The sequence below is a fragment of the Pisolithus orientalis genome (assembly GCF_024613125.1).
Source record: "Pisolithus orientalis strain OTSU chromosome Unknown F5J12scaffold_21, whole genome shotgun sequence".
Lineage (NCBI taxonomy): Eukaryota > Fungi > Basidiomycota > Agaricomycetes > Boletales > Pisolithaceae > Pisolithus > Pisolithus orientalis.
Window position 1 is genome coordinate 1 of NW_026260802.1, and position 139,310 is coordinate 139,310.

The 139,310-nt window shown below is 45.9% G+C and overlaps 13 protein-coding genes across 13 annotated transcripts; 5 read left to right on the forward strand and 8 right to left on the reverse strand.

Annotated features, from left to right (window-relative positions):
* Positions 1 to 10,789: 10,789 nt before the first annotated feature.
* Positions 10,790 to 11,568, reverse strand: F5J12DRAFT_783834 (uncharacterized protein; the record flags this gene model as incomplete). The annotated part of the gene is made up of 3 exons (XM_051742925.1): positions 10,790 to 11,090; positions 11,241 to 11,464; positions 11,512 to 11,568. 3 exons carry the CDS (start codon positions 11,566 to 11,568, stop codon positions 10,790 to 10,792), a joined length of 582 nt encoding a protein of 193 aa, XP_051598555.1.
* Positions 11,569 to 16,008: 4,440 nt separating this feature from the next.
* On the reverse strand, positions 16,009 to 17,085 carry F5J12DRAFT_894095 (uncharacterized protein; the record flags this gene model as incomplete). Its single annotated transcript, XM_051747708.1, has 3 exons — positions 16,009 to 16,274; positions 16,636 to 16,828; positions 16,882 to 17,085. The coding sequence occupies 3 exons, from the start codon at positions 17,083 to 17,085 to the stop codon at positions 16,009 to 16,011; spliced, it is 663 nt and encodes a 220-aa protein (XP_051598556.1).
* Positions 17,086 to 34,747: 17,662 nt separating this feature from the next.
* F5J12DRAFT_705970 (uncharacterized protein) lies at positions 34,748 to 35,135 on the reverse strand (the record flags this gene model as incomplete). Its single annotated transcript, XM_051740568.1, has 2 exons — positions 34,748 to 34,868; positions 34,927 to 35,135. Coding segments are annotated over 2 exons (330 nt in total), but the record flags the coding sequence as incomplete, so codon positions are not given.
* An 18-nt stretch (positions 35,136 to 35,153) lies between these two features.
* F5J12DRAFT_702885 (uncharacterized protein) lies at positions 35,154 to 35,309 on the reverse strand (the record flags this gene model as incomplete). The annotated part of the gene is made up of 1 exon (XM_051740527.1): positions 35,154 to 35,309. A coding segment is annotated over one exon (156 nt), but the record flags the coding sequence as incomplete, so codon positions are not given.
* A 21,758-nt stretch (positions 35,310 to 57,067) lies between these two features.
* On the forward strand, positions 57,068 to 57,368 carry F5J12DRAFT_894106 (uncharacterized protein; the record flags this gene model as incomplete). Its single annotated transcript, XM_051747709.1, has 2 exons — positions 57,068 to 57,158; positions 57,208 to 57,368. 2 exons carry the CDS (start codon positions 57,068 to 57,070, stop codon positions 57,366 to 57,368), a joined length of 252 nt encoding a protein of 83 aa, XP_051598559.1.
* Positions 57,369 to 58,002: 634 nt separating this feature from the next.
* F5J12DRAFT_723006 (uncharacterized protein) lies at positions 58,003 to 58,653 on the reverse strand (the record flags this gene model as incomplete). Its single annotated transcript, XM_051741422.1, has 1 exon — positions 58,003 to 58,653. One exon carries the CDS (start codon positions 58,651 to 58,653, stop codon positions 58,003 to 58,005), a length of 651 nt encoding a protein of 216 aa, XP_051598560.1.
* Positions 58,654 to 67,982: 9,329 nt separating this feature from the next.
* Positions 67,983 to 68,348, reverse strand: F5J12DRAFT_783839 (uncharacterized protein; the record flags this gene model as incomplete). The annotated part of the gene is made up of 2 exons (XM_051742926.1): positions 67,983 to 68,270; positions 68,319 to 68,348. 2 exons carry the CDS (start codon positions 68,346 to 68,348, stop codon positions 67,983 to 67,985), a joined length of 318 nt encoding a protein of 105 aa, XP_051598561.1.
* An 11,936-nt stretch (positions 68,349 to 80,284) lies between these two features.
* Positions 80,285 to 81,311, forward strand: F5J12DRAFT_212842 (uncharacterized protein). The gene is made up of 2 exons (XM_051738438.1): positions 80,285 to 80,316; positions 80,391 to 81,311. The coding sequence occupies exon 2, from the start codon at positions 80,404 to 80,406 to the stop codon at positions 81,208 to 81,210; it is 807 nt and encodes a 268-aa protein (XP_051598562.1). The 5' UTR covers positions 80,285 to 80,316; positions 80,391 to 80,403; the 3' UTR covers positions 81,211 to 81,311.
* A 13,956-nt stretch (positions 81,312 to 95,267) lies between these two features.
* F5J12DRAFT_894116 (uncharacterized protein) lies at positions 95,268 to 96,447 on the reverse strand (the record flags this gene model as incomplete). The annotated part of the gene is made up of 6 exons (XM_051747710.1): positions 95,268 to 95,326; positions 95,371 to 95,589; positions 95,637 to 95,923; positions 95,982 to 96,107; positions 96,159 to 96,220; positions 96,280 to 96,447. The coding sequence occupies 6 exons, from the start codon at positions 96,445 to 96,447 to the stop codon at positions 95,268 to 95,270; spliced, it is 921 nt and encodes a 306-aa protein (XP_051598563.1).
* Positions 96,448 to 97,003: 556 nt separating this feature from the next.
* Positions 97,004 to 98,881, forward strand: F5J12DRAFT_783842 (uncharacterized protein; the record flags this gene model as incomplete). The annotated part of the gene is made up of 7 exons (XM_051742927.1): positions 97,004 to 97,021; positions 97,245 to 97,354; positions 97,405 to 97,490; positions 97,648 to 97,765; positions 97,816 to 97,933; positions 98,171 to 98,369; positions 98,397 to 98,881. 7 exons carry the CDS (start codon positions 97,004 to 97,006, stop codon positions 98,879 to 98,881), a joined length of 1,134 nt encoding a protein of 377 aa, XP_051598564.1.
* Positions 98,882 to 103,685: 4,804 nt separating this feature from the next.
* F5J12DRAFT_783843 (uncharacterized protein) lies at positions 103,686 to 104,526 on the forward strand (the record flags this gene model as incomplete). The annotated part of the gene is made up of 4 exons (XM_051742928.1): positions 103,686 to 103,737; positions 103,946 to 104,181; positions 104,231 to 104,455; positions 104,485 to 104,526. The coding sequence occupies 4 exons, from the start codon at positions 103,686 to 103,688 to the stop codon at positions 104,524 to 104,526; spliced, it is 555 nt and encodes a 184-aa protein (XP_051598565.1).
* A 923-nt stretch (positions 104,527 to 105,449) lies between these two features.
* F5J12DRAFT_783844 (uncharacterized protein) lies at positions 105,450 to 106,125 on the forward strand (the record flags this gene model as incomplete). Its single annotated transcript, XM_051742929.1, has 3 exons — positions 105,450 to 105,587; positions 105,637 to 105,737; positions 105,783 to 106,125. The coding sequence occupies 3 exons, from the start codon at positions 105,450 to 105,452 to the stop codon at positions 106,123 to 106,125; spliced, it is 582 nt and encodes a 193-aa protein (XP_051598566.1).
* An 8,613-nt stretch (positions 106,126 to 114,738) lies between these two features.
* Positions 114,739 to 115,915, reverse strand: F5J12DRAFT_783845 (uncharacterized protein; the record flags this gene model as incomplete). Its single annotated transcript, XM_051742930.1, has 4 exons — positions 114,739 to 115,162; positions 115,374 to 115,578; positions 115,599 to 115,692; positions 115,784 to 115,915. 4 exons carry the CDS (start codon positions 115,913 to 115,915, stop codon positions 114,739 to 114,741), a joined length of 855 nt encoding a protein of 284 aa, XP_051598567.1.
* Positions 115,916 to 139,310: the final 23,395 nt, after the last annotated feature.

A 139,310-nucleotide genomic window follows, 5' to 3' on the forward strand; every position in this document is an offset into this window, starting at 1 on the left:
AATTGTCCGGTCCCAACTGTCCTGCTTAACTATCCCTCTCTCTGATATCAAAGATGCCTCTCACAACCACCATGGTGTCATGAGCTACTGTACATGCCATACACTTGTATTCTAATGTGTAACACTAGGCTAAGCCCTCTATAGACCATACATGAGTTCCAAAAAAAGTTTCCACTCTGACTGCTTGAGGGATTTGACAACTGCTTCTGCTTCTGATTGCTGCCTGTTTTCTTGCACAATCTCTTTGCATCAGGAGATGGAACATCTGCATTTGGCCTTGCAGGGGCCTTTCTGATATGAGGTGACTTCCCAGGTGCTCCCAGGGACACCCTGATTCACATTTGTGGGTGCTGCATTGGAGGTCACAGATCCATTATTGTTGGACTTCAAGTATTTGGCCCCAGGTTGATGTCAATTCATGTCTGGCTCACTTGATTCTGACAGAGCCTGCTTACCACACAGCACAAACTTGTTAGCCATAACAACTGACAACTGATTCAACATGACCAAACTTGCCTTGTGCATGCACTTCAGGGCAGATTTCAGCTTTCTGCCTTTTTTTCTGCTCATTGAACCCTCCTCAGTTGGGAGGTCAGTGAAAGGAATGCTCTCCAATCCATCTGCATCTGTGTATTCTGAGTGGTCCTGTAGTTCAGTTGTGTACTTGCTCCCTGAGTGCAGATCAGGGTTTGCTGCAAATACAAGTTACAGCGGGAAGCTCACTATTCAGGGATGTTGCCAATTTCATTGAATCAGATAGGGTGGGCAAATAAGCATATTCATCAGCTTTATCATCAGAATCATGGCTGTTGCTTTCCCTCCCATTATCATCAGTTAGTGCTTTATTTTGTGGATGATGCACCAGGGTCTTTGCATGGGCTGGAGGTGCAGAGAGCTGCTCATTATGGGAACCATCAGCTGGTGGGGGATTTGAGTGGGAATGAGAAGGGAATGGTGTCTTGGCATGGTTTTGCCTCCTGCCAGATACCTGAAGACCAGAATCACATTAGTGCTGATCTGTCATGCATGAAAATCATGCATGGTGCACCTTTTTATGCCATGATCATCCAAACTGTCATCTGTGCTGTCATCCACACTATCACCTGCACTATCATCTGCACTATCATCCATGCTATCATCCATGCTATCATCCCTGCTATCATCTGTGCTATCATCCACACTATCATCTGCCTGCACTTTACCCTTGCCTTTGACATTTTTCCTTCCAGGATTCTTTTTGTATTTGGGGGCAGGTGTCTTTTGGTATTTCTGCTGCCTCACAACCTGGAGAGGTACCACAGTTCTATCCACCAGTGGCTGCAGCTTGCCAGATCAATTGATCCATTTCTGAAATCCAAACACATCATTTGGATGGGTTTCCTGTCACTTGCACCAAAAGGACAGCAGCTGGGTAGCTGTTGTTGTCCACATGTGACTTGGGTCATGGTCGAAAGTAAATCCTTCAAGAAGATGGCAGGCTGCTATCATTTCTGCTTGATGATGACTGAAATTCTTGAATGGCACTGCTGACAAGGGATTTCCACATGCTAATCCTGATAGCACTCGTCAGAGATTGAGGAGACTAAATACTCTGGCCACTCATGGTAGTGAGCAGTCATAAATCTGCAAACCATTTTTTGTAGTTGGTCCTGGCTAAGGCCCATGATTCCTCCTATCCAAATCTCTCCATCAGCATTTTTCACCAATTTCACAGAGTCAACCTTGCCCATCTCCAGTGTGTGGACATCATTGAAGGGGATCCCATCTGCAGTTTCATTATTGAAGTCCATACTGTCATTGCATGAGTCTTACCTAGGCCTAGAGGAGAATATGGTGGACTCATGTGCATGCCTGTATAGTTCCCTCCTCATTTTTTCACCCAGCCATACACACTATGCACATTCCACAATAATCTCCACATCTCCATTGCAAAGTTTCAGACATACTTGTACCCATACTTGGCTGCATTCCTGGGAACCAGGATAAATTGAAGACTGGGAAGTTGACCTCATAAAATCACACCTTGCTTTTGTCTCTGGCACAGGGCCTTCCCACCCATTCCACCTTTCTGCTATATCTTCAGCTGCAGCCAATTGTTCCTCCATCAGGTCATCCTGAATAAAAGCCATCAATGCATTCTGATACTGTTGGATCTGCTTGCTTCCATGGGTATTGCCTTCTACTTTCATTTTTGCAAGCTTCTCCTGTATTTGCTCTTGGTACAATTTGTGGACCACTGCCCACACAGAGTATTTGTAGCTGGATCTAAGGGTATTGTAGGGCTTCTTTGAATGGAGGGGCATTTTCAACCAATCTTGTATTAGATACAAGGGTGCTTTGAATGGTGAGCATCCAAATCAGAACTTTTAGAGCATACCTTGCACTTGGTCTGGACTTTGCTCCCTCTCAACTCCTTGTTCCTGTCCAATTGCTGCATCTCCTCCCATATGGATAGCAGAACTGCAGGCTTCTTCTTCTTCCCTGCTTGCCTCCATTCCTGGTGTCAGTGCCCAAGGATCTCCAACTCTTCCACTTCAAATGTTTCTTCCTCCCTTTCCCCCACATCTGGTGGTTCTATATCTTGCTCACCATCAGCATCATCTCTTTCTGTCTGATCCCAGGTGTCTTATTTGTACTGGGACTCCATGGAGTATGATGTGGTATGATGTATAATGGTGTATAATAGATGGTTGGCTACTAAGTTTTTTCACCCCCTTGTTTGGTCTCAATGCATTTCAGTACTAGTGCAGTCATGCCAAGGAATTCATTCAGACCTCTGTGAAGCAACCAAAATATCCAATCAGGCTGATATCTTTGACAGGAGCTCTGTGGAGTGACTGAAATATCCAATCAGGCTGATCTCTTTGACAGGATCCTGCCCAAAGGTGGATTAGCTCCCAGTTTGCATCTGGGCTGTCAGTTGGCTTGCCCAATCATATCCATACTTATATTGATACTGAACATCTTGTTTCACCTTTCATCAGCTAATATAGCATCCAAATTCACCATCATAATCCAGGCAAAGCACCCAGGTAATGTTGCAGCAGGAAGGGAATGTGCAGGCAGGGATTGAGTGGTAATAAGAAGGCAGCACCATGCATTGTGCAAGGCCAGTGTAGTTGCATTTGTATTTATGCCCTGACATGTGTTAAGGTTCCAATGTCAATAGAGCTAAGTGATAAAGTGACTTGCACTAGTGGTAGCATTTCTAACAACTGACCTCATACTGTGAAATCAGCAACCTCCAGATGGCCAAGGGAAGGACTCAAAAGGGCATGAGAATGATTGGTCCTACCCTGGGCCATTGGGTGAAGCAGCTGGAAGTCAAGACTTGGAGAACTGGAGGTAGATATAGATTGCAATTGGTAGAAGTCATGATCAAACAGCCAGATCCAACAACCCCTGTCCATTCTCCTTGATCCTCACCATCCAAGCATTCAAGGTCTTGCTCCCACAAGTACTTTGATGCATGGGCAGATACAGCCTTCAATGGACATGAAAGCATGAGCCCACCAGTCCAGCAACTGATGTTACCACAGAAAAAGGTATGCAGCAGTTCACCAACCTGAAAGTGGACTTCACATGGTGTGTCAGACACAGAATGATTACATCCACAAATGGGTTCCATGGAAGGGGGAGTTCTTGAAGATACTCCTGGAGCTGGAAGCCTCCCCAGAGTCAAGGAACTGCACCTGGTGTGGCAATGACAGGGTGTACAGATGTCTGGATTGCTTGCATCAGCCCCTATTCTGCACAGAACATTGCTGGAAAGAGTCATGAGAGCCTGCCTTTCCACAGGATCCAACAGTGGACAGGGGACTTCTACAAGGAATCTGCCCTCCATATGGTGAGAGATCAGTTGGTTGCCCAGAATTACATTCACATCAAGACCCACAGACTGGCATTCAGTTGCACCTGGGACATGGTGGAGCACCCTGTCCCCATGTGATTGCACAAGCCCAGCAAGCAGCAGGTGAACCTCTGCCCATGGATGATCAAGAGTGGGAAGATGTGGAAGATATCAAAGAAAACCCAAAGCACCTCTGTCCTCCAGCAGGGTCAAGATATCTCACCATTGTGGATGTCACAGGTGTTCATTTCATTGTAGTGAATTGGTGTGAATGTGAGACTGCAGAAGCCCAATACATACAGTTACTTGAGCCAAACTATTTCCCTCAATGTTCGAGAAGCCAAGCACTGCATTCACATTTGTGGTTCTGGATGACTTCCTGAGGGACAACCTGGAATGTGGAATGTCTGGTATGAACTATTACAGCAGGTTGCATTGGATCACATCCAGTGTGTTTCCACACCTTGTTCCAGTAAGATTTGGTATTTTGGTTCCAAGTGTTGCAATATCTGAAGGGTCAATCAGGATAGATACTGTGAGCTTCTACAGGTTGTGCAGAAATGGTGATACCTCAAGCTACTTAAATGGAATGGATTCCATGGGACAACCAGGTCAGCAGAGAAAGGTGGACTGGCATTATTTTGTGCAGCATGCCCCCAGCCTGGAATAAATGTTGATACCAATGAGGATTTGGACCAGTAAGCAGCTCCAATAATGCAATCCTCATATGCTGACCTTCTCCAGCTGGTGGATCACCTGCACAGTAGTAATGGATGGAAACTTTAAAGTGGAACACATGCATGAGCAGAAATCTGAAGATCAAGTGTGGTTGATGGATGGACTAGGTTATATGGTGACCAATCCACACTATGCAGACTATTTGAAGGCCACTCCACATATCACAGAGGTATGAATTCATTTAACCTGTGCAAAACATGATCTGAGCTCAGGCACAGAAATCCACCTGCAACAACCACAGAGCTATCAGTCAGGCAAATGCAGCCTGGGGAAAGCTTCATGTGACCAGAATTGGGGTGACTGCATGTGCATGGCATGGATGCTTTTATCTGCATTGTGTTGTTGACTTCCAAAAAGGAGAAAGGTATGAGGTTGAATCATTGATTTTGACACCCACTGATGGCACTGCAGCCAGTTGAACATGGACTACTCTGTGGCAAATGCGATGGGATACAATATGGAAGGGATCAAACAAGTGGTTTGCTTCTACAACATTAACTGCTCCTACATGATAAATCTGCAGAAGTGTGTGGGTTGAAGTGAGATGATTGATATCCCATCATCACTTTGGATTATCCCTGGAATCAGCATATGGCATGTGCATGGGCACAAGAAGGAATGTTATGCATGGTATGCCCCACTGTTCATCAAGGGGGCTGGATGGGTAGATGGAGAAATCATTGAAATGTTGTGGTCTGTCCTTAACATGGCATCTGCATCTGCATGTGGGATGACCTCACCACATTGCCAAGAACTGCTGGATTTCCAGATGAATGATTCCAACTTCATGAAGATGATTTGGATTGGTTAGTCTGAGTATCCACTTGCAGTGCACTCTCTGACATCCAAGATTAAGTGGATAGCCTATCACAGAAGCTCAAAGCAGCTTGAGCAGCAGTGCCATTGGCAAGGCAGGCATATATAAAGCTAGATGAAGCCTTGACTGCAGAGCAGTGAAACAGCTGGCAAGCACAAGAGATTCATGCACTGCACAATTGCATTGATGACCCATCTGTCATGGACATTTTCAAAGTTCAATTAAGGGCAGGTATGGCATCTGCCTTTTCAGATAAATACTTACATATCACAAGAAGCACCAACAGTGCATGCCATCGAACTAGCATTATTGGAGGAACCAAGACACAGCAGAAGCCTACATGGAGTGGCTAGTTGGCTAGTGCATGGTTTACACTTAGAAGAGGCCATAACCTCACTTCACATGGACAGAAAGGACATCAGGGAATGGGCATTGGAATTGAAAAAATTGGCTATGGCACACCATGCTGATCACATTGCATCTGAAAAATCAGGTTTTATCATGGATGCTGCAATTTACTTGAAGCTGCACCTTGAAGTGGGCTCCAACATTTCCACCAGTGAATCTGTACAGCAGACTGCATTTCTTGACACAAATTCAGAGCAGGATTATGCTTTGGATGATGGTTGGCTGGACAATGTGGGAGATGAGTTGCCCACTTCAGGTGGAACCCTGGCAGGGCTGCAGGACAAATTGCCACTTCCATCCACTCTTGGCATTGACACATGTTGAGCTTGAGGGCTTCAAAATCTTGCAGAAATGGAGCTGAAGCTTTGCACAGGCCAAGCTAATGATGCACTACATGGCCTCCATCTTACATTGGCAGACAAGGTGGCTGTCTTTCAGGGGGTGGTGCACACAGCTAAGAGCTATTCTACAAAAACTTGGGCCTGGGATATGATCTGTGCTATCAATGTCTCAGTAAAAAAACAGGCCACAATTTATGATTGATGCAGAGATGCCATGGTTGCACTTGGTGCAGATGCAGATATCTTAGGACATTATCAAGAGCTTCATAAAGAGGACCTGGCTGTGCAGACAGTGGCCTTATCCCAAAATGCACAGGAGCACTGTGGAACCCATCTTCCATGGTTTTGGTTGATCAATGTCCCATGGGACACAGAATCAAAGAGTTGGATGTCTGAATGTATGTTGACCTTACTTTTCAAAAGTGCTTCAAGGTTGATGAACTTTCTTCAATTAGTTTATCACATTCATTGGCTGTGAGCAAAATCTGTCAAAGATCACTGGGAAGAAGAGGAAGAGTTCATAATATCAGAATTTCAATGGGCTATAAGTTTCTTGAGATTTCAAGCAAAAGAATGGCATAAGATACAGATGGGAAGCAGCACTATTGGAGCTCCTGGGGTGCAGTGTTATGCAGCAAGGCAGAGGATGATGTATTCAAGGTTGGCCAAGCATGCCAAACACAAATGGCAGGCCATGAATGCAACTGATATTCAGTTTGTCCTGGAGAAAGATTTGTAGTTAAATGTTAGCTCAATGTGAACCTGCAGTTTCTGTCCCCCACCCTTGCATTCCACCCTGCAGCTGATGGGTGGGTCAGTGGGTACTTCGCAGAAGATGTCCAGTGGCAATCTGGCCCATTCATTCACCTCTTGAATGTTTTATTTCCATTGTGGATATGTCTGGTATGACATGAGTATGTATATTGTCCCCCGCCCTTGCATTCCACCCTGTAGCTGATGGGTGGGTCAGCAGGTACTTCACAGGAGATGTCCAGTGGCAAGCTAGCCCATTCATTCACCTTTTGCATGTTTTATTTCCATTGTGGATATGTCTGGTATGACATGAGTATGTATATCATTTGTCTTGAAAGGCTCATGTGCCCACTGGCTGAGATGAACAGCAACAAACCATTGTTGGGAAACAGAATATTTATTGCTCACTGCAGAGGGTGAATTGGGCATTAGTGACTGGCTGAATGCCCTTGGTTGTATTTCCATCTGCTGAGAAATATTTATCTGCTCATTTGCCAAGCTTCTGCCTATTGAAATACATTCACTCCTGCAATAGCAGAATGCAATGTTTTCCCTGAATTGAACCTTGCAAATCTCACACTCTGCTCATTTGCACATGTCCCACCTGTGGGTATACCTTGGATCCTATGTTAGCACAATGAGAATATTGCTTTGCATTTGCATCCAATGACCAATTGCTCTCAGCCTTGCATCTCACACAGTCTGCTCAATTTGAAGGGTTCCATCTATCAGGTTGCATCAGCTCTGGTTTTAGCAGAATGAGACCATCCCACTATCTCATTTTTTAAGTTTCAAGTTAACTATTCTACATCACAAAGCCAGGAATTTGCTAAGCTTCTGCCTATCAGGATACATCAGCAGTTGTTTTAGTAGAATGAGATTATCCTTTGCAATTCTGTTGGCTGTCCAGCCATTGTCTTTTTCTCACTCAAAGTAAATGTTGAGTATATGATGCAGCCACAGTGGTCAATTAAAATGTGAAATATAAAAATACATTGTATGTACTGCAGAGGAGTAAAATGATACATGGCCTCATTTACCCTGCTGTCCTATCTGCCCTTGTCTCATCTGCCAGAGGCCCTAAGAGATTGATGAGATTGTCACCCAATGGTTGTCCATATACCCAAATATGAAGAGCTTCCAGCTTGCAAGCCATCCTGTCCAGCATCTGCATGGTTTTATCATGTTGTACTTGGAAATCATACATTTGATCCTCATAGTATTGGTGGTGGGCCTCGGCATTGCAGAGTCAACATCCCAAATCTTCAATTCACTCTTCAATTGTGTTGGACATGTGTGACAGTGTGCTGGGAGTTGCAGCAGTTGTGAGTTGGATGGGTGCCACTGTTGTCAATGGGCAGGTGTCTGCTTTGAATACAAGGGTTAACTGCAATAATTAGTGTAAATATGGAGTGATTAAACATACCTGCTACCATAGATTCCTCTACCTCCTGCACAATGGATGGGCCAGCCTTGACAATTGAATCTGCTTGTACAGCAGCTGGGATTGGGCAGGAATCCCTGCATTTGAATGCAGGAATACAAATCTCTGAATAAAATTTGAGTCAGCATAAATGCATAAAATTGTGAACATACTGAGTGAAGATCCCTCAGGGATTGTCTCTCCCTGGTTGGAGGGCCCAACCCCAGCATTGATGGCTTTGGAAGCCATGGAAATGTGTTGCTTTTGGGGATGTTCCTTTGGGCTTTGGGATTCTTGGGCCTCCATTGTTGGGGACAGACTTTGTGCTCACTCTTTTCCCCTGGCTCACAATGGATTCCATTGAGTTGGAGTGGCAATCCCACCTTTGGCATGGCTACATCAAATCTTGTGACTGTTGCACAGGAAGCAGGACTTCCCAGGGTTCCTGTAGCATCAGACCTTGTGTCTGCAGCATGACAGGCAGGAATGGGGGTCAGGGGAAGGTGTCCTTCTGGCAGCTATTGCAGTGTGACTGTATAGTCTGTCCAATGGTGGATGAGGCTTGCATTTCAATTGGCCTTGAGTGGGAACATTGTCTTCATCATCAGTTTCCACTGTTGCCTTCCTAGAGCAGGATCGACATCTGGATTGATGGGACATTGTTTTCATGGCAGCTTTGCACTTCTGCCTGCCTTGTGCTGGTTCTTCCTCATCATCCTCCTTCTCTGGCACCTCATCTTCACCCTCATCATCCACCTCCATCCTGTGCAAGCTCTCCACTATCATTTGCTCCACCTCTGCCTTGGTCACTTTCTGTTTTCCTTTGTCACTCATAGGCATTTCAGTCTCTTGAGCAGGTGGTGTTGGTGTTGGCACCACATGGGGCATAGGGAGGCCCAACCAGTGGTAGTCACATTGATGCTTGACAATGTTGAGCCACTTGTGGTTGGCAATGTCAGTTTTGGAAGGGGATAGGGTGGTCTTCCACTCAGGCCATGGGTGCTTGATTGAGCTGAGGTCTTCATGCCACTTTAAGAATGTGTTGATGCCAATGAGGGTCATCAGAATCTCATCTGTCCTAGCGATGGGGTTGTGTACAGCATCCTGAATACATCAGTTAGTGAAAAAGTGTGATGAGGCTATGATGCACTAGTTCATTGTTCATTGCCTTGATGGCACCTCTCCACTTCACAATCTTGTCCACCTTTCCCAGCTTGCTGCTTTCCACAATATCCTTAAAGTAAATTTGAAGTATGCAGTTGGCCACAGCATTGAGCTCAGGCAATTTCTTGAAGAGCTTGTGAGACAACAATGATTACATGTTTCTGATGATGAGACAAGGGAGTACTTTGATGGTGAGACTGGTGATGGTGATTGGAGAGTGGAAGAGTCAGAGGTTAAAGATGGACTATGAGATACATGGATGTCACATTTTTTATCCCACCTATGAATGATTCCCATGGCATGACAGCAATACTGGTACAAGTCCATAATCCTGAATGCATATATAAGCAGAGACTCAGATAAAAATATTATGTGTTGTTCTGGAATAGCATTGCCATTTGTTTTGTGTGTTTCCTGTCTGCTCCAATGGTGGAGTCCTGGCTTGCAGCTACATAGACCAGCACCTGAGATTCCAACTGAATGGGCAAATCGTCCAATGTGAAACACAATTTATAGTGGGAAATTCAGATACTCTATAGTGCAAGAGGTTCCACTTTCTTCATTTCTTGTCTTCCTGGGCCCATCTTATATTGTGACAGGGGGATAAGCCAATTATGGATAGGCCCATCCATTTGTGGTGAGCTATCTATGATATGACGGATTGGCCTGTCTTATGCAGTGCCAAGGGTTTGTAATCCTGCAATGGATGGATTGGCCTGTCTTATGTTGTAACACTGGTTTTTGTTTTCCCTTATCTGCTGCCTGAGAATACCATACATGGACTTGTCCTTATGTTGTGACAGGGGTGCATCTTGCTAGATGGGCCTGTTCATTTGTTGTGACAAGATACATGATACTACTGAAGGGCCTGTCCTTATGTTGTGACACTATTGGATGATATTACTGATGGGCCCATCCATATGTTGTGACAATATAAACAATATTACTGAAGGGCCTGTCTTTATGTTTCAACAGGGTACATCTTACTGGGGCCAGGCCCACCCATATGTTGTGACAATATAAATAATACTAATGCAAGCCTTGTCAGTGTGTAGGACTTGTGCACATGCATCCTTGACATGCAGAGGGGTCACGTGACTTGGCTTAATCAACATTGCTGGACTTTCCACACAAGTCCCAATACCAAGTGTGCACATCAATACTCTTGACAAACTCTTGAATAAAACATATTTTTCTGGCACTGCACAGTCATGGAACATTTCGAGCATGAGGTCATCTATCCTCTCCATGTGCTTCAACGTTTCGACTTGCAAAAACTCTTCTGGTGGCTTCCTTCATGTGACAAGCCTCGATGGCTTCTCAATCTCGATTCTCTCCACTATAACTTTCATCTTGACCTGTTCCATACCATGCCATGTCCTGTGCAAGTTAGTATTCCCTTCATATATTGACTTATCTGCCTCACAACTGCTTGCAAGCACTTCGAGTGCCTCATCTTCAACTCTCATGGACTTCATGTGTTCTTCAAGTCTTTCCACTTCAAACTTGAGTGGTATCTTTGATATGAGTGACTCATCTGCCAACTGTTGCATCTCTTTGCTGACTGAGGGAGCTTTGATGGTGTCTTCTTTAAGACTTCAATATCTTAATTCAAAAGTATCAGCAGCTAGTTGAGAATTTTGGTGAGAACAAAATGAAAAACTCCTTTGAGCACCATTGCTCGTCTTGAATTTGAATGGCAACTTTGTCATGAGTGGTTCTTCCACTACTACTGGTTTGACCCACTTGAGCTTTGCTGCTTCCTGTAATTCCATAGTCAGTTGTTCATTCATACTCAAGGAAAATTCCTTTGTCTCAAAACCTGGCATTTCTGCCATCTCATCAAGGTTGCCTGGGCTTGGGCCTTTGCTCTTTGTCTTCTCAGATGGACTCTGTGGCTGTGCGTGACTTGTCAACACTGTCATTGGCACTTGCTTGCACTCCATGTACTCTAGTAATTCCATAGATCCCTGCATATCAGTTGTCAGTGAGTTGTGTGTAGAAGTAACTGGAAAACACTTTGTAGGCCCTTGCCACCTGTCTGAACTAGGTCCCTGTCTGTTCTGTGGTCCATAGTAGTCTTCTGCACTCATTCATGCTCGCTCTGAGTGAAATTCCTTCCAAAGTAGTCTTATAGCTGTGAATGCTACTTGTTGCATGGGCCATGGGTTGTCAGAGTGTCACTGTTGATCATTGTTTTGCATTTTCCGAACAATTTTGTGCCAGAACTCTTTATTGAAGCCTTGCAAATAGAGGTCTTCAAGCTCATCGGCCTCGAGTTGCCTCGAAGCCCATAGATATGTTGCTAAATCGAGAAAATAAAGCCTGTAATTTGTTAGTTCCTCCTCTGTATGAATTTCTCTCTTTGCTCAGCTGCCAACAAGACTGTAAAGGTCATCCTTCAAATGCTGCCAATCCAATTTCCAGGACCCAGGATACAAACAGGTGATGGCCACCATGAATTCAGGCCAATTCAACTGATCTTCAACAAACTCATACCATGAGTTGGAGACTTTGCTGCCTGCATACCAGCAAGCCCATTTTGCCCATTCTTTGTCATCAAAGCAATTCTTGTGCTTGCAAAGACTTTGAACCCCTTCAAAATACCTAAAAAGGTCAGATGCTTGTCCTGAGAACCATGGTGCACCACTCAAATGCCTTGGTGGCATTCCCTCAAGCTCTCTTGGCACATTCTCATGGCTTCTTCACAGACATTTGACTATTAATTTCCCTTCAGATTTGTTTCTTGACTTGAGGGATCTTTGGCTTAGATGCTTGCTCAACATTTGCTGCTCAAAAATAGCTCTGAAAATTTCCTAAATTCCTGAGTGTAGACTGTAACTAGAATCAAAACCCTGAATACTTAGTATGTCCAACCCAATCCAGAAAAATTTTTGTGCAGTGATAAAGAGGTGCTTCTTTCCCCAAAACAAACAGAACCCCCCTTGTGGTGGGCTCCAGATGTAGGAATAGGTAATAGACAGTACCTAGAATTAGTAATTATCAGTAGATAGGTGAGTATACTGCTTGACCCAAAAGGGAGATTCTGTTTCAGAGAAAAGAAGTGTAGTAAAAGTGTAAAAAAAGTGAACTGGAAAGACTACTTAGTTCTACTTGTTCAATACCTCTTGCCAGTCCTCCTGGCCCTTTGGGTACTCCCCAAAGTAATAATTCTAACTTCAGAAACTTGCCAAAATGTGAGATGAAATCACCCTGCTACTGAGGGCCTCTGACATGAACTGGGTGTGGTAAACTGAACTCGTGCGAACACAGCACACATGCTTAGTCAGCAATGTGGCTGCTCGCCACCGAGTCCAGTGGTACAAACACAAAAGCAAAAGCAAGAAACAAAAACACAAGTCCACCAACCCCTATTTTCTTCTGACTGAGATGACTTCTCCTAGGGAACTCAAACCCATTCCCTACACCACTCTTGCTGGTTTTGCATAGTAAAGAAAGATGGAAAGTCTCTTCACCTTGTACATGACTTACAGCCCCTGAATGCAGTGACCATCTGTGACACATCTGTCCCACCTTTCATAGAACATCTTGCAGAATCCTTTGCTGGATATGCTGTATATGTGATGATGGATCTCTACTCTGGGTATGACCAGCATGCACTTCACATTGATTCCCACAACCTCACCACCTTTGGTACCCCACTCAGACCACATTGGCTTACTACTCTGCTGCAAGGTCATGTGAATGCAGTCCAGGTATACCAGGGAGATACCACATTCATGCTTCAGGATGAGATCCTGCATCATACCTTACCCTTCATAGATGATGTCCCTGTAAAATCCAAGACCACTGGCTATCAGCATGCAGACAGTTCCTATGAGACTATCCCAGAGAACCCTGGGATTCAGAGATTTATCTGGAATCACTGTATAGTTGTTAACTGCATCCTTCAGCATTTGCAGAATGTTGGGGCCACTGTCTTGGCAAAGAAGTTTGTCCTAGCCACTCCCTCCACTGTGATCATTGGCCACAAGCACACTTTCAAAGGTTGTGTTCCTGATGAAAGCAAAGTGCAGAAGATCCACAACTGGCCCAAGTGCCGCAACCTGACACAGGTTCACAGTTTCCTCAGTGTCTGCAGTGTGCTCCGCATCTTCATCAAAGACTTTGCCAAGATCATGTGGCCACTGGTCACACTCACATGGAAAGACATACTGTTTACATGGAACAAGCTGCAATGTGCTGCCATGCAATGACTCAAGGATGAAATTGTAAAGTCCCCTGCACTGCAGCATGAGTGCAGTTGCAAAGTAATTTTAGCAGTTGACACTTTGGTCATCACAGTTGGCTGCATCTTTTATCAGCTTGGCAAAGATGGAAAACAATATCCTAGTTGCTTCAGTTCCATTACCCTCAATGAAGTGGAAAGCCATTACTCCCAGGCTAAGCTTGAGTTGTACAGCCTCTTCCATGCAGTATGCACATACATCTTCAGTCTCACTAACTTCACTGTGGAGGTAGACATGAAGGATATCAAGGGCATGATAAATAACCCAGATCTAGAGCCTAATGCGATGATCAATCACTGGATCACTGGCATCCTCCTCTTTTCATTCAACCTTGTGCACATTCCCATGGATAGGCATGCCAGCCCTGATGGCTTGTCCCACTGCCCACAGTTGAAACTCAACCTGCCCAAGGATGACAACCACAAGGATTGGCTGGACCATTTTTACTCTTTCTCTACAGAGGCTGTCAATGACTGCCTGCCCCCTACATCTCTTTCCAATCAAGATCATCATTCCTTACCACCAACCACTTACCATCAGGTGAGCCTCCCACTGCCTGCATCCTTCTATCTCACATTCTGTGTGACTGCCCATGCTGATAACCCTTCAGATACCCCTGATGACCCTGCCATCCTGCAGTCCATGAAAGTTCAGGCATGAGAGGCAAAGATAGAAATGATCCATGCATTCCTCATGACCCATGAGCAACCTCCTGACCTTAATGATGTGCAGTACTCATCTGTCTTTAATTCAGCCAGCCACTTCTTCCTCCTAGATGGAAACTTATGGTGTAGGGAACCACATGGGTGGCACCAGCTAGTCATCAATGATTCCAAGTGATATCATCTCATCAAAGAAGCACATGATGACCTTGGACACAAAGGTGTCTTTACCTAATTGCCTGGTGTGTGTGCCAGTTGCAGAAGCATCAGGATGACCTAGACCAGGTCTGCAATAACATCCTCCACATGCATTTCCAGTTTGTCCAGCAGTTTGAAACTGCCTTTCAGCATCACATTAAAGACCATAACTTCACTCCTGGCACCCTTATCCTTGTTCACCACTGCCATGTAGAGAAGGAACTGATCTGGAAGATGACACTGCAGTACACTGGTCCCATGGTCATCCTTTGTCAGACCACTGGGGGCTTGTACCTGCTGGCTGAGTTGGATGGCTCCATCTCCAAACTCCACTTCACTACATTCTGCCTACTTCCATACCACCCACAGTTGCAAACCCACACAACCATGACTCACATTACTGGGTTAGATGATGAAGAACTAGACTGCCTTGTTGAGGAGACTGAGGATGACCCCACTGATGATGAGGTAGAGACTTTTGCCTCAGACAGCTGACTATCCACCTTTTCCAGTACCCACAGTCTGTTCATCACACCCTCCCTTCATACCCTCTTCTCCCATGATACCCCCACCTCCTTCTGCAGCTTCAACCACCTCTCCATGGCTTCTTCCCCCTCCACTACCCTCATTCTTTCTCCCATGCTGACTGGGGACAATCAGCATTCAAAGTCCCCTGCAGGGGTGACCCACATACCACTCACTCTGTCTGATACTAAACATAGTTCATTTCTCCTTATCTGTTTTACCCCAGGTTTCATCTGGAGACCTCTGTTCCACCCTGGGTTTTGTCTGGTGATCCTACTGATAGCTAGTCCTCACTCAAAAAACATACAAACTACTAACAAAAAGTCCAAAATCATCCAGAAAAATAACAAAACACCAAATAAGTATATAACTCAAACAATGTCTCTCCTATGTCTCTTACTAGTCTTACTGATGCAATCCTTGGCCACCATATACTGCTGATGCTCACAGCTACCCTGCACATTTCCTGTTCAAATGCACAGTCAGCATGTGCCCCTTGATCTGTTTTCCTTTCAGTTCTTCTTCTGTCTCCTTACAATTGATACCCAAAGACCATCCCAGTTACCCAATAAACAGTCCCTTTGCTCCCTCTTCACAAAACTGTCAAATCCTACTGTCAAGACCATACCACAAGGACATACTGCTGAGAGCAGTTGAAAGCTGCATGAAGAAGACAAGTTGGGTGGTACCCCACACACTCTACAATACCACAACTGATCCAGGGCCAGTTGCTTGCTGAGCAGACAGAAGTCCTTCACAATGCCTTACATTGCAACCATGGGGAATGGAAAAAGACTTCATATTTTCCTGTGCATCATGCACAGGGCAGAGGAGGTACAGGAATAGATGCAGGACTGGACAAGTATGCTATGCAAATGCCTACTCTACTCCCAACTTTGCCAGGGCTTCCAACAGCTGCTTGATGTGAACTTGCAAATGGAGGTTGGCCACATGTGCAGCCACAGCTTTGGCCCTGACCATCCTGAGGGCCTGCAAGATATCCATGGCAGTCTTGCCATCAAACCTGCCATGCACTGGTGCCTTGCCCTTCCTGTGGGTCTTGCCCTTGACCACTTCCATGATGTCATCACCATGAGCCCACTTGGATGGACTGGCCTTGGGGGCCTTGGTAGTGCATGTGTGTGCTGCAGCAGGTTAGCCTCAACTGTGCTGGGACAGCTTTGATACTCACCTACTGATATGCCAGCCTGCATCCTTTTCCCTGCCCCCTTGCTGGACTTCTCACAGCCCTGCTTCATCTTTGCACACCCATTGCATGTCTTGCCACTTGGCCTGATGCATGGGGTTCCCTTGATGGTGCACTGTGTGGAGTACCGACCCTGGGGGGTCAGATACCTTGGGCCTCCCATTGTCATCACTCTCAACAATCATCTGTTGAGATTTCTGTGTGGTTGCAGTGTCAATAACACTACACTGCACAAGTGTGGGTACTTAACTTGCAAGCTGGCTGTGGAACCTCCACATGGAACATCTTGACTGCTGCACCTTCATGGCCAACCTCCACCATAGCCTCCTCCATCTGAACATCCTGCCTGGCCCTTACACATTCCTCAGCTTCCTCAACAGACCACTTTTCATACAAGTCATTGGCCTCCATCAGTGCAGGAGCATCTTCTGCATCAACCCACACAGACACCCTGAGCGCCTTTCCTTGCTTGACCAGGGGCATCAGTACTGCCTGTTGCAGGTTTGTCAATGTCACACAACCAAGTCACCAAACAAACTACATACCATCTTCTCCTCCCAGCACCTCAGCTGTGTCATCTTCTCCTCCCACATGTCCTCCCAGTCATCAGGCACACACCTTGCCTCAGCCACAAGCCCTGCTGAGGCAGCTGCAAGCTGCTCTCTTAAAGAAGCCCTTTCAGCTTCCATGGGATCCAGGGTTGGCATGTGAACAAGCTGGGAGAGTTGGGGGGCATGGTTAGCAGACATGGTCAGAACTGTAGAGATGGATAGAGGGGGAGGAAAGGGTCAAATGATGTGAAGGTTTGAGCCATGCACCAACAAATATATACTTAGTGGCCATGAGGCACTTATGTCATTGGTCCAGACATTTTATGCAGCATTCAATGGTCTTCTCACATTCCTTGGCACCACACTTCCTTTGCTTCTACATGGAATCCTCCAGTGTTCTCAAACCCTCAGCACTACACCTTCACTATCACCATGCAGCAAAGCTATTTACATCCTCTGTGCCATGTGGCTGACCAGGGATGGTCAGCATCTAAGTCCCCCACAGGTGTAAGGAATCCACATTCCTTAGATGCATAAGCCCCTATCATCAACCAATCCATGACTATCATTACATCCCCAGACCACTCACATCCACTGCTGTTCACACACTGTCTTTCTGCCTACCTCACTACTGTCCCATGCCCTCACTCCTCTTGCACAATGCTATACCCATGGCCACTGTGCTCTGGTTGCAACCTTTCCTTTGGACTCTTTCTTTTACCATGGTCATTGTTCCTTTTGCACTTGTAATATACCCTTGGCCTATGTTCTGGCCTGTCTTATGTGTACACACTGTTTCACAGTTTTCCCTAGCTTGTACTCTGTCCTACTTAGGTTCTGGGTTTGCCTGGACTATAAAGCCCTGTACTTAGGTACAGAATGGGACCTTTTTGGCACTCAGAAGGTCACCATGAGTTTCTTTTCACTTTGTCTACACTGCACATCTCACATACCACCATGCACAAACTACATATACTGCTTGCATCACATGCATAGCTAGTACTACACCATGGACAACACCATGCACATCACAAATCACTACTGCTACAAAGTGCTGGGTACCACCTTCTAGTCTCAGTGGTCCAGAATCCCTTGGGACAAGCAATTTGTCCCCTTCACTTATTGTTGTTATCTAAACCATCTAGCTCATGTTATACAGCTACTTGGACTTTTCCTACACTGCCTTTGGCTTCTTCCTAGCTTCTTCTTGTGCCAGCTCAGTGGCAGTGGTAATCTTTCTAAGGGCCCAAATGGTAGCAGAATTTCTGCTTCCTTATGCAAAACATATACAAACCCACTCTGTGTGGAGTTCAGCAGACTTCTAAGTTGATACTCAGCTGTGGTCACACAGCAATTGACCTCATATGCCACTATGCCATCAAGACTATTGTTATGGTCAAGAATCACCCTATTGCTGTGAGGGATGAGAACTATTTGGACAAGGAGGATGAAGATTCCAATGCCACATCTAATATTGCTCAGAGGGTGCTAGTCATACAGCAGGTTCAGAACTATGCAGTGGTCACCACTACACTTGGGCTACACCAGGCTGCAGTCACAACACTTCAAGGTGCTACCCCAAAACCTTACCATATGCCTGCTCTTTCAGGACAGGGATGGCTAAATGAGCTGCTTAATGGGCACCTCAAGTGGATCAGAACTGAGCTTGGTGTCCACAAATGTATCTTCCTCAGGCTGATATCCATCCTTCGAGAAGGGAATCTCCAAGATTCAAAGAATGTCATGTTAGAGGAGCAGCTGGTGATTTTCCTGTACACAATGGTGACAGGCTTATCAGCTCAGCACATTGGTGATCAATTCCAATGCTCAATGGATACAATATCACAGTGAGTGCACTGTTGTTTGAATTGAAATTCTGCTAAACTTTACCCCAGGTATTTTAAACAAATGCTCCATGTGTTCTCCAAGGGTCACATTTATACCACATATGCTCACCAATCCCAAATTTTATCTGTACTTCAAGGATGCCATAGGTGCCCTTGATGGTACACACATCGTATGTGTGCCATCCACAAGTGAATGAGACCTTATGTGCAACCACAGGGGCTTCTTATCTCAAAACTGTCTCATTGCATGTTCATTTGATGGTATCATTACATACATTCTCAGAGGCTGGGAAGGGTTGGCTGCTGATGCCACAGTCTACCACAATACCCACTTGCAGGACTTTGCTATTCCTGATGGGTGGTATTACCTTGCTGTGTGGGGTATCCATCAACTCCACAGCTACTCATACTGTACTGCAGCCAACACTATCATTTGGCTGAGTGGGGGCAAGCCAACCTACGGTAAGTACCATTACATTTTTATGTGCATTTGATTCTCATTCTTTCCCTGCAGGCCAAGGGGTGGCAAAGAGCTTTTCAACCTTTGCCACACCATGCTTCAAAACAACATCAAGTGTAACTTCAGAGTTATAAAGTGACATTTTTGAACCCTCATTCTCCTACCTGAATATGACATGGCAATCCAGTCCCACTTGCCTGTGGCAGTGTGCTGTGTTCACAATATCATCCACTTCCATGATCCTGACAATGTTGACATGTCAGATCCATCAGGATCTGATGAAGACAATGGGCCACTTTTAACATCTGAAGAAACAGACATCAGAAGCTTGCAAGATACTCCATTGAACTCTGAGTCATGTACAGTGAGGGACAAAAGTGTTGCAATGTTTGTGAGGTGTGACTTGCTGCCAATGTAGCTCAGGCTATTCTGCACAGATGATCATAATACCTATACCATTGGAAAGGGGTGGCTCTAAGCTTGCCAGAGCACTAAGGTTCAGTCCAAACAAATCAATATATGCTGAGATACACCCTATTGATCATATGGTTTGTTATGTAATCATATTTTCCCATCCTTCATGCCCTCAATCCCATCAAAAGGTCACTTTTCACTATTTCACCAGTCAGGGACAAAAGCATTGCAATGCACCTTTTGAAAAGAATAGGGTGTATCTCAGCATATATTGATTTGTTTGGACTGAACCTTAGTGCGCTGGCAAGCTTAGAGCCACCCCTTTCCAATGGTATAAGTATTATGATCATCTGTGCAGAATAGCCTGAGCTACATTGGCAGCAAGTCACACCTCACAAACATTGCAACACTTTTGTCCCTCACTGTAGTTGGATGAATGCCATGTGTGATGCAATTGCAGCACAAATGTGGGAAGATTATTGCACTGAGCTCACAAGAAGGGGTTGATTTGGTAGTTCAGTAGCTAGTTTTGCATTCTACCCATGTATCCACTACATTGCAATTATCAGCAAATGTCCTATCTGCCCTCAATTTTTGCACTTGCATGGCAACTTTGAACAGTGGTGATTGTGGTATAATTGCACAAGTACAGATGAACTATTTATTTCCCCCCCAAATTCACATATTCTGGAACCTTGTAGCCAGTGGCCTCAAGCCTCATCTTAACCCACAACATTTGGTATGTTGCTGACTAAGCAGCAGCATTCTTGTAACCCATGACATAGGAGGATTTCCCTTCAAATAACATTTGCAAGTGGACCAGGTTCTGCTCCAAAAGGTTCTTCTCAAGCTCAAACATCAATGCACATGCTTCATTGAGACTTTGGCCCTTGGGATTGTTGAGAGCAGCAAGCATCTTAGAGGTACTGTCTTGCACACTGGACATTAGATCCTGCACCACATCTTCAAGGCCAGCCATCTGCAAGTGCCACTTCTGAGAACTGCTAGAGCTTCCCATGGAAGCTGCTGTGGATGTGGTGTTGAGCTTGGCAGTGGCATCGCTTTTGTGCTTCTTGCCATGAGACAACAAACTAGATGACAGATTGATGGACATGCTTACTGATGTCATTGTGGAAGATGGCAGTGATGTAGGAATGGATGAAGGGGAAACTGTGGGGCCAGGCAGGGATACAGGTGGCACACTGGACAGGGCCTGTGAAACACCCTGTGGTACAGGTGTACCTTGAACATTTACAGTGTGCTGCACACTCCAAGGAGTCTGCATGATTTGATGTTGATTGGGAAACCTGGATTGATCCTGCATGAAGGTAAACTTTGCAGTGGGTTGCACAGGTGGTGGCCAATACTGCATGTCAGGTTGTGTGAATGGTAGCTGATGCTGCACAGCAGGCTGCAGGAATGATTGTTGTGTGGGGGGCTGCATAGATGCAGGCTGAGGTGATATGACAGGGTGTGTGAGGGAGCCAGGAAAATTGGATGATGTGGAAGTAGAAGCCCAGGACCTTTGGGCAGGGGGTTGGACACTGGCAGCATGGTGTGCATTGATGCCCCTTGCCTTGTCAGGAAGGGCAAGGTCTCACATATGATTGAAGTATTTGAAGCCTGTGTTTTGGTACTGGGCAGTATCTGGCCAATTCTAGGGGAAGGACAAGGATTTTTGCACCACACCAGGAAAAAATCTCAGACATACCTTGACAACATCATCCATCATGAGCTGCCCTGCCTCAGTTATGACATCAGCACCTTTTGCTGCTGAATATGCAAGTCCCAATCCCCTTGCAACAGCTGAAGCTGCATAGTTGTCCCATTTCAGCTTTGTATGAGATGAGTGATACTGAATGCTGAGGCTCAGAGCTCAAACTGACTGACAGGGTCTTTCCTTTTGACCCAAGAACTGCTACCTTCCATCTTCCTATGAAGTTGATGTGAGTGGCAGGTTGGGGACATGGAATGGTCTAGCCTGCAATAATGGTCAGCTTGTCAAGATGGCATATCATACTATGCATATGTGGGTAGCTGTGATTCATCACCTGATCGGTGAACACCACAGTCACAGATAGTCTGCAGTTATCAACTTCAAAGTCTGCTGAACTCTGCACAGAGTTGGTTTGTATATGTTTTGCATAAGGAAGCAGAAATTCTGCTACCATTTGGGCCCTAAGAAGACTGCTCTTTGGGTTGGTCTTCTTGGCTTCTTTGACAAGTTTTCCTAGTGCCATTATGAAATGAGCATGTATTGTTTCATCTTTGGGTTCTTCACAGTCCATGAACTTGTTTATCCCTTTCTTTTCAACAGGGGATACAAGGTTCACAGTGGGTTCTTTGACAGCAATGGAGGAGCTGTTGTGGGACAGTTCCTTTGATCTGTTGGTCTTCTCATCAATAGAGAGGGTTCCCACTCTCCAGTCAATGATAGGGTTGTTTTCTTGTAGCCAAGGGAGGCCAAGAATCACATTTTCTGACCCACAGTTGATGACATGAAAGAAGGACTGGTGAATGAGTCCTTTGACCTTGAAGTAGAGAGTGGTGGAAAGCAAGACCTCCCCCCTGGAGCTCTGGGATCTATCTGCATTTTTGGCAAGGATGGGTTCAGTGAGTCATTGAGTGGGGATTCTATGCTTTTGCACAAAACCCCAATTGATGCAAGATATTTCTGCACTGGAGTCAACCAGTGTGGTAGTGTTGACAACTTTTCCAGTTCATTCTGATGCATAGAGGGAGATAGGTATTTGCATAGTATGATCTGGAGTAGAAGATACTAGTACAGGCACAACAGAAATAGAACTGTCCTTTTTACTGGGAACATCTGGCATCAATGCAGAGTTCTCCTCTAAAAATCCTTTCCTAATGCCCTAGCAATGTTTACTAAGGTGATGGAAGGTCCAGCAACTTTTTCTTCATCATCACTTTCTTCCACTTCAACAATTCTCTTGATTTTCTTGACCCTCTTCTGTGGGGTCTTTCCTTTATCTGGACATTCTCAAGAGAGATGTCCTTTGTTTCCACAACTGAAAGATCTTCCTTCTTTGATGTGTCAGTCTCTTTCTTCTTTGGAGAGTCTCAGTCCATCCATGTCCATAGCATTGGGATCTTTTTCTTCTGAGAAGTTTTTCCTTGGGTAGAATGCCTTCTTTTCTGTCTTCCCAGAAACTTTGTTTATTTCCCTCCATTTAGCATTGAACTTTGCCTGACTGTACCAATCTTTGACCTCAGTAGGGGTAGTCTCCATCATATAGATGCAATTGGCAATGAACAGTTTGAGGACTTGACAGAAAAACTCAATCAAGGTCACATCTTCTGTGATGGTTGAGTCAGCAGCAGTAGTTCAGAAATCCATAATGTATTGCTCCACAGAGTCTTTCTGTTTCAAGGTGCACATCTTGGAGATGGCAACACCAGCAGAGTCAGAGGAGGTGAATGAGGCTTTAAAGGCCTTTGTGAACTTGTCAAAAGAGCTGAAGCTCAGGGGATTCTTCTCCAGAGAAACCTTCTGGAAGGTTGCCACCCAAGAGTGAGCAACCCCTTTCTTCATGTATGACAGAGCAAACACCACTTTCTTGGTATTGGTGTTGTACACTTCTTTGTTGACCATGAGATAGGTCTGGACTGAAAATAACCAGCTCATGGCATTTCTTTGGTCATTGTCAAAATTGAACAGTGATCCAATCTTTAATTCAGTGGCTTTGATGGCAGTGCTGGTTGTAGCCTTCAACAATGAACTGGACATTGTATTTGGGGGTGGGGGTGGAGTCCAAGGTGTTGGGGTTGGTACAGGTGGGATGGGAGTACCAAGTGAAGAGAGGGACTGGTTAAAGAGATTCAAGAGGATACCTGAGGTAAATCCTCTATCTGGTTGTTCTGGTTCATTGGAGGTGGTGTCTGTGACAGTGCTCTCCTATTCATCTTCCAAGGAAGATTCTTCTCATGTGGGTTGCAATGGTGCCCAATTGTCACATCCATGACTCTTGGGCTCAAGCCCAGTCCAGTCCAGACCCCTAGCCCCTGTCTCTGGTCAAGTCTGAACCTAGTCCAACCTAGAAAACCCATCTCCAGCCCTAAATAACCTAACTCTGGCCTAAGTAACTCAAGTCTGGTGTTTTACCCCTATCTCTGGTCCACTCTGGCCTCTTGGCCTCATGCTGCTCCACCCTGGTCCTCCCAGGTCCATGTCTGGGTCACTTGGACATAACTCCAGTCTGTTCTCTGATGTTTGTGCTACATTCAGTTTAGTCCTCTTGCCTCATCTCTGCTTACTGTACAAACCCTGTGTCTGACTCCAGTTATGCCAGTCACCTGGACTTTGGCTATTAGTCTTGGTACAGCCTCTGTGGCTATGCACCCCTTGCTAGTCATCTTGCTAATAGCTTATTAACAAGTCCAGCTTCATGTTCATTACTCTGGACCAGCCTCATGTATTTAACCCCTGTACATACTTTGTAGCACCTCAGTCAGAATATCAACTAAGTATTACCCTCAATTCTGTATCACCCTCTGATTCTACTCAATAGCTAAGGCCAAGCCTTAGTCTATCCCTGACCTCTGTCCTGGACCTCTCCCTGGCTTGCATAAGGGTACAGCACATAAGCTGAGACCAAGGGGGGTAGATCCAACCTCAGACTGGCTTTCCCCTGTGCAGACTCCGAGACTGGTCAGTTTCCCATGCTCCTGGCCTTGACTCTGGACCTTTGGACTTGGCCCCTAACCTCTGGCCTTGACTCTGGACTTTTGGACTTGGTCCCTGACCTCTGGCCTTGACTCTGGTCAACTGGACATAGCCCCTGTCACCCAGACTTGAAGCCCAGTCACCCAAGGGTAAACCCATACTTGACACCAATGTTGGTTGTTTCAGGGGTTTGTGGTGGTTCACTAAACAGTGACCTTCAGCCAAAAGGCTGTAGAGACTTGAGCTTTTATTACACTTGACCAAAGTCAAGACATAGGTTGAGCTCAACCTACATCTCAACTTTGGTCAAGCATAACACTTGGCTGAATATATCCTTTCTTGAGCTGACCATCAATGAAGTTACTGACTTCTTGTTGCTCATCAGGGGAAAGGGGAATTAACCTTCCTTTTTTGGGCAGAAATGACTCCTTTAGTTCTATAGTGTGGTCCCAAGGTTTCCTAAGTGGCATGTGCCATCACACACCAAAGGTGTTTGGTGGCATGGACATGGAAAGTGCTGGTGGATGGAGGTGGAAGACTAGAGCCCTAATGTGAGAAAGACATCCAGGAACATCAGCAGTCATCCATCACACAAGAATGAGTCATCAGTGCCAAAAAAAAGAGAAAGAAGCAAGTTAAGTGCCTATCAAAGTTCTTAGCACCCATGTATGGCATTCCAGTTTTCAGTGTATCTCCCCCATTTCCACAGATACTGACACCATTCTTACACTCACTTATAGTGCTCAGCCATGTGATCCTACCTTCCAAAATTGGGAAACATGGCAAGCATTTTACAATTTTCTTTGCACAAACATGTGAAAAAAATTCTTTTAAAAGATACCCTATTTTATCACATGCTCTCTGCTTGAACAAGTGGAAATAATCTTATGTATTGAATGGCTTTTCTGACAGAAAACATGGCACAGTAGATTTCCAATGTTTTGCTGGTGAAAAACAATTACTATGACCCACCACCAAAAACCAAAAACAATCATCAAAAAAAATATTAGTACTGTTTTCTGCATGTTATGTAATTGATTAATCAAATGTTGTAACATGAAATAATTTAAACACACTAGTCATTAGAGAATGTGTGATGTTACATAGAACATCACAAGTAAATGATAAATGTTTTGTATGTGATAATACTAATAACCTTTAACCAAGTCTTTCAATGTTGACCCACAAAACATCAGATTATTGGCTCAATGTTTACTTCATAAACATGACATTTAAAACAATATTTGTTATGTGCAAAAACATGCTACTAACATTCCATATTAACATGCTAAATATTTTCAATCAAATCATACTGATTTGTCTCCCAGAGAACATGATGAATAAAGAGTGTATTAAAGTGTCCTGTTGTACCACAGAACATGATAAGTGGCATCTGTAACCATCAATGCTATCACTGCTTGTCCTTGCTCAACCACCCCATCACATGCTGTCACATGATCTTATCTCATGGAATAAACCTCAGTCAGTCATGATATGTGCCACCTGACTTTTTATACTTGAGTATTCTGTGTCCTTTTTTGTTTTTTCTTGCAACAACACACTGATGACACACATTATAATGTTCTGTGGTAGAACAGGATAGTCCAAAATCCATGGTTGCCCTGACTGACTAGAGAAAGAGTAGCCTCTGATAGCACCCCCTCCACTCATGAATGTCCCCAGTCCACTTTTGAAAGTGAAAGAGCACAAGGCAGTTCATGCAAGAAATGGGGAGTTCAGCACTGTATTTGCAGTAGGCAGCAGTCTGACAATAACTGTACAGCTCAGAACCTTCACAACACCTCTACATATAACATGCTTACTTCACAGTTTATAATGCTCCATGGTGGAACAGGATATTGATATTTTATTACACTATTTATTTATCATGTTCTGTGGTACAGTTGTGGACAGACAAACACAATGATTTTGATTCTGGATTCCCATGACTTTTTTGGGGCAAACTAACACTTGATTCAGATGCGACAGGTGAAAATACATCAAAAAACAGTGGTCCAAAGTTTTTCCCATGACTTTTTAGGGTGGCCAAAATTTTGGTTAGATTGAATGTGGTACTTAGGGTGTGGTAACATGTTATTGACCCTTTATAAGGTAGGATTAAGAACCACTTCAATGAATGTCATGGCTTTCTGTGAGAGCTGATGGACATCAGGACCCTTCTTGTATTCCTTGGGGCATCTGAGTGACTGCTTTCATTGGGCAGCACACTTTGCTTCTCTCAGAGGTAACCAAGTCTCACCAAGAGGGTCATTACCAGCACTAATGGCAAGGTTGACCAACTGAGCACAGAGATCAGCCTCACCAACACCCATGACTTGGAATGTGGCATCATCATGTTCAAGCTCATCCTCTGACTCACTCTCACTGGCTGTAAACTTCAAACTGTCAAGTAACATTGGTGCATTTCCACTCCAGTTCTTCATCTTCTGCCTCAGGGCTGGGAGCATGAGATCATGTCCTCATGCATTTGCTTGTGTGCTGATCCTTGTCAGATTTGGGTGTATCAGGGAATGATACATTGCCTGTTTCAACAACAACTGAGCTCTGGTTATGCAGACCAGCCATGTTGCATGTTACAGTGGGTTTTCAAGGGCATTCCTGTGTCTAAGATCAGCAATTCACATGACCACAAACCTCAGACTTGCTCAATTTTTCTGCTCCTCACTAGTGTGACAGCTGTACCCTGACATTGCAATCATACTGTACTAGGCTAATGCTACTTATTCCGCTTTTTCCAGGATTTTTACAAATTCTTTTGGGGGCTGGCCACATTTTTGGGTCAAAATTTCAAAAACTTAGTATAACAAAAATTGGCTCATGCAGATTGCATTGTTATGTCCTAAATATGCCTAGTATACATTTGTAACACCCCTGGAATGTTGTGCCATATTGGAATAATTCAATGAGTAAAATTGTCATGTTTGTCTGTCCACAACTGTCAAACAGGATATTTTGTGCATGACAGATGCCACCATGGTCCTTGTTGGAAGAACTGGATGAGTCATTTTATCAGTGATACATTGTACTGTTTTATGTGTTTCATCTTTTATTTTAGGATATAATTGTGGAATCTGTAGATAGACCCCAGTATGCCAACAAGCTACTGAGGGACTAAGTGCACAGCAGAGCAGAGCAGCAAGAGGCCTGATGGTGCAGCTAGGGCAGAGATGCTGAAAGATTGGAAAAACAAGTCAAGCACACTGCAAGGGAGTGGTCAGCTTGTCACCTATGAAACAATGTCAAAGATAGACAAACTTGGATCTGTGCACAAGGCAGTCATGCCCACAAATGAACCTAAACAGCTCAGAACCTTCACAACACCTCTACATATAACATGCCTACTTCACAGTTATGCTGTGGTAGAACAGGATATTTTAATACATTATTTATTTATCATGTTTTCCGGGAGATAAGATACTGTAATTTGACCTAGAACATTTGGCATGCTCTCAGTACCATGTTCTTGTACATAAAAATTGTAGTTTAGCATGTCATGTTTTTAGAGAAAACATTGAACTGCTGTTCTGTTTTTTTTTCAGGTGAACATTGAAAGACTTGGCCAAATTTTTTTATTATTATCACATACAAAACATATATCATTTACTTTTGATGTTCTATGTAACATTACATGTTCTTCAATGATCAGTGTGTTTAAATTATTTTGTGGTAAAGTATTTGATTAATGTATTGCATAACATGTAGAAAACAGTACTAATAATTTTTTTGATGATTGTTTTTGGTTTTTGGTGGTGGGTCATGGTAATTATTTTTCACCAATAAAACATTAGAAATTCACTGTGTCATGTTTTCTGTCAGAAACACCTTTCAAAATTCAACATTATTGCCAGTTGTTTCAGCAGAAAACATGAGATAAAACAAAGTATCTTTTCAAAGATTTTTTTCCCCCATGTTTGTACAGAGAAAATTGTAAAATGCTTGCTGTGAAAGATCCTCACACTCCACACATTTCTACAGCACTCCCTCCAACAGATGCTCACTTCACTAATTCTTCTGATATGGCCACCTCTACATCAATCATCTTGCTTGTCCCCTTAGCTAGGGACCATGGCTATGTATATCTACCAGGGATTCCTACTAGCTTCTGTCCTGAAGCATCCTGGTACATCCCATCCTCATCTGCCCCCTCTCAGCCCATCTAGCTTGGACAGCATGTTCTTTTTTGTCAGTATGACCTCTAGGAGGACATTCTTCAGTTGCCTCAGGTCTGTCATTCAGTTAGAAAGGTCTTATGTGGTTGTTTCAGTCTCTCCAGTCCAAGAAGCATATGGATCCTTCCTCCCTGCACCCTGCAATGTCTTCATACAAATCTCATCCATCATTCTTCCAAAATTGTGACAGCTACAGTACAATCTACTGTTCTCCACTCTCCCTGATTGCATCCATGATGATGAACATCTTGCCTCCTTGTTGCAAGATACAGCAGAAGATGCTCCCCCTTCATCCTCTCTTCCAAAAGAGTCTGATTCATAAGGTTTTTATTTGCTTCACAGAGAGGACAGTTGGGGGGGGGAAGTTGTGATCCCCTATGCTCCTGTCACCCCACAGACCCCCAAAGCTTGACCCCTTTTGATACCTGACACCTGCTGTCCCCTTTTGGATGTACTATATTGGCATCAGATCAGTGCTGCCTCTCTATCATCCCACCTTGGCCTAGAGGCAATTCCTTCAAGATGTGACATGCACAGCCTCCCCCTAATATGATTCCAGTGTGCTTACTCAGTTTCTGACATTGCTTGACTCATATTTTGAAATTCTGACTGTCCTTGACTCACCTATTGCAAATACTTACCAATCTTTTGACTTTGCTTACTGATTCTTTGCTTTTTGGCTTACTTATCCTTACCAATGCTCACCAATGCTTTCTAAGTTGATTACCCACCACTTACATCCCTTACTTATCACTTACCAATCACTTACCAAGTGTTTACACCTTGTTTTCCATAGGCAATGCCCCTGTACTGTATATAAATCACTGTACTTAGATAGCAAAAAAAAAAAAAGACATCAGAGAGCCCCTCTTGCTCACATTTCATCATCTCTCAGTAATTCATTCATCAGCTTTGTTAGTTGAGACTTTATTAAGGGTCTAACTACCATCTACTTCACCTGTTGTCATCCATCAACAATATACTGTGCTCCAAGTCCTCCCTGAGCTCAGAATAGCTTAGGACATCAAATTAAGTCATCATCCATCCTTCTGTAGGCTGACAGCAGTCTACCCCATCACATCCTCTTGCATTCTTGCTCCCTCTTCATCAGGAGCACCCCTGACCCTCAGCACTCATCTTTGAGTGTTGTAACTTGCAAAAACCTGCCTGAACAAGACCTTCAACCATCTAGGTGCTGCATAGGCACACCACCACTTGCTTTCTTTGTCTTTTGTGTTGGTTTTGGTTGGTTTACACCACTGAACCTCACTTTGACTCACAGCACTCAGATTCCTTTTCCAAAAAGACTGATAAATATTTGTGATAAGCCTTTGGAACAAGTTCCTCAGGGGTTTTGTCTGTTTTTGGTTTGTCTGTTTTGAGAGCTCAGATCCAAGAAATGTAAGAGTGCAAGGCCTCTAATTCAAGTCTTTTTATCCTATGAATAAATGAGGGTTTTGGTGCTAACTTTCAGCATCTAGCTGGACATCTACCCATTTTAACTTCACTGGTTTTCCAGTCTATCAGCAGGTTGTGCTGTTGTAACCGGGTATGTCCCAGAATCATGGTACTACCTCCTGGATCAGTTATCTTGGCAAGAAGCTCCTCATGGTGGTCAAGGTATCAGACTTGAAGGTGAGCCTGATGTGTAATCCTTCCAGCAGAATTAGGTGAACCATCCACATTAAATATGTCAACTGCTCTTGGCAGTGCCACTGTTGATTAATGCATCCACATTGAACACCCAACCAGCATTTGTTCAAAGCACTAGAGGAACCTCCACAGGATCCTTCAGGTTCAGCATGCATTGGGTTTCAGATTGTACAGTAGTCTTTGCACTACTACCCTCCAAATCTGGGAGATCAAAAGGAACATTTTTTTGTTTTTTGTTGTAAGCAGAATTAAGCAGGCACAATTTTACATCTGGCCCCAAGTCCTTTTGGGACTCCACTTCAGATGATGTAAAAGTAAGAGAAGGAGAAATAAAGTTTGAACCATTAAATACATCCTGTGGTTCTTTGATGTCAAGAAAAGAGAAATGATTGAAAGAAACTACTGGTACACTATTTTTGGTATCTTTATTGTCAATTTTTATTTTTGTTTTATATTTTGAAGTCTATAAGTAGAATGAAAGCCATAAAATGAGGAAGAAGAAGAAAAAAAAGAGTTCAAGGAAGAAATAGTCCATACACTGGAGTCTGCAGGACCCAATTTCACTGCAGCTCTGACTCTTTTAACTGGTTGATGTGAGCAATGATCTGATTGAAGCTCATCCCCTCCATTGCCTGTAGGTGGGGGTCAGGCACAGCATCAGCATTTACAGCCCTGACCAGTGTGTGACATGACTTCTTGGAAGCATGCAACTAGAGGAAGACTGTAGGGGGAATTCCCTAGGATCATCCCAAGGGGTGCTGAGTGGAAGGAGAAATCATAGATAACACTAGAAGGGGTAGGGTATAGATGTGAGGATTGCAGAAATTAATTCTGGTTGATTGCTGACACATGAGCAACAGTGAGTTTGGTATACAGAATTCTGAGAGGCAGTTTTGCAATGAGAAGAGTGTATCTGACACAATGGAGACACAAGGTGAGGTGCAATGGGCTAGAGGATGCACAAGGCATGGGAGGGAAAAACTGGAGGCTCTGTAGACACTGTAGACTCAATAGATGCTCTTAGACTCTGGGGACTCTTGAACTTGCAAAACACAAAGATAGTGACTCCAAAAGTGGTTGGATATTTTTCCAACACTATGGCAGAATTATATAGTACATGGGATGTGGATATGAGTTGGAGGAGAGTGGGGCAGAAAAACTAAAAGACTGGAAAATAAAGGAAAGGATGACAGACATCAGTGAAGTACAGATGCATGTGAAATAGTCTGGCAAGTGGTAAACAAGTGTAAAAGGAACAAAGGCAAGGGGGGGTATCTTCCAACAGAACAAGGGTACATGTACAGGTGAGAGGTGGAGTTGGCAGGAAGACAGAACTGCAGAAGGGAAGACCCTATGGGTACAAAGGACAATCTGTGGAACTCTGGGTGACAGGGGGAACCAGAGGTTTTAGAGGTGATTGGCATGGATTACTGGTGATGTGGCTGGGCAGTGGCTTGGATGCATAATTCTGGATCAGCTTATTGACATCTCTGGGTGAATGCAGAATTTTTCAGATCTGCTTATTGATGACTGGGGGACATGTTGGAGGTCGGGAGAAACTCTGAAGCAGAAAGGGGGTGGGACAAAACACAAGGCAATGAGCAGGAAGAATTCTGAAGCCATAGAGTGATAGGGGCTTGTCACAGAGGCAGCAGAATTTACTGATGTTTCCTGTTTCAGCCTCAGGGAGTATACAGCTCCCTACACCTCCTGGGGACTTCAAATGCTGACTGTCCTCAGTCAGGCTGAACTGAGATGTGACAGAGACAAATGCAGAATTTTGGCAGGCATTATGTAACAATGATGGCTTGTGTTTGGAATTCTGCATTGTGCAAGATAGCCCTGTGGAATTTAAACTTGCTCAGAAGGTGGCTCACCACCTGCCAAACTCCACTCCCCACCAACACCTGCATTCAACCACCCATGCACCCAACATGCAAGCCCACTCAATCTGCAATGCATGACTGTTCTTCATCATGGAGGCTCAAGCCATAGTGGCACTCACAGGAGTGTTGAAACACACAGGAAGGATGACCCAGGTGGTGCCACAGTGAGAAGAGAGGTTGGACACCATCCAAAAGTGGGTGGATGAGTGGGATGCAACTTGGGTGAGTACACAGTCATCTTGTGCATGTGAGGGTGCTGACAGAAACTCTGCATGCTGCCATGTACTCATGGCGAAAGTACATAGACAAGCACAAGATCATCATACCTGATCTTGATGGCCACTCCCTCCAGGAGTTGTCCAAGCAGTCAGCACTTGAAGATGACATCATGGTTGCTGGGGCAATTGCAATTGCTGACCTTCATCATCCAGAAGGCCAAGGATGGTTTGACATTGACAACCTCTTCAAGGATTACCAGGAGAGAGTCAAAGAGAGAGCATGACTTGAGGAGAGACTGGCCCAGGAGGCAATGGTGCATACATGAGGCCATGCAGCAAAAGGGCCAGACTAGGCTATTGCACAGGTAAACCTGCAGGCATCAAGTCCTGGACCCCTACCCACACCCCAGTATATACCCATACCCTCCACAAGGGTGTCAACAATATCAACCTGTACCCACACCCCAAAGGATACCCATACCCATGGGGGTGGGGTATTGTCAAGTCCAGACCTACTCTGACCAACTCTGATGCTAGACAAGGTCTGGGGAGAGGTTTGGAAGCAAGTCCAAAAGAAAGAACTGAACTCTGACTGGCAGGGTGTTGGCAGGAATGAAGTCCACTGAGACAAAGACAGAGTGGAGTGAGGGCATTGAGTTTAGCTCATGCACTACCCCCTTGCACAATCTCAGCCCTTGTATTTCAGAGGGAGAGAATAGATGGAAGGTCAGAGGTAACTCTGACAGGCAGAAGATGGAGACAGAGGGAGTAGGAACTAAGTTGATATTTGTACTGAAGAACACCAGAGTACAATACATGCTTTTATACTACTACGGAGGTACAGTAACTGGAATCAGAACTGACATACAGAGACTCATAAATTTTCAAGTAAAACTTCCTAGATGACAAATGAAGGGTAGATGGAGGACATATGAATGGGTAACATAGGACATCCAAAAAAGGAACGGTCCAGGTGCTGGACCATGCAGTGCATGCACTGCGGAGTACCTGACTGTGTGCTGCCATGGAGAAGTCCAAAGGGTAGTCACATGACTCCTCAGAGAACCAGTCTGCATGGTCCAGTAGGAGGGCAGTACAAGTCTGACAGCAGTCAGAGTGGAGATGGCTCATAAACATCAGGGGACAGGCAGAGTTGGTGTGGAGTGAGCGAATGACTGGCAGAAAGGGGTGTGGAGTGAGTGAGGACCCAGGATGAATGCATGGTCATGACAGGTATGCAAAATATGATGGGTATATGCAAAATTCACCCAAGGGTATACCTGCACAGGTATACCCTTGGGTTTCTAGGAACTTAAGACATCTGGTCACTACAGTATATAGCTAAATAATATGATCCCATCTGCTGTCCAGTTCTTCCTTGTCACCTGCAACATCTGGCTGCTGACAAACCTTCAGAACATCTTCATCTTTGACAAAGTTTTGTTCACTCCAAATGCTAAGACAAAGGAGAGTGCAAGTGCTCTAGGCAGAGAGTTGGGAGCAGACATGGGAAAGAAGTAAGTGGCCATGGCTGAACAGGTGTTTGACATCAGCAGGCATAGCTGTAGAAGAATATTAATGAAAAATGAATGAGCAGGAATGAAAAATGCTTGCCAGGTATAGTCAAGTAATTGAGTGCCATCTGAGAGAGATGTGGGTATGTACTGTGGTACTTCATCCACCAAACAATTGCATCATCCTGATCTACATTCTCAATGTCTGCATTCAAGTAATGGTCAAGCTCTGAGTGTCTGTCAACAACCCTTGGTGGTGCAAGCACAGGGAGATGGTCAAATATGTTGCCAACCTTGATATATGTGAGCTATGGTGGGGATATTCATGATTAACATACCTTTTTGTGCTCCACTTTGGCTGTTGACAATATCTCAATGTTGGCATCCAATTCATTACCATCATTTGCATATGAATGCTCAAACTCATCTTCCACAAGTTCTTTGGCAGTCTTGATCCAGGATTCAGACCAGCCAGCTGTCCTAGAGTACATAAGCTTGTGTTGTGGATGAAGCACTAATATAATGTCACTGTATTGAAGTCCAAGCAAAGCAAAAACTAATACTTACTCATTGTGATCCAATAGACTTCAGAGTTATCAGTATGTGAGTAGTATCAATTGAGGGTTGTCTTTGCCAATGAGGCAGCAGAGCAGATTGCCTGCAAGTATTTCCTGTTGTGTGAATATGTGGTCAGTTGCATGTCAATGTGGTCTATGGCAGGGATGACCATTGTGAGGTTCAGTGTTGACTGCAAGAAGAAGAGTGTGGCATCCTTGAGGATCTGTATTTGTCAGCAAACATGTGCAGTCAGCATGCAGTGAGTCATGACAACACAACACTGACAGGTACTGACCTCTAAAACATCGCTCAGCTGTTCCATGACTGCCCATCCAGCATCCAGTAACTCAAGATCTCTCAATCCCAGTTCATGTTGCTGTGTCAGTCTGTCCACTGCCTCCTGATGCTTCAGGGCATATGTTATCATGTGAACTGTTTAATTCCAATGACTATGGACATCTCTAGGCATCAAGGTGATAGGCTCCCTGAGTTCTTTGAGGGTCCCCTGCCAGGTGGGGAGTACAACTGTGCTTGAGTGAATAATCTTGAATGCCAATCTACAGAGTTGTGTGAGTTATCAAACCCAAAGGTACATAACTGTTTGCATCAAGTCACCTTACCCCCATCAATGCTAACTTGACTGGCTGTATCATTCTCTCCAGGTTCCTCTGTTCTTCCAGTGTCAACTCATCTATCTCATTCACCCATCCCTCATCATTATCAACATCCTCTGTTGCCTCATTAGCACTAACCCTTGCAAGCTCACTGATATGGACCAGTTCCTCCTCAGCCAGTGCCTTGCTCAGCTTGGCAAGTTTGTTGTCTCTGTCTATATTTTTTGCATCAAAATGACATGTTAAAGACTTGGCAATCAAGTTGACAATGTGCAAGAAGCAGTGTGTATGGCTGGCTGGGCTGCCAAAGTCTGGTATGAGATTGCTGAGCTTGTTTACCATCATGTCATTGTTGGTGGCATTATCACAAGTCATGCCCAGGATCTAAATCATTTATTCATCACATATAAGTCAATTTGATCATCAATAAGGCTGCACCTTCTCCATTAACCCAAATTCATCCAGCATCTTTGTGAATACAGTTGCCATCTCCCAGCCAGTCTGAGACTGACTTCAGGTCAGTGCCTGTGCATGATCAGTATATCCTGCTCACTGTTGCAACCTCCAGAATATCCAGTGGCAATGTGAGTGGTTCCTCTTTGTACATGGATTGGACAGACCATGTGATGAATGCCCAATGGTTGGGTGTGGTCCATGCATCCATTGTGAAGCTCAGCCTTCCCTCATACTCCTGGCAAGTAAATTAGCATTGTAACTTCGTTTTAACAGTGTAAAATATGCCTGACTTGCAACATCTTAGCAACATGAGTATGAGTACATGCAAAGACCATGTACATCATGCGATACAGTAGACTGCGATTGTATGTACTGCTCTGGCCTACCTGTCTTCATTAAGGAGTGGAATCCCCTGTCTTCAACAACTGAAAATGGCCATAGGCTCCCTGACACCCAGTGCATGACCTCAGCTCTATTCAACTCAATGTTACTGGACAGTGGTGTGGTGCAGGGCATGAGGGACTTGCCTGGTTTCATGGTGGGTGTATTGGCAATGAGGGTAAGTGACCTTCCCTTTCCCTTTTCTCTCAAATGTGACTGTAATTGACCCATCTCACAGTATACTCCCAACAATCTTGTTTCATACTTTGTCACAATCCTTTGCCTCATTAGCAGCAACCAAAACCTCATCACCCCAGAATGACTTGACATACTTCCACATGCTGCCAGTTGACCATGCATCTTTTTTGTTGAGATAATGGTGAACAGTCACTTTGCAATGATGTGCAGCACATTTGAAATTGTGTGCATGCCAGCCATCATTTTCAATAATCTGGGGAGTTGGTTCAAAGAAGGCATAAATGGGTGAGACCCAGTCCTTCCTCAGATGAGCTAAATTGACATTAGTAACAAGATATTACAGTGCACTAATACATAGCTGATCCAACTCATCCTCAGCACTTTCAATGCTCTCAGCCTCTTTGTCTTCATCTTCTTCTGATGTCACAGTGGCCTGGCTTGACAAGGCAGGTTGTGACCTTGGTATTGGGGACTGTAATTGCAGCAAGTTATCCTCAAGATCTGTGTCATGCATGCATGCCTTCTTTGCCCTGTGGTTTGATGTTTCTGAATTTGCTTTATGCTTCTTTAACTGTGCCTTGAGTGCTGCCTTGACTTTCTCTGTTTGTTTTGAGGTTCATTTTCTTTCTTGCTGCATTTTTTTTTGTGACAGGATTGCTGGAGTGACTGCAGAGTGGAGGTTTGTGAGTTGGACTATGTAGTTTTAAATTTTGACCTGTGACTGCAGAGTGGGGGTTTGTGAGTTGGACTAAGTAGTTTTGGGTTGTGACACATGTGCCTATCATTCTATGTATGCCATGTACCATATGGTTCCTGAAACTTTGTAAGGGTACAGGTGCAGTGCTTGCCCAGGGTTCCCTTCCTGAAGGGTATGAGTGTGGGTGTGGGGTGCCCAAACTATGGCCTAGGGCATGGGTATTGGTGTGGGTGTGGAGTATGCCAACCCCCACCCATTCCCACTAGGCACCCCTGCCCACAACCCATGTGGGTGTCCCAAACCCATGCTCATCCCTAGGCCAGACAATGCTGAAGCAGGGTGGTCTTCAAGAGGGGCTGTGCATCAGACAGGGAGAAGCTTGGGAAGTGTGAGCAAAGGGAAAGGCAAGGAGAGGGTATATGCCATGTCCCTGACAACTCCAAGCATGATTGCTGACTTCAACAACAATTCTGCAGGCCACCAGTGAGGAGGATGAGCTCACTGATGATGACAAGGGTGATGATGAGGAGCCAGGGCCATCAACAAAAGGCCAAGGATGACCAGAGATGATGAGCCATGTGGCTAGATACATCTGGTTGCCTTCTACTCCTGGACTCTGACCACCCCAGAATTGAACTATGATACTCATGATAAGGAATTGCTTGCTATTTTTGAAGCATTCTGAACCTGGTGCCACTACCTTGAGGGCTTGGCCTCACCAGTCAACATTGTCACCAGCCATAAGAACCTAGAGTACTTTTCTACCTCTAAGGTACTCACCCACCACCAAGCTCACTGGTCTGAATTCCTCTTGCAGTTCAATATGATCATCAGGTTCAGGCCTGGTAAGCTCAGGGCTAAGCCTGATGCCCTAACTAGATGATGGGATGTCTACCACAAAGAGGGGGATAGTGGCTATGCCCAAATGAACATGCAGAACCTGAGACCAGTCTTCACCCAGGAGCAACTAGCAGTCTCCCTCCATGCAACCTATCTTGAGTACCCAGTCTTATGAGCAGTCATGCTAATGGACATAGAGAAACTACACAATGATATCCTAACTGCACTGCTGGATGACCTGGTCTCACAAATCTGCCTGTCCAACATGTCTGATCCCCAGTGGTCAGTAGATGACACTGGTTTCCTTCAGCTTGATGGAAGGATCTATGTGCTGGACTCAAATGATCTCTGCCTTAGGGTCTTGCAGCTTAAGCATGACCACCCCCTGTCTGGCCACTTCAGCCAGAACTGCACTTTAGAACTCATCTGGCATGAGTACACCTGGCCCAGCCTCAGGATCTTCATCAAAGACTACATCCAGTCTTGCATGGCCTGCACTCAGGCTAAGGTTCCCTGCCATTGGCCTTATGGCCTTCTCAAACAACTTCCAGTGCCAGAGAAGCCATGGAATTCCATCTCTATGGATTTCATTGAGCAACTCCCAGTCTCATCCAGCTTCACAGCCATCCTCATAGTAGTTGACCAGCTTTCCAAGCAGGCTATCTTCATCCCCACCCATGACACCATCATGGCCCCAGAACTTGCCAAACTCTTCCTACTCCATGTCTTTTCAAAGCATGGAGTACTGGCCCATGTAACCTCAGACTGAAGCTCAGAGTTCATGTCTCACTTCTTCTGGTCACTTGGTAAGGCCTTAGATATGTGCTTACACTTCACCTTGGGCTACCACCCCAAGTGCAATGGCCAGACTGAGAGGACCAACCAGACACTGGAACAGTGCCCCTGAGTCTACTGTAACTACCAACAGGACAACTGGGCCAACCTACTACCTTTGGCCAAGTTTGCTTACAACAATGCCCCTAGCACTACTACCAGTGTCTCTCCATTCTTTGCTAATAAGGGCTACCACCCTAACATCTTGGTATACCTGGAGTGTGATCTTACCTCCACTTGGGCTCATGATTATGCATTTGACTTAGACTCACTGCACCAATACCTACATGAGGAGATGACCCTTGCCCAACAACAATACCAAGGCCCATCCAATGCCAAACACATGCTGGCTCTGGACTTCAAGGTCAGTGACCATGTATATGTCAAAGCCAGGTACTTCTGGTCAACCTGGCCTTCCAAGAAGCTCTCAGAGAAGAACCTTGGACCATACCCAGTCATAGCTCAGGCCAGTGCCTACTTGTTCACACTGTGCCTGCTGGACTCAATGTGCACAGTACATCTGGTCTTTCACATTTCCCAACTCAAGCCAGCTGTCCCTAATACCATCCTGAACTGGACTCAACCACCACCACCACCAGTTGAAGTTGACAGTGAACTAGAGTTCAAGGTAGCAGAAATCCTTGATCCAAGGTTGACCAGCATCACTGGTGTTGGCTTCAGTATCTAGTCTGGTGGACTGGCTACAAAGGGACTGACAAAGAAACTACTTGTGTACTAGCTACAGAGCTGGACAATGCTTCTGAACTTGTGCAAGAGTTCCACTCCCACTACCCCAGTAAACCCAGCCTGTACCAATGAGGACCAGTCTCAACTGGCCTCAGTTTCTTTTCTGTCCTCTATCAGTATATAGTTTTCCTTTGATTCCTTACTTACCTTGTATTTCCTCTTTTCTTGATTCTCCTACTTACTATATGACACCAAGACTGGACACTGGACACATGACATTGGCAGAAGGAAAAACTACAAGCCCATACACTAATGTACTACTTGGTCATGGTCTTGTCCTCCCCTTCAGCCTCCTCCTCCTCATCCTTGCCATGGGCCCTCAGCCAGTTGGCCTCCTCATGCAACTTGTCAGAGTCAAGCTCAGATGAGCCCAAGTCCAAAGGGGATACTGCCACCCTGAAGCCATAGGATTCATCAAGTATTGACTTGAGGGCATTGGTGATGCAGCCCAAGTTCTTGACAGTGGTCTTGTGAAGTTTGAAAAGGCTGGCCAGGTTGTTGGCAATCAGCCCTGTGGCCTTGATCAGTTGCTTGAGCTTATCCTCCAGGCCTGAGTATCTGGCTGTGGTGACCTCTTTCATCCTGCTCCCACCAGCCTTGGGTTCATCAAGGTCCAAGACCTTGATTGGCCTTGTACTCATCTTTTCCTGTTTCTGGTTGCTGGGCCCAGCCTCAGCATTCTCATCATTGACTTTCCATTTTTTGCCTTTGTTGACCTTTCCAATGGCCCTGGGACTGGCCTTGGTGTCCTTTCCATTTCTGGGCCACTGGCACTTGCCCTTGGATTGATTGCACCACACACAGGCAACCCTTTTCTTGTTACCATCCATGAGAAACTCACAGACAATGTTGCCCCAGGCACAGCAGGTGCAACTAGGAAGAAGGTTAGGAGGAGTATGCACAGAGTGGAGAGGTACTCACCCAGGGTCCATCACTACTTTCTTCACCTCTCCACCAGCCTCACTACTACCAGCTCTGGCCCCAGCCTCACTACCCCTTCCAGTCTTGGCCTCCCTTTCCTCCTTGGCCTTGCATCCATCCTCCTCCTCATGTGCCCTTTTCTCCTTGACCTCAGCCTTCTCCCTCACCACCCACTTGGCCTCATGACAGGCTTGTTCAGCTACCTTTTGTCTTTTCCTTTCCTTTGACTTGGCCTTCATCACCTCTTCCTCATTGTCAGTGTCATACCTGATGGTGTCATCCAGTACCTGGGTCCAGTTGACTGCAACCCAGCCTTTGCTGTTGTTGTCAGTCATGGTGATTGGCCTCAAATTGGACATGATGGTTGAGATACAAAGGAAAGACACAAAGGGCTTAGCGGTGTGATTGGTAAGACTAGTATTAGTAAGGTATGACTAAGGTAATGGAGACCAGGACAGGGTGAACTGGGGACAAGACTGGGCAGCATTTAACTGAAGTGACAAGCACTGCAAAGCAGTGTTCACTGCACTAGGACATCTGGGGATAAGGGATTGAAATGAATATGAGGCTGAGTCTGGCTGGGGTCAAGACACAGTTATGACAGTATCCCCCTCTTAGGGGTCAAACCCATGAGACCCCTGTGAGAGTGGTAGGCTGAGTTCAAAAAACTGATACTTGTGGCCTGCTGTCACACACCAAAGGTGTTTGGTGAGGTGGACATGGATGTAGCTGATGAATGGAGGTGAAGACCATAGCCCTCATGCAAAGAAGGACAGCCAGCAATGTCAGCAGTCATCCCTCGCACAAGAACAGGTTGTCAGTGCCAAAGAAAAAGGAGGAGGCAAGTTAAGTGCCAATAAAATTCTTAAGTGCCCGTGTACGGCATTCCGGTTTTCGATGTATCTCCACCAATTCTGCAGACACTGAAACCATTCCCACACTCGCTTGTAGTGCTCAGCCACGCGATCCTACCTTCCAAGATTGGAAAGGATGTGCACACTCCACACATTTCTACAGCACTCCCTCCAAAAGACGCTCATTTCGCTAATTCTTCTGATATGGCTGCCTCCACATCAGTCATTTCGCTTGTCCCCTTTGCTAGGGACCATGGCTACATATATCTACCAGGAGTTCCTACCAGCTTCCATCCTGAAGCATCCTGGTACATCCCACCCTCATCTGCCCCCTCTCAGCCCATCCAGCTTGGACAGCGTGTTCTTTTTGTCAGTATGACCTCCAGGAGGACATTCTTTGGTCGCCTCAGGTCTGTCATTCACTTGGAAAGGTCTTATGTGGTCGTTTCAGTCTCTCCAGTCCAAGAAGCATATGGATCCTTCCTCCCTGCCCCCTGCAATGTCTTCATACCAGTCTCGTCCATCATTCTTCCAAAATTGCGACAGCTACAGTATAATCTACTGTTCTCCACTCTCCCTGATCGCATCCATGATGAGTATGATGCACATCTTGCCTCCTTGTTGCAAGATACAGCAGAAGACGCTCCCCCTTCATCCTCTCTTCCAACAGGGCCTCATTCATGAAGTTTTTATTTGCTTCACTGAGAGGATGGTTTGGGGGGGAAAGTTGCAATCCCCTATGCTCCTGTCACCCCACAGACCCCCAAAGCTTGACCCCTGTTGACATCTGACTCACCCTGTCCGCTTTTGGATGTACTATATTGGCATCAGATCAGTGCTGCCTCTCTGTCATCCCACTTTGGCCTAGAAGCAATCTCTTCAAGATGTGACATGCACAGCCTCCCCCTAATGTGATTCCAGTGCACTTTCCCAGTTCCTGACATTGCTTGACTCATACTGTGACATTCTGACTGTCTTTGACTCACCTATTGCAAATACTTACCAATCTCTTGACTTTGCTTACTGATTCTTCGCTTTTTGGCTTACTTATCCTTACCAATGCTTACCAATGCTTTCCAAGATGATTACCCATTGCTTACATTCCTTACTCATCAGTTACCAATCACTTACCAAGTGTTTGCACCTTGTTTTCCATAGGCAATGCCCCTGTACTGTATATAAGTCACTGTACTTAGGTAGCAAAAAAGAAGACATCAGAGAGCCCCTCTTGCTTGCAATTTATCATCTCTCAGTAAATCATTCATCAGCTTCGATAGTTGAGACTTTATTAGGGGTCTAGCTATCATCTACTCCGCTTATCATCATCTATCATCCATATACTTTGCTCCAAAGCCCTCCCTGAGCTCAGTACAGATTAGGACATCGAATTAAGTCACCATCCATCCTTCTGTAGGCTGACAGCAGTCTACCCTGTCACTTTCTATCACATTCTTGCTCCCTCTTTGTCAGGAGCACCCCCAACCCTCAGCACTCATCTTTGAGTGTTGTAGCTTGCAAAAACCCTCCCAAAGAACAGGTTCTACCATCTAGGTACTGCATAGGCACACCACCACTTGCTTTCATTGTCTTTTGTGTTGGTTTTGGTTGGTTTTCACCACTGAACCACACTTTGACTCACCTTAGCAATCTTTGCAAGACTGGCATTACCAGTCTCCATACTATAGTTGTCTCTAGTATATAAACCCATAGATACTTGGCCTGTATCTGCTCAGTCTGAAATCAACTAAGTTACTCTGATAACCCTGCCTTGGCCTTGGACTTGGACTGAGACCCATGCAAGGGAATAGTGCTGTGTCCTCAGTTGCTAAGTCCAATCAACAGTCCACCCCTTTGTATCCTTATCTCTCCTCCTGATCCCAACCCCTCAGCCTCACACCCACTCCAGTCTCTGATCTGGACTCAACCTGGACTTCATGAACTTGACAGGAGACCAGGACTGCACTTTCTCTGTGTGTTCTCTTTACATTTCTGATACCCTTTGAAGTCTACTACTCTTTTGCCCACAGACACTGCCAAGAATTCTGCTGCAGCATTTATCTATGATTTATGAGGCAACAGTACACCCCCTGTAGATCCCTTTGATACCAGTTCCATTTCTCTGATTGATCCTTTCTTGTTTTGACTGCTACTACCATTTCTCCACTGACAATCTCCACCTTATGCTCTACTTATCAGTTTGATCCCATTTATCATGTCTTAAAGTACAAACCTATAGTGAGGAAGGTGAGGCCAGTACTGATGTCAATGCCAGTGGAATTCTGGGTTGGGCATTGGGAGGCTGAGGACCCACTTGCAGATTTGCCTGTATTACCTACTCATCCCCCTCTGTTCATGCCAGGTCCCAGGTTTACTCAGGAAAGAGCTGATGAGCTTGATCTGGACCCAGCAAAGTTTCTTTGGCCTGTGGAATTAGACCTAGTGTGATGGTTGGTCAGGGAGAAAGAGGATGCCTTCACTTGGGATGCTTTGGAAAGAGGGACCTTTCAAGAGGATATGTTCCCACCTCTGAAGATACCTATGCTAGCCCACAAGCCTTGGGTTGAGCATAATATTCCCATTCCTCCAGCTATTTTCTGTGAAGTCATTAACATCATCAAAGAAAAGATTTCTGCAGGGGTTTATGAACCATCTACTTCATCCTATCACTCAAAATGGTTCTGTGTAGTCAAGAAGGATGGAAAATATCTGTGCCTTGTCCATGACTTACAACCTCTAAACACCATTTCCATTCAGGACTCAGCCATTCCTCACTTTGTTGACTTGATCACTGAAGCCTTGCCTGCCATTCAGTCTATGGAATTTTGGATCTTATGGTTGGATACAATCATCATACCATCCACAATGATTACCATGACCTCACTACCTTCCAAGCCCCTATTGGTACCCTTCAACTCACCCAACTTCCTATGGGATACACAAATGCTGTCCAGATTTTCCATGGAGACATCTGTTGGATTTTAAATGATGAAATTCCAGAAGTCACCACCTGTTTTTCAACAACTTTCCTATCAAAGGCTGCAAATCCTGTTACCAAAACCCTGCCACAGAGTTCCAGGATTAGATGCTTCATCTGGGAACATCTGCAGAATGTCAACTGAGTCTTACACCATCTATGCCATGTGGGAGCCACCATATCTGCAAAGAAATGTGTCATCACTGCACTGTCTATCACAGCGGTTGGGCACAAGGTGTCACTCCAGGGCAGAATTCAGATGAAGCTAAAGTACAAAAGATTAAAGATTGGCCTTGCTGCACAAATGTTACTGAAGTGCACAGATTTTTAGGTCTCTGCTTGTACTGCAGGATCTTCATCAAAGACTTCACCAAACATGCATGTCCCCTTGTTGAGCTGACCAAGAAAGACATTCCCTTCAAATTCCATGATGAACATAGGGAAGCAATGGAGTATATCCACCAGGTGATCATCTCATCCCCTGCATTGTGAACTATCAACTACAATTCCAAAAGGAAAGTCATCTCAGCAGTTGACACTTCTAACATTGCTGTTGGGTACCTCCTCATGCAAGAGGGGGAAGATGGAAAATGCTACCCTGCTAGGTTTGGCCTGATAACCCTCAATGATCATGAACACTGCTACAGCCAAGCCAAGCTCAAGCTATTTGGTCTTTTCCATGCCTTGCATGATGTCTGGCTTCATTTCTTTGGCATGCAGAATTTAGTTGTTGAAGTAGATGCACAGTACATCAAAGGGATGATTAACAATCCTGACTTACAGCCTAATGTGATCATAAACCATTGGATTTCTGGAATCCTTCTATTTGACTTCAAGCTCATACATGTTCCAGCACACAAGCATACAGTGCTGGACAGACTTCTGAAGAGGCCAAGAGCAGAAGAAGATGAGGAGGGAGAAGAGGACTACAAGGATTGGATAGATGAGTGTGGGGCTTTCACTGTTGAGCTCTTGAATCGAAGTGAAGCACATTTTGAGTCTCAGCCTTACCTTTTGGAAATTCCAAGCACCATGTCAGACTCATCTCTTTCCCTGCCACAGAGCCTAGGTACCTTTACCATCAAAGAATCAATGCTGGGAGACCTAGAGACTGAAATTCTGAGCTCAGAAAAAGCAAAGCAGAAAGAGGAGAGGTTGAGAGTGGTGAAGGAGTTCTTAGAAACAAAGAAAATGCCAGAGGGATTGGAAGAGGGGGAGTTGGAGAGCCTAGTGTGTCTTGTGACTGGGTATTTCATGAAAGGAGGGGAACTGTGGAGGAAGGAGCTCCAGGGGCAGCATCAGATAGTGGTACCCCCACAAAAACACCTTGAAATTCTCCACCAGGCTCATGATGAGCTGGGGCACAAGGGTATCTCCTTGACCCGCATGTGTTTGCTGACTTGATTTCAGTGGCCCATGCTAGAACAGGACATCTGCTGGTATGTCAAATCATGCAACAAGTGCCAAATATGCCATCTGGATCATGTACATACTCCACCAGTAGTTGCCATCCCTGAACCCCTATTTTACAAGGCATACATGGACACATTCTTAATGCTGAGGTTGAATGGCTTTCACTATATCACCCAAGCTTGGTGTTCACTCACCAGTTATCCCAAATGGGCTATGCTTCATGCAGAGACAGGCAAGTCCATTGGAAAACTCATTTTTGAACAGATTCTGTGCTGGGGGTGCTGTTGCAGAGATAGTCACAAATAATGGGGGACCATATGTGCTTGCCCTCAACTGGCTCTCCAAGACCTTTGGAATTTGTCACATACACATCTCCCCTTATAACTCACAAGCTAACAGAGTTGTTGAGCAGTGGCATTTTGATGTGAGAGAGGCACTGGTAAAGAGTTGTGGTGGGGAGGCATCAAAGTGGTCAGAAGTCACCCCTGTGGTATTTTGGGCAGAGAGGATTATGGTCCATAAGGCAACTGGGTTTTCTCTGTTCTATATGGCTCATGGTGTTGAACCCAGACTCCCTTTTGATCTGGTCAAAGTGACATTCTTGGCCCCTTTTGAGGCAGAATTTTATTTGACCACTGATCTCATTACTCATTGTGCTTGCCAGCTCCAGAAATGTCCCAAGGACCTTGCTTGCATCCATGATCTAGTCCTGAAATCCTACTTTGCATCTGCTAAGGATTTGTCACTCATTTTGCACATGCCATCAAAGACTTCAACTTTGAACCAAGGTCACTCATCCTTGTTCAGAATTGCCACATCAAACTAGAACTTGACCAGGAAACCAAACCATGCTACCTGGGACCAATGATCCTCATCCAATGCACTAAAGGTGTCTCATACATACTTGTGGAATTAGATGGCACTGTCTTGAAATTCTGCTTTGCTGCCTTTTGTCTATACCCCTATTTCCCATGGAATAGCACTTGTATTGAAGTCACCCAGCTGACTGGTGCTTCTGCACAAGACCTGGATTGCCTTGAAGACAATTTGTTCCTGGACCCTAAGCTTTCTGGCATCCCTCTGGACAAGTCAGATGAGTAGCCTGTCCTTCTCCTTCCTTTCTTTCTTTTCTTTCTCCATTCTCTCTTTTATTGATACCCATTTCATCTCATATAGAAACCACACCACTCACAAGAAACAGTCAAAAAAAAATTCCACAATGCTCTTTCATTCAAAGATCTTGTTTTTCCTTTACTTACTGTAGTACTAATACTGACACATGAAAAAGCTCTAACATTTTGGAACATACAAGTACAAGTACAAAAATTCTCCAGACATGAGAATGGTATCTACAGGTCCTGGAGTTCATCCTTCAACTTTTAGAGTTCCTCTCACCTCTCCAATGCACCCATGACCTGGTGATCCAAGCACTTCCCCAGCAGCCTGAGGATCCTCTGGACCTGGCCCAGTTTAAACTCTTTGTCCTCAGCCCTGGCCTCCAAGACTAGTAGCCACTTGATGATTCTGGCTGGTACTTGACTGTGAGGGATTATGACCTGTGGGGTTTCTGCGATGGCTGGAGTGTGGTCCTGTCCTGGCATTTCCTCATCTGCATGCACATCTAACAAGCCAGTCAGTACTGCAGAAAATCTGCCTTTGAGTGCATCTTGAGGCTCATCCATGGGAGGCAGGGTAGATTTGACAGAGGGACAGGGAGCAGGAGTGGAGGCAGGAAAGAAGAGAGGAGGGCTTGGTGAAGGATCACAAGGGGAGGGAGCTGGTTCTGGGGTTGGCAAGGGTGTAGGGGCTGGATTCAGCTTTCATGGGGGGAAGACCTTTCATGGCAGAATTTTCAACATTAGCCTCTTTGAGGGCACAGGTTCAGGTTCTGCTGGCATCACCTTTGGATTTGTCATCAACTTGATTCATTTGTGTGAAGGGCCAGCCCCTGCACTGGAGTTCTTTTGCTGTGGGTTCTGTTAGCTCTTCTCCTCAGGCCCTACTCTCCTGCCATATTCACCTTTCTCCAAACTCCCCAAGTGCATGTACATTTGCACTTTGCTTTCTTGCACCACTTGCAAGATGATCCAGGCTTGCCAACACATACAAGGTTGGCCTGAGCACAGGCCCCATTGCTGCAGGTGGTAGATAGAATGCTGGTGATGGCATAGTCTGATGCATCAGTCTCAACAGTAATGGGGGACCCCAGGGATGAAGTGAGTTAAGACTGGTGCAGTGGTGAAGGTGGCCTTGAGGTTATTGAATGACTGGTGGCACTCCTCAGAGAAGTTCCAAGGGGCACCTTTGTGAGTAAGCTGGGTCAATGGTATGATGATGTCTGAGTAATTGAAGATAAAATGGCAATAGAAATTTGTGAAGCCAAGGAAAGATTGGATGTCCTTGACCTTGCAAGGCTTGGGCCAATCACAGATGGTCTGGACCTTTTCCTTCAACATTGTGAGGCCAGCAGGGGAAAGGTGGAAACCAAGGTATTCAACCAAGTCCAAGTGGAACTCACATTTCTCTGGCTTTGCATAAAGGCTGTGAAGCCAAAGCTGGCAGAGTACCTCTCAGACATGCTGCTTATGAGACTCCCTATCCCTGGAGTAGATTAGAATGTCATCTAGGTAGATGACTATGCAGACATCTAACATGTCCACAAAAATGGTGTTCATGAAGTGCTGGAAGGTGGCTGGGGCATTGGTGAGGCTGAAGGGCATCACTAACCACTTGTAGGAACCATACCAAGTCTGGAATGCAGTCTTCTATTTATCACCCAGGGCAATCCAGACAAGATGGTAGGCATGCCAGAGATCAATCTTGGTATAGATCCTGGCTTGGCTTGGTGAGTCTAAGAGGTCAGAGATGAGTGGTAGTGGGTATTGGTCTTTCTTAGTGATTTTGTTCAGGCTGCAGAAGTCTACACAGAGCTGGAGGGAGCCATCCTTCTTTTTAATGAAGAGGACTGGTGCAGCATAGGGGGAAGAGGTCAGACAAATGAAACCAGTGGTGAGATTCTCATCAATGAAGGTCTGGAGAGCTTGCAGCTCAACTGGGGACAGCAAATAGATGGTGCCTAGGGGTGAGGATGTTCCTTCTTTGAGCTCTATCTTCAAGTTGTACTCCTGGTGTGGCAGGAGTGCTGAGGCCTTGGCTTTGCTGAAGACATCAGCAAAATTATGGTACTCTTCTGGTACATTGGGTAGGGCCAGAGGAGGGTAGGCTGAGGCTGATCAGGCTTGAGCTGAGTCCAAGGGGTGGAGCTGAAGTTGGAATTGGACAGACCCTTCAAGTTTGCAGGCATGCATGAAGGTGGCTGCATTGATTAGGGAAACAAGAGGGGCCTTCAGGGGGGTGCAAGCCAGGGAGTCAGAGACTGGTACAGATGGTGCAAGGCTGGGTTGGTCACTAGGACTGGGGTCAGGAAGGCCAGTGGAAACCAGGCTTACAGGGGGTGTTGATGGGGTTGGCATTCCTTGTGCAGGAGTCTGGAATGTTAGACTGCTCAGTACCCAATCAATCAATGGATTGTAGCAGGTGAGCCAGTCATGTTCTGAGGACTATCTTACACTCAGAATCCAATGGGGCCAAAAACAGGGTTACTGGGGTGACATTGCCAGATGCAAAGAAGGTATTGACATCTACTGCTTGAGTTATGGTAAAAGTGGACATTCCATCAAAGAGCTGGAGTCAGATTGGTGAGAGCAAGGAAGGGGTAAATGAATGTTGATTAGCAAATTGATCATCTATAAAACAATGAGTGGAGCCAGAATCCACCAGGGTATGAAGCTGAGGTAAACCATGATGTTCTATAGTGATATACAGAGTTAATGAATTTGGGCTGGAAAGAGCAGATGCATTGAGTCTAGCCTCCAAGTTTGCACAACCAGAGTCAATGCAGCTCCCAGTTTGAGTGCAGTCCTGGGAGCTGCTACCTATTTTTTTGTCTTGGGGGTAGAACCTGAGTCTGAGGTCAGTGCAGCTTCAGTGGTGGCTGCAGTGTGAGCCTTGGCCTTTCCAGCTTTCTTTGGGCATTTGTCAGTGAAATGACTGGACCCTCCACTGAACATGCAGAGGTTTCTGTCTATGAAATGCTTGCATTCTTCTGGGGTGAGCTTCCCATCTTTGCTGAGTTTGTTAGGCTCAGGCTTGGATGAGTTGCTGTTATAATTGTTGCCTGGCTTTGATGAAGCTGGCTTGGACTGGGTAGAACTGGTATTGTTGTTGCTGCTGGTCTTGGCTTTGTCTTGGCTGGTCTTGGACTGGTTGTTGCTGGTGGAGCTGCTGGACTTGTTGTTGTTGTTGGAGGAGCTCTGATGCTTATTTGCCCATTGGATTTCTTCTTTGCACTCCCAATAGTGTGCATCTATCTCCTGGGTGAGGTGGCAGAGCTCATGTAGTGTCTGGGGCTTGCCAACCTGAGAGACTTCATCCTTGATCCAGTCTGGGGGTCTGGAGTAGAAGTGGTGGCACAGTGCACCATCTCTGTAACCCCAGACTTGCAAAGCAAGTCAGTTGAAGTCTACTACATATTTGTTTATGTGCTGTGTATCCTTCATATGTAAATGATCAAGCTGACTCTTGGTGTCAGTGACTGGGTCATGGGGGCCAAAGGTGGTTTGTAGTTCTAGGATGAACTCCCTCCAGGAGTCCATCCAGAGGGGCTGGTCATCAGGGTCCTCAACCCTGAGCAAGTCCAGCTCAAACCATTCAAAGGCCATACCTGTGAGGTAGGACTGGGCAAAGATGACCTTTGCATGGTTGGTGCCTAGTGGTGCCCAAGGCAGCTAGTGCTGTCTCACAGTGAGTTCCACTGGCTGAGGCAGAGTCAGGGTTGGTGGCAGAGCAGCCACAGGGAGGTTGGAAATGAGTCTTTGTTGCCATGTTGTGTTGGACCCACATAAGTAGCAAGTCTGAAATACTGTCAATTTCATGAAGTCCAGGTTGAGTCTGGATTGGAGACCAAAGTGGGTGTGAGGCCAAGGGGTCAGGATCAGGAGGAGAGATAAGGATACAAAGGGGTGGACTGATTGGACTTAGCAACTGAGGACACAACACTATTCCCTTGCATGGGTCTCAGTCCAAGTCCAAGTCCAAGGCCAAGGCAGGGTTATCAGAGTAACTTAGTTGATTTCACACTGAGAAGATACAGGCTGAGTATCTACAGGTTTATATACTAGCGACAACTATAGTATGGAGACTGGTAATGCCGGTCTTGCAAAGACTACATACATCTTTGTACACAGAAGATTAGAGGTCCAGATGGCAGATTACACAAGCTGTGCGGCCACAGCACCTCATCAATATGCATCTGCACCAGTGTCAATAAGATCCCACCAAGCTTCAGTTGCACCATCCATCCTTTCCAGCCACTGATCCTCATTGTGCAAGTGCTCACAGGGGTGTTGCATAAATAGTCATTCATCAAAGTCTCTTAGCAGTTGAATGTTCTCCTGACCATGGCTACAGGAGAGAGCAACATAGGCATTGAACAGGGTGATTTTGCCTGTGGGGGGGGGACCAATGTCAACAATGCAGTACTTGATTGGCTGTGCTTGCACATGGTAATCAGTGAATGCAAACACAGGCATGATAGGGAGTTGGATCTGTGTCACCATACACTTGCTGCCAGAAGTCATTGTGATGGTGAAAGTTCTTGAAAGAGACATGATGGGCAGTACTCCTGATGGCAGACCTGGGATGGACCCCACCTTGGTGTGCTTCATTTTTAACAGGACAAAAGCAGGTGGATACAGCAACACAATCTGATGTGATGGAGAAGGTTGCACACATTCTCTGGGGTCAAGGACAATGTCCACAATATGGCCTCACACACCATTCACCATGTCTAGGTTGGTCGAGATGTTAAAGGTGACCATCACCTCCATTCTGATGGCAAGCTTGATTTTGTCAGACAGCCCAGCATGTCCCTGCCTGTTTTGTGTGTGGCCAGTCTTTGGTTTAGTAGCCACAGCAAATTTCTCAGGCAATGACAGCAGATGCCCAGCTATGGAATCCCATGCAGGGCAAATGACCAGATAAGACCCAAGGTCCCCTGACCAAGAATGAGTGCACATTGAATTCCAACACATATGCACAGCATTTCTCCAAGGTGCTTGTGAGAAGTCAGTTGCCAGACAATGGGGGTCAGAGAGCACCAGCCCTCACAGCATTGACAGGTGATGGTCCTTACAGTTACTGCGATGCACATGATGCAAGAGATCCATCCATCTGGCATCAGTTACTTGCACTTGAGTCTTGAGTTGTATAATGATGTCAAACTGTTCAAAGATCTGTTGACTGATCACCTGATCCTCTGTATCCTTTGCAAGATTGCAAGGCCAGTAAAGAGGTGCAGACATTTTGGAGGCCATGGGAGGAAACTGATGGAAATCCCCTACAAGGATGACATTCAACCTGCCAAATGGCTCCTCAGATGCAATGCCCATACACACTGACCTTGCCTGACAGATGATATTTGAAAGTTTGGCAAGGAACTCCTGGGAAACCATGGAGATTTCATCAATGATCAGATAGTGCTTACCCTGCCAATACAACTCCAACACCTTCAGAGTCTGCACTGATTGTTTACCACCATTGAGCAGGACCATGCCTAAGGAGACAAAGACATCAACAGCAGAGAGCATAGTAGTGCAGACAAAAACACCACAAACCTATGAAGTGTAATGTCTTGCCATCAATGACAGATGCCACTCTGCCTGTGTAGGCAGCCTTCACTAGCATCCCCACCATGCCTCATTGCACAAAGTTCTCAGTATGATCATTTGCAGTTGATCTGGATTGCCTCCTGTCAAGACCTATTCTAGGTGCCAGTTTATGATGTCATACACATGACATTGGTCTCGCAATAGATTGTCCAGGTCAGCCAGCCACAGCACCATCAATTCTTCAATGAGTTGGGTGAGCAAGTATGTACCTCCACTATCACTGAGGAGCATTCCATCATTGGCATCCACACTGCCAACATCTCTCTGAGGATCAGATGGCAAGGTGAGTGATGTCACCCCAGGTTTGGCAACCATCACCTCCATTTCCCTTTGCCACAGAATGAGCAGCTCCTGGTCTTGCACAGAAGCAATCCGAAATGTTTGCAAGAGAGAGACATGTTGATAGAGAACACTCCTTTGCATGTGCCAATGTCGATCACCTCCATCATGTGTTTCTGTTCATGAGCAGATGTTTGTTCTCTCCAGAAGTTCTTGAGGTCCTCCTCTGTCAGTGTAAGACTCTCATGACTATCCCATTCACCAATGCAATCCAACTCACTGGGCTGTTTGGCCTCTGGGAAGCCCTGTGATCTTGGCCCAGCATTGTGATCAGAGGGGGAGGATTTGCATGCAGTCTTTGACTCATAATAGTATTGTATCCCTGCAACCACACATCTGTGCCAAGGTTCCATTTTGTCATTGAACTCCTTGAATGTGTCAGTCCACAATGCCAAATTGTTCTTGAGGTCAGAGGCCTGATGCCATGGTTTCAACAATGCCAAAATACATGCCAGAAAATAATCATGAATGCTGTCATTGTTGGCACAGGGAAACCAGGGTCCAATCAGATGAGGCAATGTGTTGTGTTCACTGGCACAACAGACACAATGGTGTGACTTCCACTTTGGATGCTGCTCTGAATAGTACAAATGCAGATGCACAGGCCAGCCATGTATGGGCACAGAAGGTGTGGGTGGGCAGGCCTGAGATGGTGTATAATGCTCCTCCCACATATCCATGATGAACACCAAAAGACAGAAGTCCTCCAACTCTGGCCTGCAAAAGACATAGTCCTGCACTTGCAAGCAAGGAAACAGAACACCAGCAGGGGTTGAGCCAAGGGTAATGACATCATTGTCATCACTAGTGTCATCACTGGACCTATTGATGTTTTGACCGACTCTATGAATGTGGTCAGGATGGTGCCCAATGTCCAACAGCTCAATGAACTTACATGCCAGAGCTCAATGTGCAAAGCTCAGGAAACATAGTTTTGACAGAGGAGAATAAATCACCAGTGTACAAGGCAGTGTAGTTGTGAGATGTGAAGTTGTCACCAAAGCCCATGAGATACAACATCACCTGTGGTCCTGACAACTCCATCTCTCAATTGATCACATTGATGCAGTGGTACAGTAGTAAGCAGTTGCATTCTCACACATCATTGTATCAAGGATTCTCATGGTGATATGGTAGTGTTGATGCCATCAATGCAGACAAGTTGTGCAACTTCTTTTGCTTTTTCATCACATAGGCAGTGATGTAAAACCCAACATCCTTCATATCAGTGCCATTGGTGTTGATTTTCAAGTCATTGATGCAATGCATCACTGTTAACAACATTGGGCAATACACATCGATGTCACCATGCATCCACCTTGGACCCCAGTTTCCTTGCTCATTGATGAAGTCTTGGGCATTTAAAGGCCAGGGTGCTCTTCTCTTGCAAAGGAGTTCACCATTGTGCATGCACAGACATGTCACTCTAGAGCAAGAATGAAGTTGCAGGGATCTGACTAGCCAGTGTTTGAATTGACAATTGATGACTGACCAGGCTGAAACACACTGGTCAGGGGGGGTGAGAGTACACAAGTTGAGGATCCCTGGGCATATTGACAATGTCATTTGGTGTGAGGTCATTGAGGTGGGCATGGATATTGGTTGAGATGTATGAGTGAATCTGTTCATGAAAAGACTCCTGTTGCAACAAGGCCTGCATCTTGTTCATGTTCAGGGTGTGAGCCAGCCATAAGAGCATGTGGACATGAAGCAAACCTCTGCCCTGCACCTCTACCATGCCAAAATATGCACTGAGACATCCAAGGACCCCAATGTGACTAGTTGTCTGACTACCCCTCTTCTGTATCCCAAACAGAGTATCCAACACTTGGTGGATAATAAAGTTGAAAAAAAGAGCTGCAGAATATGGATTTGAAGCACATTCTCTGCATGGCAGTTACTCTCAGGCCCCAGAGAGGAGTTAAAGTTGTCCATATCAATCTCTTTGCCTGCAAACACCTGGACAATGGGATTATGAATATCAACAGGGTTGATCATTAGCCACAGTGATGGCCCACTGAACACAAGACACATTCCCCAAATCATACCATGGTATTGTGTGCAAGCATTGTCTGAGCCCTTGACATGGCCATTGGCAGCTGTCACATGATGGTGTAGTGCACAGACTCATGTGTTTGTTATGCATTGATGTCTAGCCTCTTTGACTTCTGCCTTTTTGAGGTCATTGGCAGTGATCAAAGACATTGCCAATGCATCCTGTTCAAAGTCCTTTCATTGCATCTGAAGGCACACTGAGTGCATCACATCCTGCTTTTGAATGAGAGTGAACACGAAAAATGGGAATGAGTGGTGAGTAGCAAACTGTTTGTCATGATATTGCAATGCCCATTGACAATGTTCACACAGGCTCAACTTTGTCAACTGATCATCCTCAATCCCCCTGATTCCATATGGAAAGAGGGTGGGGAAAGCAGCTGAAAGTGGATTGGGACACCCATTCTTTGCAGCATCAGACCTGAAATCCATGATAGGAGTGGTACCATGGTGCATGACACAACCACCCTCTTGCATTGAATCATTCAGGTTGGCCAGAGCATGTGCCATTAGCTCCGAAGATGACATCTTTGTGAGGTCTGTATTGCTTACAGCAAGTACATGCAGAGGTAAGATGTCTCCTAACCAACCACATTGATGACTGCTCAAACCATTGGCAGGATACATGAACACTTACCACCATTGTTGATTCCATTGATGCCATCATCCAGTATCACCTCAGCATCATCGTCCCCCACCATTAAGTCAGCAGTCTCAGGTGACATGTCTGAGATATGGAGCACAATAGGTAAGACAACTGTTACAACAAGACATTGGAGGGGACATACCCTCACAATCAATCCTGTCAGACATCACATAGCCTTCTTGCTCATGGACAGTGGTGAGCTCATTGTCATCTAGGCAAATCATGGCCTCAATTTCAGGAGGTACATCATCATTGGGAAGTTCATTAATATGTTGCTCAGAAATATTGATGTTGCCATAGATGTTATTGTTTTCATGCAACCATTGCAGTGCTTCATGTATTGTGTCTTGATGGACATGGAAGGTGAGGTATAGCCAGTTTGTTGGTAGCCATTTGGTGCCCACAAAAGTGATTGCAAGAATGTTGCTCATAGAGCACACAGTGTGAGGTAACATACATCCCTGCACCATGTCTGCAATAGCTGAACTGTTGATTTCATATAGCATCACATTACCAGCCATTGCCCACTGCAGATGTCTAGGGTTGAAGGAGTGTGATCCATCCCTTGGGTATAACTTGAACACATAGCAACAAGGATAGTGACATGCAATGAGGAGAGTCTCTAAAAATGTCAGCCTGCACAGAATGAGAGGTGGCTCCCCAAGCCATAGGTTGTTGTTGAGGGCCAGACATGGTAAGCAGTTTGCATGCAAGGCCCTGAGGCAATCATGACATGCCCACCCATGGCCAGCATCATCCACATGTGCCCCCAATATTAGAAGACCACACCATAGCAAGTGAGCCAGATGGGCTTTCTGTGGACATAAATGTTGTTGTATGTTGGGTATGTCTATCACAATTCACATCTCTCCATCCTTTCCCATGGTTTCCTGAGCACAGATGATGCAGGTTGCATGTCATAGTGCATCATTGCCAGTCATGTCAATGAACCTCACAATGCAATTCTGTGTCTCTTGCATGGTAGGCAATTGCACATACAGGTGCATGTCCACACGATCAACTTCATTGTGTTTGATAATGCTTGCCTTCAGCACAGAGGGTTCCCCCTGTCTTGGACATTTTGCTCTGAACTACACCTGCCACTTGGCATTGGCTTCCCATTTGCGCTTCAATGCAGTGTTGTCTTTGGCAGCTGCTGCCAGATGAATGTGCTCTTGGACATCCTTGGGAAGCAGAAGGATTGCAGGACCAAGATTGGCCCACTTCCTCAACTTTGGTGACAATGTACCAGAGGGAATGGCCTTGAGTACTTCTTGGTGAGTGAGGTGTCCCCACAGCTCAGGCATTTGTGCTCAGACTTGCTAAGGACAGATTTACCACCTGTTTTATACATCACTCCATCCCCTTTCCCCAAATGCCCCTTGGAGTTTGACATTCCATGCCTCCCTTTAAAAGAAACAGTTCAAATGTGCCCTCACACCTTTAGGGTACCTGCCAAGCATCTCTTACAGACAATGATCATGACATCCAGTGCAGAACCTACCAATAGAGCCCAAGGGCAGGCCAAGATGGCCACTGTCAATGCAGCCTTGGATTCAAATGCAGTAGATGACATGACAAATTCCACAGAGAGCAGCATGCCCCCAGCACTAGCCAAAATTGTAGAAGATCTGAAGCAGAGCAATGTGGCATTTTACACAGCCACACCAAATATCACGAGTTGAGGTGAATTTTTTATGGGGGGCCCATCCAGTGATGTAGCAGTCATTAAAGGGAGTGGGGATGACATTGTCAAGATGATACTCAGTGGCATCTTTGAAATCGACCATCAGGGCTTTTTTATGGGACCTGAGGGGGGCTTTTTTCCATCAAATGCATTCAACAAGGAGATTGTTGACATGAAGCTGTTGTGCAATCTAATCACCATTTGGCATGATTCTGTATATGGTGCAAGCCAACATGACTTCCTAGCAGTCATGGCTAACTTGCGAGCCTTAGAGAAGCTCATTCCATCACAAAAGGGTGAGACCATACTCTCATGTGTGCAGGAAGCCCACAGCCAGGTTTGCATTTGCCTGAATCACATGCCTTTTGTAGTATGCCTGTTTGTCTCACTGGAGACAACAACACTGAGCCCAAATACCAGACCAAAAACATGGACACTGACCCTGAAACAGCCATTGATGATGGTGGGTTGAGGTGACCAGTGGGCAAGGCTGATGCTGATGCTGTCAACAGAGATGAGGATGACAGACTGGCCAGTGCAGGAGCACCTGAAAGGGGCACTGGCACATGCAGCCAAGACACACAATATCTCTCCTCTTCCAGTCTTTGATCTTGATGGTGAGAGTATTGACCCATCAGATTACACTCTCAAGCTCTCCAGCACCATCATTTGAGTGCACTTTGCACTGATTCACTACTCAACTGGTGGGGACAAGAAGTCTGTCTTCATGGCTGTTGTTTGCAACATGGTCATCCTGTGAGAGCCAGTTGCTGCTCCTGTGAATCCACTGAAGTAAGGGCATGGGATTGGTGAGAGTGGCATCAGTAGTTTGGGCAACAGGCCATCAAAAAATGCATGCAGGGTGTGTTGATCACAGCAATCCATGCCATCACCCCCTAATGATGACTGCCTACAGATGTAAGTAGCATAAAGGAAGATGATGTGTAACATCGAATATTGCAGTAAACAGAAAGGCATGATGTTGTACAGTGTGTAAAATTGAATTGAGGCACTCTTGATGCAGATCATTTAATATAATATCTGTCAATGCAACATACATCCATACAGTGATGGGCAACAATGCATGTAAAAGCCTGAGTACATCCACTACATTGCAGTTGCCCTACATACAATTCCATCATTGTTTGTTTCTCTTGAGTGAGAAAAATTCTCAGTCAGACTCCTCTTCAACTTCTACAAGGGCACTCCTTCTTACAATAAGCAAACCACTGGGGCAAAGACAATGAGACAAGGTTGAAGATTTGTGAGCAGACTTATGACTCATCATTGATCACAAGCATGCATGGTCATTGGAATGTGGTGTCCATCCCACAGACCATGCCCCCCAACATCCAGTGTAGGTCCAGGATGCCCAGATGGCTGAAAAATTCTGGCTGTGTCACAGTGACATGTGGAAATGTCTCTGGATCAACCCACATACAGCCTCCATCTGTCACAGTGTGAGTCTTGTTGTGACATGCATACCTGAACCTATGAGACTTGACACATGGTTTGAATGTGAAACCATGTGACATGTATTTCTGCAGTGGGGCAATGGCCTTGCAGTGCAGTCCACTGTTATAGAGGAGCATGGGATTGACATGAGAGCACACCCACATTGTAAGAGCAGGATAAGTGCAGAATATGCAATCTGCAGAGACAAAGTTCATGACAGCAGTGGTGTGAAACTGGAAAACAGGTGTGATGGAGGCAGCATTCACTGAGATGATGACATCAATCTTGTAGTGACCCTTTGAGAAAGCATGTACTGAATAGATGGAGGTCCCTGCATACCCAGCCACATCAACAGAAGCAGGCTCATGCAGATGATATCCCAGACCAACCAGAAGATGGGCTATGAGGTTCTCTGACTGAAAGGGAACATAGATGTCTAGGTCAGTAGGAAGCCACAAAGTAGAATATGTATAGCTGGCAGGCAATAAAAGATGCAAGGCCATAGATCCTGAAACAACACCATCACAGGTGCACAAGATGTCACACAGGACAATTGGGTTGGTGAAAAAACCCCTCCCCATGTTTCAGATGTGAGTCTTGAGATGTTGCTGTGCCACCTCCACATGAGCTTGACAAGTGGACACAAGGTTGAACATGCCAAGAAGATCACAGTGCCCAAGAACCTTGTTGATGATATCCAGATATGAAGGTGTTGTGCCCCACTGGGGGGCCATGAAGTTGATGGCAGTGGACATCAAATACACTTGCCCCTCACATGCAATGCATGCTTTTGTATCCCAACCTAATAGGAGATTGGCATAGGAGCATAGAGGGGCTGAACATGTGCTCACTTTAGGGGTCAGAATGGTGCAAAAAGTATGCCACTGATAACCATTATATTGCCCATCAATGGGGGGCTGGCTTCCACTGTATGCTGTTTCTGATAAATGCAGTGGATCAGATGTGATAGGGCCAGGGTGAGCACAGCACACATTGTGACAGCAGTCATGCATGTGGCAGTCATGGCAGGCCAAATTTTGTGCCAGTGGAGGCCCAATGTGCACACTGGGTTTGTCAAACTGCCATCAGAGGAACACATACTGCACAGAGAGCCTTAGGGTATATGGTTTGATGGCCAATCTCCATGTGCAATGTAGTCAATTCAAAAGGAAAGAGTGAACATAATACACCAGTAAAATTCCATTCTCCCAGTTATCCTTGGCCCCCCAAGTGTCTTGATGCCATCAATGGTGTCAACCATGGCCAAAGTTGCCATACTGCCTTTGCACCTTACCCACAACTACAGAGTCTCTGATGCCATGACAGCTGGATATTGCCAGTTCATGCTACATTGAACATGAGCCTATGTGTCCAAACCTGAAGAGGGATGCTTACATGTCCAACACCTCCAACAAATTTGCAATCTCATCCTCAGGACAAATACTGAGGGCACAGCCATTATCTGCCACATGGACATATATGTACATGGCATTGTCATGGTCCTCCACATGGTGCAGCCAATCAAAGTAGATGACATAGATGTCATCCTCTACACAGACAAGTGTTGAGTCAATCATGGAATCAGGGGGAAAGAGGTTATGCACATCAATGATTTCCACATGGCACTGGGTGCATGCATTAACACTAATGGCTAGAGGGCCAGAGCACAATCCAATGATGAATGCCCAGATGTGAAATGGTGGGCTTGCATGGGAAATACTGTTCATGGTGGGAGGAATTTTGCAATCAGGTGGGCTGCAGAGAAGAACAAATACACACTGACTTGCAGAGGGGGGGCCCCTCTCATCATGCATAAGGGGGGCTGACAATGTGACCTGCAATAAGATGTGGAAATGTGAGAGCCCCAAACAGGGTGTGGCTTTGCTCACCATCAACACATTGCCTCAAAGATTGAAGTCAGAAAGAGGCTCAGGCATTGCTGCAAGATGAGTGGGTGTGCATGTTGCGAGGTTGCCCATGGTGATACTTCGGATTGGTGGAGCTGTGGAGTACCATGCTGAGGCCCAAAATATGATAATCATGGCAGACCAAACAAACATTACTGATTTCAGGCTGGAGTGACCTTGTAAACAAGGTGATTGCTAAGGTGATTGGTAAGACTAGTATTAGTAAGGGATGACTAAGGTAATGGAGACCAGGACAGGGAAAACCAGGGACAAGACCAGGGAGGGTTTAACTGAAGTGACAAGCACTGCACAGCAGTGTTCACCATGCTAGGACATCTGGGGATAAGGGATTGATGAGGCCAAGGCTGGACTGAATGAATGCAAGGCCAAGTCCAGCCAGGGTCAAGACATGGTTATGACATCTCATTGCAATTCATACAAGTCCCCAACCAATACTAACAACCCTGTTTGGATGGATTCATGTGGCAATGCATTTGTTTTCATGCAAAGAAGTCTTCTTTGTCTTTGGAATTTACAAATTGTAGAAGGGGCTGTAGTCTGTTGCAAGGACACATTGGAACTGAAACCTGTTTCCTGGAATTAGGGTCACAGATTTCTAGAGACTGTTCACCATCAGGGAAATCATGAAGGATGCTGGAGAGTAGGCAGAAGAAGGGTTGACTGAGCAGTAAGTCAAAGGGCATGCAATCAATGACTTTGATTCGGAGATGGGCTTCAACATTCCCTATGCACAAGATGGTATTCTCTATGACCCCAAGGGTGCTTTCTTTGGATTGGTTAGTGGCTTTGAGTGTCATGGTCATGTCAGTATGAAGAGGGGCCTCTAAGGCTTCCCACAACTCCTGTCACAAGGCCACTACTTGGCATCCACTGTCCAGTATACATTCAACATGAAGTTTGTCCATCAAGATTCTGTCAACAGCATGCAAAGGAGCCATAGCAAGGCCCATGCACTTCCCTTTGGTGTCCCTGACCCAATACTCCTTGTAGGATGCCCAGGCAGCTGAGGGAGTCACATCTGATGCAGTTTCTAAACTCCCAATCATTATCTTCTTCATCACAGTCAGTTCCCTGACCTGCTTGTGAATCTCTGGACTGACAGCTAGAAGGGTCTTTAGTGGAGATTTCCATCTTCACATCTAAGACCTGGTTTACAATCCACTTGGTCACTGCAGCCTCATCCAAGCTGCTTTGGTAATGGAATTGGGGCATGGAATTTGTAGTGGGTTTAAGTTTCTGGAGATCCATGGGGTTAGGAGCAACTGGAATTTTTCCAACCACTGGAGCTTCTGAGGAAGAAGCAGAATCAGCTGGCATGGAATTGCCAACTGGGTTAGAGACAGCTGGCACATTGGATGGCATGGGGACTGCTACTGGAGATCTTTGGCAATGGGCTGGGATTTCTATGCTGTCAAAACAAGCTGTCCTCTTCTTCTTGATGGCATTCTTCAACTCTTCTACCTGCACATAGGCTCTTGCTAAGCACATTGGTCCTCTTCATTGGCATTCTCCTCTAGATCTTTGTCAACTAGGTAGGAGGAAGGGTGTGGGTTGACTTGAAATTTTGAAATTCTGAGGCTTCCTCATTGCTGAAGAACATTGTGCTGATGAGATGGGGAGGAGTATCATGTCCATGAGATGAGGTCAATAGCTGGCTGGAATGCTGCACAGAGAAAAGGATTGCTGAAGTGATGATCAAGTTGCACATGGTGAGGAAGTTGTCAGTCTTTTCTTTAAAATTCCTGCCAGCTGCTGTCCTGGGGATGTCAGAGCCATCTGGCATAAAAACTCTTCCCCCAATCAGGGAGCATTTCCCTGCTTGTATGTATTTGTGGCACAGGGTGCACTCTGCAGTATGGTGGCCATCAGTCCCCCCACAAAAGAAACACTGTGGATCAAAAGAACAGTGGAATTGACCTTCTTGACCTTGTTGAGGAAGTGAGGTGGACCAGTTGTTGAGTAACCTGGACATACTCCCATTTCAAGATAGTCAGAACAATCAATGAGGAAGTTAGTGCAGAATTCTGAGGAAACAGTGCCAACAAGTCTGGCTGAGGGAAGTTCTGTTTGGCTCCACTGAGGAGATAGTTGGTGTGTTTGTAAACTGTATCAAATTTCCATGGCTCATCAATATTGTGGTCTGGGTCAGAAAGTTGCAATTGTGTGAGCAAAGAATTCCAGAACCTCAGGGGAAACCCCTCTAGGAATTCCTTGTTGATATAGTCTTCAGGGAGTTTCTTCTTCTTCTGAACAAGGCTGAGGATGCATCTGAATTCCTGGACATATTCCCTGATATCTTCCAGGACTCCATTGGCTTCTGAACCTGATGGTAGAGTAGAGTCTCAAGGTCAGCTTTGGTATAGTGACAATCTTTTACCAAGGCACCTGGGTAGTAGTTCAGGAGTTCTTTTGGGAATGCATCACAGTCATAGAGGCCATCAGTTTCAGTGTCTAAGGTGGACCAAAATTCCACCTCATCATGGTCTGCATAGTGAATGACCCAGTCAATCTTATCTTTACAGAAATGAGACCAGTGTCAAGGCAGAGTTGTTCAATGTCTTTGAGGTAATGAGTGATATCTTCTGTACATCTGGAAAACTTTGGGGCTTTGTTGGAACTGCTGAGTGGCATATCTTTAGCTCCAGACATTATGCAGGGTGGTGCAGGAATCTGGTTTGGAATTTGAGGAACAGAAGGTGCAGAATTTGAGAGAGACAAGGCAGGGGCATTCTGTGTGGGTATTCAAGTTGGAAGGGTGATAATGGAATTTATGATTAAGGAGTGGGAAGGAAGGAGTAGCTGTTCAGTGGCTAGTTCTGAATTGCTGGATGATGCAGACAATGAGGTAGTTAGTTCTGATAGAGGCAAAAGTTCTTGACACTCAGCAGGAGGAGTGAAGGGTTCATCAAGGTCAAAACCTCTGGGAAATGCTGGGTAAAACAATGGGGACTCTGGGCTCTGAAATATCTTGTCTAAACTGAGTTCTGAGTCTGACAAGTGTGGTTCTGAAATGTCTCTGGGATCAGCTACCAGGATAAAGATTTCTGATGAAGAAATAGATAGTCTGCAGAAGGGCTCTAGGAGCTCTTCAAGTGTGGATCTTTGATCAATCAGTCATGGGGATCTCCTTTCCAGATCTACAGACCCCTTGCAGTGGGCTCCAAAATGATTTGTGACATGACTTCTAGGAAGCATGCAACTAGAGGAAGACTGTAGGGGGAATTCCCTAGGATTGTCCCAAGGGGTGCTGAGTGGAAGGAGAAATCATAGATAACACTAGAAGGGGTAGGGTATATGTGTGAGGATTGTGGAAACTAATTCCAGTGGATTGTTGATGCACAACAGCAAGTTTGGTATATGGACTTCCAAGAGGCAGTTTTGTGACAAGAGGAGTGTATCTGAGACAAGGGAGACATGAGGTGAGGTGCAATGGGCTAGAGGATGCAGGAGGCATGGGAAACACTGGAGGCTCTGTAGATGCTGTAGACTCAATAGACACATTTAGACTCTGGGGGCTCTTGGACTTGCAAAACACACAGATAGTGACTCCAAAAGTGGTTGGGTATTTTTCTGACACTATGGTGGAATTCTATAGTACATGGGATGTGGGTACAAGGCAGAGTAAAGTGGGGCAAAAAACTAAAAGACTGGAAAATAAAGGAAAGGATGACAGATGTCAGCAAAGTACAGATGCATGTGGAATAGTCCAGCAAGTGGTAAATGAGCATAAAAGGAACAAAGGCAAGGGGGGGTATCTTCCAACAGAACATGGGTATGTGTACAGGTGAGAGATGGAGTTGGCAGGAAGACAGAACTGCAGAAGGGAAGAGCCTACAGGTATGAAGGATGATCTGCAGAATTTGGGAGACAGGGGGAACTGGTGTTTTTTTAGAGGCAATTGGCATGGATTACTGGTGATGTGGCTGAGCAGTGGCTTGGATGCAGAATTCCAGATCAGCTTATTGACATCTCTGGGTGAATGTGGAATTTTTCAGATCTGCTTATTGATGACTGGGGGACATGTTGGAGGTCAGGAGAAACTCTGAAGCCAAAAGGGGGTGTGATGAAACATGAGGCAATGAGCAGGAAGAATTCCAAAGGCATAGAGCAATAGGAGCTTGTCACAGAGGCAGCAGAATTTACTGATGTTTCCTGTTTCAGCCTCAGGGATTATACAGCTCCCTACACCAGGTGTCCTTGTGGCCATGCCCATTTCAGGCACTTGTTACAATAGTGGCCTTTCAGGCCACATCTGAAACATGTTATGTGGGATTTGTCTTTAGGGGTTCCCTTCCCCTTGCCCTTCTACTGGGTGGTTCCTATCTCCATTGGGGTGCTGGCCCTGGGCTGAGTTCCCATGGCAGTGAAGCCATGTGGTTGGTTTTGTGGCCATACCCTCTGCAAAAAGGCCATCATGTATCAGTGGTTTTCAAAATTACCAGCCACCAGCCAGAGCTCAACTACATACTCTTTGTATGGGGCCTTCCTTTTGCACTGCAGGTGCATGAACTACAACACCTGCAGGTTATTCATCATTGTCTTCTAACTACCAAATTCTGCCAGGAAGGCATCCATTCTGGGAGATCCCTGCCTCACTTTCATCATCTTCTTGCATGTCCAGTCCCCATTGTTCATGGGCTGATGGTGTGCATTGAGGTCAGCCACCACCTCATCTAAAGTTGTCCAGTTACCATTGGCCAAATGGTAATCTAACTTGGCCTGTGCATGTGCCCCTGCAACTGGCCTAGACATGCAAGTCCAGAAGGTCATGCAGTCCTGGCTTGTATAGTGGTGGACAGCCACTTTGCAGTAGGCTCTCATCTCAATAACCCACTCTTCATATTTTGCAATTGAGCCATTGAACTGGCCTGGATTGGTGACACCTCTCTTTGAGGGATTGAAATTTGCTGTTTGTGCCACAGCTGGCATGCCCATATGTTGTTGCATGGCTTGTGCCATTGCTGCTGCCATTGCCTGAACCATCACCATATCAATAGGGGGCAGGGTGGGGTCCATTTCTGCTTGTTAGTGGGATCAGTCTGTGAAGGGGACAGTGGATGGTGCAACAGTTTCTGAAGTTATAGGGGGTATTAAAAATGTACCTGAGCTCATTCAGGTCAGGGGAGGGCAAGGGCATGGGATAAAGAAGTTCCAGAGTTACCTCACAGAACAATTCAAGAGGCAGAAGGGGGAGCAGGGGGAGCAGAGACAAAGAGCATGAAAGGCATGGGGTGGAAAGTTCCCTTTTTACAGGGAGGAGTTTAAGAGGGAGACAGAGCTCAACCTCTTCCTTCTTGATGGTTGGAATGGTGGTAACATAAGGTAAAGTAGGCATACTACTTGCCAATGATGTATGAGACCACTAAACATGTAGCTTGTTTGCTGTCATGCACCTGATCAATCTCCTAGCAATAGGGAGAGACCAGCCTGGCACACTATGCAAACTATGGTGGGTTTGGGTACATCAACTATGGGTCTACCTCTGCTGCCATGCAGGAACTATGGCTATATATGGCTCAGTGACTCTGGACCTTGCAGGTCCTCTTGATCAAGAATTGCCCTGCATACACCAAGCTCAACCTCAGGACAGTGTATATACATACAGTAAAACTCCCTAAGACACTTGCCCAGCTGGCTTCATCACTTGGGTGCTCTTGGTCACACTGACAGAAACAAAAAGAATCTATGGGTGGAACTGCCCACTACAACTATTGTACTGCCATTGACCCTTTGCACAGGGTATTAAGTGATAGGGGAGAAGTTGTAATCTAGTTTGAGTGAAGCAATCAAAGATGTGAGTCTTCTCAGCTAACACTTCAAACCAGAGAGAATGGGAGTGGGACCTATTGACTGAGTACCAAGCCCAAAATGAACTAGATTAGAGAACTAGCTATGACAAATGACAGGACTTATATACTGCCCTACAGCTTGGTACATACTGCCATGAGAGAATTTTTGAGAAAGAAGTAAACAGAAGAGAAAACTATGCTATTGGTCAGAAGGCAAACATGTGGCACAGGTGAGGTGTAGCCTTACCAAGCAACAAGTAAGCATGAAAGAGTAAGGAACAGAGAAGTCCAAGATGACTAAGCATCTCCTAAATGGTAGCCCTAACCAGAGGGTGGATATATATAGGCAAGTAGGAAACAACAAAGTGAAAAGTCTACCAGTCATTACAGCTCCTGTCAACAAGACCTGTTCAAAGGCAGCTTTTCCACCATGGCAACAGGTTTACTGGATGACCATGGTGACATCAAGATGCTGGACCAGGTTGAGGAAACTCCACAGGTCACAATCCTGCCCAAATGAACAACAGCCAAACTTGTGGAATGGGTGCAGATCCTGGCAGCATGGGTGGATGATGAAGAAATTGAATTAGGCCAAATCCACTGGTTGCTAGGGTTGCTGAGGATGTGCATGGAGAGGCAGATTGGCATGGCCCAGTCAAGACAGGAGGAGCTTCAAAAGCTGAGGGACAAGCTCTAGGATCTGTGAGTGCTATGCTTTGTACTATATGTACTTATGTCCACAGAAATTTTGTATGGTCCATAAAATGCAAATAGAGTCTGCTTTCTGTATTGTATTCAGTCTAAAGTCTGGCAAGGAAGATTGTCTCAAAAAAAGTGTAGCAGGATTTTATTTTTATTTTTATTCTTATTTTTTAAGACTCTTTTGACTTGTTCTTGTGAGTGGTGTAAGGAGAGGGATCTCCCTACTAAGGGATTGGGTATTAATTCCTATTTTATTGTTTCCTTACTTACTGTTATGAGTACTATACTTTAGTTATATAGTTCGCTTTTTTTGTGCTTAGCCAGCACTCACTTACAGTCTGTTCCTACTGTAAGTTTTCACCAATAGACAAGCTACCCCAAAGACAAGAATGAGCTTAAGACTGCCCTTGAAGTCCCCAGACATCCCCTTTGCTCTTTGCTCAGGCTATAGAGGCCCCTTGGTCTTACTCACCCCCTCAGATTCTACTATTCCATCCTCAATCCTCTTAATTAATCATCCCTCACAGCAGTGTGGTTTTATATGAGACAAAACCAGTATACATAAACAAAAAGAAAAAAAATAGAGAAGGAGAGAAAAGAAAAGTGAGAAAGGAAAGAGAAGAACACACTATTCATCTGACTCATCCAAAGGGATGCCAGCAAGTGTGGGGTCTGGTATCAATTCATCTTTGAGGCAATCTAGGTCCTGTGTGGAAATTCCAATCAACTGAGTGACTTTGATATGCATGTTATTCCATGGGAAATAGGGGTCCTGCTTCAGGTCAGTTGACTAGGGTGCAGAAGACATTCAATTATCATCTGTCTAAAGTACATAACAGCTCTTTTTACGTATTTAGTCCATACTCATCTGTCATGGCAAGATACATGTTTGATCTGAACATCTTTATGGTTCCCTTAAAGGGTGCTTCCAATCCCTGAAAGAGCTTCAAATCCAAATACAGACTCCAGAAGACTTGGAGTATTGTAATGCATGGGTGCAAAGTTGTCTGGTTCTCCATAACATGATCATAGAAATTGAGGAGGACCTTGGTTTGGCATCATCAGCTGAAGAGTTTGCTGGGGCATTTCCTCCCTCTGATGAGGATGAGGAAGGTGAGGACACAAGTGGTCAGGGAAACTACATTGGATCAGAGGGGCAGATATTTAGGGATGCACTTCTTATCAAGTTACTTCAGCATTTAGAGGTGTAACACATCCTTGAGTATGTAAATATATTTTGTTTTTACATTACTTTGTTCTGGTGCTCTGGGACTTGTTCTGGGCAGGTATGACACAGACAACTTCACAGAATTCATTCATATTTAGTATATACCATGGTCTACATTGAATATACTAGGGGGGGGGGAATGCTAGAATGCTAGATGATTATGAGAAAATGACCATGTACTGTATTCAGAAGGTGAGGTGAACATCCTGACTATCAGTTGAAGTACCTTGGTCCTCACCACCTGCAATGCCTTTCTGCAATGCAAGATTCTGAATGTGCAGCTGCTCCAGCTGAACCACAAGCTTCATCTTCTCAACCTCCTGAGCTGCCATCACTTGCTTGTGCACGTGCAGCTCACATTGCATTTGCAACCAGTGCTTGTGATCCTCCATGTGAGCAGACTTCCTGTCCTTCTCCTTCCAGTAGTCAAAGTCCATTTGGGAGCACTTGTGCTCCAACCAATCTTGCTGCACCTGTTGAAATTGCTGAATGAATGACATCAATGTTGAAGCAAGGCTCACCAAGCCAGTCAGCAGGGGCCTCATGCCCATGCTTATGGGACAGCTTGGATGATGACAGCTTGCAGCCACTGTTGTCAGATGGCACAGGGGAAGATGAAGACATATGAAGCCCCAAAAAAAGATTTTATGATGACATATCTGAGTTGGATGACTCATCCATGTTCAGAGTGGAAGCCAACCTGGGTTTCAGAAGAGGGGAGTTGTGCTCGAGAGACAGGTGCATTGGCTGAATTTTTGGGCAGTGGGACATGAAGGGGGCAGGGTTGTCATTCAGACTGATGGGATCCACCTTGTCAGCAATGAGAGGGGGGGAGATGGAACACCAAGTGATGGACATTTAATCCCAAACAGTGGGGGTGATGGCAGAGCAAACAATGAAAGATCCACCCTGCCAGAGATGAAAGGGGGGGCAAATTGAATGCCAAGTTGGTTTCTGAATAGGGGGGGTGAAGGGATAGCAAGTGATGGCCATTCAGATCTGAATGGGGGGGAGACAGGACAGCAGGTGACAACTGTTGATCAAATGAGGGGAACAATGATGAATGCAAGATGGCAGAGGAAGGCAATGGGATGGGAGGCTTGCCAATGTAGTCTACAGTCATTGCCAGAGAATCATCTGCAAAGATTAAGTTAGAACTACTCTCCCCTATTTCACCCTCTTCCAATTCCAATAGTACTAGAGAGCTAGGTACAGGAAGGCTGTCTGAAATAGTGTGAGGGTTCAACTGCAATTTGAAGAGTCCAACTGCATGAGCAGCAAAACTTTGGCCACTATCAGCACCACTCCACATGCTGTTGTATGCAGGGTTTGTGTGGCACCAGCCATGCAGGTCTCCCCACCATGGGAATTCCTTCTGAATACTGTCTGGAAGTGATCAGTACACTGACAGTGGGTGATAAAGGTGTGGTGACATACCTATGTATAATATTTTTTGTGCTTGTGTTGCTTGCAAGATCATCATAAGTCCATCCAGCACCTGTCTGCCCAAGCAACATGATATATTGCTGATATTTCTGCTTCAAGCTGCAAACTCTGTAAGTGAAAACAGAAAAAAAAGGGGGGGAGGGGAGAAACATACACATCAAGACAACTTTGAATCAGACCAGCAAATATACCCAGATTATCCTAAGTGAGGGTGTCAAGTCTGGGCCTACTCTGACCAACTCCAACATGAAACAAGGTCTGGGGAGAGGTGTGGAAGCAAGTCTGACACAGTCAAATGGAACTCCAACTAGTGGAGGATTGGCAGGAATGAAGTCCACTGAGGCAGAAGCAGAACAGAGTGAGGGTGTTGGGTTTAGCTCATGTGCAACCCCCTTGTATTTCAGAGGTAGAGACCAGACAGAAGATCAGAGATAACTCCAACAGACAGAAGACAGAGAGATACAGAGTAGGAACTTAGGTGATATTCATACTGAAGAACAGCAGAGTACTGTACAGGCTTTTATACTACTACAGAGGTACAGTAATCAGAATCAGAACTGACATACAGAGACTCATAAATTTTCAAGTAAAAACCTCCTGGATGATGAATGAAGGGGAGATGGGGAATATATGATGGGTAACATAGAACAAACCAAACAGGAAACAGTCTAGGCACTGAACCATGAGGTGCATGCACTGTGGAGTACCTGACTGTGTGCTGTCAAGGAGAAGTCTGAGAGCTGGACTGGCAAGGGTCACATGACCCACTGGAAGATGGTCCACATGGGCTGACAGTAGGCAGGGTGGAGAAGACTTGCAAACAACAGAGGATGGGCAGAGTTGGTGTGGAATGAGTGGAATGACCAGCAGAGTAGGGTGTGGAGTGAGTGGGGACTTTGGATAAATGCATGGTTGTGACAGTGCCCCCCCTTAGGGCCTGAACCCCTGAAGGCTGCATGTACAGAACAAGATCAGCACAAGTTGATTATTTGAAATTGTTTGATGCCTTGAGGACAACAGGTTGAGCCACAGTGGAGCTCCATCAGAGTTTGAAGAACTGCTTAAAAACATGTGTTAGGGCACCGAACCTTCATATCTTATCCACCCATCATCATGTCCCCCCAGTGCCAAACCAAAACCCCCCAACCCACCACTGGTCACTCTCATGACTACTCCCAGGTCACTGACAATGACCTAGTCATCTTTACAAATGACTTGACCAACACCAAGTGGGAGAAGACCATGGAGAAGGCCTACCAACAAGAAGAGGTGGAGCAGAAGGAGACAGAGTGTGAGATGGAGCACAAGGCCAAGTGAGAGGAGGCCAAGCAATGAAAGGTGGAGGAGGCTTGACTGGAGGCAGAGCAGAGGGAGAGAGAGGAAGAAGAGGCACAGAGAAAGAAAGTGGCAGAGGAAGAGGACACACAAAGGAAGAAGGCAGTGGCAGAGGAGGCAGAGAGGCAGAAGCAAAGGGCCTTGGAGGAGAGGGCCCAGGCTGGGCAGAATGAGGCCACCCAAAGGTGTGTAGTGGACCACTGCAAGTCAGGTGGAGCTGACTTGCAGACTTTTTATTTATTTATTTTTTATTTCTACAGGTTATGTGGCACTGTCTATGATGCCACCACCACACAGAGGGTCCCCAGGGCCTCTGTAGTAGTCACCACAAGCAGGAGGTCCCCCTGTGAGCAGTGCATAATCAGCAAGATGGTGGGACTGTGTGAGGTGAGGCAGGGCAAGGCCAGGGCCTGTGTGCCCCACCAAAACAAAAAGAAGGTGTGTAGCTGGATGCAGGGACAGCCAGCAATGGGGCCCCTGCAGAAAAGGGTGGGTACAGGGAGCTCCTGAGGGGAGAAGAAAAAGCAACTGCAAGGGAAAGGGAAAGGGAAGGAGAGGGCAGCAGAGACAGAGGAAGCAGATGATGAGTGTGAGGCAGGAGAGGAGGAGGAGCCAGCAATGGTGCACAAGGGCCCCTCAGGGGCAGAAGCCTTGTGGTGGGCAGAGTGGGAGTGGGAGAGGCAGCTGCAGGCTGCAGAGAGGTACCCAGAGGTGCACAAGAGGGCTGTGACAGCCTTCAAGAGAATGGAAGAGGTGGCAGAGTGGACAGCTGATGAGTGGGGGCTGTACCACACATGGGCAGAGTGGGCAGAGATGAGGAGAGAGAGGATGCACATGAGGCCAGGGTGGCCAAGTTCAAGTGCACAGGGGGAGGCTGGAAGAAGCCACAGTCAGAGGCAGTGGAGGACAGAATTGAAGAGGTGGATGAAGGTGTGGAGGGGACAACAAGGAAGAGGAGGAAGTCAGAGGAGAGCAGGAAGGTGGTGAAGGACAGGAGATGGAGGAGTAAAGTAGAATTATTATTTTTTGACTTTGTATTTTGTATACTACTATGAAATAGACCTTGTGATTTTTACTTTGATTCTGAGAAGTGAGACAGACAGGTGGAGAAGATTCTAAGGTACTTAAGGGAGTTTGGAAAGGGGGTGGAGTTGGTCTGTGGAGGAAGATTATAGGGGCAGAGTACTATAGCAGAGGTTGATACAGGCCAGGTTTGTGTGGATAATGTTCATGGAAAGTGGAGAAAATGTCAGAGACATGATCTAGCTCAGTTGCAAGCAATTAAGATGTTTCCTCATCAGTGTTCTTGTAACCAGCCCAGTGGACTAGGTACAACAGTTGACAGTGGTGGTGACAGTGGTCCACCTTAGAGTCTAGTATCTCTGATACTTCATACTCAAGGTTGCTGTCAATGTCCACTGGTTGAGGCAGAGGTTGTTGTCAGTTAGGGAAGGGATTAGCCACTGTGGTTTCCAGTTGTGAAACATGGAAGACCAGGTGGATAGAGTGCATAGAGTCAGGGAGCTTTGGGGTGATGGAGTGTGTACCTGGCCTGGCCAAGATGGTGAACAGACCTAAGTACTTTTTGGAGAGTTTTTCTGAGGAACAAGTGGAGTGGAAGTACTTGGCTTTGACATAGGCCTGTTCTCCAACCTTAAACTCAGGTGGAGGTATGTGTTTGGCATCTGCTGGACCCTGGTAGTGCTGCTGAGCAGTGGACATCTTGGAACAGAGGAAGTCATGAAGGGTGGAGAGCTCAACAACATAGTTGTGAGCCTGCAGAGAGGTGAAGTCTTGGTTGGGGACCACAGACAGGTTAGGATGGTACCCCTTGTTGGCAAAGAAGGGGGAGACTCCAGTAGTCACACTTGGTGCATTGTTAAAAGTGAACCCCACTAGAGGTAAGAGCTCAGCCCAGTTGGCTTGTTGATAGTTACAGTAGATGTGGAGGTACTGCTTGAGGGTCTGGTTTGTTTGCTCAGTCTGGCCATCACCTTCTGGGTGGTAACCCAAAGTGAAGGGAAGATGCATATCAAGGGCCTTTCCTAGGGAGCAGAAGAAGTGGGAGACAAACTCTGGACCTCTGTCAGAGGTGACATTAGCAGGTACCCCATGCTTGGAGAAGACATGGTTAAGGAAGAGCTTAGTGAGTTCAGCAGAGGTGATGGAGTCATGGGTGGGGATGAACACTGCTTGCTTTGGGAGGCAGTCCACTACCACAAGGATGGCAGAGTAGCTGTCAGAGTTGGGGAGGTGCTCAATGAAGTCCATGGAGGTGGGGTTCCAAGGTCTTTCTGGGATGGGGAGTTGCTTCAGTAGACCATAGGGGCAGTGACATGGAGTTTTGCTCCATCCACAGGCAGTGCAGGACCTGATGTAGTTTTTCACATCAGAGTGGAGATTAGGCCACATGTAGTCTCTGCAGATGAGTTCTAAGGTGCAGTTTTGCCTGAAATGGCCTGCCAGAGGGTGATCATGCTTGAACTGAAGCCCTTGAAGGCAGAAATCATCAATGTCAGGGATGAAGATGCAACCATTGAGGCAGAGAAGACCATCAGAGTCCAAGGACCACCAAGGCTTAGTTGGGGTGGGGAGATGGCTGGCAGAGACAAGGTCAGAGGGTAGGGCAGAGATGATGTCAGAGTGCAAGCACTCAACATCAAAAACCATGGCAGCATGAAGCACAGGTGCCATGAGGGTAGTGGTATGGAGGGACAACACAAGTTGCTCCTGTGTAAACATAGGGTGGAGATTGTGAGGATTTACCTGCATGTAGTCCCTATCCCCCCTTTTGGGTAGATGTCCCAATGGCACATAAGTGCATTGGTCTTGGCTCCTTAGTGGCCAGGTTGGAAGTGGATAGAAAGGTTAAACTGGGAAAGGTACTCTGACCAGTGGGCCTGTCAACAGGTGAGAACCTTAGAAGTGGAAAAGTACTCAAGGTTCTTGTGGTCCATTACTATGTCAACAGGTAAGGCAGAGCCTTCTAGGTAATGCTGCCAATGGCAGAAGGCCTTGAAGATGGCCAACAGCTCCTTATCATGAGTGTCATAGTTGAGTTCTGGCATGGTCATGGTGTGGGAGTAGAAATGACTGGGCAGAGTTCACTGTCAGAGCAGGTGAGCAACAGGATGCCAGCAATGGCATAGTCAGAGGTGTCAGTTTCAACTGTAAGCAGAGCATCAGGAACTCAATGAGTGAGAACAGGAGCAGAGCTGAAGGCATCTTTTAGGCAGAGGAAGGCAGAGCAACACTCCTCAGAAAAGTTCCAAGGAGTGCCCTTTCATGTGAGGTGAGTGAGAGGAACAACAATGTCAGAGTAGTTATTATTGAATCATCAGTAGAAGTTTGCAAAGCTGAGGAAGGACTGGATGCTCACACCTTCTGCAGCTCAGGCCAGTTGCAGACTGCCTGAACCTTCTCAGTGGACATGGTGAGACTGGAGGGAGAGAGGATGTACCTGAGGTACTTGATAGAGTCACAGTGGAACTCGCACTTCTCTGGCTTGGCATAGAGGCCATGCTTTCAAAGTCAGCAGAGTACCTCTTTTATGTGGTCACAGTGCAACTCCATGTCCTGCAAATAAATTAAAATGTCATCAAGGTATACCACAACACAGACATCAAGCATGTCTGCAAAGATATTATTGATGAATTGCTGGAAGTCCACAGGCACATTAGTCAGACCAAAGGGCATTACCCACCACTCATAAGAACTGTAGCAAGTGTGGAAAGCCATTTTCCATTCATCTCCATCTGCAATGCAGACTAGATGATAGGCATGGTGGAGATCAATCTTTGTGTAGACTTTGGCATGGCTCAGAGAGTTGAGCAAGTCAGAGATGAGTGGCAGCAGATAGCAATCTTTTTTCATGATTTTATTGAGCCCTCAATAGTCTATGCAGAGGCAGAGTGAACCATCCATCTTCTTTATGAAGAGGACAGGGGCACTGTGGGTGGAGGTGGACTGCTTGATGAAACTGTAGCCAAGATGCTCATCAATGAAGGTGCAGAGAGCTTCAAGCTCTGGCAGAGAAAGAGAGTAGATCATGCCAATTGGCAGAGAAGCTCCTTCCTTGAGATCACACATGCAGTGTGGCAGAAGCTCAGTAGCCTTGTCTTTGCTAAAGACATTGGCAAACTCATGATACTCAGGAGGGACCAAGGAGAGGTCAGGAGGTGGAGGGGAAGCAGAGGACACATGTAGCTTCACATCATTGGCAGAGAGCTGTAAGCAGAACTGTCTAGAGCTGGGGAGAGCACAGGCTCTGACATATGCAGCAGCATTGATGAGTGAAATGAGCAGAGCAGAGCATGGCAAGTCAGTCAGGGGTGCAGTTGGAGCTGCAGATGGAGTGGAGGGTGTCAGATCTGGAGTGGAGGTTGCAGAAGAGGGTGTCAGACCCAGAGCAGAGGGTGACAAAGGCACCTGGGGTGTCAGCATTCCCTGCAATGGTGGTTTAAACAATATACTGCCCAATACCCAGTCAATCAACAGATTGAAGCAGGTGAGCCAGCTGTGTCCTAACACCAGCAAACAAGAAGAATCCAATGGAGTAACATAAAATGAAATGGAATTGACATTGCCAGAAGGAAAATGGAGGGAAAGATCTACTTCTTGGGAAATGACAGCATTTGTACTACCATCAAACAAGTGGAGCAGAATTGGCAGAGAAATGGAGGAAACAGGGATAGCATATTTTTTGATTATGGATGGGTCATTGGTGGAAAAATGGAGGAAAGAAGAGATGGGTCTACAAAGCAATGAGAAGAGCCAGAATCAATCAATGCAGAAATAGTGTCAATGGAACAGTCAAGAAGGGTAACAGATGGAAGTAAAGAATTGGGACTAGAGAGAGCAGACACATTGAGTTGGATGTCCAGTTGTGCACAGTTGGGGTCAATGCTTCCTCCAGGCTGTGCAGACTCCCTGGAGGAGCAAACTAATTTTTTGGCTCAGCCTCCTCTGTGGGCAGAGTAGGTGGAGCTCCAGCTGTAGCAGTGCAGGCTTTGGCTGCATGAGAGGTTGACTTGGGACAGTCCTTAGTGGAGTGGCCAGCCTCACTGCAGGAGAGGCAGAGATTGTTCTTCATCCTACACTGGCACTCAGCAGAGGTGAGCTTGCCATCCTTACCCAGGAGATGGGCAATGTCAAACTTGGATGCATCAGACCTGGGTGGATCTTCTGTTTGCCCTTGCCCTTGGCATCAGACTTCAGAGCAGAAGAGGAGGAGGACAACTTAGACTTATTGTCAGAGTTAGAGAACTGTGACTTGTCAGTGGCAGACTTGGTGGTGCATGAGACCTCTACTTTGCTCTCCCAGTAGCACACATTGATGGTTTGGGTGAGTTCATGGAGTTGTGCAAGGGTAGAAGGTTTTCCAACACAAGCAATCTCATCCTTGATGTGGTCTGGAAGTCCACTATAAAAGCAGTGGCAGAGTGCACCAACACCATAGTCCTTGACCTGTGAAGCCCAACAATTGAACTCCACAACATATTTGGTGATCCAAGAACTGTCCTTCATAGTGAGGTTCTTGAGATGCTGGACAGCATCAGCTATGGTATCATGTGGACCAAAATTAGTCATGAGCTCATGTAAGAACTCAGGGTAGTTGTCCATCCACAGCAGACAGTCATAATTTTTGGGGTTTAGCAGGTCCAGCTCAAACCAAGCCAGGGCCATACCCTTCAGATAGGATTGAGTGAAAGTAACCTTTGCCCTGTCAGAGCAGAATGTGCAGGGGTGGTCCTGGAAGTTCAGCTCACACTGCATGAGGAACTTACAGAGTTTCTTTGGGTTGGAGCTGTTGAAGGTGTCAGGCTTATGGACTTTGGTTTTTGGAGCAGAGTCCCCAGTGCATGAACCAGAATGTGCAAGTGCATGAATGGCTCTAGCAAGAGCAATGAGGGGGTCTTCTGGTGGCTCAGCCAGGTCTTCAGGGATACCCCCATCACCACTGCCCCTGCCATCAGAATCACCACCAGGATCATCAGGGTCAGGGGCAGGTCCATCATCTCCATTATGAGGTGATGGAGTGTGGAAGATTGTTGGATGGAGGTCAGAGTGACTGGCCTGCAAAGTGCTTTCACCTTCACTGTGAGAGTGGTGTTGAGCAGAGAATGTTTGGAATTGTTCAACAATGGAAGGAAGGCAACACAGATTGGCCAGCACTGCAGCAAGGTTGTCAGTGGCCTCTCTTTGGGATTGAGCTTGAGTTCTCATAATGGCATAAGTTTTTCAGAAGACAGAAAATGAGATCATACAAGTGTGAGTACAAATATACTGTCAAGTCCAGGCCTACTCCAATCAACCCCAATGTGAAACAAGGTCTGGGGAGAGGTGCAGAAGCAAGTCCAACACAGCTCAAAAGCTCAAGGTTTCAATTCAATCTTTGGATGTTTTACTTACACTAGAATAAGGTTGTTTCACATGGCAGACACCTTGCTTACTCTGTTTGCACTCAAGCTCAATATTCAACCCTACAACACCCTAAAACACACATCTTCATGGGTAGATGATTAGAGGCCCATGACACCACCCATGGTGCTACAACCCCATATAACATACATCTGCAGATTACACAAGCTGTGCAGCCACAGTGCCTTGTCAATATGCATCTGTGCCAGTGTCAATAAGATCCCACCAAGCTTCAGTTGCACCATCCATCCTTTCCAGCTGCCAATCCTTGTTGTGCAAGTGCTCACAGGGGTGTTGCATAAATAGTCATTTGTCAAAGTCTCTTAGCAGTTGAATGTTCTCCTGACTATGGCTACAGGAGAGAGCAACATAGGCATTGAACAGGGTGATTTTGCCTGTGGGGGGGGAACCAATGTCAACAATAACAATGCAGTACTTGATTGGCTGTGCTTGCACATGGTAATCAGTGAATGCAAACACAGGCATGATAGGGAGTTGGATCTGTGTCACCATACACTTGCTGCCAGAAGTCATTGTGATGGTGAAAGTTCTTGAAAGAGACATGATGGGCAGTACTCCTGATGGCAGACCTGGGATGGACCCCACCTTGGTGTGCTTCATTTTTAACAGGACAAAAGCAGGTGGATACAGCAACACAATCTGATGTGATGGAGAAGGTTGCACACATTCTCTGGGGTCAAGGACAATGTCCACAATATGGCCTCACACACCATTCACCATGTCTAGGTTGGTCGAGATGTTAAAGGTGACCATCACCTCCATTCTGATGGCAAGCTTGATTTTGTCAGACAGCCCAGCATGTCCCTGCCTGTTTTGTGTGTGGCCAGTCTTTGGTTTAGTAGCCACAGCAAATTTCTCAGGCAATGACAGCAGATGCCCAGCTATGGAATCCCATGCAGGGCAAATGACCAGATAAGACCCAAGGTCCCCTGACCAAGAATGAGTGCACATTGAATTCCAACACATATGCACAGCATTTCTCCAAGGTGCTTGTGAGAAGTCAGTTGCCAGACAATGGGGGTCAGAGAGCACCAGCCCTCACAGCATTGACAGGTGATGGTCCTTACAGTTACTGCGATGCACATGATGCAAGAGATCCATCCATCTGGCATCAGTTACTTGCACTTGAGTCTTGAGTTGTATAATGATGTCAAACTGTTCAAAGATCTGTTGACTGATCACCTGATCCTCTGTATCCTTTGCAAGATTGCAAGGCCAGTAAAGAGGTGCAGACATTTTGGAGGCCATGGGAGGAAACTGATGGAAATCCCCTACAAGGATGACATTCAACCTGCCAAATGGCTCCTCAGATGCAATGCCCATACACACTGACCTTGCCTGACAGATGATATTTGAAAGTTTGGCAAGGAACTCCTGGGAAACCATGGAGATTTCATCAATGATCAGATAGTGCTTACCCTGCCAATACAACTCCAACACCTTCAGAGTCTGCACTGATTGTTTACCACCATTGAGCAGGACCATGCCTAAGGAGACAAAGACATCAACAGCAGAGAGCATAGTAGTGCAGACAAAAACACCACAAACCTATGAAGTGTAATGTCTTGCCATCAATGACAGACACTGCTATGCCTGTGTAAGCAGCCTTCACTAGCATCCCTGCCATGCCTCATTGCACAAAGTTCTCAGTGACAGTCTGAATCATTTTTGATTTACCAATGCCACCCAAACATGAGCCTATGCATCCAAACCTGAAGCAGGATGCTTACATGTCCAACACCTCCAACAAATTTGCAATCTCATCCTCAGGACAAGTACTGAGGGCACAGCTGTTATCCACCACACAGATGTATATGTACATGGCATTGTCACAGTGCTCCACATGGTGCAGCCAATCAAAGTGGATGACATAGATGTCATCCTCTACACAGACATGTGTCGAGTCAATCATGGGATCAGGGGGAAAGAGGTTATGCACATCAATGATTTCCATGTGGCACTTGGTGCATGTGCAAACACTAACAGCAAGAGGGCCAGAGCACAATCCAATGATGAATGCCCAGATGTGAAATGGTGGGCTTGCATGGGAAATACTGTTCATGGTGGGAGGAATTTCATGATGAGGTGGGCTGTGGAGAAGAACAAATACATACTGACTTGCAGAGGGGGGGCCCCTCTTGTCATGCATAAGGGGGGCTGACAATGTGACCTGCAATAAGATGTGGAAATGTGAGAGCCCCAAACAGGGTGTGGCTTTGCTCACCATCAACACATTGCCTCAAAGATTGAAGTCAGAAAGAGGCTCAGGCATCATTCACACTGCAAGATGAGGGGGCATGTGTGTTGCAAGGTTGCCCATGGCAATACTTCAGATTGGCAGAGCTGCAGAGTACCATGCTGAGGCCCAAAATATGATCATCACAGCAGACCAAAAAAATGTTACTGATTTTGGGCTGGAGTGACCTTGTAAACAAGGTGATCTACACTATTCTAGGGAAAACAGGTGTATGTGACAAAGAGCAACTGACATCCAAACAATCATGATACCAGAAACTACAACAGCATATGAAGAGAGACAAGGGACCATCATTGCGAAGCTACATGATATGATATGATGGTGCTACATTGAATGGGGCAAGTGGTCAGGGCAAGCCAAAGGCACAAAGGAAAGTGAGTATCTATGACAAATGGAGATTGTGATGCAAGAATCTATGAAGGACTATGAATGAAGGTTGCACAGAAGTACAACAAGAACAGTGGTGATGACTACAGCAACAGTGATGATGGCAAGACTTAACAAGCATCAGGAAATTAACACTTTACTATTTTTGACCTTTTTGTGACTTTTTTTGACTTTTTTGTTACTATTGTGACTATTTGTGACTTTTTGGGGAGGAACCTACTGTCTGTACTTTTTTTTTGACCATATACAGCATTTTGAAGAATGAAAAGAGAACAGAATCTATTGAGACAACTAAGTGATGATATATCTAAGCCAAGAAGACTAGAAAATGTCTGAAAATTCAGAGATATTGAGCCATTGGTGTGATGCACACTGTCTGAGAGAAAAATCACAATATCTCTTTGGAACCTCCATCAATTTGAATGTATGTGTTATCTACCAAAAGCTATGAATTAGGTGGTTTGAACAAGACCAAAATAAGCAAGAACAGTGCAGCCATGCCTGCAGGACATGGGTAATGATAGTAGATTCCTTCCCAAAAAGTCACATTAGTCACAAAAAGTCAAAAATAGTAAAGTGTTATTTTCCTGATGAAAGATCAGTGGACACACGAGGCTAGAACAGCCATTCAATGGAAGTGGGGCATGACAAGTGTGGGTATTGAGCTCGACAGCTCAAGGTTTTGTTTTGATTCTAGAATGTCTTACTTACATCCACTTTATGCTAGGGAAACCAGGTATATGCAACAAAGCACAACTGACATCCCAGGAACCACCCTTCAAGAATCTACAGCTAGCTACGAACGAAGTATGACAAGACAAGCACGAAGACTGCGGTTCAACCTACGGCAGCGATCATCGAGGATACGACACCCGATGACAATAGATATGGAGCCCGATGGCTCAAGTTTCTATTTTTGTTTTGCAGCTTTTTACTTATGGATACATTGTTCTAGAGTAGACGACAACTTGGGAGAGAGAGCATGTCGACTACAGTTCAAACTACAACAGCGATCATCAAGGATACAAAAGCCAGCAAGCATGGATACCAAGCACAAAGACCCAAGTTTTTGTTTTAGATGCATGACTTTTTACTTATGGTTACACTGTTCTAGGGTAGACGATAGCTTCGAAGATAGAATGCATCGACAAACAGCGCAACAACTACAACGACCACAGAAACCCGCAAGAGAAAAGCTCGAAGCGACTCCACAGACTTATACACAAGACTTGTCACAAATATCGATGCAAAGCCAAAATTCGGAATTACGACAAAACACGCAACATGCAAGGAGTGTAGAGACCACACTGAGTGGGCTCCAAGGCCCGAGTCTTAGTTTTTCCTTTGAGCCGTTTTACTTACAGCTACGTCGTTTTAGGGAGTATCACTTTTTACAGGGTATCATCTGGAAGCTACAATCACAGAGAGCGAATGCGACGATGACAAGGACAACAGTGACAACAATGGTTGGAGCACAAATGATGGAAGCAGTGCTTGGCACAGACCGAAGGCTATGCGAGGCAGGGACAGCCGTCCAAAGGGAATGATGCACGATGAAGACCACCAAGCTCGAATGCTCGAGGTTATGTTTTGGTCCTATGATATCTTACTCACATCTTCGTTATTCTAGGGAAGACAGATATCTACAAAGGACAATAATCGCGATACAAGGAACGACGACAACAATCAGACTTACTGCAGATCAACAGCTGGGCGAGATGGGAGATGTCGTTCGATAGGAACAAGGCATGACGAGCATTGGTACTGGGCTCGATGGCCCAAGGTTCTGTGTCGATTCCATAGTGTTTTACTTAAAGATACTCTATTCTAGGGGAAATGGCGATATTCGATGAAGAGTGACTGACATCTGGGCGATCACGATACAAAGAACAATGATGACAGTGCTTGATGTGACACGATGGCCGTGTGAGGCTAGAACAGCTGTTTGGCAAAGACGAGGCGTGAAGAGTGCAGATGCTGAGCACGACGGCTTACAGGTTCATTTTGATTTCGGAACACTGTACTTACATCTGCTCTATGCGAGGGAAAACAGATGTACACAACGACATGCAAGCAATGTCTGGAAGATCATGGTACAGGAAAGGACAGCAGCGGCAACGAGAGCGACAACGACACAAGCAATGACAACAACGACAAGACTTGACACAGATTGACAGCTGCACGAGGCCACAATGGCCATTCGATGGAGGCAAAGCACATCGGGCATGGATGCAGAGCTCAATGGCTTGAGGTTTCAGTTTGGTTTTAGGACGCTTTACTTAAATCCTTGTTATTCTAGGGCAGACAGATATCTATGACGAAGTGTGATTGCAGCGTGGGAATCCACGACAGGCTACGAAACAAAAGACATGCGAACATACTGCAGAACGAGTACCAAGACTCCTGTTGGAACCACGACTGCGACCATTGAGGATACGAGAGCACGCGCAACATGCAAGAGACATTGGGGTCATGCAGAGTGAGCTCAACAGCTCGGCATTTCGTTTTTACTTCAGGATGCTTTACTTACACCTAGGTTTATATAGGGAGAACAGTTATCTACAATGAGACGTGACCAGTGTTCCAGCGATCACTATATGAGATACCACAGCAACCTACGAGAAGAGACAATGGAGAGTCAGTGCGAAGATATGCGATGTGATACGATGGTGCTACTATGAGTGGGGTGAGCGAGCAGGATACAGTGGAGGGGTACCCGACAATGGGTTTCAGGTAGACAAGCAGTGCAGCCATGCATCGAAGTTCGCAATGAGGGAATGCCTGACAGATCGACGACGACATGCACGGAGCGTACCAAGCGACATGAGTTCATGCACCGAGCCTGAGCACTCGTTTATGTCTTTTGTTTTCATGATGTTCTACTCACAAATCTACAGGACTAAGGTACTCGACAAAGTCGAAGTGCGGCTGCTGATATCTGAAGAAAAAGAAGGCGGCGCAGGTTCACAGGTGCCCTTTTCGGTTTTAATTCGAACATTATCTACTGTGAGGAACAGGTACCCTGGCATGAAGGAAAAAGCGATCGACAGGGATGGATGGCTCGAAGCTGTTCGTCGGTACTTAGCGTCAAGGTTTCATCTGCCTGACTGCGAGGTCGAAGGCCAACAACCAAGATCGAGTGAAGTTAGTGCCAGCACCCATTGGAGTCGAAGACCTATCTTTGAAGCAGGCTCGAGAATCTACAGATCTAAGGTGACAGGTTTTGTTAGAGTTCAAACATATGCTACGTTGAGATACTTTATTTCTAGCAGTGAAAAAGTAGTGAACGAAGATGGGCAACTCAAGGTCACTCGGCGACACTTAGTGCAAGGGTTTTACCCACCAGACGAAGTACCAGATGAGGTACAAGGGATCGAGTGCACATGCACGCAGAGAGTTGAGGGTATGAGAATGAAGAGGACAGTATAGAGAAGGTCCCAGTGAGTGTATCAATATATAGATTCCCTTAATACCAGTCTAGCTTTGTGTGACGTCGTTCAACCAAGTCGCGCTAGTCTTTGGGTGACTCTACTCACCCTGACATGTAGTTTCAGTGTTCTTTCACTTTTTTTTATGTGCTAGATCGTCTTAAGGACGAGCAGGAGTCGAGAGCACATATGCGTATAAGGGCGGTAAATACATGACTGAGCGAGAGTTTTTTTTAGGTACATATGTCTTCGAACTGCCTCGTGAAGGGCAAATGTCTGCCATTCCAGCTGCAGTGCTGTGTCACACCATGTTACCATTTCGCACAGAGACTGCGCCTCGAGGACCAGTCTTCGACTTGCTCCGCACTCGATTTATTACTCACTTGTTCGTGTGCCTGGAGTTTATCTCCATTGTTGTTTGGTCCGAATTAGGTTGTGAGGGGAGTGTTTGAGAGGCAGAGTGTATGTTCAAGGCCAGGTGGTGTTTTTGTGGGCAGAGTCGAGGGAGTTTGAGGATGGAGGATATGTGGTGAAGTCGAAGAGTTCAAGAGCAATGAGGCATAGTGAGGTTGAGGGGAGCAGGTGCAAGGGCAAGGATGTTCATGTGAGGAGGAGAGTGACCAGGGACAGTCAAATTCTAAACCACCCCTCAGATGTAGGGAATGGGTTTGAGTTCCCTAGGAGAAGTTGTCTTGGTTGGAAGAAAATAGGGGTTGGGGGACTCATGTTTTTGTTTCTTGCTTTTGCTTTTGTGTTTGTACCACTGGACTTGGTGGTGAGCAGCTGCATTGCTGACTAAGCATGCATGCAGTGTTTGTGTGAGTTCAGTTTACCACACCCAATCCATGTCAGAGGCCCTCAGTAGTAGGGTGATATAGTCTTGCATTTTGGCAAGTTTTTGAAGTTAGAATTATTACTTTGGGGAGTACCCACAGGGCCAGGAGGACTGGCAAGAGGTATTGAACAAACAGAGCTAAGTAGTCTTTCCAGCATCAGTAAACCACTTTGTGTGCTGGCAGTCCTAGGGAATCTGTCCAGTGCTGGACAGCTCTGGACAGCTCTGGCCAGCAAAAGTGATTTACTGATGAGTTCACATTTTTTACACTTTTACTACACTTCTTTTCTCTGAGACAGAATCTCCCTTTTGGGTTGAGCAGTATACTTGCCCATCTACTGATAATTACTAATTCTAGGTTCTATCAATTACCTATTCCTACAGTGGTAAGCTGCTGTAGAAGGTTTGTACATGCCAGACTTGATGTGATCTTTAATCATGTCAATGACTTGGGCATGTATCACACTTGGAATAGGGATATTGCACTGGACCCAAGGCATGTGCAGGATTGTGGGGATCTTTACAGGTGGGAAATAGTGTTCATCTAGGTGTCCACACTCTGTAATGTCCCAAGTGAATGCAGGCTTGTGGACCAAAATGAGCCAAGTCATGAGTTTAAATTCCTCTGGCCAAAGCCAGTCTGCAGGGTCAAGATCAAGCTCTGTGGCCCATTTGGCAGTGAAGCAGATGCCTGGGGCAAAGTCTGGTGGATGTGTTGGAAGTGGTTGGAGACCAGTGAACAGATCATCAGGCAGGCTGTGCATGATGCAGTATTCTTCTGCCATTGGGGCAGCTACTGTCCAAACCTTCTTGGCAACTGGCTTATAAACAAGAGTGTGAACCATGGAGTCTAGTTGGTAAATGCTGTCAAAAGCAGCCATAGCAGAGGGGTTTAGTATGGTCTGAGTGGAGGAGAGGAAAGTAAAATCAGGTGAGGGTATTCCAGTGGGTACATTGTACAGTATGGATGCCATAGCTGAAGGGAAGTTTGTCAATGTCATGACCATGCCCAGACTACCCTAGACCAGCTCTACCCTAGTCTTGACTGGTCTTGTCCAACCATTGCCCTGGTCCTGGCCTTAACCCTTCAACCCAGAAATGTGCTAGCTTGTGAGGTACTGCAAGGCAGTGCCCAATCAAGTTGTATGCTCAGTTAGTACTGGGCCAGTGTAATACCTGGCCCAGCCACAAGTCCTGCCCCAGTTCCTGGTAATCCTTTGTTCATAGTCCTGCTTGATAATATTCTTTGTAACACTACTTACCAATCTGTTTACCAGTCATTGCTGTACTGGCACAGACTGGTCTCCAGTGCTACATTACACTTAGGTTACTTCTAGTATTTAAGCCATAGGATAATCTGTTTTAGCCTCAGTCTGAAATCAACCTAGTTGCATCTTAACCCAGTCTCCTGTCTCCCTGTTCTCTGCCCCTCAACTGGACTATGGCCCACACAAGGGAATAGTGCTGCGCCATCAGTCACTAAGTCCAACAGTCCAAAAACCTCTAGTATCTCATATTACCTCTTGACCCCCAACTGGACTCCAGATCAGCCTTGGACCAGTGAAGACCTGGACTTAACAGTATTTCAGACTCACACTTGTGTGGGTCACCACCCTTCTGTTTAAACCTCAGTATCACACCCTCAGCATGCCTACTCAAACCAGAACTCAAGCAGCATGGGCATGTGCTACCACCAACCCAGATTCCACCTCAGTGGTTGACTTGCACCACACTGCTGCCCTGGTATCCTTAGGAACAGCCAGAAGGCTGCCCAGTGAAGTCAACAACTTCAGGGGTTTCTCAGCCTGTAAATCCACCACTCCCACTCCTAATCAACCTCCTGCACCCACTAGTGATCTGGATGATGAACCAGACCCAGATGAACCAGATGACTTCAATCCTGGTGGTAATGATCCTGGTGATGATGGTCCTGGTGATGATGGTCCTGGTGATGATGGGCCGGGAGATGAACTGGACAATGACAATGAAGAACCCCTCCCAGAGGAAGATGTCAAGCCTGGTGTAACCATGCTTGATAATCTTGCCAAAGCCATCAAGCTCCTCACATGCAATGCCCACACTGGCTCTGAATCCTCTTCCAGAACCATTTTGCATGAACCAGACACCTTCAATGGGACAGACCCAAAGAAGCTGTGCACTTTCCTTATCCACTGTGAGCTCAACTTCCAGGACTGGCCCTGGGCCTTTCAAAGTGACCAGGCTAAGGTCACCTTTGCACAGTCATTCCTGAAAGGGAAGGCTCTTGAGTGGTTTGAACCAGACCTACTTAGGACTGAAGACCCAGAGGACCACCCCTACTGGATGGACTTGTGGAAAGAGTTTGTTATAGAGCTCCAGACCACCTTTGGACCCCATGACCTGGTAGCTGATGCAGAAAGCCAGCTAGATCACCTCCAGATGAAGGATAATCACCAGGTCAATAAGTACATAGTTGAGTTCAACCAGCTTGCCTCTCAGGTCTGGGGATACAGTGATGGCACCCTGTGCCACTTCTTCTACACCAGTTTCCCCAACTGCATCAAAGATGAGGTCTGCCAGGTTGGCAAACCCCAAACCTTACATGAGCTTCACCACCTAGCTCAGGAGATTGACATGTGTTACTGGGAGTGCAAAGAGGAGATTCAGCAGTCCAGTAAACACCAGGGGTCATCCTCTGGTAGCAAGTCAACTCCCAACCCTGGCCACAATAATCAGTCTAAGCCCAGTCGAGAGAAATCCAAGACTGGCAATAACTCCAGGAATAGCAACTCTGGTAACCAAACTCAGTCCAAACCTGCCTCAATTGGTCAGGCCAGCTCTAGCTCATCCAAGCTGGACTCAAGCAGGTTAGGCAAAGATGGCAAGCTGACACCAGAGGAGTGCAAGCATCACAGAGACAATAATCTTTGCATGTTCTGTGGGGGCACTGGACATTTTGCAGATAAGTGTCCCAAGAAAGCCAGTAAGGTCAAAGCTCACACTATGGCCACCTCTGAGGCAGCACCAGCCTCAACCTCAGGCTCTGCCCCTAAGGCAAAAAAATAGGTAGCAGCTCTCAGGACTCCACACAGACTGAGAGCTGTGTTGACTCTGGCTGTGCACCCATGGAGGCTTGTCTCAATGCATCCACTCTTTCTAATCCAAATTTGTTAACCCCCCATGTTTCCATTGTCAGTCACAGTTTGCCCCAGTTTCATACTCTAGTGGACTCTGGTTCCACACATAGCTTCATAGATAAGGATTTTGTTAATCAACACTCATTTAACCCTTATTCTGTGTCCCCTGTCCAACTCTGGCTCTTTGATGGGTTGTCAAGTGTTGTCATCACTCAAGCAGTAGATCTTTTGGTTCAGTTTGCAACTGGTGATGTCACCCTGGTAATCCTGTTTCTAGCCCTGTTGGATTCTGAATGTAAGATAGTCCTTGGACATGACTGGCTCACACACTACAATCCATTGATTGATTGGGTATTGAGCAGTCTAACCCTCCAGACATCTACAGGAGGAATGCCAACCCTGTCAACACCCCTTGCCACACTGGTCTTAACTGGTCTTCCCAAACCTGGTCTACCTGACCAACCTAACCCCAGCCCTGTGCCATCTGTACCACCTGTTGACTCACCAGTTCACACCCCCTTGAAAGCTCCCCCTATCACCCTGATCAATGCAGCTGCATATGTATGCACTTGCAAGCTAGAGGGATCTACCCAATTCCAACTTCATCTACACCCACTGGACCCAGCCCTGGCCCAGTCTACCTCTACCAGTCCTCCACCAGACTACCATGACTTTGCTGATGTCTTTAGCAAAGCCAAGGCTTCTACTCTCCCCCCACACTGGGAGTACAACCTTAAGATCAAATTGGAAGAGGGTACTATGCCACCCATTGGAACCATCTACTTGCTATCCCCAGTCGAGCTACAAGCTCTCCAGGCCTTCATCAACAAAAATCTGACTACTGGTTTCATCTGGCCCACCTCTTCCCCCTATGCTGCACTGGTCCTCTCTGTAAAGAAGAAGGACAGTTCACTCTGGTTATGTGTTGACTTCTGGGGCCTTAACAAGCTCACCAAGAAAGACCAGTATCCTCTACAACTAATATCTGACCTATTAGACTCCCCTAGTTGCACCAAAATCTACACTAAAATCGACTTGAGATACACATACCACCTCATCTGGATTGCACCTGGTGATGAGTGGAAAACAGCCTTTAGAACATGCTATAGGTCTTATGAGTGGTTGGTGATGCCTTTCAGTCTTACCAATGCCCTGGCCACCTTCCAGTGGCTCATCAATTCAATCTTTGCAGATATGCTAGATGTCTGTGTAGTCATCTACCTCGATGACATCTTAATCTACTCTGGAGATGAGTCATCACACAAGCAGCACATCTGGGAGGTCCTTCACTGGATCCAGTTGCATGGCCTGTATGCCAAACCAGAGAAGTGTGAATTTCACTCAGACTCTGTGGAATATTTGGGTTACCACTTGTCCCCAGCCAGTCTTACCATGTCCTCAGAAAAAGTCAAAGCTATCTGTGACTGGCCTGAGCCCTGGAAGGTAAAGGTCATTCAGTCCTTCCTGGGTTTCACCAACTTCTATCACCAGTTCATTTTCAACTACTCAGACATAGTGGTACCTTTAACCTGGTTGACATGCAAGGGTGCTCCCTGGAATTTTTCCAAGGAGTGCCACTGGTCTTTCAACAAACTCAAGCAGGCCTTCACCACTGCCCCAGTCCTAACTCATTTTTCCCTGGATGCTCCTATTACTGTCAAAACTGATGCATCTGACTATGCTATAGCCAGTATTTTGTCCATCACTGGTGGTGATGGCCAAATCTGACCAGTCACATTCTACTCTCACACCTTAACAGCCCCAGAGCTAAATTATGACACTCATGATAAGGAATTACTTGTGATCTTCAAGGCATTCCAGACATGGCAGCACTACTTAGAAGGATCTGCAGTACCAGTTGATGTTGTCACCAATCACAAGAACCTGGAGTACTTCTCCACCTCAAAGGTATTAACCCAGTGCCAGGTGTGCTGGTCTGAATTTTTGTCACAGTTCAATATGGTTATCTGGTTCAGACCTGGTAAACTCAGTGCTAAGCCTGACACCCTAACTAGATGATGGGAAGTCTGCCCCAAAGAGGGGGATAGTGACTATGCCCAGGTCAACCCACAAAACCTCAGACTGGTCTTCATGCAGGAACAGCTAGCCACTTCCCTGTGTGCCACCTACCTCAAATACCTGGTCCTACATGCTGTTGCACTGATGGACATGGAGAAGCTACACAATGATATCCTCTCAGCCCTACCCTCAGACCTGGTCACCCAAGTCCAGTCCTCAGATACATCAGATTCCCAGTGGTCAGTTGATGACACTGGCTTTCTCCACCTAGATGGAAGAATCTATGTACCAGACTCTAATGACCTGCACCTTTGTGTCTTGAGGTTTAAACATGATCACCCCTTGTCCAGCCACTTCAGCCAAAACAGAACCCTGGAACTCATCTGGTGCAGGTATACCTGGCCCAGCCTAAGGACATTTGTCAAGGACTATGTCCAGTCTTGTACTACCTGCACCCAGGCCAAGGTACCCCACCACTGGCCTTACAGCCTGCTCAAGCAGCTCCCCATGCCAGAAAGCCATGGAATTCCATTTCAATGGATTTGATAGAGCAACTCCTGGCCTCAACTGGCTTTACCACTGTCCTTGTCATGGTCCACCAGCTTTCAAAGCAAGCCATCTTCATATCCACTCACAACACAATCACAGCCCCTGAGCTTGCTAAGCTCTTCCTGATGCATGTATTCTCCAAGCACAGTGTACTGGTCCATGTAACCTCAGACCAGGGATCAGAGTTCATATCCCACTTCTTCCAGTCTCTAGGTAAAGCTCTGGACATGCATCTACATTTCACCTCTGGGTATCACCCAGAGGGGGATGGTCAGACAGAGTGCACCAATCAGACCCTTGAACAGTATCTCTGGGTCTACTGCAGCTATCAGCAGGACAACTGGGCCAAGCTACTACCATTAGCTGAGTTTGCTTACAACAATGCACCCAGCACTATGACTGGAGTATCACCCTTCTTCACCAATAAGGGTTATCACCCTAATATCTTGGTCTTCCCTGAGCACGATCTCACATCCAACTGGGCTCATGATTATGCAGTCGACTTAAATTCACTGCACCAATACCTTCATGAAGAAATGGCTGTCACCCAGCAATGTTACCAAGGACTGGCAGATGCTAAATGCATGCTGGCCCCAGACTTCAAAGTGGGTGACAGTGTCTATGTAAAAGCCAAGTATTTCTGGTCAACCCAACCCTCCAAGAAACTGAGTGAAAAGAACCTTGGGCCCTATCCAATAATAGCCCAGGCCAGCTCTCACTCATTCACCCTGCATTTACCAGACTCTATGCGCATTGTACACCCAGTCTTCCACATATCCCAACTTGAACTGGCCATCCCAAATACCATACCTAACTGGACTCAACCTCCACCACCACCGGTAGATGTCAATGGTGACTTAGAATTTGAAGTAGCAGAGATACTTGACCCAAAGGTCAACTGGCACAGAAAGTGTTGGTTGCAGAACCTGGTCCAGTGGACCAGTTACAAGGGAACTGATGAGGGGACCACCTGGGTACTAGCAACAGAGTTAGACAATGCCTCAGAACTCATTCAGGAGTATCATGACCAGTACCCAGACAAACCTGGTCCTTTCAAGAAATAACATAGAACCAGTCTCAAGTTTTCTTTTCTCCTTATCTGTTTCTCTCACACCTTAGAACTGGAACCAGGCATTGGCATTTGCAGGTGTACACAACAAAAAGGGTAACTACACTATGCACACATGACCTTAGACCTGGGACCCAGCAGAACTGGCACCAGTCTGGTCACCTGACTCAGACCAGCACTGGCTTTCCTCTTCCTCCTCCCACAGCCCCACCAACTCTTCATTGAGCCCCTTGATGTCCCTGTCTTCCTTGTTGGTGGTGTCCCAGTCTGAGGGCACATCCAGTGCCAAAAACTCAAAGTGTTCTTCAACATAGGTTTCATAAGACCAGGCAAACTGGTAAAAGTTTCTTGAGGCCTCCCACTGGGCCATGGCTAGGCTGACCATGTTGTCAGCCATGTGCTCCACTGCTTTGAACAGATGCTCCATCTGGTCACCAGTGACAGGGCTGGCCCTGGTTTCTTCACCAGCCTTCTTCATTGATGGCCCTTTGCCCACATCCTCTCCCTTGTCACCTGCACCCTTGAGTGCCTTGGCAGATGGGTGCCTCAACCTCTTCTTCTTCTCCCCAGTGCAAGGGGAGGTCACATGCGGTCACTAGCATCATGCAGCAGCCACTGGTATGGGGAGAAAGAAAGGCTGTTATACAGTGGAGTGGCCCAACATTGCATGGCACACAACAGGAATTGGGTGCCCAAGGGTTTGGTACTATGTGGTTCAAGTGAGGGAAGTGCCATGCAGTACTGGAATGTGGTAAAAGATTGTAGGGGAGCCCAAAGAGCTCAATATGCTATGGTGTTACACTAAGCCATGCCACAGAAGTGTACAGCAGTAGGTAAGAGGAAGTGGGAACCAAAGAAGCATTCTGGACCAGGGCAGCATGCATTGTATAGTGAATGGTGGAGCTCAGCATGCAGAACTACTGCTGTGTATAGGGGTGTTTGAAGGTGCTTCATGCTGCAGCACCTCATTTTAGCAGTGCAAGTCTAGGGTCTTCTGGAAGGTGCAGCAGAATGCAGCAGTCTAGAGGTAGTATGCTGGAGCATTCTCAAGCATGGAATAAAGCTCACCATTGTCAATAATGCCTTGGTAACATATCTTGCCAGGCTCTGCATTGGGTCACACAATGGTATTTGATGCTGCAGGATTCTCATGTTGTCACTGTCTGTGCTGCTAATGTACTAGTATGACTGTACTGCAAGGATATGTCTGGGTTGCACTGGGTCAGCAGTATGGGCAGGATTATATGGGTAGATTTGCATCTGTTCAGGTCACTCGACTATACCCATGTGCAGGCATTCTGGGGGACTGGATTCACATTGACCAGCATTATTTAAAGGAAAGGTAGGCAGGAATGCTCATTCAAAGGTACAGGGATAGCCAAACAGGAGTATGGTATAATAGACAAAAAGGAAATGTAAATCAACATCCATCCATGTAGCAACACCCTCATCATCAGCATCATCCTCATTTGCATCATTGGCAGCTGTCCCCAAAGACAAATATATCAGCATCTGGCCAGTCACCCTGACATTGACAGATGGTCCTGCAATAAGGCTGGTGGCTGGCAGGCTGTCAACAGCCAGAGAAAGCAACTCACCTGGGAGATTGCAGAGGATACCAGGATCAATGGCAACCTCCTGAACCATTGTGGTAGGTGGAAGGTCAAGCATTCTAGCACCATTATCAGGAATGACTGCCAGGCAAGTACTAAGTGACATCCTGATGGTGCCAGGGTGGGATGGGCTGGAGGGATCAGGTCCTGTGTGTTGCAATGGGAGTTCTGAAGGGGTGTTTCTGAGTAGTGACAGACTAATAAGAGAATATACTCAGGCTTCTATTGGGAGAAGACTGAGGTACAACTAACCTATAAGAGAAGATACTAAATAGCTTCAGTAAGATAGCTGTAACTCATAATAAAGGAACCTCACCTCAGGCTTCTATTGGGAGAAGACTGAGGTGCACAAAGGAAAAACAATGTGCTGAAATGACTGTGCATATGTAAGATATTACTGGTGTAAGAAATATAATTAATGCACATCAACAGGGAGAAGGCACTGGCACATGGCCTTGACAATGTCACAGAGTGTCTCCAACTCTGTCTGGGTATTGGCAAGGATCTGCTGTGTATTGGCCAACTTGCAGTGGGTATTGAGAAGATCCTGGGCCATGTCTAGCTGCTGCTGCCACAATGCAACCATTTCCTCTTCCATGCGATTGAAAGGGGTGGCATTGGGTGTTGCCAGGCAGGAAGGGGTAGCAGGATGGCTGGTAGATGTTGCTGGCCCTTGCAACACAAGACTCGATGCCTGCTGACCTGACTGCTGCCATGATGGGGTCACAATGACCACTCCATCAAAAACTATATTAGGATCTTATAAGAATATTGGAATGGGACATATAAAAGAGATACTTTGCCAGTGAGAGCTCATGGTCACTGCAGGGGTTGTCTTGGGGGTTGTGGGAGTCATGATTTGAATGGGTGCCCACCATTTCCTTGTCTGCTGGGGGGCTGTGGCAGGTTCTCTGGCTTTGGCAATGGATGGCCCCACAATAGGGCTGGAAGGATGGCATCGGCTTTGGGGATGGGATGGTGCTGGCATTTGATGAGGTTCAGAAGGTGCTTCTGGGATGGCAGTGGGATGATTGGGAGGGGGGCACCTTGACTGGGAGTGTGCAGCCTTGACTTCTGCAAAGATGCTGCACCAATACTTCATACAGCTGCATTGCCAGCATGCTGACCCTGGTTTCACCATGCATGGGAAGTTCTTCTCTTTGCACCTAGCACATCAGTCTTCTTTGGCAACAACAGGGTAGTTGGCAGCAGGAGTGGCAAGATGGGCAGAGCAACCACAAATAGGTCAAGAAACAGATGCTGCACCTTTGTCAGCATCACTTTCAGTGGCAGGCTTTGCATGCTTCCTGGGCTGCTGACTCTTTGGGCAAGCAATGGGGGCAGGAAGGCAGCTTCTTGTTCTGCCACAGGGTTCTTTGGAGGTGTCAGTGGGCTCACTAATTGGCCTACTTAGCTGAATGGGCTCTGATGGGACCCTTCACTGGCACATGCAGCTCACTCACTGATGCCAGTATCATTTGTGGCATCCCCTCCACACACAACTACTCAACCCCCCACTAAGGATCATCCTAACATGGATGAGGAACCTGATGCAGAACTGACTGCTGACAGTAACCTCATGGCCTCCAGATTGGGGTACAGAGCTTGGCCATCAGTAGAGACAGATGCTGCTGCTCATGAGTGTTCCACCTTTCATTGTGACCACATTTTCAATTTGTTAGGTCGCTTTGTGGCACTTCAGTGGCTTGCAGACAATTTGGGGATACAAGGTATTCATGAGGAAGGACTGATAACAACATGTATGTGTTTTTGCAATATCATTCTCACATATGTTAATAAGTGAATAGTGACCAAGGCAAGGCAGCTAGCAATTCTGCTCTCAGCACCAGCCTCAGAGCACCCAGCACCACTGAATACTGCTACCAATGGGCCTATTGTCACTGCATACAATCACTACAGCAATATCTTGGTCAAATCAAGCATAAGGTTTTGGCTTTTGCTTGCAAGGTGAGAGCAGGTTGCATGGACACAGCAATATATAGAAGATTTGATGACAAAGGATTGGGATGGTGAGGATGAAGTGGAGATTGATGAGGACTTATTGTAATTCCTACTGTGAATTGTTGCATAAATTGTAAAGTATGCTACTATTGTTGACAGCATTTCTTCAAGGAACTAGGAGTGGGAACACCATCATCTGGCCACTTGGGAATCTTTCTTGCCCTTGTGGAGTGTTGTGACCCATGCTCATCAAATATGCCAGTGTTAGCAGCACCTCCTACAATTAATAATGGTAAAATGTCAGCAATAGTTGGGGATGCTGTAAGAGCTACTTGCCCATCAACCTCATCAGCAACTCCTGTCTTGCCTTCAGCTGTGTAGGGACTCTCTGACTATTCTTTGGCACCTGCTCATTTTGTGCCACATGGAAGGTGTCAGCTGAATCAAGGTCCAGCACTTCCACCACAGGAGCCACAGCAACTTTTCACTGCCTGCCATTTGGGGCTTGGCACTTGGGCTCTCCACCACAATGTCTGAAACATGTCCCCTGTCAATTCTACATGGTTGCAGATATTGAAAACCCACCTTGTTGTGACCCCCCAGCACCCATAGAATTTCTGCCATTGGCTGGCACACCATATGGAATTTGTTGTGTGGTGGTGAAATTGTAGCTGGGGCCTTCAGCAGACATGGGGTTAAGTTGTATAAAATGACTATCAAGTGAAGGCTGGCAGCTTACTGCTCTCCCAGCAGCTGTTATTGCCATCTGCTGCCAATCTGGCAATTGGGTGTTGTCTTGCCAAAAATTCAACTGACACATTGGCATCTAGTGCCAAAGCCCTTGTACTCTTATTGCTATTGGGCACCAGGGATGGTCAGGAGCTACTGGCCAGAGGGGCATCTTCGGTATTTGAGCTGACCACTGTAATGCCCATTACATTATTGTGTTGATAATGTAGTTAGTACAACTGCTTGCTTACCAGTTCATCACTGTGATCACATCCCAAACCTGGTCAATTGGCCAGCTGTTTGCCATGCCATCCCCCTGCTGGGTCTGGGATGTCTTTAGCACCTGACTAACATCAGCATCTCCAACCAGCATTTGTAGGGACCCACTGGAATCTCTCCACCTCTTGAATGCAAATATATTGTCAGGATGCTGCATCTTCCACTCCTGCCACCACTCCAAGATTGCTGTCAACTCACCCTGTGTTAGTTGAGTTGGTTCTTTGAATGGAACATCTGGGGGAAGGAACTTGGGTGCAATGTAAATGTTCATGTTGGTTGCTATTGCACTCCATGGCACAGTTGCCTCTGAATTGCTGCACACCTTCCCTGCTATGGATGTCAATGAACAGAAGTCCTCCTGTGGTTACACCTACGGTAGTGCAATGTGACAAATGTATGCATGATATCTTTCAACCTCAGCACCTGCATGTCCAATATGTTGGGAATGTTTGGTGTACCATCCTTGCTGAGCAGCAGGTTGACTTCGTCCTTTGCTGGTTTCTTTTGCTGCTGCAGCTGTGGAGTGGCATCATTGTCTACTGATTCATCATCTGTGCCACCACTCCCAAATGCTGTCCTTGCATACTTGACAAATTTGTCCCTGCAGTCCTCCAAGCCCTGAAATAACTTGCCATGACTCAATTCATCATTGAAATCATGGCTAGACAGGTTGGTCAATATCTGGCAGTATTCAGATGACCCAGGAACAAATTCCTTACACTCCAATTATGACCTCTCCATTGACATCTTCCCATGCCACCATCACTACCACCATTGCCCCACACCACTTCCACATTTCCTTAGCAAACTCCTTGGGACATTGTTGGCCTTTCTTTTCTGTGGTTCTGAGTCCCAGTAAGTAGAAGGCAGCAGTTGGAAATGGCAATGGCACCTACACTGATTGAACATCCCATGGTGGCTGCTGCTCAGTCCATTCTGTGGCCAGATCCTTGGCCTCCTGTATCTCCTCAGCAGTCAGGGACTTCAGTTATCTGCAGCAGTGGTTGCCACACCAACAGCAATATCTAGCCATCCTGGGACAGGGAGAGTGATGGACAAGATTGGAACAAAGACATTGCAGGGAGCAGGGAGGAAGGATCCATATGCTTCATCAAGTGGGGAGACCAAAACAACCACATAAGACCTTTGTAACTGGGTGACAGACCTGAGGTGACCAAAGAACATCCTTCTGGAAGTCATACTGACAAGGAGAACATGCTGACCAAGCTTCATGGGATGGGACAGGGCTGATGATGGTGGAATGAACCAGGGGGCTTCAGGGCAGAGGCTGGTGGGAACACCTGGCAGATATACATAGCCACAGTCTCTGGCAAAAGAGACAAGCTAGATGATCAATGAAGAGGTGGCCATATCTGATGGACTTAGCAAAATGAGCATCTGATGGATGGAGTGCTGTGGAAATGCATAGGGTGTGAGGATCCTTTCCAAACCTGCAAGGCAGAATTGCATGGCTGAGCACTTTAAGCAAGTGTGAGAATGGTGTTGATGTCTTTGGAAATGGTGGAGATACAATGAAAACTGGAATGCCATACTCAAGCACTAAAAACTTTTGATGGGCACTTGACTCACTTCCTCCTTTCTCTTTAGCACTGATGACTCATTCTTGTGTGAAGGATGACTGCTCATGTCCAGCAGTCTTTCTATGCATGAGGGCTTTAATCTTCATCTGCATGGCATGGCACACAACTTGTCGACAAGTTAGGCAGAGTCAACTGTAACCATGTCCACAACACCTTTGGTGTGTGACATTGGGACAATGTGGAATGTGGCACTTCAGCTATGAACTTCTACAGCAAACTGCAGCAGATCACCTCAAATGCCTTTCCTCATCTGGTTCTAGTGGGTCCTGTTTGTTGAGTTGACTCACCTCAAAGCAAGTCTTAGCTGGGTGATAGGATAGGTACAGGGAACTGCTGAGAGTTGCTAGGATGTGGCAGCTCCTGAAACTACTGAAATGGCAGGGATCCCACAAGGGTGCAGAAGATGCTAGCCTGGGAGGATTAGTGTTATTCTGTCTGGCATGTCCCCAACCTGGCATCAACATTCCTGAAGAAGGTGTGGATTATTCACAGTGAGTGATCACATCAATGCAGATAGCAATTTATATACTGTTTAATCCAGTTGGACTCTGTCAAGAAGCTTGGTCATGGATGGAAATTTCAAGGCAGAGCACATGCATCCAAAGGACAGTGGCAGTGAAGCACATGGTTGATGGATGGGAAGGGCTACATGGTAGCCTCTCAGCCATACAAGGAATATTTGAGTGGCACTAAAAATGTGGTTGAGGTCAGTGATGTCTAGGAAAGTATTACCTGATGGACTGATTACAATACAAGATCTCTGATTGTAGCAATCATCACATAGTTAATCATGCAAATGCCAACTGGCAACAGCTTGCATCAACTGGAATAGGGGGAAATGCCTGTGTGTGGCATGGCTGCTTTGTGCCACATTCCATGGTCAACTTCCAAAAGGGTGAACAGTATGAATGCCTTCTAACATCCTAAGCCAATATTGACATCCACATTGCAGGCAGGTTGACATGGACTATGCACTTGCCCATGCTGTGTGGCATGGAACAGTCCATGGCCAGCAGGTGATACATTTCTATGATATTAACTGCCAGTATAGCAAAGGGCTAGCACAACAGGTACAAGCTAACCCCTATATATCATTGCCTGATGGCATGCAGATCTACCCTGGCATTGGGTTGTGGCATGTTCATGGCCACTGCACAGCATGATTTGCATGCTATGTGCCAAATTTCATTGTTGGTGCTGGCCAAGTGGACAGGGAGATCATGGAAACCTTGATAGTAATTCCCTTAAAATGGTCAGAATGCATATGTCTATTCCCCTTATAGCAGAGACTTTTGCATTGCTAACAGGCTATAGCATTGGCATTGAAGCAGAAACTCAAGGTTGCCAAGGAGTCTTATTCCATGGCTGTGGGGAGGTTTGCTGATTTGAATGGTAATGTGCCACTGGCAATCAGCCAATCATGGGCAGAAGAGGTGGAAGTGGCATTACAAAACAGATTGTTGAGGCCTCAGGCCATGGATATAGATGAGGTCCAGCTCCAAGAAGGTAGGTATTTGACATTATCCTGCACAGAATTTGTACTGAGCTGCAATGAAGCTCCCTCTGCAAAGGCCATTGAGATAGATTTGCTTTCCATCCCCCAGCCAGGACAGTCAGAGGGTATGGCAACCTGGATTGCCAAGGCATTGAAGATAGAAGAAGCACAAATCCAACTTTCAGTGGTGTCCTGGCACATCACCAGCAGCACAATGGACGCTCAAATTCTTACCATTGCACATTGCCAAGATCAGCTTCAGTCACATATCTACAGCATTTTAGACACTGCTGAAAGACTGTTTGGAGACAGATTTGATGATGCTGAGCTGTTCCATTCATCTCAGCCATGCAAGGTGGAAAATATTCAATTACCACTGCCATCCAATGTTGGCATGGATCATTTTGACCAAGCTGGCCTGGGATATGTGACAGGAATGGAGCTGCAACTGAGGCAAGGACAGGCCAATGATTGTCTTCATGAACTGTGGCTTGTGCTCACAGAGAAGGCAGTCATCTTTTGAACAGATATTCACCATGGAAGTAATCACTGAATGACCACACATGCCTGGGGAAGGGTGGCCAATGCTGATGTGGCCATGAAATGATATGCTGCTGTATACCACCAGTGCCACATCCAGATTGGCAGGTTAGGTGCTGGGCCCAATATCCTTGAGCAATACAAAGAGTTGAATGATTCCAACCTTGCCATCAGCACAGCAGTATCTGACCCAAATGCCAGAGGTCACAGAGATGAAATGCTCCCTTGGATCTGGACCTTGGATGCACCAAGAGACACTGCTGCTGATGATTGGATGTCAGAATGTGAGAGGAGCAGCCACATTGCAGCAGCATCTGAGATGTACTAATCATTTTCTCTAGTTTATAGGGTGAATTGGCTCAGGATGAGAGCCCTGCATGATAGGTGGCAGGAAGAGGTCCAGTTATTGAAATGTGAGCAGGAGTGGACTAGAAACTTTTTGAAAGCAAGGTAAAATATTGGACTGGCCAAAAGACTGCAGCATTGGCAGAGGAGAAGGCTTGGCAGGCATGTTATGCTGCAAGGCAATGCCAGATCTATGGCAGATTAGCATGTCTTCTGTAATTCCCCATTTCAATGTAGAGACAAGTACTCATCACCACCCACATAATGGTTGAGATCTTCCAAATATCACCCTGACATAACACTGGTATTGCATGTCTGAAATGGGGCACTAGTGGTGCTCAAAATAAACTGAGTTGGAGTGATTTTGGCGCTAAACCCTAGCTGAGTTGGCTGAGTTCAGCACTAAACCCTAGCAGAAACTTCAGCCACGACTTTGACAAATTTCAAGTTCCGATTTTTTAAACCTCCGCTCACTTTGCGTTTTTGGAGTGCTGTGCTACACAGCATGACATCATGTCTTTTTATATTCAACATCTAAGTTCGAACATTCACTCGCGAGCGATATTTGTAGGGGGCAGCTTGGATATGGTATTAGATATGAGTAGATAACACTGTCCTCCTTCTGCCACAATGGTCCATAAGTCTGCTCATCAAGAGACCCTAGAGATCCTGGGCGATGCAGCAGTCAGAGTCGCTGAAATGCAGTTGCAGCAGCTGGGGACTTACATGGAGGCTGACGACAATGACTCCAATTCTAGCATGTCAGATGGCGACTGGACAGATGTCTTGTCCGAACCCTTGTCCCCAATGATCTTATCTCCAATTTCATCCATGTCTGCCTTGTTGTCCTCGTCCCTCAGCTCACTCCATTCTGTGAAGAGGATAACTGCTCCATATACAGTGGCGCTGCAGACCATTTGGGTGCTCTATGATGAGGTCCACATGGCACAAGTCTTCGAGCGACCAGGCATACCAATGATGCGTGCATCTCAACTGCCACTCCCTGATCATTTTGCTATCCACCGACCACTCTTGTTCCAGAAAAAATTGTGCGTCGATCCTGTGATATTCGATGACATTTTAGACCAAATTAGTGACCACTACATATTTTTGAACAAGTCGAACAACAAACAATTACCTGTGGCTGTTCAACTCGCAATTTTCCTTTTCCGCGTGGGGCACTACAGTAATGCATCTTCACCTGAGGATGCTGCCCAGTGGGCAGGTGTTAGTGTCGGAACAGTCATCAATTGTACTCACCGGGTAATGGCAGTGCTGCTAGACAAGCACGACAACTTCATTTATGTGCCAGATGTGCGATCCCCAGAACTGAGGCGTGCACGAGAATTTGCGGAGTCACGAACTTGCTGGTCTTGGAGAAATGGAGTTTTTGCTGTGGATGGAACGACTGTTAACCTTTATGCATGACTGAAGTCATTCGCTGACAGCTACTACGACCACAAATCAAATTTCTCACTAAACTGTCAGGTAGGTGAGTATGATGTCATGCAGAAACAGACAACTTATGGGCATGCAGGTTGTAATAATGCCGCACAACTTGGCCATTGTTGATTATGCGCTGGGGAATCTGGGGAGTGTCCATGATGCATATGCATTTCAGGGAACACAGATCTTCAAGGATCTGATCAGTGTTATGCCACACAGACACTGGACTTGGGCTGATACAGCATATCCCTTGGAGAAGTGGTGTGTTGTGCCATTTAAAAAGCCATGAGGGGGGAACTTGACAAAGCGTCAGAACACATATAATCATTATGTTTCAAAGGTACGTACTTACCAAGTGTTCCATGGCACATCCTTGACAATTCAGAAGATTTGAGTCAGGGTAGAGCATGCATTTGCGGCCTTGAAAGGCCGGTTTCAGTCACTGAGAGAACTCCATATCAAAATTGGTAACAAACCAGGGAACATGGATCTGGCTGTGTACTGGATAACATGTTGCTTTATCCTGCACAATATGGTTGTGCAATTTGAAGAAAGGCACTGTGAAGAGTTGGGGTGAGGGACGATGGATTGGGCGATGAGGGAAGGGGAGCCTGACAAAGGGAATGACAACAATATGCTGCTGGCCATAGAACCAGGATCAGTAGGACAACAATTCCACGTGCACTTAATGGAGAGGTTGATCATGGAGAGAGGGATACGAATCTGAATACATTTTGCATTTTGTAAAAAACAAAGGGCGACAGTGACAACTTGGACAAATGGATAAAGCATACTCGTTCGTCCTACAAGCAACATCAGGTAAGGGACAGAGGAAGATCTGCAGGAGTAATTATCGATGATGTAGGAGTAGCAGAGGACGATGCTTGGCCACCAGCAGCGAGGGCCTTCTGAGCCTTGATCTCTGCAAGCTTGAGCTTGAGCTTGAGGACCTCAGATTCCCTAGAAAACGCCTCTGCATCCAGCTTGCAGAGCTGGATGTCATGGTTCCGCATCTCCAGTATGTGATGGTGGATCTTGTCAGCTTCACTACGTTCGCACTGACGCTTGCGCTCATCGTGCTCAATCTCCTTCATACGCATGTGCATGTTATACTTTGCAATGTGACGTTCATTCTTGAGAAGAGCGATCTGGTATTCTCAGTCAGAAGTATCTCCTGAAAGTCCTTGCAACTTCTCTGCTAGCATGACCTCGAGCTTGGAGACAGATCTTGCATTTCCTGAGCTTCCCCCCAATGCCACAGAACCAGGACCGTGGCCATGACTCTTAGTGACAATAGACAGTGGTGACGACGTTGATGTGACTGTTGAAGTTGATGATGGGACACACTTGGGGTATGGGGAAGAGTGGAACGTACTGCAATTTTCCCAGGATGGTGTCTTGTGCTTCATAGCAGGAGGATTAGGTTGCCGATTATGAAAGTCACTTGGGCCACTGAAAGACTAGATTGTTCATGTTAGTTTTTGTACAGTGCGACCACTTAGGAGATATCAGTAACTTGCCTTAGCAAAAGATGGGACCACTGGCGAAAAAGTATTTGATTGGCTTGGGCCTGCTGTCGGGAGGGAAGAATCATGCATCCAGTCATCGTCACATTCTTCTTCGTCGATGTCATGCCCTCTTGTTTCATTGCCACCAGCCTCCTCTTCCTCCCCTTCCATACACATGCGGTCATCATCAGTGATGACACCAGGAAAACCTGGATGTTCCATCTGCTGGACCATGGTCTCATCGTCATCACACTCTCCAAACAAATCTGGCACAGACTGGGAAGTACCAGAGGGAGGGGGGGGGTACAGAGGGGGAATTGGGTTGAATAATCGCAAGAAAATTGCCAGCACAATCGAGGCCAGGAGTAGAGTTTTGTGGTTGGGTGTCGATTGATGGAATTCCCCTCCACATTTGATCACATTCCTTGAACCAAGGGAAATGTGCAATGGCATCAACTGAAACCAGATCATCAGTGGGACTGAATGGGAACACAATCTAACAGACTCACCCAGCAGGTTTGGATACCTCGCATCACCAGGAATGATCCCACCACCAGTGGACTTGAAACGATCAAGTTGCTCTCGATATCTCTTCTTTAACCTGTGTTGACCATTGAGTTATGCCATCTCCCATCATTAGATAAAGACATACATTGCAAGGCATGCATAGACACTTGTATTGAACTTCTCTGGCTGCATCTCATACCCACTGCAATATTCTGGATCATTTGCAAAAAGCACCTTTGCAACAACAGCATGAATTTCTTTCTTCGTTCACCCATGGGGCTTTCCGAGGGAAGCAGAACCTTCTTGTGCACTTTGCTGCTTAGTGCTGCTGAATAGGACAGCACGATTGGCAGGATGTTGCAAGAGCCAGCTCAGGAGTGTGCTAGTGAGGTGGGGATATCATTCCCAGAAAATGGTTTCCCTCAATTCCTGCGGAGGACCTCCCAGGGTAGTCGTCATTTGCTTGCGAGAGCCAGTAGCCTGGGACTTGGATCCCCTGGTCTTTGGCTTCCCTCTCTGGGATGTAGAGATCGTATTTTGGGGTGGGGATATAACTTGAGAAGGGAAAGGAGGATTAGAACCTGCGTTTCTGGCTGGAATCTGAGGGGGAGTCAATGCCATCATAGTTGTCTGTCTCGCTTGCAGGCGTGCAGAGCATCTTGTGCATGGACGATGGGGAGGCATTTTCAAGCGGAGCTTGAATTAAACCACATGCACTGGACCCACTTGCCATGCTCACACTGATTCCTGGGCCAAATTTGTTTGACTCAGATTTATTTTGAATGCCACTACTGTATAAGAACTGGTGGATCATGCTACACAGATGCCAATATTATTGATCCACACAATCCTTGACCCAAGTCACCTACCAGGTGGGCATTCATAGCCACAACATCAGCAGCATGCCTTGACCCAACACTGTGGGAAAGTTGGCTACTGCTTATATACCATGTCCACACCCATGCCTCATTCTGGTACATCATGTCATCAAATTTTACCATGACTGAGTTCTCCATGACCATGCAATACATGGGTATGTGATTTTGTTGCCTTGTAGCAGTGATGCAAAAGCCAGATTGGTCTGAATACTGGCAGCCTACTTAATATCAATATTTGCTGGCAGAAGTGGTAAGCCATTGTCCCTGTGGTGGTGCAATTGTTGAAATCAGTATAGGGTACAATGGAGCATCTGATGGGTGCAGCATCTTGCCATCCCATCACCATGATCATGCCACTTACAGCCAACCAGCTGTTGACCTATCTGAACAATCATGAACACAGTCCCCACAACATCATAGTGTTCATCAAAACTTTGAATCCCCAGGTTACAAGGATTAAGGAGTGCCTCATTAAACTTGTGACTGCAATGGCCCATGACTGGTGGCAAGTGGACTGTGGCCAAGCAGAATTGGGATATGAGAAGAGACCACTCCAGAAAGTAATTGCTGAAGCAGCAGAATTCTGTACAGGGGTAGCTGTATGTGGTGGCAATACTTCATTGGCTTGCCACTGACCCATTGAGTCAGAATGGTGGCATTTCCCTACTGCTTCTGATCAATTCCCACCCATCACCCACTGCAGAACAAGCTGCACTTCATGCCATGTGCACTGAAGGCTTGAAGGATATTGATCAGGAGCTCTCATATCTTTCCAAGCTAATCTTGCAATTGCAGGAGAGGATGACATCATTGGAAGCCATAACCAGATCAAGGCTTGCATTAGAGGTTGCATGGGTGGAGTTGGTGTCTAAGGTGTGAGAATGAGCATACACCATTTGTAGACCATATGCACATTCTATCATTGGTTTCATTTGGACCAGTAATGGCACAGGATCAGTACCATCAGTAGCAGTCTATTATACATGGCCCAATGCCAATCCTTTGACCACCTCTAGTAGGGGCCTGGGGTGGAAACACAGCATGGCAGATCTACCACCCTTTCCCACAGGTGTCCATCCATTGCTGCCTCCAGTAACATAGGCCAGTCACTAATCAAGAGCTGAATGTTGCTGGTGGTGCTGGGAATTGTTAAGACCTCCATCCAGAATGAGTGAACATGGCAACAGTCTTCCATAGTGTATTCCTAAACCCACAATACAACAACATTCTCATTTGTGATCTAGCTGGGCCATTCCCTATGATGCCAATTGGAAAGTGATATTATAGCTGCCAACTGCCACTATGCCCAATTGAGCCCATTGTTGCCAGATTAGCCAGTGATATGATAGCTGCCCACACTGGCTATGCTGCATCGAGCCCAATGTTGCTGGATCACCTGTTGCTGATTGCCAATGGATCAGCTCACTGATTGCACCTGGCCTCCCAATCACCACTGCCAGTATGATCCATGCTACCATTGTTCTGCACTGCTCTGACCATTGTCCCATTCATTGCTGCTGGGTGGTATTGGTTTCCTCAATCTCATCCCATTAGAAATGTCTACTGCCAGCCCATTGCCTGCTGACTATCTACTTTCAGATCAGCTTGTGGTGTACATGCACCACTGCTTTCTCCATGAGACTCATCCTTGCACCTCTGCCCCACTACCTCATCCCCTTGAACTTGATGTCCACACATGCATTGCAATCAATCAAATGTTGGCAACTCTGGCCCAGGCATATCATAATCCCAGTGAGCCATTTCAGCAGCAGTGTACTACATCCCATTAACATTTACAGCAGTTCCATGTGGCATTGAATTAATCCAGCTGTCAGAAAGCCTATCACCTTGAGAGACTGGCTTCAACATGGACCAAGAGTCCTGCATCCTTTCCACTCACCCACCATGTCTGAGTGGGTTTTTGGATACTCCTGCCATTATTCTGGGTGAAGGGGATACAATTGCTTTGTGGTATCTCCCCAGTGCCATATCACAAGCAATGCAGGTAAGAGTTGTGATGAACCCCACTGTCCTCACTTCACAACCCTACCAAGGACCAGATGGTTGGAGCCATTCCACCACTTTCCAATATATTGACAGTGCACTTGGGTTGGGATCTAGTCACTTCAGTCAACCTCCTTTGGAGACATATTAGGTCTACATATTTCTACAGATGTATATACCTATGAGGTCTTGACAGGTTGGGTATCCCTGACCACTGGTGGGGAAAGTTTTTTCTCCAGCACCATGCCTGGGGATTCTCCAGGCCCCCTATGGATTTCTCCACAATTAATATATGTTTCCCCAAATATGTCAGAGTGACTGGGGTCCATATGGGTCTTTCTCCAGCTGAAATAGGGTCTCCATTGGACTTTCTCCATGCCAATAAGGACCCAAATGAGGGTTCCCCAGCTGAAATAGGACCTCCATGGGACTTTCTCCATGCCAAAAAGGACCCAATGGGGGTTTCTCCAGCTGAAATAGGACCTCCACAGGACTTTCTCCATGCAAAAATAGACCAGAATGAGAGTTTCTCCAGCTGAAATAGGGCCTTAATGTGCCTTTCTCCATGCAAAAAAGACCCAAATGGTGCTTTCTCCAGCATAAATAGGGCATCCATGGGACTTTCCCCACACCAAAAAGGACCCAGATGGTGCTTTCTCCAGCAGAAATAGGGCCTCCATGGGACTTTCTCCACACCAAATGGTGCTTTCTCCAGCTGAAATAGGGTCTCCATGGGACTTTCCCCATACCAAAAAGGACCCAAATGAGGCTTTCACCAAATGGGTTGGGAGAATCTCCAAGCAGGTATGGGGAATCTCCATGCAAGTGTGGAGATTCTCCAAGTGGGTTGGGAGAATCCCACTGGGGAGTGAGCAATCAAATGTTTTTGATATGTTTTGGCAATCTCCACTATTTTATTTGTGTGTTTTGGAGTTTTCCCACACATATGGGATGTGTAATTGGCTTCCTGTTCACTCAATTCCCAATGGACTGCCCTGAAATCTTGTACATAGATAGATGCTGACATGGAGAATCCAGCTGAGGTATTAAATGTGGCATGCACCCAGTGAGGGATGCATGGTGGGATGTTTTCTGGCTGTGTTCAATCCTGTTATATCCCAGCAACCAGAGATTTTGATTGGTTGATCTTTGGACATGATATAGGTACTATGTAGACTGGTTCACCTACCAAAATAGAGAACATTCCATTGAGGAATGAATGAGTAGTAACATGATTGATGTTGTAGCACAACCACACTCTGGAACAGCAAGCATTCAGGGGCAGCTTGGTCACATGCCAGGTTCAGAGGGTCAAACATGAAGTGAGTACAGTCATGTGATGTCATATGACACTGGGTTTGCACCTACATGTGACCTCTCCAGTCAGCTGAGGTGCCTGATCATGTGACCAGTCAACCATGCTGCCCCATGACTATCTATCATGTGATCTCAGGTCATGAGACTGTGGCAGTGACAGTCACATGATCACTCATCACATGACTGGGGTAGCATTGCATTTGGCAGACATTAGGGCACATGACCATTACATAATCTGTCATGTGATTGCTGCACATGACCTTACATCATGTGATCCTTTGTCATGTGACTTGCCCACTACCACTCAATGCTACACTTTCTGTAGTCAATGGTAGTCAACAAAATGCACTACCAAAGTGTAGCATAGCCTACACTACACAACACTAATAACTACTATAGCCAGTACTGGTACTACATTACCACCCCAGGAAGTGTAAATGGAGTGATGTCATCATAATAAATGTTGTAGCCCCTGATTGTACAATCATGACCATATGCTTATCTTATCAGAAAGTGGAATTTTGCGTGAGAAAAACACAAAATACTTGGAAAAACACAATTGTTTACACTAAATGTCACTTCTCCACAGTTAGATGGAGATTCTCCCAACCCACTTGGAGATTCCCCCAACTCACTTGGAGATTCTCCACACCTGCTTGGAGATTCTCCCAACTCACTTGGAGATTCTCCACACCTGCTTGGAGATTCTCCCAACTCACTTGGAGATTCTCCCCACTTGCTTGGAGCTTCCCCACACCTGCTTGGAGAATCTCCCAACCCACTTGGAGAATCCCCACACTTGCATGGAGATTCCCCACACCTGCTTGGAGATTCTCCCAACTCACTTGGAGATTCTCCACACCTGCTTGGAGAATCTCCCAACCCACTTGGAGAATCTCCACACTTGCATGGAGATTCCCCATACCTGCTTGGAGATTCTCCCAACCCATTTGGTGAAAGCCTCATTTGGGTCCTTTTTGGTATGGGGAAAGTCCCATGGAGACCCTATTTCAGCTGGAGAAAGCACCATTTGGTGTGGAGAAAGTCCCATGGAGGCCCTATTTCTGCTGGAGAAAGCACCATCTGGGTCCTTTTTGGTGTGGGGAAAGTCCCATGGATGCCCTATTTATGCTGGAGAAAGTGTTATGCCCAAGCCAAGTGACTTTGTCAAATGGACTAGGCATGAATGGCATGAGGGGGAGTCTATGGGCTGAACCTGTCATAACCCCTATGGCTCAGTGTTATTGATGATATCTGACAGGGGTCTTGTCTGCTGGCAAGTTTGATTGGGTATGGTATGGCAGTATAAATACCTCAGGACTAGAGTACCATACCAGTTGTGCCATAGAGGCAGTAAGTATCCACAGTAGTAAACAATGAAATAGAAACAAGTCATATGGTGTCATATGATGGGGATAGGCAAGGAAATGGAGGCTATACCAGCTGCACCATCAATGTGCAGTGAGGAGCTTGACACTGGAGCAAGAACTAAACAATGGAAATGAGTCAGAAGAGAAAATGAAATATGTCCATCAAAGATGGGTGGGGAAATGAGTCAGTGTGACCACAGTGTATGCAGCATCAGTAGGTATTGAAAATACCTCCAGTGCCAGGTTTCCAAGGGCATGCTGAGCAAGTACTCCAAGGACAATTGAGGTGAGGACACATGACATGATGAGGCATGTGACACACATGACTTTGGTTTGGCAAAAAGGAAAGACCCCTGATGAGGTCATAACATCACCCCCCCTCTAAGGTCCTCAGACCCTTGAGGATGAGGGGCAAGTGTTGGTGGATGAGGAAAGGGGGTGGTGAGTGGTATAGATGCAAGAGCAGGTATGGGATGCAATGGGCAACAGAGGCAATGGGGACAGTGGCTCCTTGAGGGACAGCATATATTTTGACCCACAGCCATTTTGACAGAACCAATGTCCCAGGTAATGACATTGGAAGTAGGCATGAGGGCACAAGGGGTGGCCATCAGGGATGGGAGACTGTCCCCTGAGATAGTAGCAAAGTTGACTCTCAGGGACTGGGATGAAGGGAGCTGCAGGGAGAGGGTCGGTGGTGTGGATAGCATTGAAATAATGTTTATGGGCACCAGCCCAAGATGCATCCTGTAGTGACACCTCCCAAGCAGAGTTATGAGTCCCCAACCCAACTCTTAGACTGACCTGCTTAAAAACTGTCATGTTAACCTCCTTTTCTGACTTTGAAGGGGTATCCAGAATGACCAGGTCTTCCTTAGGTTTAATGTGATCAAGAAGTTGCAAAGCAGCTGGGGTAAGGAACCACCCAACCTGCTGATCTTGAAGGTGATGGTAGGCACCACCAGTCATGGCTTCTAAAATGTCTGAGTACCTGCATTCCAGCATGTTGATCATTATAACCTCCAAGAGTGGCACTGTACTGGAAAGCTTTCAAGTATATATCTTGCTGATGCAGTGACCAATCATGTCTGATGCTCTGTAGATTTCAGACAGCAGCCCAAAATACTTAACTTTTTCTGGTGAGCACCCATCAATGTTGTCCCCTTCATGGAAGACATCAAGTGCCCTGACAATGTCCAGGTAGTCACCTGCTGCAATTGGTAATTGCAGTGCATCATCCCTGGCAGCAGCAACAGTTGTGAGCAGATCAAGGGTGGCATGTTGGGCATTGTCAGAATAGGCTGTGAAGGTGGTGCAAATGTCAGTAGACCTGGGAGCATCAGTGGGGCAGCTCAAGGTTCCTCTTTGATCAGCATCATGGTCAGACTTCTCTTTATCCTTTCCCTTTCCTCTGAGCTTACTGACTCCACTGGGGGAGCCTCTGGGCTTTGGGGCAGGGACATGGCAGATTGAGAAGCCCTGGTGTGGATGTGGTCATAGAGGTCTGGAGACAGGAGGTGTGGGTACCTGCAGCTGTGAGATGAGGGACAAGGTGTCTGACTCAGGAATGCAGGAGGAGGTGGACAGGGGAGGGGAGTTGTGACAGATGGTGATGGGGGGCATGAGTAACTCAGGCCAGTCATTTGTGGGGTCATAAAGGGATTCACAGGGGAGAGCAGCATAGTTGTTATCTGTGTTTACTGAGCAGGGAGAGTCCATTTAATTTCTGAGGTGTCAAGTGAGTTTGTACTGGTTGAGGGCCTCAGAAGCATGGTCCTTTATATGTTCTTCAGGCTCCCAAGTATTTGACAAATGGGGGAACCCTTTCCACTTGACCAGATATTTGCACTGTCCATGATGACCATCAGTCTTATGATTAATAATTGACTTGACCTCCCATTCAATTTCATCATCAACCAACTCTGGTAACAGTGCTGTGGGCACAGCTCCATGTACCTTGTTTTTGACAAACAGAAAGATGTGGGAGGCATGGAACACAGGATGAACCTTCCAAGTCAGTGGGAGGTCCAATTGGAAAGCAACAGGTGACACAACCTGAGTCACTGTGAAGAGTCCAAGACATCAGGGCACAATCTTGTCACATTGGTTTTTGATCCTAAGGTTGCCTACATAGGAGGTCTTGGTACTGTCTTCAGCAACCACTACACAAACATTGGAAAGTTGCTTCTTCTTGCAGTCACACTTGTAGTGACCCTTTTCTTGACAATTATGGCAAACAATCTCTGACCCTGATTGGCACATGTTCTGTTTACATTTATTGATGTCCATTGTGTTAGGATCTCAGGAACTTGCTTGGAAATGAATAAATTTCCTTTCATACTGAGACTCCTTCCCTTCTAGGATGTGCTTTGTGGCAATGGCTGTTCTTGCTTCTCCCATGCATTGGATGCACTCAATCACCATTACTGGTGCTTGTCCAGAGTTTAAGATCCAGTCATGGTATTCCTTGTTCAGCCCTTTTCTGAAGAAAATCCCAGCTTTGTGCAATTCTTCTTTCAACTGGGCCTTATTGACCAGCCCCATGAATTTGGCAATACAGGCTTCTAGCTTTCTTTTCTCCTGCTTAATGTCTGACAACTGAAGGATGGTGAGTGTGGTGTGATCTCCAGACTCAAATGTTGCCTTGAGTCATTCCATGAACCTTTGGAAGGTGTCCATGTAATAGATGCTTCCATCGAGTAGCTTATTTTCATTTTGGTAATTTTCCACAAATGACACCACTGCTCCTGTGGTCATACACATAAGTGTGAATGAGATCTTGAGGGCTTCCATATTGTTGATGTGTCTGTTCAGGTTGAGATAGCCTTCTACTTTAAATACCTCAGGACTAGAGTACCATACCAGTCACTCCATAGAGGCAGTAAGTATCCATGGTAGTAAACAATGAAATAGAAACAAGTCATATGGTATCATATGATGGGGATAGGCAAGGAAATGAAGGCTATACCAGCTGTGCCATCAATGTGCAGCAAGGAGCCTGACACCAGAGCAAGAACTAAACAATGGAAACAAGTCAGAAGAGAAAATGAAATATGTCCATCAAAGATGGGCAGGGAAACAAGTCAGTGTGACCATGGCATACACAGCATCAGTAGGCATTGGAAATACCTCCAGCACTGGGCTTCCAAGGGCATGCCAAGCAAGTACTCTGAGGACAATTGAGGTGAGGACAAATGATGTGATGAGGCATGTGACACATGTGACTTTGGTTTGGAAAAAAAGGAAAGACCCCTGATGAGGTTGTAACAGAAAGCACCATTTGGGTCTTTTTTTGCATGGAGAAAGGCCCATTGAGGCCCTATTTTGGCTGGAGAAACTCTCACTCTGGTCTATTTTTGCATGGAGAAAGTCCCATGGAGATCCTATTTCAGCTGGGGAAACCCTCATTTGGGTCCTTATTGGCATGGAGAAAGTCCAATGGAGACCCTATTTCAGCTGGAGAAAGACCCATATGGACCCCAGTCACTCTGACATATTTGGGGAAACATATATTAATTGTGGAGAAATCCATAGGGGCCTGGAGAATCCCCAGGCATGGTGCTGGAGAAAAAACTTTCCTCACCAGTGGTTGGGGATACCTGACTTGTCAAGACCTCATAGGTATATACATCTGTAGAAATATGTAGACCTAATAGGTCTCCAAAGGAGGTTGACTGATGTGATCTAGTTAGCTTACTGTCACCACAATGAATAAAGCCTACAGTGGATCTTGTAAGGGGAACTCATCCTCCTTGTTTGAGTTGTGGTGGGAGAGTGTGGATGGGCAGGTGGGTGTGGCAGCTTTTGTGCTTCCCCTCATACCAAGTACATTCATGCTAAAGTTGGGATGAAGTTAGTTTGCTGTCAATACCATGAGTAGGATGTATGGTGGATCTTGTGAGGGGAACTTGTTCTCTTTGTTCAAGCTGCAGTGAGAGAGCATGGATGGAAGGGTGGGTGGCGACTGTGATTGGTTGGTAGGCATCAGCGAGACAATGCCAAATGGGATGTCCTCCAGAGTTTGGTCTCGACCAGGAGGGCATGGCAGCTCCTTGTGGTTTGTATTTGCAAGATCTGAAACAAGATGGTCTTCCTGTGTTTCACAAGCCTATAAATATCAAATACATTACCTGTTGGAATGGTGTCAGCCAGCTGCTCCACATGCTGTGAACCTCCCATGGTTTCTGTCATTGAATCTCCAAGTACAACCATCAGTAGCAGAATGCATAGAGAGTGATGAACCGACTTTTACACCATTTAGTGGGCTCATGGACTGGCTGGGTATCACTCTCATGCTTTTTACCTTTGTTATCCATAGGTGGCATGGCATCAGGAAATTCTAGCTTCGACTCTTCCTTTGGTTTGGCTTTGTTTGATGAAGGTTCCTTCCACTTGCTGTTCAATCCCAGGTGATTCTTCTGCCAGCCAGAATAGTTGTTTACACAAAGCATTTCTAGCTTGAAACCATCTCCATTGAGTCCAATGAGGGGGTGTTCTTTGACCATAATCTTGTAGACAAGCACTTTTGCTGATGCACCAATCTTCATCCATGTTCAGACCCTTCAGTCACCTGTAGGCCTGAAAGTGGGTCATCTGGCATGTACATTTTGTCCTAAAAGTGGGACTGACTGATGTTGGCTGATGGTGCCCAAAGGTGGGTAGGCTGGTGTGTGGAGGTGGGATTGGCCAATGTCATTGGGTGGAGGATTGACTAGCCTAAATGTGGTATTGGCCAACCTCATGGGGACATGGATGTACCCCATGGAAGTGGGGTCAGCCAACCTGTTTGGAGGGTGGACCCACCACCTGGAAGTGGGTTTGGCCAACCTGTGTGGAGGATGGTCCCACAGCCTGGAAGTGGGGTTGGCTGACCTGTTTGGAGGATGGTCCCATGGCCTGGAAGTGGGTTTGGCTGACCTGTTTGGAGGATGGACCCACAGCCTGGAAGTGGGGTCAGCTGACCTGTTTGGAGGATGGACCCACTGCCTGGAAGTGGGGTTGGCTGACCTGTTTGGAGGATGGACCCACCACCTGGAAGTGGGTTTGGCCAACCTGTTTGGAGGATGGTCCCACCACCTGGAAGTGGGTTTGGCCAACCTGTTTGGAGGATGGTCCCAGTGCCTGGAAGTGCAGATGGCCAACCTGTTTGGAGGATGGTCCCACCACCTGGAAGTGGGGTCAGCCAACCTGTTTGAAGGTTGGACCCAGTGCCTGGAAGTGGGGTCAGCTGACCTGTTTGGAGGGCAGACCCACCTCCTGCAAGTGGAGTTGGCTGACCTCACTGGGAGATGCACATACCCACACCAATAAGAGATTCAATTTTGGTACCTTCAGCTTTCTGTCAAAACTTGTATGAGGGCATTGCAAGATAGCATGGAAAAGTACAGAGTAAGCACCCTCTGCATTACTTGATTTTTGGCCTTTCAGCAGGTCTCCCTTCACCACTAGGCACCTTTTGGTTGTGACCCCCAGTAGCCAGTACCACATCAGCATTCATCACTAAGTGTTGTGGAACCCTCCCCCCTTTGTCCCAAGGAGCAACCAATCTTGACAGTCTCTTGCCATGTCTCCATTCTTCATGTTTGATCCTAATCTAATATTCTGCACTTAGTTGTCCATCTGCTTGTTTTCTTTTACATCTCTTGTCAGGTTAGAACTGATCCTCTCACCCAAGGGGGGTCTAAAGCTCTAGGGATCTGCTGATGCTCACTGACAGGTAGCAATGCAGTAACATTACAGCTGAGATGTTATGAAGTTGATCAAATGATACTGAACACAAAGTGGACCTGCTCTGTAGTTGACATGTTATGTAGCAGTGTCCTTGTACATCAGCAAATGTGTCGGAGTCTAGCAAGGCCGGGTTAGACCTTACTAGGCTTACTTGGCATAGTAGACATTGCTAGGTTAGCAGGACCCAGTTAGAATCCTCTCATGCTACCAGTCTAGCAGAATCCTATGGGGCTAGCAGGATCTGCCTGGCCCTGCTTGGTCTCGGATGACCTCTCTGGCCTTACTAGGCCTTGCATGACCTACTTAGTCATGTTAAGCCTACTGCACCTTGCTAGGCCTTGCATTGCTCAACCAGCCTTACTAGGTGTTGCAACAGGCCATGTCTTGCTAGGGCTTACTAGATCCTTGGTTTCATACAAATAGACAACCAATCACAATTATATTAGTACAACTGCATACAACTCTAGTGTGCCAGACAAATACAGGACTGTGCAAGAAGCATACCAAACAAATACAGAAGTGTGCAATTTGGTGAATGAGAGTGTGCAAAGTGAATCAGAAGGGTCCCTCCTGAATGTGAAAGCATCTAAGGTGAATACATGAGTGTCCTAGGTCAATGTACAAGCATCTAAGGTGAATGCGAAAGTGTTCAATGCATGTACAAAAAGGTGGAACCAGTATGAGGAGTGAGAGCAATTAGAAACCATTCTTCTGTTTCCTAGGAGGGCGTCCAACTCAGGGTTGGTTATGGGCATGCGCCATGGCATTGCATGTCTTTGTGCCAGGGAAGTCCACAGTGTCTGCAAAGATATCCTCTTGTTCTACAGGTTTCTTGTGCCATTTGTTTACTGGTGCAGCTTTCTTGTGGGCAGGTGCCAGCACCTCAGGGTCTTCGTTTCCATTAGTAAGAAGGGAGGCAGCACATTGCTTGTTTGCTGGAACAGTCTTGTGGACAGGTGGAGGTGCCTTGTCCTCCATGTCTTCACCTTCATCACTTGTAAGTGGGGAGACATCATGCTCAGGCCAGTGCTGACCATTTGGATGGATTACTGGTCCATTGACACTTGCAATGGAATTGTTAGTGTTCTCACTAACATCGGAGTCACAAAACAAAGATGATGCTGGTGCACAGCTTTGAGATACAACATGAGCAAGCATCCTAAGGATCAATAAACATAAGAGTCTTACATTTGCATGGACACATTAGAGGTTGGCAGGTTCCTGGACACCTGCTTGGCATGTTTTGCTCAGATCTGTAGGATGTCATCATCAGACTCAGGATCTGGTCAAGTCTGCTCCTTGTTCTTGGATGCTGTGCCATTGCGAAGGCGTTGTGGGAAAGCATGCCTAACAATAATTAAGTCCAGTACATGTTTGGCATGCTTATGGTGAGGACAACATATGTGTTCCACCACTCAAGGGTCTCATGTGTCTGGTCATTTGAATGCTCAAACATCTCAATGATCATCCATGACATTGCCTGCAGGTCAATGTCTCCAAATTCATTGGCCCATTTGGGTGCCAAACTCAGGGTAAGATATGCCTCAATTGTGGTTAGTGTCAGACAACTTGAGACTGGTGGGAATGACACTTACAATTATGTGTACATGTGCAATGATATGCAGTGTAACTCTCAGAAGATTCCATGTGCAGTTCTTTGATTTCTTTGATGTGTTGCTTGTAACATGACTGTTTGAAGCTGCACTTGGTCCAATAAACAAATACACATAGAACTGGAAAGCTGTCAATTATGAACATACACCAATGCAAAGTTACTCACCTGCCAAGCAATGTGGCCCCAGAAGAGCCCTTTCAACTGGTCTTCTGGGTCATATACACTGTCTTCATAGAAAAACATTGGCCAGTTGAATGTGGTTGCTGGAATAGAACCATCTTGAAGGCCCACCATCATGCTGTCAAATGCTTCTGAGTAAATTATGAAAACAAGAAAACATATTACACTTATGCATCTGGGTTCCTGTTGAACATCTCCACCTTCTTGTGTGGGCACAGAAGGTGTGCAAGTTGTGTGTGATTGAACCCTTGGTTGGATTTATCTTCAGTTTTTTGTATCAGAGGGTCAAAGATGAACTTCCCATCCATGTTGAATGGGACATATGCTAAGTCTGCATGTTTTACAGTGGAGAGATTCATTGATCATTGTTCAGTCATTCCTGTTGTTATCTAGACACGAATGTTACCATTTTATTGCATAATTGTGCACTTGTGATTTACCTTATCAGCGATCTTTGTGAAATCATTGCTGTCCAGGGAACAGGCCCTCAGTGCATCTTCCAGCCAGGGGAGATGTACAAGAATTGCTTCATAGGCGGCAACATAGCTTCAAGGTCCCTACATGTCAACAAAAATCAGTGATGCTGGTTAATGAAGGGTGGGGCTAGTGACATGTCAATATCCTGCTCTTGACCATGGGACTCAGTGATCCCATCTTCAAGTGCAGTGCAAGGTGAAACATATGGGTTAAAAAGACATGCTAGCTTCTGGCCAGCAAGATCACATCCAGCATACAGACCAGTGTCACCCACATTACACTTTGGCACTGGTACTTCAGCATTCTGCTTTGGTGCTGGAGGTTCATGCTCAGATGGCACAAGGAGGGTGGGATTGATGTTGTCAAATGAGAATGTGTCAGATACAGTGGACATGTCAGTAATGGTGGAAGGGGGTGGAAAGAGATGGAAGAGGCATGACATGTCAAGATGTGCTTTTGACTCAGATGAATCCAATCAAAAACATCCTAAAAAGTTAGTGGTGGGCCTCACAGACAAAAAAAACAAAGTTACTACTAATGTCCACAGCAGATATCAAGTGTTTCTCCTGTGGAAAAGTGGTCCAGGGGGAATGCAGACTATCCATACATGCAAAAAAATGGTGTCCCAACAAAAAAACTGCAAATGAAAAATTATTACAGGAGTATCCTGTGTCTGTTCACAGACATGAGGCTGAAGTGAGCAGGCTATAATGCCTGCAACAAGAAGAGGCTGAAGCCCAAGAGTGAGAGGAATGGGAATGAGATGCACTGCATGCCAAACAGCTGGCAGAGTTCACTTGTTTGGGGGTGAGACTATGTTCTGCAGCAGACAAAAAAAGTATTCACCTTCATGACAGTTTGATGGGCCAGATCTAGGTGAAGATGTCAAATGTTGACCTTTGGGTCTCCCAAAGTGTGCTCAGTGACTACCCATGTGTTACCAAGATGAATTACCTGCTGGGCCTGTGCCTGTGCCTGTTGTCCAAGTCCCAGATGAGCAAAATGTGCTTGAGACCCCAGGCAATGAATACTACAATCCTGATAATCATATGGAGACTGGGTCAGATGGTAACTCATTGCAGTCAGACTCACCTTTATATCATACTGCACAGAATAACTATGGCTTGTTCTGGGAGTATGCAAGTGGGTTCCCAATGCATGACCCAGAGAGCAGGGCACATATTGAGCAGCTCTGTGATGGCTGTGCAATGCAGGACTCAGGCAAGGATGGAGAACCCTGGAATGCTCGGTTCAGCCACTTGCTTAAGCAGCTTCGGAAGAATTATTTCATGCCATTCCTGAATGCAACAGTTTGGTGCCTCATGTCCTGGTTCTATAACAGGTCCACACAGAAATCCCAATCTGATCTTGATAATCTGGTGCACAATGTTATCCTGGCAGCAGACTTTGATCATGAAGACCTGTGCAGTTTTGTTGCTCAACAAGAACTAAGATGAATGGATGAATCAACACTCTTTTCATCCAACTCATGGTGCACAACTAGTGTTAAAATCTGGCTGCCCTGTGAGGGAGTTAAAGTGCACAAAGAAAATGCCCCTGAATTTGAGGTCGAAGAGCTCCACTATTGCAAGCTCACTGATGTAATCAAGGCTGCCTTTGCAGAGATGGCTGCCAAAGAACATAATGCAACCCCTTACAAGTTATTTTGGCAAGTGGATGATGACACCATCCCAGAATGAGCCTTTGGCAAGGTCTACATGGCTGATGTCATGCTCCAAGAACATGAAACAATTAAGGCACATCTCCAAGATTGTAGCCTCGAAACTGTAGTCACTGCAATTATGCTTTGGTCAGACTTGACCCACCCTGCAAATTTTGGGCATGCAGTGCTCTGGCCAATCTATCTTTACCTGGGAAACCAATCAAAATATGTTTGTGCCAAACCAAACTCCTTCACTGCCCATCATCTTGCCTATATTCCAAAGGTGATGAGTACAAATATATAAATGATGTAATGTGCCTGACACCTGATCCTGCAGTTGTCTGACAAAATTCAAGATTTCTATCACAAGGTCTATGGTACCAGTGCTACTGCTCCTGTGCTCACCCACTGTAAGCATGAGCTGATGCAGGCCATATGGGCATTCCTTATCATGATGAATTCCTCCATGCATATGAACACAGTATGATAATTGAGTTTCCTGATGGAGCTAGTATGCAGGGTCCTTCCACAGCTTTTTACATATGCAGCTGATTATCCTGAAATGTATGTGTACTGATCACCTACACAAGCCACTACTAATAATGAGTTTACAGAATTCTACTTGCTTCTATGAAGTATTTTGGGGAAATACCTGTGTCCTGACTGTCTTGTTGGGAAAGAAAATATTGCGAAACTAGGGTCAAAGAGAGATTGTCAGGTCTGCAGAAAAAAGGCATGAGTGGAAAATGAGCCCTGGCAGTTTTCTATTGAACATGCATGCAATGCCATATTTGAATCTGGTCATAGCATCATTGTGGCTGTTGTCAAGAACATTCTTGGTGTGCTGTCCCTAGCTCCTAAATGGGCATGTACAAATTTTACCTCATTTGTCATACTTGCTGACACACTTCTAGAATGCATTCTCCGAGAAGTTATCACAATTCATGCATGAATTTGAGCTCAGAGCATGGAAAGTGACTTTAACCCACTTGATACAGATCCTATTCAAAGCAGGTGATGACAAAATTCAGGAATTCAATATGTGGTAAATCAGCTTTCATCTTCAAGACTCAAATGCTGACAATCTATAGCTTCCATTTGGTTCCAAGCTTTGGGAGGGACATAATCTGCAAGTTCAACACTAACATGTCAGATCTCTCAAGACTGGCTGCATGAGATTTTGAGGACATCTTACAAGTGAGTACCTCAGCTGTCTGTTGGAAATACCAGTTACAGTGTTTCTCATAGCTAATTCTAGACTTGCTTACTGGATGAGTTTTACTCATATGATGTCATGCTTGCTAAGTACTCCACTTAGCTCCACTTTATTCTATAATGTTCCATAACATTCTATACTATACATAGTATGTACTTTCTCCTTATGGTCATACTTACCATATGCACAACATAGTCACTGGCAAGATTCCAGATATCTCTTATTTCTGCACATTTGGTTGCAAAGCATATCTATGGGTGCCAAAAGAACAGTGAAAGGATAAACTGGACCCACATGCAATTGAAATGATTTTCTTAGGATACGAACCAAAAACAAAAGGCTACAGATTTCTTTATGGCCACAAGGTCATTCTCTCTCATACTGCCAAGTTTGTAGAAGACTCCTTTCCATTCTGTTCAGATAGTAAATGCAAATCTGATACCTCAAATGACCCAGTTTCTGAACCTGACCAACCTACTGGTCAAGATGACCTGGTTGAAAACCTTCCAGATTTTGGGATTGATCCTCCCAATCTTGGACCTCATCCAGTCCAACCACAGAATATCCCTCATCCTCCCCATTATCCAAACCCACAGCAGGGTGGTCAACAAAACAGACCATCATTACCTCCTAGATCACAAAGAGCACCTGCTGCTATTCCACTAGTTGACCCTCATGTTATTCTGCATCCTCAGGAACCTTATAATGTTCCCAGTGATCAAAGAAATCTTAGAAGGGCACACCTGGAACAAGCCAAAAACTGAGAACCTCATCCTAAAAGAAGGATAATCCCCACTTCTAGACCCAAAAATCTCTATGGAGATTGTCCTCCAGTCCAGATAGAAAGGGATATCCAACAAAATTGTGACACTGCTCAGGAGTGGATTCACAATGCCCAAAGAGGGGTTGATAATGCCAGGGAGTCACATAGGAGAATTCAGGAAGAAAGGAGACCACCATCACCTTTTTGGTCTCAACCACCTCCTGTTCATGAAGAATGGATCTCACATCCACCTCTTTCTCTGCTTACTCCTCTCCCTGATGACACTCCACAACCTGAGGCTGGTCCATCTCGAACCACCCATGTTGATGAAGATGAAGAAGAAAATAACAAAGGTCAATCAATGAATACCTTTGAACTCCTTGCAGGACGAGTAAAAGAGTCTCCAAAACATTACAAAGACATCCTTAAACTTAATCCAGAACTTCAGAAAAAGTGGTTTGAAGCAATGAAGGACAAGATTAAATCAATTGAGGAGAGAAATGTATGGACACTCATGGACCCTAAACCAGATCACAAACCAGTCAAGTGTCAATGGGTTTTCACTATTAAAAGCAATGGTCAGTATAAAGCTTGTCTTGTGGCCCAAGGTTTTACACAAGAATTCAGGACTGACTTTGAAGACATGGCACCTTCTCCCCAGTCACTCATTTTGAGACTGTTTTAATTCTTCTATCTTTCATGGCTCAGAAGAATTGGGAAATGAGTGCCCTGGATGTCAAGACTGCCTTTCGTTATGGCAATCTGGATGAAGAAATCTATATGGAACAACCAGAAGGTTCCAAAGTTAAATGTCAAGAGCACAAGGTCTATCAGTTGCTGTGTGCTCTTTATGGCTTAAAGCAAGCAGCATTAGCATGGAACAAAGCCCTACATGCTTCCCTTCTTTGCATGGGCTATACCAGATCCAAAGTGGATGCAGGGATTTATATTTTCAAATCCAATGCTGGCATGGTCATCCTCCTCATCTATGTTGATGATGGTTTATTCTTAGGATCTAATCCTAAACTCTTGAAAGCAAAGAAGGATGAGTTTATGAAGAAATGGGAATCTCATGACCTAGGAGATGTCAATGAATATCTTGGTCTCCAGATCCACAGAAACTGTGCCAAGCATGAGATCTACCCAGATCAGATCCCTTACTTCAAAAAGGTGATCAAAAGATTCCAAATGGAGAATGCACATAATGTCCACACTCCATTACCTTCTGGCTACCAACTGAAGAAACCTGAAGCTTCCTATCAAACTTCTTCTGCTCTCCATTCCCAATATTAGAGCATAATTGGCTCTCTTCTGTACATGGCTCTGGGAACTCACCCAGATATAGCCTTTGTGGTTATTCACATGTCTCAGTACATGGTGAACCCAACAGAAGATCATAAAAACAAAGCACTCCATATAGTCAAATACATCACTTCCACTCCAAAGCTCATGCTTTACTATTCAGGAACAGAAACACATGTTTTTGGTTTCACAGATTCTGATTGGGCTGCCAATATTGACACTCATCACTCTACTACTGGAAATGCCATGTTTCTTGGCATCTCCCTCATTTCTTGGCAATCCAGAAAACAAAAGACAATTGCCTTATTCTCCAATGAAGCCAAATATATGGCTTTATGTGACTCTGCCTGCCAAATTAAATGGCTCCATATGCTTTTCAAGGAACTAGACCTTAACACTGAGAAGACAATTTTCTACTGTGATAACATGGGAGCTCACTTTATCACTGAGAACCCAGTGTCTGATGGTCATTCCAAGCATATTGATGTCCAGTGGCACTTCATTCAAGAATGTGTCCAAGATGGACTGTTTGCCATTGAATACATCCAAATGGACTGACAAAAGGCCAATGGATCAACCAAGTCTCTCATGTGGCAGAAATTTGAAATGAATCACTTGTTGCTTGGTTTAGTTACACTACCATTCTAGAGCAAGGGGGAGTGTTGGAAATACTGGTTATGGTGTTTCTCATAGCTGGTTCTAGACTTGCTTGCCAGATGAGTTTTACTCATATGATGACATGCTTGCTAAGTACTCCACTTCGCTCCACTTTATTCTATAACATTCCATAACATTCTATACTATACATAGTATGTACTTTCTCCTTATGGTCATACTTACCATATGCACAACATGGTCTGTGCACAGTCATACATGTATATAAACCAAGGGGATTCTACTGAGTCCCCTCAGTGAATTCACATTCCTCTTACCTGACAATGAGCCCCACTCTTAATCAGAACTACTACTGTCAATGTTTATCTTCAACCACTCTATCTCATACTACAGGCAAGTGCTCACCTCCACTCACCCTTTCCCCCTTCCTCTGCCAATACTGTCTGCTTGCAAACACACAATTTTCACACAGTACACAAGTGCATCATTCCCATGTTTGAAGGCTTACTCCCTGAACCCCATAATTCTATTGTTCTCAATCTACTATTTGAACTTGCAACATGGCATGCTTTTGGCAAACTCTGCATGCACACTGGAACAACACTGTTCCATTTTGGCAACAGTACTACTCACCTTGGTATTGCCCTCAGGAAATTCTCTGATGATTGCTGTGCAGCCTACAAAACCTATGACCTCCCTCATGAAACAGCTGCATGTGCCCATTGTCAAGGCTCAAAGGTGGCTAGAGCACAAGGAGGATCCAAGGCAGCAGTGAGCTCTACTGCCATGAGCAAGGGAGCTGGGAGCTGCAAGCAGCATACATTCCACATGGGTACATACAAGCTACATGCCCTGGGTGACTATGTGGCTTCTATTTGGCTCTTTGGAATGACTGATAACTACTCTACACAAGTGGTAAGTTAAAAAGCCTTTTTTTAAACATGCATTCTCATAATTTCAGGGTGAACTCAAGCATCACCATGTCAAGCACTTCTACTCCAGAACCAACAATGTGAGCATCTTTTGCAACAGATGCAACAGGCTGCACCTGACTTCATTGATAATGAACTGCTTCCAAAGTGGTCACTGGAAGTTCACTACCAGATGGCACAGAGCAAAAAAAATTACACTGACATAACAAGGTTTGTATCTGCAAATGAGAATGATCCTGCAGTGAGAGTAAGTTGTGATCTAATCTGCCTTTGAAAACTGCTATTGATGGCTATTGACTATGATTTTGTCAGACACATGAAGAACCACATCCTGGGCTGCCTGCTAGGCAATATATCAGACAATGGCAAGGGCAAAGAATTTACAGTTGCTCAATGAAATCACTAGATCATCATCAAAAACCATCTCTACAAACACAAGTTACTATGTGTGAATTATACAACATATGACCTTCGCCATATGCAGGATTCAGCCAACCCTGCACCCACCCTGACATTATGGTCCTTTCACATGAGGATGAAGATAACCCCCACCCCTATTGGTATGCACATATAATTGGTATCTTCCACATTGAGATCCAGTATAATGGACCTGAGCTCAATGATTGTTCACTCAAACACATTGACTTGCTGTGGGTGTGATGGTTCACTTGTGATCAGCATTTCAAGTCAGGCTGGGCCTCTCATCATCTGCCCCATGTCAGGTTCTATCCTGAAGATGATCTTGACAACATGTTTGGATTTGTTGACCTGAACAATGTTGTTCATGCCATACATATCATTCCAGCATTTCATTTTGGGTGTACATCAAGTCTTTTGGGCACCTTGATTGCTTGCCAAGAAATAGAAAAGGACAAAGATCGGGACTGGTACTACATCAACATGTAAGATTTCCATTTATTCTGATTTCTCCCAAGCTCTCTAACACCACAATCCTTGAAGGTTTGTTGACTGAGACATGTTCATGCAGTTCCATGGTGGTGGTGTGGGGCACAAAACGACATGTGAGGTAACTTGCTGCCTCCTTGATGACTGGGACAAGCTGGACAATGCACCAGCAACTCTGGAATGGGAGCATGCATTCATGCATGGTAATGAAGACTTGGATTCTGATGGAGATGATGTAGATGAGTGAAAAATCATCACAGACAAAGGGGGTGAAAGTGATTCTGACACAAGCAGAAGCATGCATTTCTCATCCAATGAGGGATCCATTTGCAGTGATCTAGCTGATGAGATGGAAGAGTATGGATATGGTGATCTTGAGCAAGTTGTTGAGGACAAGAGTGATGACATTGCACACACTGGTTCAGACATTGATGATGGTGCTGGGGGGAACCCTGATGATACAGAATTTGACTACAGTGACCTTTAACACTTGCCTATGTACTACAGTAGGATGGTATCTCATGAAATTTACTCTTGACACTAGTGATATGATGATAGATATTTGCAAGAGTCTAATAGTGAGTCTAATAGTGAGTCTAGCTAGGTTTGCCAGCACCTCCCATCTCCTTGCTATGACTAGCAACCCTCTGTCATTGCCTAACTAGGCCTTGCAAGATACTGTTGTCACCTAGCTAGACCCTGCAATATCACACCTGCATCTAGTGGCATCCAGCAAGCTCCTGGCTGCTCTTGTTAGGCCTATCAGGAATGCACTGTCCCCTAGCTAGCTGTTGTGAGCCTTGCTAGGCCTTGCAAGCTGTGCTGGACTCTGCTGGGCCCTACTAGATTTGTCCACATTTGCTGATGTACAAGTCCTGACAGAAGGATGATAAAGAAGACCTAGTAGAGGTATTCCAGTTGATATTCAAACTGAGGTATCTACCACATGAGTTACCAACATATGTATGTACTACCAACAAGCAATGCAGGCTACAATGTAGGTATGCACAGCCAACACAAAGATCCCAAGCACCAGCAATCCAAAGACTGACAGGTATGGTCCAGTATGGTAAAGGTTAGACCCAATGGATTGGACATGAGCTTAGACCAATGGATTGATTACCTTGGTCTTGGGTCCCAAGTCTTTGGCCTATGCCATACCCATTTGCCTACTACTTACACACAATGTCACACCCACCCCATGTGGTATGGATCCCTTAGATTTCACACTTATCTGACCCTCAGGTTTATCCTTTCACTCAATCGCCAGGGTGGTGGGATTTCTACTTTGCCCAGTGCATGTCCTTTGCTAGGGTTAGGGTTAGGGTTACACAACTTCAAAAAATCAAGCAGCATGGGGACAATTCATGTTACACAGCCTAGCAACTACAAGGGTTGACCAACCAAATACACAGCCAAAAAAATACAGGATTGACCAACCAAATACACAGCCCAGAAAATACAGGTTTGAGCAAATACACAGCCAAGAAAAATACAGGACTAAGTTACAGAGCAAATGTTCCAAGTGGAACTGAGACCTCAGGCATCCTGGAGGGACCCCTCCCCAGAAAGACACTGAGATCTCTAGAGAAAAAAAGGTATCTAAAAGACTAGTACAAAGATAATACAGATGTCAGTCAGAAGCTGGCCTGCACTGGCAGGCACAGACCAAACCCCCAGAACCCACAGGAAGATAGTATCAGTAACCTACACACCCATAGTGTGCTGGCCAGGCACACAGTGGGCTGCAGGACAACAGCAGGATACTACAAGACATACCTTAAACCCATGCAGCTGCAGTCGACATAGGTGAAGTCTGGCATCAAGGGAGTGGTAAGAGGAAGATGGGAGAGAGAAAGATGAAGAGTGGTGTGTCAAAGTGTGTCTTGTTATAAATTTTTCTGTTTGCTGCTGTTTGGTCATCAGCCACTGGTTGCAGCATGTGCAGTGAAGCATGTCACATAACATCACATGACATGCCAATGGCACACTGCACAGCACAACATTATTTTTATGTAATCACAAAAGTGGACCAGTTGTTAATTGGTAATGAAAACACAGCTACAATGATGTCATGGTAAATTTGTAATGAAACCCTGCCACAAGTAATTACATAAGCATACTGATATTAATACCATCAGGGGCCATTTGTTGAGCTGAATACAGCTGTGTACATAATAAACACAGCCACATCAATGAGAAATTCAAACTCTGCTTTGATGGTGGGAAAGTGATGCCATGGGGTACACAGCCACAATGATGTCATGACAAAATCATGTCGGCTGACCCCACTTCCAGGAGGTGGGTCCACCCTCCAGCCAGGTCAGCCAACCCCACTTCCAGGAGGTGGGTCCATCCTCCAATCATGTCAGCTAACCCCACTCCCAGGAGGTGGGTCCACCCTCCAGCCAGGTCAGCCAACCCCACTTCCAGGAAGTGGGTCCACCCTCCAAAAAGGTCAGCTGACCCCACCTTCACAGTCTGGCCTACCCACCCCTAGGGACCACCAGCCAATGTCAGTTAGTCCCAGTTTCAGGACAAAATGTACATGTTGGATGACCCACTTTTAGGCTTACAAGTGACTGAATCATGTGCCATATTTGTGGTGCAATTTTGCATTGCATCAACTCAGCCCAGGCACATTGGAGGCTGGCACAGATCACTCTAAGTTGATCAGGCATTATTTGATTGCCATTTGGTTGTTCAAGCCAGGGGGCTTTTCCATGATCCATGCTTTGGGCTTCTGTGGACATTGCAAAACTATTGTAGTCCAATCTAACCCAAAAGTGCAATCCAGGGTATTCTTCCTTCAAATGCTTCATGGATTCATGTCAAGGTCACACAACACCCCCAACTTCCTCTTAGGGTGGAGTAGGAGTGGGTTGGGCTGCAGAGTACAGCAGTCAAAGTCCAAAGTGAATGCAACCACTGGGTGGTGAGATATTCAATGAACAGTGAGCAGAGGGGTATGGAGGAAAGTGTTGGAGGCTGAGGTTGGAGTTGGAGTTGGAGGTCAGAGGTCAGATGAGAGGGCATTGGGTTCAGCTAGTGTGCTGCCCCCTTGCATGAGCTCAGCCCTCATATTTCAGAGGTGGAGCAGACTCAGAGGGAGTCAAAGGTGGGGACTTTATTCAATATTCATACTGATTACATCAGAGGACTACATGACCTTATATACGATGTAGGTCAAGGGCAGTGCAGTGTAGAATGCAAACCAATAAGCATATAACAGGTTAGCAGTCCCTCCAACACAAGGGATAGAAGGTAGGGGAAATGGGGACCTTAACTGAGACAAGGAAACTACTACAACAAGGGAGAGAGGGTAAATACTGAAGGAGTGGAAGAATGGAGAAAAACCAACACAAGGGTGGAACCCTATCTGGAATGCAGGGCCACAAGTCTGACAGCCCACTGGGCCAACCAAGGCCTTAGAGGAGGCACAGACAAAGGTCTGGCCTCCATGTGACCAGCCTGAGGGCAGAGTTGAGTGAAGTTGGTTTGAACTGTTGAGATAACCACAAACTGAGGCCACTGGTGCCCAGTGTAAGAGACTAATATTGAGTAAAATAATACAGGACTGTACCTGGTGCCCAGTGTAAGAGACTGAAGAAAATTTCACTGGGCACAGAGCAGTAAGTGCGCAAAAATGATAAACAAATGTAAACAATAAACAAATGCAAACCAAGGACACTTAGAGCGAAGCTAAGTGTCCACTACATGTCTGTAGGGTTAGATAGAGATTAAACAAAAGGAAAATGCAGTCTGAGGTGCACAGGCACCTAATATGAACACTCCCCCCTGAATGTGCACTTCTGCACTCAACTGCTCCCCCCTGATGCGCCAAGTCCTAGCATCTTGCAGAAACCGATGACCTTGGTGTGATGTAGCGGTTTGGTGAGAAGATCTGCAGCCTGGTTGACTGTAGGGATGAAAATAGGCGAAATCAGGTTCTGCTGAACTGCATCTCTTAGCCAGTAGTAGCAGAGGTCAAGTTGCTTCATCCTCCCATGATGTTCTGGGTTCTTGACCACAGAGATCACAGATTGGTTGTCAATGCAAAGGGTAGAAGCATCTGGGAGAGTGAGGCCAATTTCCTGCAACAGATTTCGCATCCACTTGATCTCCTTGCCTGCTTAGACTGCAGCAATATACTCTGCTTCAGTGGTGGACAAAGCGACCACTCCCTGTAGCTTGGAGGACCAGGAAACTGCACCAGTACCCATCTTGACCACATATCCACCAGTGGAGCAACCAGAATCCTTGCAACCACCATGATCAGCATCAGAGAAGGTTGTAAATGGCTCAGAGGTCAAAGGATCAGGAGCATAGGTGATGGAATAGTCCAGAGTGCCCTTCAGGTAGCGCATCAGGTGTTTTACAGCTTGCCAGTGAGCCCAGCCAGGGTTAGAGTTGAATCTGGCCAGTACTCTGACAGTATAGGCTATATCTGGTCGAGTTGTGGTGGCCAAGTACATCAGGGCACCCACAGCAGATAGATAGGGCACCTGGCACATTTGTTCGACTTCCTGAGGGTTCTGAGGCGATTGCTGGCGAGATAGGCGAAGATTGGGTTCCATAGGTGTGGAAATGGGCTTACAGTCTGCCATTCCAAACCTGCTCAAGACATCCAGGCAGTATTGTCGCTGGGAGATGGATATGGAGCGATTGGGGCAGTCTCTGTCGATTTTGATCCCCAGAAGTTGAGTTGTAGGGCCCAGATCGTGAATTTTGAAGTGCTGGCTCAGTTGTGAGACAAAGGAGTCGATGGCAGTCTCAGATTTCGAAGCTAGAGTCATATCATCCACAAACACAGGCAGGATGATGGTTACTCCATCCTTGGAGTAGATATAGATGCTAGCATCAGAATAAGTCTGTCTGAAGCCAAGGGACTCGAGTACAGAGCACATCTTCTTGTTCCAGCGATTTCCACCCTGTTTGCTGCCATAGATCACTTTCTGGAGCAGACACACCTGGGATTTTGGGTCTCCCTCCACAAATCCTTCTGGTTGGGTCATGTAGACCTCACAGTCCATCTCCCCATTGAGATAGGCATGGGAGATATCCACAGAGTGAAGGTGGAGGTCCTGGAGAGCTGCAAGAGCCAGGATGACTCTAATCGATGAAAGGCAAGCTGTTGGAGTGAAAACCTCGAGATAATCAAATCCAGGGCGCTGGTTATAACCTTTGGTGACCAATCTCACTTTGTAGCGATCTATAGAGCCATCTGCATTCCTCTTCACCTTGAATACCCATTTGGAGCCTATCACCTTGCTCCCAGCAGGTCTAGGGACAAGTTTCCAAGTCCCATTGCTCTGGTGAGCAGCCAACTCCTCCAGGGCTGCCTCTCTCCACTTATCTGCATCAGGGTGATGCATTGCCTCTGCAAATGAGAGTGGCTCATCAGGGATGGATGCAGACATGGCCAGTTCATCATCACTGTCATCAGGGTCATCCACATCCTCTAATTGCGCAGGAGAGAGCTTCCACCAGTCTCTGGGCTTCTGTCTGTGCCTAGCAGGCAGTCTGGCACCAATTCCAATGGGACTGGCAGGTCTAGGAGGTGCTGGGGGCGAGGGAGTGCAAGGAGGAGGAGGTATGACCTCTGGAATTGTGACAGGAGGCTGTATGGGGTCTGGATCAGCTGCCACAGGCTCAATCTCTCCCCCCTGATCCAGATCATCATCAGTTTGGCTATCAGTGTCCAGATCTGTGCTTGGATGGTAGTATTGTGCTGTAGGGGGTGGAATGGAGGGTATAGGAGCTACTGGCACATTTTGGGTAGGTTTGGAAGCCAGAGGCGCAGGTAGGGAAGGTGAGGAAGGGCAAGTGGACAGAGGGAAGTACCTCTCATCAAAATCAGCCCTTTCTGAGATGATTGTGTGCTTTGTGGTGGGATTGTAGAATTTCCAGCCTTTGTAACCATCTGGGTACCCTATAAAGACACATTTCTCCATGTGGGACTCCAGGGGTCACCTCTTGTCCTTCTGGATGTGCACATAGGCAGTACACCCCCAAACTCGAAGGTGGGAGACATCTGGCTTTCTCCCATGCCATAGTTCATAGGGGGTCGCATTTTGGACTGCTTCAGTGGGGCATCTGTTCCAAACATGCACCAAGGAGGCTAGACACTTGCCCCAGAAGGCCTTAGGAAGGCCAGACTCATCCAGCATTGCAGTAAGCTGCTCAGAGAGCAGTCTATTGGCTCGCTCTGCCACTCCATTTTGCTGGGGTCGATTTCTGACTGTGTGCTGGCGCAGGATTCCGCATTTGGTGGTAAAATCAATGAAGGAGTTGCTCATATACTCCCCTCCCTTGTCATCTCGCAAAATCTTGATTTTTCGTTTGCTCTGGTTCTCAGCAAAGGCCTTGAAGGTCTTGAAGGCCTCAAAGACCTCAGATTTTGCTTTCAGAGGCAAAACAAAATGATAGCGAGTGAAATCATTGATGAATGTGACCCAATACTTGTAGCCTGAGAAGGTGGCATGGCCTACATGGTGTACATCGCTGTGGACAAGTTCCAGAGGCCTAGAAGCATGCAAGGAAGCGGTGGGGAAGGGGTTTGCATGCATCTTTCCAGCCAGGCATGGTTCACAGATGGGGTCGGGAGGATTTGGAGTCTAGGGTCATCCCAGTGACCAGATTTTGCTCCAGCAGCGATTTGACACCAATCAGGTTGTGGTGAGCAAGTCTCCTGTGCCATAGGTCAAAATCCAGAGGCAGAGTGCTTGCTGCAGAGGCATACTCAGTGAGGGGAACAGTCTCCCCCTCAAGGAAGGCCGAGTTGTTGTCTGAAATTCGTGCAATGAAGAGGGAATGTTGGGAGCGCAATCTAAAGGCCATCTGCGAAGAATTGATGGTCACAGTAAAGCCCTTGTTGCGACAGAGATATAACACAGATAATAGATTATTTTGAAGGTCTGGCACATGCAGGACATTGCTAAACTCCACAGGGTGATGCTTTCTACCTCCCACCACAGGCTCAAACACTACAGACCCAACCCCAGCTGAGTAGATCAATTTATTGTCTGCCAGCTTGATAGGGACACGTTTTTGGCTGTAATTTCGCAGCCAATGGCGATGGGGCGTCATATGAGCAGTGGCCCCCAAGTCTGCGATCCAAAGGACGTCAGCATCGAGCTGCAGAGGACAGAGGAGGGAAGAGGGGTCAGGGAAGCGAAGACTTGCATTTCCTGCGAATTCCACAGCTTGGGATGCACTCTGGTTTTGCATGGAGGTAGAGGGCGATGAGCCAGAGGTCTGGGGCGATGGTGACGAAGCAGATGCTTGATTTGCGGATTGTGGAGTCTTCTTTTCCTTCCTGTTCTTCTGAGAGCGATAGTAGGCTTTATATTTCGCAATGTTAGGGCATTTGTGGATGCAGTGCCCTGAATATTCACAGAACGAGCAAACCGACGAAGCTAGGCACTTGCAATCGCCAGAGGAGGTTAAAAACGCAGTTTCTGATGTACTGGCATCATGGCGACACCTGCGCTGCGATTCTTCAGCCAGGAATGCTTCTTTTAGTTTCTCTTTGTCCAGGGAGTGGAATAGAAGTAAAGAGGATGCAAAATGAGCATATTCTTCACCTAGAGAGTGAATCATAGCCATGCAGACCAGCTCATTGTCCAAGTCCTTGATGGAGTAGGGGGTAGATGGCTCCCTGGGGCGCAATTCCTGGATTTTGGACATGGAATCTTCAATTCTAGCGATTAGGGAGGTCAGGGACTCATCTGGGGCCTTCCTGATCGAAAAGAAGTCATCCCAGGCATTAAAACGAGCTCCAGGGCGCTGCTGGAGGTGGATGGAGGCCAGGGTGTTCCAGATCTGTACAGGATCATCCTGCACAGTGTCTACATGGGTCCTCTGCTCACTAGAAAGCGCCAGGTAGAGTTCTCCAGCTGCCCTGTCCGCTCTAAGGTCCCATTTGGCCTGAGCTTCGACTTTGGAGTCATCAGGGCGCTTTTCCAGACCACTAACAATGGTCCAGAGCCCTTTTTTGCGCAGGAAAGCCTTCATTTTGCCTTGCCAGGTCGAGTAGTTGGAGGCAGTGAGTTTAGTGACGGAGGGTGACGAGTTGGCATGGTCCTCAGCCATGGTGGCGAATTTCAAGTCAAGAGGAGAAGGATAGGGTGGATGGGGTGAGTCTGGAAGCTGGGAGCTCGAAGATTGAGCTGTAGTGAGTGAGTGTGTGGTTCCTTTGGGTCGAGGTTTTGTGCAGAGGTGGATTACATGGCAACCAACGAGTGCTGAGAATCCTAGAGTGCGGGGCTCATAACCTGTTGAGATAACCACAAACTGAGGCCACTGGTGCCCAGTGTAAGAGACTAATATTGAGTAAAATAATACAGGACTGTACCTGGTGCCCAGTGTAAGAGACTGAAGAAAATTTCACTGGGCACAGAGCAGTAAGTGCGCAAAAATGATAAACAAATGTAAACAATAAACAAATGCAAACCAAGGACACTTAGAGCGAAGCTAAGTGTCCACTACATGTCTGTAGGGTTAGATAGAGATTAAACAAAAGGAAAATGCAGTCTGAGGTGCACAGGCACCTAATATGAACATGAACATGGACAGGGGACCTTGGAGAGGTGTGGAGATGTGTCGAGAGGGTCAGAGGAGCACAGGAATGCATCAGAAGAGGGCAGAGAAGTGTTATGATCATGCATTCATCCTAGGTCCCCACTCACTCCACACCACTTTCCACCAGTCATTTGCTCACTCTGCACCAACTCCACCCATCTCCTGATGTTTACAAGTCATCTCCACTCTGACTGCTGTTGGATTTGTACTGCTCTCCCACTGGACTGCATGGACCATTCTCTGAGGAGTCATGTGACTACCCTTTGGACTTCCCCCTGACAGCACATGGTCAGGTACTCTGCAGCACATGCACTGCATGGTCCAGCACCTGGACTGTTTCCTCTTTGGGATGTTCTGTGTTACCTGTTTGTATGTCCTCTGTCTACCCTTCATTTTTCATCTACAAAGTTTTACTTGAAATTTTATGGCTCTCTGTATGTCAGTTCTGATTCCAGTTACTGTACCTCTGTAGTGGTATAAAAGCATGTATTGTACTCCAGTGTTCTTCAGTACAAACATCAACTTAGTTCCTACTCCCTCTGTCTCTGTCTTCTGCCTGTCAGAGTTACCTCCAACTTTCTGTCTATTCTCTCCCTCTGAAATATGATGGCTGAGATCATGCAAGGGGGTAGCATGTGAGCTAAACCCAATGCCCTCACTTTGCTCTGCCTCTGTCTCAGAAGACTTTGTTCCTGCCAATACTCCACCAGTTGGAGTTCAGTTCCTCCTGTCAGACTTGCTTCTAAACCTCTCCCCAGACCTTGTTTAGCATTGGAGTTGGTCAGAGTAGGCCCAGACTTGACAAGAAGTGTGGGAACTGTTGGAGATATCTATTAGTTCCAACCATTTAGATGCATCTAGACTTACACATTTTGATTCACATGTATGATCACATGACTTGCTCAGTCATCCAGCTCCACAATGACATCAGTATGACATCATTTACTATGTCATGTTCCATGACATTCTCCACTGTTCCTTACTATACATAGTAGTACTTTCCTTTTATGCTACTTGTCTGTGCATACATCTACATGTATATAAACTTGGGGATTTCTGCTGTACTCCCCATTGTTCTATCAAGCCCCCACTCTACTCAGAACTACTACTTCAAATCTACCAAGCCCTATGTACCTATAACCAGGCAAGTGTTCTGTCTGCACTCTTGTCCCTTCCCCATTCCTCTGCACAATAGGTTATGAGCCCTGCCTTCTAGGTGTTGGTGCTATTTACTTGGTTTGCATAGTGTGATCACTGTTGATGGGTATATCCCTATGGATTGAGTAGGCCTAGACATGCTTGGTTGGGCAGTAGTCACTTTCATTTTGTTGCTTCTAGTGGGCTGTTTTCAGTCCATTCTCTTAGTCTACTATGGAGAGTTCAGTGTCAGCAATATGAACAGGCTTTTTGTTGCCTCATCTGCCTTCTGGATGACACTAATCAGTCTCCTGACCTGGCTCTGACTCTATCAATATTATGTCACCAGGATTGAAGAGCTCAAAATTTGTGCTCTTTTCACCATCATCAGAGAGGAATGCCACATCCTCTGACAACAATGTATGCTTCCACTTCCACTGCTGCCTCATTATTTACACTTTTTCATTCCCAATCTTGACTGAGAGCCCAACTTAGATCCTGTACCAGCATATACCATTGAAGGTGCAGTGTAGGGAATGAGTTTGAGTTCCCTAGGAGAAGTTGTCTTGGTTGGAAGAAAATAGGGGTGGAGGGACTTGTTTTATTTCTTGTTTTTGTTTTTGTGTTTGTACCACTGGACTTGGTGGCGAGCAGCTGTGTTGCTGACTAAGTGCATGTGCTGTGTTTGCATGAGTTCAGTTTACCACAACCAATGCATGTCACAGGCCCTCAGTAGCAGGGTGATTTTGTCTCACATTTTGGTGAGTTTTTGAGTTTAGATTATTACTTTGGGGAGTACCCAAAGTGCCAGGAGGACTGGCAATAGGTTTAGTATAGCAGGCAGCAGCACAGAGCTAAGTGTTCTTTTCAGTTCGCATTTTTCACCTTTTTACTACACTTCTTTCTCCAGCAAGAACCTCCCTTCTGGGTTGAGCACAAATCTCGCCCATCACTGACTATTGCTAATTCTAGGTAGATTCTATTACCTATTCCTACAGCAGTTGACCCTGCTCCTCCTTGACATATGCCATCTCCAGATCCCCTGGAGATTGCCAAGCTTCATAAAATTCTTGCTGAGGACTTCCACAATGGTGGAGACCCCATCACTGAGAACCTTCATCTTCTGAATCTCATGATCAATCCTGATCTCGCTGAGTTTGAATTTCTTTAAAGTTTATGGGAACTAATGTATTCAAAAGAATGTCTCTCATTGTTGCCAAATGCTTGGAAATGCAAATTGCTGAGCACTGTGACAGGATGTATGAGGAAGCTAAGTGGAGGAAGTACATGGTGAATATAGAGTTTATGGAGATGTTGTATGTTAGAGACTGCTCAAGTTGGAGAGAGGCTGTTCCATCATCCATGGCTTTCTTCAAGAAGCCAAACCCCACAACCTACCTGGTTCCCCTATCCATCATCGAAACCACATGGGAGCAGATGCCATCTTTTCCCAGCATTGACTCACTGTACTTCTGCCCTGGTTTGCATGTTGCTTACCATGGGTATTTTACTAACTTCATCCCCAAACTTATGCACTTGTCTTCTCCCCACACAATTGCTAACTTTAATGGTTGCAACTTACCTAGCATAACCTATGAAGATCCTTTGCTACTTACTGTCCCCATGTCAACCATTATGCATGACACCTTCCTCTACATCATGTACAACACCCATCTGGACTACTTATCTGGAAACTTCTGTGGGCTCATCCCACCTCTTCAAGTTTGGCATGAATGTCTTGAGTGCCTTAACCAAGGAACTTGGGCTGATGGCTCCACTGACATCAGATTCATACCAAGGTGGTTCTGTCAAAGATGAAGGAGTGGAGATGAGTTTGATAGTGAGCTCTACAAGTTCATACAGGATCTTAAGTGAGAAGCTGATTTGGGTTGTGAGTATGGATATCAGAAGTCTCATAGACATCTTGGATATGTTGACAGAACCAGTAGGACTTGATTCACTTACTGGCCCTCAATGGAGTACATGTGCAGGGACTTCAAATGTGTCATGGAAGACACTTCTTATGATTATCTCATGGAACCCAGATGCTGCCTATCACCTCCAATGGCTCTTGCCAGAGCTTGCCAGTCTTGTGCCATTAGGGCACAGCTATCCTCTCCCTGGTACAATGGATGTACCATACACATCCAGAGGCCAGTACCACAAGGGAATTGAGGAATGTATATTGGATGAGTCTTATAATATTTTCAAAATCATTGTAAATTCTAAATGTCCTGGATTTTGTAACACCAGTTGTTTCCCAATTCCATATAGTTGCAAGGATCCCTACTTGGGATTTACTGGCAATGGTGTACCTTTACACAACACCACTTGGAGTTTCTTCAGGTACCACTATTTTGGACCCTTAGATTTTGATCTCCTTGAATGCAACAACTCTTGCATCCCTCTACAGAGATTTGCTGAGAGAGGAATCCCAGTTATGAAAATCTGGTGCAATCCTCATCCACACATCCCCAAACCTTGGTACAAGTGCCATTTGAAATCTGCTAGAGCATCTGCTCACAGAGTCACCATTAAGACTCATTTATTGAATCCCCCAAATTTGACTCTTCATCCCACTCAATTGTTTCTGTATGATCATCTAATCCTTGACCTCTACTAGAATGTCTGAAGGTCTTGGCAAACAAATTCTGAAACTTAATGGAATCAACTATGCCTCCCGGTTGATTCTTATGAAAGCATATTTCCAAATGCTCAGGATTATGAATATTGTTGATGGCACTTTGGCGAAACCCACAGATGTTGCACAGCAAGCTCCATGGATCACAACTGATGTCTGCACTCAGGGCATCATCACATTATACTGCGATCCAATGATCACAATGTCAATTGACAGGCTTGATACCACTAAAGGAAAGTGGGATGAGCTGAAGGCCAAATATGGTGATCCCTCTGCCATGACCACATTCATGGAGTTCCAGAGGTTGATCCACATCCAAATCAAACCAAAAGATGATATCATGGCTGCAATCCATGGTCAGGGTATTGATTTGAACAACAAGATGAAAGCTCTCATTCTTGTCCACTCTATGTCCCAAGCCTGGGAACAGACTCCTGTCAACATTTTATCATCAATCACTGCCAATCAACTGTCTCCTGATATGGTTATCCCCAGGATGAAAGAAGTTTGGGTGCACAAGTCTGGAAAGACTTTGTTGCCTCAACAAGAAAATGTGTCATCATCAGGTACTTGCATTAAGCAGGAATCAAACTCCCTGCTAGCATGTATGAATAAGGCTCCTCTCTGCAACATCTGCAGAGGAGTGCATAATACTCAAGATCATAGAGGAGGAGGATCTGGATATTCTAGAGGTGGTTGTGGAGGTGGTGGTGGTGGCTGTGGATGTGGATGTGGAGGTTACACTCCTTACCCACAACATCAACAGCAGCAGCAACAAAATCACAATAATAACCAAAACCACTGTCATGGCAAAGCAAGGGCAAGGCCCACACCTCCACTCTTGAAATAGAGGGCAAGGGAGCTGAAGTTGTTAACTTTGCTTCCATTGAAGAAATGCCTGACAAATATCCTCAGTATGAGGATAGTTATGGAAATGCTGCAGCTGAATTTGATATAACTGCAATGGAGGTTAATCGATCTCATGAACCATCACCTGAATATTTTTCTGCACCCACTGCAGTAGAAAATGTGTATACAAATGACCTTGGAATCTTCATAGGTTCACACACTATTGGTGATGCCACCACATACAACCCAGACCTGTCCCAACAGGATATCTCCATGGCTATGGAGAATGTTGGCAACTCCCACATGTTCCCAGTAGATGGCTCTACTGGTGAATTATCCTCCTGGTTCCTGGATGAAATTCAGGGATCATTTAATGATCAAGTTGAGTCAGTTGAAATTTGCATCAACATCCCATGCTCTAATTTGCCTTGCACATGTACTATTTGCTAATGAACAGCCACTTGTCCACTCCACATGGACTTACCCCTATGGGAACCATCACAATGGGAGAGTGCAAACTCTTCACAGAGGAAGATACCCTTTCCCTTTGATTGGGAGGACAGGGTACATAATCATGACACCCACAAATCCTCAGATGGAGTGGCAACTACTGTTTTGGCTCACACAAACATGGTTCAGGCAGGGATTGTTGAGGGTCATGGCATTATGGCTCCACAGGGAGACCAACATATTAATAAGTCTTCCTGAAGACTTCAAAAATGCTGTCCCCTATCTTTAAAAGAATTTCATGACTCCATACCTGATGTAAAACCTTTAAAACCTCAATGCTTTTCTTTTTTCTGCAATCATCCTGATGTAGAGTATGACCCTCATGACTCAGCTGCAGGTTACTTCCCTGGTGAGTTTGACAGAAATGCTTATGATGCTTATGACTGCTACCCCTTGGGTTGGGTGTGCACACATCTTTTAAGAATCTTCCTAAAGGTGAGTCAATTTGGATGTTGGATTCTGGAGCCTCACATCATGTGACTCCCTTTAAAACTGATTACCTTTCTTTTTGAGAATTTTCTACTCCTACCCAAGCCTCTGCTGCTGAAGTTAAAATTCTTGGAGAAGGAACAGTGGTTGTGCACCTTGAATCAGGCCACAATCTGACTCTCCATAATGTAGCTTACAGTCCCTTCTTTTTGAAGAGACTTTGTTCTAGAAATGTGCTCCTTAAAAATGGGTACAGGAGCACTGCGACATTGACACATGAAGTGATCTGAGCACCAAATGGCTGGATTGTCCTTGAGGTGAAATTAGCCTCACTGACTTCACCACTACACTGGTTTGTGGGCATACCACTTCCACCTACCAATGCCTTTTATGGTCCTTTGCCCTCTGGTAAAGTCATTATTGCTAGCAAAACTCTGGCATAATCAACTAGGACACCCAGCAAATGCTATACATCATCATCTTCACTGATTGGGTCTTCCAGAAATACATATACAGGGGGAGACTACTTCCTGTAAAGGGTGTGCTCAAGGGAAAATGTCTTCTGAGGCATTCAAACCTTCCTGGTAGAGAGCTACCAAACCTCTCAAATTGGTTCATGCTGACCTACTCAAATTACCTGTGGAATCTTATTTCCACTCCAAATATGTCCTAACTGTGTTGGACAACTACTCATCATTCAGCTTTTGTCTCTACCTTCATAACAAATCTGACACCTATACTGCTTTCACCAATTGGATGGTCTCTGTCCAGAATACTACTGGTCACCATCTTCTTGTGCTCTGTTTGGATCGAGGGGGAGAATTTATGGGTCACACTTTCAAAGTGCTCCTCACTACTCAAGGAATCACCCATCAATTGTCAATCACTGATCAACCACAGCAGAATGGTTGTGCTGAGTGGTTTAACTGCACCATTCTTGAGAAATCTGGCACTCTTCACCATCATGCATGTGTTCCAAAACAATTCTGGAACTTTGCCTTCAACTGTGCACTTCATGTATACAATTGAACTCCACTCAAATGGATTCTTTTCAAGACTCCTGCTGAATTGTTCCTGGGAAAAGTCCCAGACATTTCATATTTTCACACCTTTTGCTGCAAAGCCTATGTATGGGTTCCCAAAGATCAAAGAAAAGACAAATTGGAACCTCACACTATTGAAATGGTTTTCTTAGGCTATGAGCCTAATACCAAGGGATGTAGATTTCTCCATGGTCAAAAGATCATTCTTTCATGTACTGCAAAATTCATAGAAGACTCATTTCCTTTCTGCTCAGATTCCAAAAAGACACCTGATACCTTTGACCCCAATTCCAATGATGACCAATCATCATCTTCTGACTCTGAAAGCCTACATTCACTTCTGGAACCTGATCAGTTCCAAAATGGGTCTCATCAACCCAGACCACCTAGTCCATTAAATCCTCCAAACCCACAGCAGGGAAGAGCTGTGGACCAGCCTAGAGCTT

Bases quoted from the DNA above. Each gene is read 5' to 3' on its own strand.
- F5J12DRAFT_212842 (XM_051738438.1), top strand. From the start codon at position 80,404: ATGCAACAAAGCACAACTGACATCCCAGGAACCACCCTTCAAGAATCT.